Source organism: Phyllopteryx taeniolatus, chromosome 21, assembly GCF_024500385.1.
Source record: "Phyllopteryx taeniolatus isolate TA_2022b chromosome 21, UOR_Ptae_1.2, whole genome shotgun sequence".
NCBI lineage: Eukaryota > Metazoa > Chordata > Actinopteri > Syngnathiformes > Syngnathidae > Phyllopteryx > Phyllopteryx taeniolatus.
In genome coordinates, this window is record NC_084522.1 from 14,292,980 (window position 1) to 14,420,391 (window position 127,412).

A 127,412-nucleotide genomic window follows, 5' to 3' on the forward strand; every position below is an offset into this window, starting at 1 on the left:
AATATGACCACCTGTAATAGTTGTCAGTGTGAAATGAAGAGCCCCAATTTACGATACAGTATAAGATGTGGAATTGAGACCACACCTGATGGCAATGGAGAACCAGACAAAAGATATTGTTTTGCTCATACTGTAGTTTCAATGATGAATTATTCAAGTAGACGCCTACTTCATTAATGGACTGGTCTGCGCTCCACTTCGACTGGAACATCTCCAGCACAATTATTAATGACTTAGGCTATGAGATACCTGACGTTGTGTTGCCAAGCACTAATTTGACAGCTGACACGTGAATGTAGCGTTATGAAAATTAGGCTGCGTGGGAAATGCCAGCACATGATCACACATCCCAAAAATGCCGAGAAATTATTCAACGTAGACTTTGTTCTCTCTGCAGCTGAACAAGTGACATTTGCTCCCTTCTTCCTCTCCTCTCCTCTCCTCTCCTCCACTCCACTCCACTCCACTCCATTCGCCCCCGCCCGTCCTCCCTCTCCCTCCCTCCCTCCCCGAGGCTGAGAATGCCCGTGCTGGGCTGACACTGTAGCGACACGGGCTGAGCAGACATGGAGGCCCGAGCGACGAGAGAGGCCCGTGCTGACACATTCAGACCCAGCTAACAGAGCGACGGTGTGGATTTTTTGGGATATCTCGGAAGAAATACAGCCTATCACTCGCTGTAAGGAAGAAGGATTTTACCAGTAGAGAAGAAGGAATTAAAGAGGGAGATCCATTTCGGGGATCTATGTTGATTCAACGTAGCCGCCATTTTGTTGACAGTGTTTTTTTTAAACAACCTACACGGTAGTGCATTTGTTATGTTATACCACAGGAATGTTACTCTACACACTTCCACGCGATGCTTTATGGTATTTTAATTCCACAATTGTATTCGTGGCTCCGCGGTAATGTTCGTTTTTGTGTGGTTTGGCGGACTCGCTAGTGCATCGTTAGCCGTCATAGCTGAGATGTGGTAACACGAGTGCATACGAGAATGTGACGGAGATGTAAGATTATGTACATCGCTTGTACTGCACGCTTTTAGTCATAATCCCATACTTAAACACACATGACCGAAATGTTTCTTTTTGCGACTCGGAACAGTTTTCGCCTGTTCGCCGAGTATTTGGGAATTTGCGACTCATTACTAACATGCCCGCGAACGTTATAAATTCAACATTTCACATGAAAATAGCCCCATTCGTCCTTAAACATCAGCAATCAGAGGCTGATAGCTAACAAGTTGCTTGCTACCAGGGTGATACATATGAGATGATATGATGTCCGTGTTGGGGTATTTAGCACAATTATTTCTCAACGCGTTGGTTAGCGCTATATTTAGCACTACACAGCGACGACGCCATCCTCCGTAACTGGCCCTGTTATTATAATTAATAACACGAGCACATATTTTCGAGAGAATAGGAGACGGTTTAATGAGCCTATGTTGTTTTGTGCGCATTCGCCACGTTCCAGGTTAATATTTGGCACCGATGTACTCCACTCGCCACAAACGTTACGCGATAATAGTTGAACCTAAGGTGCGACGCATGGCTACTGTCTGTCAGCGGTGTAGACTCACGGGACATGGCTTTGATTGATCTCACAGACTCCTGCCTACAGTTTACCTTTCGTGTCATATTTTGCCAATTCAGCACATGGAGTGATGTGTGGCCACCACGTTGTCACAAACGAGGAAGGACACGGAGCCAAATAATGTGAACACCATTTCTGGACAACTAGAAGAGGTGAGTACAAATGTGTCATGATCTTAACTGTGGTTCCAAAATGCATTTCAATCCACGGCCGGCTGGTGAATGTGATGGAGCCAAAACGTGGCCGTGATTACTTTTGGTTCAAGCAATTTTAGTATAACTAAAAAAAATTATGATACTGCAGAGTTGATGATGCAGACTGAGCCCCGTTATTGTTTGGCTTGTACAGCCGTCTTTATCACACATGCATGCACTATTACCACAGTGGAATGAGTTTCACGTTACTCCCACATGCAGAGGATGTTTGAAATGTGCTGGCTCAACTGACACCTGTCATCCATGTTGCTTTCCCTCCCTCTGAAGACGCCCCCACCCCTACAGTCTGTCGGGGTTAGGGATCAGGTTAGATTGTGGGGAGGACAAGTGGAGATAAGAGTGGGGTTGCGGGGAGAGGGAGAGTTCAGGGAAAGGTTACAGGAAACCCATCAGCACAAACAGTCCAAGTCAAGGCAGCTTTTTAGAATATTTGCCAATCTATTATGTTAAACTTGGTTGTATCAAATCCATGATATGTTGCTTGTTTGTTTAAAACATAGTATGTGCTATTGTTCCCATGGATTAAAAGCCATGAAAGAGAGTATACACTCTGGCTGGAGTGACCAGCCCCCGTGAACGATGGGGGGGGGGGGGGGGCTGCGCGCGTGCGTGCATTGCATATTGCTGTAGTCAAATCAGCACTTATGAAAAACGTTTGCGAAAGTAAGACGGGAGGAACTTGGGTAGAAAGAAATGGGTGGGGATGCGAGAAGTTGTTTACTACAGTTTGGCCTGGCGTGCCATTTCTGCTGTTGTTACATTGATCGTCAAAGGGATTTTTCAGATTTGAATCAAATAGCTTTGCATGCTTATTGCTGGCACGACTCTAAAACAGATGGACAGTTTCAAAAAAAGAGAGGTTTAATAAACAAGCAGGGGGCGGTACACAGGCAGGCAATCCGAAAAAGGCAACAGTAACCCAAAAAACGTGAGGCAAAGAGGCAAGGTCGAAAATCAGAGCAGGGTCTAGTCTTACTATGAATCGGTGACGTGGATACAAGGAATGCTGGAACGTGACAACAAGGTACAACGAACTGGCGACCAGAAAGAATGAGACACGAAGTTAAATCCATGGGGTAATTCGGGTAAACGAGGCACAGGTGGGGAAGATGGTCTCAGGAGCAGGTGTGTACGAGACAGGGGGAAGACAGCAACCCTAACACACACCCATGACAAAAACTAAGTCACTGTCATTATGTTAAAATAACACCTTTTAAACACTCATTGTAATTTCAGTGATTACCTATGGGGAAATTTAGCAAGAAATGTATGTATTATTTTAGTATTTCTTTCCACAGAGCCTCAGCTAGATGCAGCAAATTGTTGCACTCCATTCTGCCATAATTGCTTCACTACGCAATTAATCAACACACAATTTACTAATTCATTCACTCATTCATTCATCTTCCATACCGCTTATCCTCACGAGGGTCGCAGGCGTGCTGGAGCCTATCCCAGCTGACTGGGCGAAAGGCGGGGTACACCCTGAAATGCTCGCCAGCCAATCACAGTCCACATATAAACAAACAACCATTCACACTCACTTTCACACCTACGGGCAATTTAGAGTCTTCAATTATCCTACCATGCATGTTTTTGGGATGTGGGAGGAAACCGGAGTACCTGGAGAAAACCCACGCAGGCACGTGGAGAACATGCCAACTCCACACAGGCGAGGCCGGATTTGAACCCGGGTCCTCACAGCTGTGAGGCAGATGTGGTAATCTGTCGTCCACCGTGCCGCCAATTTACTAATTCAGAAGGATAAATTAATCGACTTACTTCCAAATCGTACACTCTTTGAAAATTAAGAAAGGCTGCCACGGTTTATTGGGTTGTCACACACACAGCTTCTGTAAGGAAGCTAAAGCAGCCAGTTTTGCTTTAAATTTCGTATCAAAGAAGTAGAACATTTGTCAGTTTGTGAGAGAAGGAAGTAGTGAGCAAAGCAGGCCTGAGTGGTGCACGGAATGTGTTTTTGATTATTGAGACCACAATTACTTCAGTTTGTGTGCCATGACTGCCGCTTTGCAAGTTTGTGAAAGGAGAAAGACGATGGAAAGCTTAAAAATGGTAAAAAACAGAGATTGGTGGAGTGCTAAAAAACAAGCAAGGTGTTATTTGAGTTTGTTATGTGTAGCGTATTGGGTGTGTAGTTTTGAGTTGAAATGGAATGAGTAATTGATGTAAACTCTGAGAAGTGGGTGTGGGTGAACTGCAGGCCACACTCCAAAATGGGTCTGCATTTATTGTGTGGTTAAAAAACATCTACTGCTATTCATAATCCAACACAAACGTAGACCAAGAGCACAATATGGATGATTAGTTTTTTTGTTTCTTGCTTTGTGATGACTTGTATGACTTTCTGCATGCTCCATTATGCATCTGCTTCACTGTTGTCCTGTAATGTAGCGAGAGGGAAGAGAAACTGCCATCATGTTGACGGTCTATAGCTTTCATTTACTGCTGGTGAAGGCTGAGGAAGACAGAGATCCTCTGTGCAGTACCAGAGGGCCCAAAGTGCTGAGGTCACAGTTCTCAATTGCCTCCAAATGACTTCACCCAGAGAAACCACCTGCTTTGCGTGGATCTGCATTAAATCATTTAGAGGCTTGAAAGAGCTGTGGACAAGTTCCTAGATTTGCACAGTATACTGGAACTTGAAAAGTGCCGCCATGCCTCATCGTCAAACGTGAAAAAATACGTGTTTCCAGCACCGGTAATTCTGAGCAGCTGGGCAGATAGGGAACAGTTCTCCAAAAAGATGTTAAGTTTGCCTTCTTCAAGCTGTTTGTTTGTAACTCCTGTAAAAATACATACACTATTATGATGAAAGAACAAAAGCCGGACGAGCAGCGAACTTTATTCAACCTACGGCCCCACACAATAAACAGTGCGGCAAGCGTAGACGGACAACACCTGGAGGAGCTATGGAAGAAAAATGCAAATCCAAAATGCTCTAAAGCTGAAGTTTATTGTAAAACTACATGGAAAACAAAGATAATTCAATATTATACTGTATATTTAAACACCAAAATGTTCAGCCAAACCACATAATTTAGTTGAATGAATTCTCCGCTAGCTTAATTTAGGTAAATTACTTCTTCTTTTCCTTTCGGCTTGTCCCAACCTGCTTGGACCCGTTTCTTCACTTCCTGACCACACTCACCATTGCTCTGGACGGTTGACCCCAAGTATTTAAAGTCCTCCACCCTTGCTATCGCTTCTCCCTGTAGCCTCACTCTTCCCCCACCACCCCTCTCATTCATGCACATATATTCTGTTTTACTTCAGCTAATCTTCATTCCTCTGCTTTCCAGTGCATGCCTCCATCTTTCTAACTGTTCCTCCACCAGCTCCCTGCTTTCACTGCAGATCACAATGTCATCTGCAAACATCATAGTCCACGGGGATTCCAGTCTAACCTCATCTGTCAGCCTATTCATCACCACTGCAAACAGGAAGGGGCTCAGGGCTGACCCCTGATGCAGTCCCACCTCCACCTTAAATTTGTCTTTCACACCTACATCACACCTCACCACTGTTCTGCTGCCTTCGTACATGTTCTGTATTATTCTAACATACTTCTCTGCCACTCCAGACGTCCGCATGCAGTACCACAGTTCCTCTCTGGGTACTCTGTCAAGTCTTTCTCTAGATCTACAAAGACAAAATGTAGCTCCTTCTGTACTTTTCCATCAACATCCACAAGGCAAATAATGGATCTGTGGTCTAGGCATGAAACAATACTGTTGCTCGCAAATACTCACTTCTGTCCTGAGTCTAGCCTCCACTACTCTTTCCCATAACTTCATTGTGTGGCTCATCAACTTTATTCCTCTATAGTTCCCACAGCTCTTCACATCACCCTTGTTCTTAAAAATGGGGACCAGCACACATTTCCTTCATTCCTCAGGCATCTTCTCACACGCTAGAATTCTATTGAACAAGCTGGTCAAAAACTCCATAGCCACCTCTCCGAGATGCTTCCATACCTCCACAGGAATGTCATCAGGACCAACTGCCTTTCCATTTTTCATCCTCTTTAATGCCTTTCTAACTTACCCCTTACTAATCATTTCCACTTCCTGGTCCATCACACTTGCCTCTTCTACTCTCCTCTCTCATTTTCCTCATTCATCAACTCATCGAAGTATTCTTTCCATCTATCTAGCACACTACAGGCACCAGTCAACATATTTCCATCTCTATCCTTAATCACCCTAACCTGCTGCACATCCTTCCCATCTCTATCCCTCTGTCTGGCCAACCTATATAGATCCTTTTCTCCTTCTTTAGTGTCCAACCTGCCATACATGTCATCATATGCCTCTTGTTTGGCCTTTGCCACCTCTGCCTTTGCCCTATGTCGCATCTCAATGTATTCCTTTCGCCTCTCCTCAGTCCTCTCAGTGTCCCACTTCTTCTTAACTAACCTTTTTCTGTGTATGATTTCCTGTACTGTAAGGTTCCACCACTAAGTCTCCTTCTCTCCTTTCCTGCCAGAAGATACACCAAGCACTCTACTGCATGCCTCTCTCAACACCTTGGCTGCAGTGGTCCAGTCTTCTGGAAGCTCCTCCTGTCTCACCTCTTCCCGAAAAGCTGCACAACACTTGTCCTATCTCAGCTTCCACCACATGGTTCTCTGCTCTACCTTTGTCTTCCTAATCTTCCTCCCCACCACCAGAGTCATCTTACACACCACCATCCTATGCTGTCGAGCCACACTCTCCCCTACCACTACCTTACAGTCGGTAACCTCCCTCAGATTACATCGTCTGCACAAGCTGTAATCCACCTGCGTGCTTCTACCTCCGTTCTTGTAGGTCACCCCATGTTCCTGCGTCTTCTGGAAAGAAGTGTTCACTACAGCCATTTGCATCCTTTTTGCAAAGTCTACCACAATCTGTCCCTCCAGGTTCCTTTCCTGGATGCCGTACTTACCCATCACTTCTTCATCACCCCTATTTCCTTCACCAACATGTCCATTACAATCTGCACCAATCACGACTCTTTCTCTGTCTGGGATGCTCATAACTACTTCGTCTAGCTCCTTCCAGAATTTCTCTTTCACCTCTAGGTCACATCCTACCTGTGGGGCATAGCCACTAATCACATTATACATAACACCCTCAATTTCAAGTTTCAGCCTCATCACTCGATCTGATACTCTTTTCACCTCCAAGACATTCTTAGCCAACTCTTCTTTTAAAATAACCCCGACTCCGAAGCCTTACAGCCTTTCCACCTGGTCTCCTGGACACACAATATATCAACCTTTCTCCTAATCATCATGTCAACCAACTCCCGAAATCTTCCTGTCATAGTACCAACATTCCAAGTCCCCACATTCAGTTGTAGGCTCTGTGCTTTCATCTTCTCTTTCTGCCGAAGAACCTGCTTTCCATCTCTTCTTCAACTTCGACCCACAGTAGCTGAATTTCCACCAGCGCCCTCCAGGTTGACAGCGCCGGTGGGGGACATTGTTAACCCGGGCCACGACCAATCCGGGATGGAATTCTTTGGATGAACGCTCATATTTGTTTGGCAAAGTTTTAAGCCGGATGCCCTTCCTGACACAACCCTGTGCATTTATCCGGGCTTGGGACCGGCCTACAGTTTGCACTGGCTTGTGCCCCACATAGGGCTGCATTAATTTAGGTTACTTACTGAATCCACAACATTGGTTGCCATTTTCTTTACATTTCACTGGCACTTGGATTTAGCAGAGGACCACCTAATCATTGTTCTTTTCCAATTACGTTTTTGGGAAATCCCTTTACCACCTCGTTTTTGAAATTTTTTAGTTCAGATGAGGTTTTCTGTGGTGCTGACAACGATGAAAACGTACCTCGATTTTGGCGTCAAAACTTCACACGTTTATAGGATTGGGAAACGTTTGAAAAATATATGGATGTGATGAAATATTATTATTCTTGTTTTCTTTGAAAGCCTGAAGTTATTCAGACGATGCGCTTGGTCTCGGTTTGGCCCAAAAAATGCGATAGTCACATCGCATGGTCTGCTGCGATGTTGGCGTTCTGAATATATGGTGTATTCCACTGTAATATTAAAAGTGACCAGCAGAGGGACCTGTTTGGACATGCTAATAGAAAATGTACGCTTGCTCCATTTCCTATTTCGCTCTTCAGAATGAAACTAGGCAGGCATGAGGCAGCTGTGTGAAAGTGCGAGGTGCATTCAGGGACACTGCGTAAATGGGAGAGAATGTTATTTTGTAATACAGTACATAATTGTAAAAATGGATTACTAGGAAAATTATTACTTGTATCAGAATGCTTTACTTAAAACACTGTATGATCAAACTATGATATGGAATTTTTGTAATATAAGAGTAGATCAATTATAAATTATTTTGTAAATATAGTCAGCCAGGGTGGCACGATGGACGACTGGTTAGAGCGTCGGCCTCACAGTTCTGAGGACCCGGGTTCAATCCCCGGCCCCACCTGTGTGGAGTTTGCATGTTCTCCCCACGCTGCGTGGGTTTTCTCCGGGCACTCCGGTTTCCTCCCACATCCCCAAAAAAACATGCATTAATTGGAGACTCTAAATTTTCTGAGCCGCTTCTCCTCACTAGGGTCGCGGGCGTGCTGGCGGGGTACACCCTGAACTGGTTGCCAGCCAATCGCAGGGCACATACAAACAAACAACCATTCGCACTCACGTTCACACCTACTGGCAATTTAGAGTTGTCAATTAACCTACCATGCATGTTTTGGGGATGTGGGAGGAAACCGGAGTGCCCGGAGAAAACCCACGCAGGCACGGGGAGAACATGCAAACTCCACACAGGCGGGGCCGGGGATGGAACCCCGGTCCTCAGAACTGTGAGGCTGACGCTGTAACCAGTCGCCCACCGCTTTTGCACACTAAACATTCTGAAATCGTATCCCTTATTTCCCGAGGGTTTTGCACTTCGTTTGTGGAAGGATAACAAATATAATACCGAGGAACGTAAAATAAAACAAAACTGATCATTTGGGGAAAGCCAGCAAGCGCACAAGTCATTGTTTTACTTAACTCGCCCTGAGAGCAGGGCATATGTATGTGCCCATCCTGTGTACTCCGTAAGATTGCGTTTAAAACTTGGGACAGTATGTCCACCCGGAAATGCACGGCGATGCAGAGTTGAAAGGAGTTATTTCATACTTACGTCACTTCATAGTGTGGCTTGACTCTTTTGTTACTGACTCGCTCCAAGTCAGCCTTTAATCATCCACAAGCTCCAAAATAGCATAGGCAATGTGTCTCAGTATTCAATGCAAACTAGAACTAGTAGACATTCCAACAGCTTCTTCCCTCTTGCAATCAACTTCTTGAACAGCTAACTTACAATTCCATTACAACAAGCTGGCAATTTTTTGACTTGAGTTCGTTGTCACATTTCTGTATTCTGTATTATGTATTACTCGTGCACTCACTGTAGTTGTCTCGCCGTGCTGCACTATTTGCATATAGTGGCCACTCATGCCAGAGTAGTATCTGCTTCATTTGCACACTGATTGAGGAGTATCTGTAACATTTGCACAACCATTGTCCCAGATTATCGCAGTACTCGTCACTTTAAACCGCATACACTCCTTGAAGTCTCAGTGCCCTTTGCACAATGGTCATTGCACCGGACTATTGCGTCATTAGCCATTCGAACTGAGGACTCTGCATCTTTTTGCACAATTGTTGTTTGTTGTTGTTTTTTGTCAATGTCTTTATGTCTCCAAAGTGTTCTGTAAATTGACTGTCTGTTGTACTAGAGCGGCTCCAACTACCGGAGACAAATTCCTTGTGTGTTTTGGACATACTTGGCAAATAAAGATGATTCTGATTCTGATTCTGATTCTGATTTTTTGTTAGCATGTTGACATGATCGGAAAAGTTCTCTCTTCACTCTTCATTTCTTACTGCCTTTCCACCTGGTCTCCTGGCCACACAATATATCAACCTTTCTCCTAATCATCATGTCAACCAACTCCCGAGATTTTCCTGTCATAGTACCAACATTCAAAGTCCCCGCATTCAGTTCTGGGCTCTGTGCTTTCCTCTTCTCTTTCTGCCGAAGAACCCGCTTTCCAACTCTTCGCTCAGCGGTGCCATGTGCTGTGTGGCTACTATAGAAGCCTCACACAAAGGCACATTTAAAAAAAGAAGACAAAAGCACACATCAATGATCGACGGTCGTGCTTTTTTGTTCGCTGAAACTTGAACCGTTTTATTTTACTTTGGGAGTATGCATTTGCATGGATTGGTAGATAGTGTTTACAAAAATCTAACCCTGACGCCATGGTGACTGCGGTCCCCGGAAGCACTTGCGGTGGTAGAAATATTTTGCTGTGGACGTGCCGCCCCATCCTTGAGCCTACAAGCGGCTAATGACACAGCTTTCAAACACTTCTCAGTTCACTGTGTGATCCGCGGGCCAGCTCATCACAACAATGACAATTTATGACGTCCGGAAAACCATCGTGTCCATTAATTTATCAAACGATAAGTCGATATAGTAATTATCGTGACAAGCCTACCTACAACAAACAATGGAAATTGCATTACTCTGTTCCTTCATATTTTTATTTTTTTGACTATATGTCCAATAGGGTTGCATGATATATTGTTTGAGCATTGTCATCGTGGTGCTATACGGCATTATTGAAGGGACAAACCAGGTGTACACTCATGTGTGTTGATTAAACTAATGCACTCACATGTAGAAATACAAATGCATATTACGTTAAAATGTTTAAAATAACAGATTGATTAAAACAAACGAATAGTGTCAGGATTCAGGAATGTGGTAATTACAACACAGTATAACTGGACATGAAAGATAATTATTTTAACTTCAAGTCTGGCTGGACCGTTACCTGCGCAATACTACAGTGAAATTAAATACAGGTAGGCTTCATACGAATGACTATAGTAGTATACTATTAAGTATATTTTTGTGCTCTACTGAGCATAATTTCTTTTCTACTGAAGCTATTATATATTGTCCAAACAATACACAGAGTTAAAAGGAGAATTGTGTGCTGGTTTTCACGTCACGAGCAATGTCATTTTTTTCCAATATCGTGCAGCATAAATCCAATGTTTTTTGCTTCATTTCACAGTCTTAATATCAAGCGCATAAATGCTAACTATTGACAATAAAACTAATTTGTTTTTGCCTTCTCTTCCCCCCCATGCACCCCCACCCCTTCCCCACCATTCCCCACTCCTACTACAACTACAGTTGAAGGACGGAGTAAGAGGGCCGGACTGACGGGGAAGGATAGAAACCCTCTAAAAAAAGGAGAGCTTCTACCTCATTGGTGTCCCCCTCCCCTTTTCCCTCCTCCTTCCCTATCCCACTCCCTTTCCTATATTCCTCCTAGGATACACATTTCTTACCTTGTGAACTTGCACAGCCCTTAAGTTAAGATGGATCAGAAGATTCACGGGAGAACTGCAACACCACCTCCTCTCGTCTCAGGTGTAACTTCCGGGGAGCGAGAGAAAGAGGGAGGTGTTGGAAAGAAAGAAGATGAGGAGGAGAAGAAAAGGGACAAAGAAAAAGAGGCTTCCATTATAGCTGATGGCACAGGGGCAGGTGGTCCTGGAGGTAGTGGTGACCAGTCACAGTTCTCCATCAAGGAGAGCAGCCTATCTGAAGGCAATGTCAAACTGAAGATTGGTCTTCAAGCAAAACGCATGAAGAAACCTCCTAAGATCTTGGAGAATTATGTATGCAGACCAGCCTTTCGGGCTACAATGAGGAATACAGGGCGGGGAGGTGGTGGTGCTCGAGGAAATCGTGCAGGGAATACAAATGATGGGCCAGGTAGCCAGACCCAGAGTCCTTCTCATGTCAGGGAAAAAGAGAGGGAGAAGAGTCCAAGTGTCAGCAGACCAGTCTCATCATCCTCGTCAAACCCATCTTCTAAAGTCCCGACACCATCTCCTCCTGGACCACCACCTACCAGCACAGCTGCCATGGCACCTTCTCAAGTGAATGGTAGTGCACCAGGAAAACGAGTAAGTGGGAACAAGGAGTTTTGGGACAGCACATTTATGTAGTTTGAATCAACAATTAATGAAATTCTAAGTAGGAACAACATTTTATACTGTATTGCTGCTGGACTGCTTGCATATTTACTGTATACAGTGGAACCTCAAAAGAACGTACTACTAGGCACGGGGGCTCCTCCGTTATAGGCGATTGTCCGTTACATTGAAGCACCTTTTTAGGCCGTGTGGACCCATATTACTGTACATTACAAAATTAATGTTTTGCAGGTTTATTTCGTGGCCTAAAATGCCCAGTACAGTACAGTTATTACAAATGCATATTAAAAAAAGCTTGAAAATGTTTGAAAGTTTCACATTTTATCCAACTTTACCACGCCTGCTTGGTCATGGTGACATTGATTTACAGTACTCATCATAGACGCTTTCATGAGCCGTGAGGAATTCGTGTGCTACCTATTTCCAAATCAATTGACAAAGACGAACAGCTTGACAAATTTTTTTTTTACTGTACCAAAAATAGACTCCAAAGACTTGTGTTTTGTACTCCTCAAGCGTTAATGCCGCATCCATGCCACTCTCTCTCTGCTCCATGTACAATAGACAATAGCTATAGCCATCGTCACATGGTCGTCGCGTCAATGCCCTACTTTCAACATGGCCGCCACGTAGGCATGGGAGGATCTAGTATTATTGTATATCTGTGACCCGGAAATACGTCAGTCCCATTCTCTGCCTGCATTGCGCCACAGCGCCAGTAAACACTGGCCAATTCTGGAACTAACAGACTTTGTCAATGGCATTTTAAGTGACAAATACAAACAATTTTTGGACATATCGTTTAGTCCCATCCGTTATATAGGGGACTGTTTTATCGAGGTTCCACTGTATTGGCATATTTTTGTATTTTTCCTCACAATTCTGCTTACTTTGCTGTACTTTATTAATCTTACGTATCTCAAGGGCAGTGGTCAGTCAACAAGTTTGCTCCGGTGATTACTACTGATTTCGAAATCATTACATTGCAAGATAGGGTGGCAAACTCATCAGGCATTCTTTGTGTTGTATGTGGGCTCATGTTTTCATCACACTGTGTACATATACAAATTAATCGCATTTCTGAATTAGTTTGCGCTCCCCTTTTTTCCACACTTCTCTGTGATGTCCCAGTTAGCAACATGCACTGGGTCTATTTGATCTTTGGCAAAACTAAGTCTGCCTCCACTATGGCTAGGTGGTGATGCGTGCACACAGACACACACACGCACACACACACACACACAGTCTCTGCCCTCCCAGAGTCAGATATAAAACTGTTTAATTACACCCCAGGTGAAGTTTACTGTAAAACTTAACACACAACAAAAAGAATTACACGCATTGTATATTTAAATACGACACAAATATGATCGTTTTAGAAATCGCAAGCTTAATGGTAACATTCAGTGGAAAACCCCATTGACGGGCTAGCTAGAATTTCCATTAGGTCACGGAGGGGGCTTTACCTTCAAATAACAAACATTTATACACAAACACTGAAGTAACACATACAGACAATTAATATGACAATACTCACTGCCATATATTCTTCCTGATCTGTGAAAAGTGATTTAAATGAATGTTTTATCGCTTCTTCTGTTCTTTAGCTTACTGCAAACGTGTAGCTCCATGCATGCATTGCACCACACTGCCCCACACTGCCCCACACTGCCCCACTAAAATCAAAGACTTGGACTTGGACTCGGGTGGAAAAAATTTGATCGGGACATCCCTAATGACAATGAGCCAATCCAACACAGACTGACAGAAAACAAGTAACTACATACAAGCAAATTGACAAGACAACGAGGCACACCTGAACAAGACACGAGTGGTTAGATGGAGCTGATTGATAGACACAAGGAGCAGGGTTACGAGAACAGGTGGAAACGAAAACCTAACGAGCAAGACAAGACATGAACTTGGGTCACCAGAAAAGATATAACATGAACCAAAACTAAATATAATCTAAACCACAAAAACACATCATGATAGGAGCACAGATGAAGGACGCTCCCTTCTAGGATAACCAGGCTAAAACAGATTCCATCTAGGGATTACGTTTATGACATTGTCTTAATTATTATACGTGCACATTCTTACTTGACTAAATTCCGTTTGATTAAGCAGCCAAAATATTTCAGATTAGATGTGTTTTTGCAATAGGGCCTTCATTTGGTTAATGAAAGGCACAGTCGAAAGCTTTTTTTTGTTTAGTGGTACCATTTTTAATTGCGATAGACTATTTTGTTCAGTTTTCATTCCAATGTGAATAGTAAAACGTAGTTTTGTTGTTAAAATTAGCCTGTTTGATACACACAAGGTGGGTACGGAAAGTATTCAGACTACCTTAAATTTTTCACTCTGTTATATTGCAGCCATTTGTTAAAATCGTTTAAGTTCATTTTTTCCACGCATTAATGTAAACAGCGCCCCATATTGACAGAAAAAAACGGAATTGTTGAAATTTTTGCAGATTTATTGAAAAAGAAAAAATGAATATCTCACACAGCCGTAAGTGTGCAGACCCTTTGCTGTGACACTCATATATTTAACTTGGGTGCTGTGCATTTCTTTTGATCATCCTTGAGATGGTTCTCGACATTCATTGGAGTCCAGCTGTGTTTGATTATACTGATTGGACTGATTAGGAAAGCCACAAACCTGTCTATATAAGACCTTACAGCTCAAAGTGCATGTCAGAGCAAATGAGAATCATGAGTTCAAAGGAACTGCCTGAAGAGGTCAGAGACAGAATTGTGGCAAGGCACAGATCTGGCCAAGGTTACAAAAAAAAATTCTGGTACACTTAAGGTTCGTAAGACCCCAGAACCGTTCCTAGAGCTGGCCGTCTGGCCAAACTGAGCAATCTGGGAAGAAGAGCCTTGGTGAGAGAGGTAAAGAAGAACCCAAAGATCACTGTGGCTGAGCTCCAGAGATGCAGTCCGGACATGGGAGAAAGTTCTAGAAAGTCAACCATCACTGCAGCCCTCCACCAGTCAGGGCTTTATGGCAGAGTGGCCCGACGGAAGCCTCTCCTCAGTGCAAGCCACATAAAAGCCCGCATGGAGTTTGGTAAAAAACACCTGAAAGACTCCAAGATGGTGAGAAATAAGATTCTCTGGTCTGATGAGATCAAGATAGAACTTTTTGGCCTTAATTCTAAGCGGTATGTGTGGAGAAAACCAGCCACAGCTCATCACCTCTCCAATACAGTCCCAGCAGTGAAGCATGGTGGTGGCTGCATTATATTGTGGGGGTGTTTTTCAGCTGCGGGGACAGGGAGACTGGATGCAATTGAAGGAAAGATGAATGTGGCCAAGTACAGGGATATCGTGGATGTAAACCTTCTCCAGAGTGCTCAGGACCTCTGATTGGGCCGGAGGTTCACCTTCCAACAAGACAATGACCCTTAGCACAAAGCTAAAATAACAAGAGTGGCTTCATAACAACTCCATGACTGTTCTTGAATGGCCCAGCCAGAGCCTGACTTAAACCCAATTGAGCAGCTCTGGAGAGACCTGAAAATGGCTGTCCGCCGTTCTCCATCCAACCTGACAGAACTGGAGAGGATCTGCAAGCAAGGAAAGGCAGATCCCCAAATCCAGGAGTGAAAAACTTGTTGCATCATTCCCAAAGACTCATGGCTGTATTAGCTCAAAAGCGTGCTTCTACTAAATACTGGGCAAAGGGTCTGAATATTTATGGCTATGTGCTAGTTTTTTTTTCAGTTTTTCTTTTTTAATAAATCTCCAAAAATTTCAACAATTCCATTTTTTTTCTGTCAATATGGGGTGCTGTGTGTACATTAATGAGGGGGGAAATGAACTTAAATGATTTTAGCAAATGGCTGCAAAATAACAAAGGAATGAAACATTTAAGGGGGTCTGAATACTTTCCGTACCCACTGTATCTGGATGTGTCACTGTTTAGATGATCTGCCACATTTTCTTCTATGCATAGGCTTTAAAATATTGACTTTTTAAGCCCCCAGCTTTCCGTTATGATCGAACATTCTCTGTTTTATTCCAGTTTTTAAAAAGTCAAATACAGTCGGATTAAAAAGTTTACATGCATTTTCAAAGTCTGGTTTCAATTGATTTAATGCCATAGTTTGATATTCTCCAGTCCATATAAACTTAGTGACTGGCCACTTGACATCTATCTTTGTTGTTGCCTGCCCTTGTCTCCCCATCCCCCTTCCCTAGGATGACCTCTTGCCACAGCACTAGCTTCTTGTCCCCAATCTGACCCTATGTGTTGAAGGCTTTGCATCTACGCATTCCCCTGCCTTTGTCCCTTTACTCTGCCCAGTTGAAGTTGCGTTTGACAGTAAATACGAATTCTGTTAAATTTCTCCCAAGAAAACAGTGATTTTATTATATCACTTGAAAACAATGACAAATAGTTATTTCTATACCTTCATTTTGTATCAAATTGTTCAAAGGCAATTTATTATATATATTTTTTTTTTGTTGAAGGGTCCACCAAAGATGGATTGTCTGTCTGACACAAAGTCAGACACTAAAGCAACTACCACCACATCTGAACGGCCCCTGAATCTTCATCGCCCTTTCCCAGACAGCAAACTTCACCTTTCTGGGAAGAAAACACCAACTCTTCAACACAACCCTCGGTCATCTGCACCCTCTTCACCAATACCTGCATCTAAAGAACCTAGCTGTGAAGGTGTTAAACCACCGCAATACACTTACAGCAATGAAAGTCAAAGAGATAAAGACAAGGGATTTCAAAGCTGGGGAGCACCTACAGTCACTGAAAAATTAGCTCAACTCATAGCCACTTGTCCGCCGTCAAAGACCCCAAAGCCTGTCAAACCTGTTAAGACTGACCCTGCTACTTCCCAATCAAGCTCAGGTTTTATGACCCCCACAGCAAAGCAGCGAGACAGGGCTATGGCCAATAGGAACACCTATTCAAGAATGGTTCACCTTTCTCCCCCCCTACCAGTGTCACGACCTCCTGGTCGGCCCTACGGTTCTAGAAACAAAGATGTTGCTATGGAAAACTCACCTACCCTGACACCAACAAGGAAGGAGGACACAGATGGAACTGGGAAACCTAGTAGCAGCAGTATTAACATGAGCAGTGGTAAGAGCAGTAGTCGCAGCAGCAGTCCAGCACTCATATACGGCAATAACAGACTGCCTTCCTTGTCAAAGGACAGTAACAATGACAACATTAATAGTAGCGTTCCCAAACTACAATCTCGTCCTATTCACTTCTCATCCCACACCACAGCTTTGTCCTCGTGTCCTGTTTCATCCTCCCCTACCACCACAGCTGAGCAAAAGACTTTGAGTCACATAAGCTCCCCTGTTGACTCACAAGCAGACCATGCACGAGAGACTTCTGTTGCTGCGGAGGAAGGCATTGCAAGTCTGAGAGAACAGGGCAGCCCCAGAGATTCGAACAATTGCTGTCCTTCAACAGGAACAGCAAAGCCAGAAGGGAAAGACAAAGGTCAGTCATTGCGAGTTGAGAGTGACAAGAGCTCAAGTCCATGTAACCATAGTCCCAATCGGGATAGTAGTCGTGTTGGTCGGACCAGCAACCCTGCAGAACCTGTAATGCCAAGGGCATCTTCTTCACCCGAGCCAGAAGGTGAAGACAGCCCGCAAACTCCTCTACGAGATGATTCTCCAGATTCATCCATAGATTCTGCAACAGAGCAGGACAGTAAACCCCTTAAAAAACGAAGAGGAAGGAAGCCACGCTGGGGCCGTGCAATGAGCAAGGTACATAGTCAAAGATCAGGCCTCGACAGTCCCTTTGACCAGAGCAAAACCACCATGCCTTTATCTTCAAGCCTGGAAACGTCAACTCCAGTTAAGAGACCTGTGGGGAGACCACCTAACCCAAATAAAATGAAACCAAATACTCTGCCACAAAGTTCAATGTCACGTCTCTTCACATCGTCACCCCAGTCCAAAAAAAGGGGAAGGCCAAAGTCAAAGATGCCAAGGCTTGACGCCCCAGCCCGTGGGCGCCCTCATAATAAATTGACCACATCTAAAGTTTACTCAACTTTTTTGAAGTCCAAAGAAGAGCAAGACCCTCCTGTGCTTCATCCAGAGGTTGACCTAAGACCCCCTAAACCTATCCCTCGAAAACGTGGACGCCCCAAGCGCCTCCCACCTACCTTACCCGAAGAGAGTCAGCCTCCCACATTGGCTCCAGAGGCAGGGGACGTTGGGGACAAACGGTATCACAGCAAAGGAAATGGTCAGCTTATTATGAAAACAATCATAGGCAAGATCAACAAGATGAAAAGTGTGAAACGTAAGCGTATTCTCAGTCAATTCCTGTTAGGACCAAGAAAAGAAGACCCACCTAAAGTATCTCCAAGTGCTGTGGTTGGATCTGCAGAAGCTGCAACTCAATCTTTGTCCTCCTTGGCTGCTTCTCTTGGGGGAAAACTTGGACCACAAATAAATGTTAGCAAAAAAGGCACAATATATATGGGTAAGAGGCGAGGGCGTAAACCAAAAACAGTTAGTGCCACAGCTACAACAGGACCACCAGAACCCTTCTTGTCCCCCAGCACCACTTCTCTACATCACCATCAATCTCAGCAACAGCATCACCTTTCCTCTTCAGACATATTTCCTTCACCTTCTCTCTCACAGTCCAGTGGAGGCCATAGTCCCATCAGTGATGCAAGCTTTGTTGAGCCAGGTTCAGTGCACTTTTCTGGTCACTCTCACTATTCAAACCATAGTCATAGCACATTTGCTTTCCCTCCCCCGACCTTTTCAGCTCCAAATCTTCGCAGTCCAGTCCTTGGCTCCTCTTTAACTATGGCCACAGCAACTTCTCAGAAAAAGTCCTCTTTCCGTGGATACCACCATCACCACTATCGGCAGCACTACCACTATCGAAAGCTTTCCCCTCCTCGGCCACTCCATCCTACCTCTCCTGCCCCCCTTAGTGAGCTGAAAGAAGCCACTCCATCCCCAGTAAGTGAGTCTCACAGTGAGGAGACAGTCCCCAGTGACAGTGGTATAGGAACAGACAACAACAGCACCTCTGATCGTGGGGAAAAAGCAGGAGCAGGGGCCTTGGGTGGAATCGGCATGCCAGCTGCGATAGGTAGTGGATTATTAATGCCTGGTGTTATTGGTTCCGCTATGGGTCCAGGAATGGGACTTAACGCTAGAGGCAGGCGGCGCCACTCCACTGTACTTGTGGAACATCCTTCACCTTCTCCCTCTCCACATTTGGCAAGGTTATCACCTGATACACGGAGACCTCACCCAGTAGCTGCTTCTACCTCCATAATGGGTCATAAGGAAAAACATAAACATAAGTGTAAACGCCGTAGCCATGGATGCCCAGGCTATGAAAAGCTTAAGAGACAGAAAAGAAAACGCAAGAAGAAATACCTACAACTCCGTTCTAGGCGGATCGACCCCAACTTTCTTGCTGAACTGGATGAGATTGTCATAAGGATGAGTGAAATCCGCATCGCACATCGTACCACAGGGCATCGTCTTGGTGGTGGCGTAGGAATAACAGCAGGAGCAAATAGAATGCCAGGAGTGGGCAACCGTGCCAGTGGCATAGGTGGTACCAGTGGCCCTCCACCTCATCATTACATTCACAGAGATCTCTTGCCCACAATCTTCAGGGTTAATTTCGGCAGCTTCTATTCGCATCCTGCATATTCTTGTGATCCATTGCACTATGTTCGTAAACCAGACATGAAAAAGAAAAGGGGGCGGCCTCCGAAACTCAGAGAGTCTATGTCGGAGGTTCCTTTTGTACCAGGGCTTGGATTCCCACTGTCCAGCGGGGGCTTCTACCATCCCTCCTACAGTGTTCCTTATTCCTCTGGACCCCTCGGTTTGGGCTACTATAGGGGCTATCCTCCAGCTAGTGCTCTGTATCCTCACCCACACCACCAGTCACCCCACACAGCCTCATCTCACCACTCTCATCATTCATCAACTTTCCCCCCTCCTCCCCCAACATCTTACATGCATCATCATCACCCTTCGCATCTCCTGTTGAACCCTTCGAAATTCCACAAAAAAAAACACAAGCTGCTTAGGCAGGATTACCTAGGAGGACGTTCCCCTGTCCTTTACCCACCCATGTCCTCTGAGCTGTCTTTCAACTGGCACCACAGGCACAAACATAGACACAAACACAGAGAGCGATGTTCTGACGAGGGCAGAGAAGAAGAAGAAGAAACAATTGGTGCATCTTTAAATCGCGGTGGGGCAGGGTTGTCTGACAGTGGAACATCAGGGAAAGGAGAGAGAGTAGGTAGCTTGGGAATGGCAGAATCTTTGCAACGATGCAGCTTTGGACGGAGCACTTCCAGCAACAATCCTAGCAAGCAAGCAGGTGTCACTTTAGCCAATTCACCTTCTTCTTCGTCATCGTCTTCTGCAGATAGGTACAAACGCAAAGAAAGCTCAATATCCTGTCTAGGACCCTCCAGACTAGCTCTGGGGAGCAGCTCCAAAAGCCAGCACCCAGCAGAGTCCTGGTTCAGAATGGGCACCTCTGAGACAGACTACTCTAAGCTTTCACGTCGTCATGTATTGCCCAGTCAGGGGCCCTTCTCAGATGGACGGCCGGAAGAACTACCTGGTTGCTCTGAAAGTGAGGACGAGGGTCCTCTCACACCCACAAACGATGTTGAGCCAAGAGGCCATGATTCTCCAAATCTTACAAATCTCTTTGCCTCTGCTCTCACTCGCACTAACTTGCGGGGATGCAGGAACAGAAAGAAGGAGACGGCGCCAGAAAACACCAGCTTCTCCCATATGGACCGAACATTAAGGAAAGACCGCTCAGTATCATCAGAGAGAAGAGAATTAGGTGAGTCAAATTTGCCTCAGACAATGTGTAAATAAAAATATTACAATAATAATATTAATACATAAAAATCCCAACATGAAGAAAATTATTCGAAGAAAAAGGTAATTTAATTTCCAGACCTGTGACTTTTACAAACATTAATTTTATTGTTAAAACAATTAATTGGTTCGGTCTGAAGATGTTTAAAAAACTAGTCTCTACACAATGAATGGGGTGGCAAGCTTGAGCTCTTTTTTTAATATGGTTTTTATCTCGTTTTGGAAAAGAGCCTTTCATTTCTCTACCCACATTCATTCAGAGCATGAACTAAAATCACAAGCCACTTCCACGCCACATTCCTGTTAAATTGGCGCATCATAGGTGTTAAAAAGTAGATCTGAAATTTATTCCAATGAGCCTTTCAGACAATTGGCACAAGTGGAATATTGCTGCGTCCGAAGAGTGCTTTGTGGCCGATGCGGGTTGCCTCATTAGGATACAGTATTTTAATGCGTGGTGTCGTCAGCACGATCGCGGCTGGTGGCATTTTGTTTCTGATATTACGTCGGATGCTGGCACCTTTCACTTTTTACGTCCGTGAAAATGCCATGAAAATTATGACTTATATTGCCAGTTTAAAATTGGTTGTACTGTACATTACTTCTTTTGACATCATCTCAACAAAGGAATCTGGGACCCAAATTCCCTTTGACATTGTTAAATGTTAATTAGCCCAAAATAACTCTCATGCCAGCATTAGGATATTGCAGCTGGTGAGCTTTATTGTAGGTTATCGCACTATCGTGTATAACTAGCAACTGCAATCAATTACACTGATATAAGGATTATGTTTCAGTCCTTGTTATAATGCAACACAAGGTATTTACACTGTCTCTCTTGATTTTTAACTGAATCACAGAATTGGCTGGAAAAAATGTACCACTGATAAAATCTGAATTTTATTTGCCAAATGTGATAAAGATTATAATAACAAAAAAACAAAGATTAGTGTTTTGAATGGATACCTTGAATGATCATGAAAAACGGCAGAGGCTTCAGTTAAACAAAGCCAGCAGATCAACTGCAGTGAAGTCATTGAATAAGTGAAATACAGTGAAAGCTCTTGCTTTAACAGCATTAACACAAAGATCTACTTTGATTAGGAAAGGTAGAGTAGAGAACCATGTGGTGGAAGCTGAGAAAGGAAGAGTGTTGTGCGGCTTTTCGGGAAGAGGTGAAACAGGCTCTCGGTGGACAGGAGGAGCTTCCAGAAGACTGTACCATCACAGCCAAGGTGATTAGAGAGACCGGCAGGAGAGTACTTGGTGTATCTTCTGGCAGGAAAGGAGAGAAAGAGACTTGTTGGTGAAACCTCACAGTACAGGAAATCATACAAGGAAAGAGGTTAGCAAAGAAGTGGGACACTGAGAGGACTGAGGGGAGGCGAAAGAAATACATTGAGATGCGACGTAGGGCAAAGGTTAGCGGTGCCAAAGGCCAAACAAAGAGGCATATGATGACATGTATGCCAGGTTGGACACTAAAGAAGGAGAAAAGAATCTATACAGGTTGGCCAGACAAAGGGATAGAGATGAGAAGGATGTGCAGCAGGGTGATTAAGGATAGAGATGGAAATGTGTTGACTGGTGCCAATAGTGTGCTGGACAGATGGAAAGAATACTTTGAGGACTTGATGAATGAGGAAAATAAGACAGAAGGGAGAGTAGAAGAGGCAAGTGTGGTGGACCAGGAAGTGACAATGATTAGTAAGGGGGAAGTTAGAAAGGCATTCAAGAGGATGAAAAATGGAAAGGCAGTTTGTCCTGATGGCATTCCTGTGGAGGTATGGAAGCATCGAGGAGAGGTGGCTGTGGAGTTTTTGACCAGTTGGTGTTAGAGAGGAAGATGTAGAGATAGGCTTACAGGGAAAAGGATGACACGCTGTGGCGCCCCCTAACGAGTATATGACAATTGACAATTGCACAATGTTTTTGTGGTTCAGTTAAAAAACAAAATCTATAGTCCAGTATACTGTATTTGGAGCCTCAAAACCTGATACAGGGTAGCGTTTTTTCCGTTGCAGCGCGTCAGTAGACTCGATGCTCAATTGTGGTGTGCAGCGAGAGTCACCAACTGTACTTTTTTCACGATGGTCCACTTCAGCCACGTTCAGCTATATTGCTCGGTGTGCGACAGTCTAAGCAGAATTTCTGGCCTCATAAAAAGTTGTTCCTGGAGAGAAGTGTCTTTGAAAGACTGTAACATAATCTTTGCACACACTGCCTGACATTTGGTAGCTCTTTAGTAGTGGTTATGGGTTTGGCAAAAATACAAAAAGACTGCACTGAAAATGTGGATGTAGCATTTCTGCCAAGAAAAATCTTACTGAAGGGGTGGAGTACTTTCTTTACAAGCTATTCTTAGCTGACATGGATTTCAAATGACCATAATATGAGACCTGGTCCAATTGTTTAGTGTACCCATCATCACAGTTTAGCTATTGTTGTTGTTTTGATGAGGACGGCCTCGGTAATGGGGTGGCCTCATGATGCATGCGCTATATATTTTTATTTGAGTGTTGTGTGTGTGTGTGTGTGCGGTTGGTTGCATGTGTGTGTTTGTATCATTGAGATGTGGAATTAAGGCCTCTCTTGAGGCAAAATGGTACTGTTGTAACTTCAAACCAAGACAGGGTAATCCTGGATTAGGACTCAGGATTTGGCGCGCTATTGGGTTGTCTTTGAGTTTACCGTCTAAATCAGATATTGGAAACAATTGAGTTTTGACTGTTGGCTCTCACATCTCTTTGCTGATTGTATGAAGAAACTATTTAGGTCAGGTCTCCTCAGTAGGAAATGGGTTACAAGACAAGCCTGAATAAGAGATGAATTGAAAGAGGCTGAAATAACCAGATGAGGACAAAAAAAAAAAACGGCAGTGGACACAACTCCAGAAACAAAAGCATCACAAAAAACAAAGTGATGTAAAATACATGCAGAGATAATGTTTTGATGCAAGATAGTTTTAGAACAGTTTGATGTCCGGAAATTGTTTTGCCCGAATTTTTTTGCCAAACACAAAATTAAACGGGCTTTGAAGGTTCCATTGTATTACTTTCCAAGACTCAACATGCCTTCACATATGTAGTTTTTAGTGATAGAAATTTAAATCCAACTGTTATGTCTGTTGCTAAACCAGCTCTAAACAAACAGAATGATGTTTTCAGGAAATATATTTCAGGACATGCTATATGGTATGACTAACATTCTTCAGCCTGTCACACAGCCTAAGGGTCTTTGTTAAATTAATGGAAACTGAAGAAGATTGGTGTTTGGCTGACCATGTGACTGGATGACCAGCTATAGCAGATGTCCTCAAATGATGTAGTGATACACACAGTCTGGCTTACATACATTCAGGGAAGTGTAGGCTGATTTAAAGAATCTTAAATCGTCTTAATTCTGGAATACCCCGTTTCCACCAACCTTGGGTTTTGTCAGGAATTTTGTAACATGCTTACATACCAATTGTCTTTGCCATATTTTTGGTGTACGAGCTAAAGTGGTACAGTTTGGTTGGTTGCTTTTTAGCTGACTGATGGGACACTCTTCTTTCTTGTAAAACTTCTAAGAATCATCTAATGATACTTAAATTTATTTTGAATTTTCTTAAAAAAGGGCCTGCAAGCATCCAGACAAGAGGTGGTGTACTCTCGACCTCAGAAGGGCCTGAAGGATCCCTGCACCACCGACAACAGCTCCATCACCAGTCTACTGTGTTTTACTCCCACGGCTCAGCGTCCTCTTCCCACCTGTCCCCCTCCCAGGACTGTTGCCTCGATGCCTCCCTGCCCCATCAGTCTCATCGGGTGCAGCAATCCAAGCACAGCCTCCACCATGTCAACAAAATCTTGCGTGCTAAGAAGCTGCAGAGGCAAGCCCGTACAGGAAACAACATGGTGAAAAAGAGGGGCCCTGGGCGTCCCAGGAAGCACCCATTACCTTCACCACCACCGTCCCCACCTCCTGCTGTTGAATTCAGTCAAAACCGGCACAGAGTGGGAGACCGGCCAGCGGGGGACAGGATGTGGGATGGGGATACTGTAAAAGATACCATTGAGGCAGTTGTCAAAGACCAGCGTAGCAAAGGCCAAAAAAGGAAACACTGGGAGAGAGATGAAGGCGAGGATGAAGGGGAGGTAGAAGACACTGTGGAGCAATTGGCAGACAGAGAAGAGAATGTGGGCAACCTGGTGGCAAGGTCCAGACCGGGATCTGGAAGGTGCTGGCTTGCCCAGGATGAGAAAAGTCACTTTCAGGGGTAATTAGACTTCACTGAAATCTACCATAAGTGGATATGAAATGTCAGCAATCTGGTCAAATGCCATGTTTTTGTGATCTTAAAAACAATGAGAGCAAGATAAATCATTTTGAAACGTTTTCCTCCATTCATGTGACCCATAACCGCTACTCTCATTTGAGAAAAAAGTGACATTTTAGGGGAAAGAAAAATAAATGTAGATAATGTGGTTGCACAAGTAAAATGGTGGTCAAATTTAAACAATCACATTCAAATTGGGAGTGAACCTACACCATTTAAATGCCTATGAATAACCCAAAATAAAGTACAGATGTTCTAGTAGGCTTTTTCTGACATTTTGTTTTAGTCACATCTTACAACGCAAGTCATGGTTCGTAGAGAGCATCCACAGTGTCAGAGGGATCTCATTCTTCAAATGTATCAGTGAGTAGATTGGTCCAAGTCATTAAGTATACCATGGAACACAGTGAAGCCAGTTATCAGTAAGTGGAGAAAATATGGCACAACAGTGATATTACCAAGAACTGGGCATCCCTCCAAAATTGATTCAACGACGAGAAGAAAACTGGTCAGTAAGGCTTCTAAGGGGCCGAGAGCAATATTGAAGGAGCTGCAGGAATTTCTATTCAGTATATGTGACTGGAATCTCCCCTCTTCTACATATGTCTGGGCAATGGGTAGAAAAACTGACTTATCTTATGAAGGAATACAGCCAAGTCTGGCCACATTTTCCAAAAAAACTTGAAATCTCCCAAACACATGGGAAAATGTGTTATGGTCCCATGAAACCATGATTGATCTTTTTGGCCATAATTCCCAAAAATATGTTTGGCACAACCGCAACACTGTTCATCCCCAAAAAAGCCCCAGAACTACAGTCAAGCTTTGAGGCATTGTGGAACTATTTTTCTCCAGCTGGAAATGGGGCTTTAGTCGAGGTGGAGGCAATTATGAACAGTTCCAAATACTAGTCAGTGTTAGTACAAAAACTTCAGGTTTCTGCTAGAAAGCAAAGCAATGTCAAGAAAAGCCTACGAGATCATCTGAACCTTTTGAGGAGTTAATCTAAGGCAAAGTCAATGGTGGGAGGTGTGTGCTAACTCCAATTTAAAATGAGTTTACTTTTTACTTTCCCTCTCAAAAAGATTTTTTTTTCAATTGAATTGTACAGGTTATTGGTCACATCAATGGTGGGAAAAGTTTTGAAATTATTTATCTTGGTCTCATTTTTATACATCACAAAAACCTGGCATTTAAATAGAGACGTATAAAGTTTTTATATCCACTGTATACTATATATCCAAGTGTCAAAGAATGTCGTGCACCGGTATATAGGAACAGGTATTTTATCACTAATCAACTAAATTATGTTTGTTTTAGCTCTCTGGAGAGTAATCCAGATGGACACCGTTCCCCACAAGCCCAAGACACTGTCTCCAGGGAACAAACATCAACCATCCCCTTAACCAGCCAACGGGAGAAGAGACCGGCCAGGCCTCCAAAGAAGAAGTTCCAGAAGGCTGGACTTTACTCTGATGTGTTCAAGACTGAGGAGTAAGACATCATTCAAAATATTTTTTCAGATCGAGGTCACTGCTTGTGAAAGGGCTTTACATTTAACATCATATACTGTACATTTTTTTTATGCTGTTGCTTGTAGTCCCCGGAGTCAGCTTCTGCAGCTAAAGAAAGAAAAACTGGAGTACATACCTGGGGAACATGATTATGGATTGTTTCCAGCACCCATACATGTTGGTGAGACACTAAGCTATTTATATTTTCTTATGTCAGGCAGAAGGCTTGATAAATTCGTCTAATTTTAGCTTGATTGTCAGTCACGTTTTTACGACTGTGCTTGTCCCCTTTTCTATGGGAATGAGCAAGGAAGTTGGAACTTAACTTTGCTATGAACACCATAGACCACACACACTAGCACAGGCAAAAATGCACTTTAATGGTAAAAAAGGATCAGTTGACTAATGATTTTTCACTTCACTAAGCCAGCTAACAAAGCGGTGTATAGTTCTTATCATCGTACTCATTCATACATGGTTGGCTGTAAACATAAAGCATGCGCATAGTGAGTCCCTTAACATTACAGTATTAGTTATTACCCAGAATTCGCTGCCTTGTTTGGTAAAGGTATAGGTTACACAAGTAACAGTGTGCCTCTATAATCTGTTTTCTTGCACATTTATAGGGCCTTAGATTGCCTCCAATAACAGATCATCAACACAATGTTTAGTTTTATTTCTCAAGGCCTTGTTTTGCTTTGTCTGTTATTTCAGGGAAGTACCTAAGACAGAAGCGCATTGATTTCCAATTGCCCTATGACATCCTGTGGCTGTGGAAACACGATCAGGTGATCAATCATGATAAGAATCATATATCTGATTTCAGGTTTCCTGTTAGTTTTTCATTAGCTATATCCCCTTCAAAACTGGCATAATTGCTTGTTTTTCTTATGAAGATGCTCTTCATCATGTTTTTGTTTCAGTTATACAAAAGGCCTGATGTCCCTCTTTACAAAAAGATCAGATCAAGTAGGTGTCTAATATTGCTTTTTCTCACATTTCAATCATAATGTTATTTTAACATTTACTTCCAGCTTCTAACAACTTTCTAATAATGCTAGAAATTACAATACAGTCGGAGGAAAAAGTATGTGAAACCCATTGGAATTTCTTAAATTTATGCATTAATTGGTCATAAAATGTAGTCTGATCATTGTCTACTGTCAATCACAAGAATAAACAGTCTGCTGAAACTAATACCACACAAACAATTATGTTTTCATATTTTTATAGACCATAACAATGTAAACATTCACAGAACAGGGAGGAAAAAGTAAGTGAACCCTTTGATTTAACACAACGATCAGGATGAATTTTGTACCATTCCTCTATACAAAACTGTTTCAGTTCAGCAAAATTCCTGAGATGTCTGATGTGAATAGCTCTCTTGAGGTTATGCATGTCATATCATCTCAATCAGGTTGCGGTCAGGACTTTGACTGGGCCACTCCAGAAAACATATTTTCATCTTCTGAAGCCATCCTGTTGTTGATTTTCTTCTGTGTTGTGGATCATTGTCCTGTTGCAACACCCATCCTCTTTTGAGATTCAGCTGTTGGACAGATGGCCTCAAGTTCTTCTGCAAAATTTGGGATAAACTGATAATATAATATCAAGCTGTCCAGGTCGCAAAGCACACCCATACCATCAGGTAGAAAAGCACCACACCATGATGCTCCCTCCACCATGCTTCACAGTTGGGATAAGGTTTTGATGTTGATGTGCTCTGCCATTTTTGTTCCACACATGGCGTCGTGTGTTCCTTCCAAACAATTCAACTTTGGTTTCGTCTGTCCACAGAATATTTTCCAGTAGTGCTATGGAAAATCAAAGTGCTCTTTAGCAAACTTCAAATGTGAAGGAATGTTTTTTTTAGACACCAACAGCCTCCTTGGTGTTCTCCCATAAATCCCATACGTGTTTAATGTTTTAAGAATGGTAGATTTGTCAACAGAGATGTTGGCATATGCCAGTGATTTCTGTAAATCTTCAGATGACACTCTAGCAGGGGTGTCAAACTAATTTTTGTCGCGGGCCACATTGTAGATACGGTTTTCCTCAGAGGGCCATTATGATTGTAAAACCATATCAATGTTTAATCGCCTCATCATATTATGACACATAGACAACAGATTGATGGATAACTAGTTTTGAAATTAGAAGTCTATTCAGAACTCTTCAGAAAAGTAAATCCCAACTTTAAACACTAGTATTTAGCTAACCAATTACAATATCTCACCAAAGGCATTCCCAGGCCAGCCGAAGGATGTAGTCTTTCCAGCGTGTCCTGGGGTCCCCGGGGTCTCCTCCCGGTGGGACGTGCCCGGAACTCCTCACCAGGGAGGCGTCCGGGAGGCATCCGAATCAGATGCCCCAGCCTCCTCATCTGGCTCCTCTCGATGGGGAGGAGCAACGGCTCTACTCTGAGATCCTCCCGGATGACCGAGCTTCTCACCCTATCTCTAAGGGAGAGCATGGACACCCTGCGGAGGAAACTCATTTCAGCCACTTGTATCCGGGATCTTGATCTTTCGGTCACGACCCACAACTCGTAACCATAGGTGAGGGTAGGAACGTAGATCAACCGGTAAATCGAGAGCTTCGCCTTTCAGCTTAGCTCCTTCTTTACCACAACGGTTCGATACAAAGTCCGAATCACTGCAGACGCTGCACCGATCCGCCTGTCGATCTCCCGTTCCATTCTTCCCTCACTCGTAAACAATACCCCAAGATACTTGAACTCCTCCACTTGGGGCAGGATCTCATCCCCGACCTGGAGAGGGCACGCCACCCTTTTCCGACTGAGGACCATTGTCTCAGATTTGGAGCTGCTGATTCTCATCCCAGCCGCTTCACACTCACAGAGTTGGAGGTCACAGCTTGATGAAGCAAAATCTGCAAAAAGCAGAGATGCAATACTGAGGCCACCAAACCGGACCCCTCTACGCCTTGGCTGCGCCTAGAAATTCTGTCCATAAAAGTTACGAACAGAATCGGTGACAAAGGGCAGCCTTTGTCACGAGTCCGACTTACTGCCGGATATGCGGACCAAACTCTGACTCCGGTCGTACATGGACCGAACAGCCCGTATCAGGGGGTTCGGTACCCCATACTCCTGAAGCACCCCCCAGAGGACCCCCCGAGGGACACGATCGAACGGCGTCTCCAAGTCCACAAAACACATGTAGACTGGTTGGGCGAACTCCCATGCACCCTTGAGGACCCTGCCGGTAAAACGGTATCAATTCACGTGCATGTATCGGCAGACACAAACCTCAGGGACTCTTTCACTGGGTGTAGGATCACTCACTTACTGCGACAAATAACTCATGAATATGCAAATCGCTTGAGTATCCCCTCACTTATACTCTCGTCCTCTAGACTTTTATAATTCACATAATTAATGCCACCACACTTCAGTTGTACAGTCGGGTTCACGACCCTTGTCCTGCATGCTTCTTCTCCTGTCCTTGTCTTATTCTATCTTGTCCTGTCCTTCCCTCACAGGGTGTAGCACTACAGCCCCATGCAACACTCATATTTAATGTTTCATCGTTGTAGATAATGTAATGATTTACTTCTCTCATCCTGTTTACAATTAGTGCTTTGTCTTATGTCTTTGTTTCTCTCTCCCTTCTAGAAACTTTGTTCTGTTCGACTGATCAAGTCTGATTCTCAATAAACCTCAATTATAATACCACAGCGGAAGCTTAAAAACTCCACTGTGACACAGTAAACCTGTTCCTGCATAAAAGGGATACAGATTTTCCATTCTGCTTGACTTAACAGCCGAACGGGACCAAAAAAAAAAAAGAAATTAGAAGTCAAGGATAATGGTTTGTTTAAGTATTCTTCAAGTAACTGTAAAAGGGGTTTGGAGGCAAAACATGCTTGCAATAGTTCATTACTATTTATTACCTATGAATATTATCCAAAAAGTTGGAACAGATTTTAGCAAGAATCATGGAAGTTGACACACAGGATTTGCTTTCGCGGCCCACATAAAATGATGTGGTGGGCCGGATCTGGCCCCTGGGCCTTGAGTTTGACACGTGTGCTCTTGGGCATTGGTTCTGAACTGTTTTCACCCTGGGACCCCCATTTTCCTATTTCCCTAAGTCATGGCCCAGTTTTATAGAAGTTAACAATAAAGAAAATGTATTCTTCTGAAAACAATCATATTTCGAAACATAACTACACTATGCTTACATGTTCAAAGTGCCTTTTAGAGCACCTTATTAAGAAACTGAAGCTAAACATGACAGGTGCACGTATAAATAAATAGTGTAAAATTAAATATCACATTTGCACAAAATACGGCCACAAAATTTCACTTATATCTTTGCACTTATCTCTTCTTTTTAGGAAAGTCGTTGACCTAATATGTCCCATGTATGAATATGTTTCTTCACCTTTTAAAATAATATTATTTTCTAAATAAAAGGCATATCCAACTTGGGATGCATGTTTCAGTATTTCACTGTACACAGGGTGCTCAGTTTACAGTGGCGTTCCGTTCCTACAAATTTGTACATAAGTGGGAACCCGTTAAATCAATAACCTACACTAACACAAAAGTAAAGTCATAATTATACAGTATTTGTAAGAAAGACCATGAATATAAAACAATGACATAAAGACATTAAGTTGCATGTCGGCATTTTAATAAACCATGGACTCCCTGTAATTTTTTACTACCTGTCTGAAACATCATAATAATCTGCGCCCCACTTTTTGGTCCTGACTCCCGACTCACCAGTTGAGAATGAGTGCTCGAGGGTTCTTTTTTTTTATTATTATTTTTTTTTTTAACCATTGAACGTTCTGCACTGTGCTCTTGCAGTCATCTTTACTGGGTAGCCACTCCTTGGAAGAGAGGCAACAGTGCCTAACTTTCTCCATTTACAGACAGTAAATCCTCCCTATCCTGTAAATATTTACATTATTTTCAATGAGAATATGAAAACATACTTGTTTGTGTGGTATTAGTTTAAGCAGGCCGAATGCCAGAAGTTCACTTACTTTGTCCTCCCTATCCTGTAAACGTTTGTTATTTTCAATAAGAATATGAAAACGTAATTGTTTGTGTGGTATTAGTTTAAGCAGGCTAGCACAGTGGACGACTGGTTAGCACATCTGCCTCACAGTTCTGGGGACCGGGGTTCAAATCCCAGCCCCGCCTGTGTGGAGTTTGCATGCTCTCCCTGTGCCTGGGTGGGTTTTCTCCAGGCGCTCCGGTTTCCTCCCACATCCCAAAAACATGCGTGGTATGTTGATTGAAGACTCTAAATTGCCTGTAGGTTTGAACGTGAGTGCGAATGGTTGTTTGTTTCTACGTGCCCTGCGATTGGCTGGCAACCGGTTCAGGGTGTACCCCGCCTCCTGCCTGAAGTTAGTTGGGATAGGCTGCAGCAGCCCGCGACCCTCGTGAGGATAAGCGGTAAAGAAAGTGGGATGGATGGATAGTTTAAGCAGACTGTTTATTCTTGCGATTTCGATGAAGATCAGAGTCAGACCACATTTTATGACCAATATATGCCGAAATTTAAGAAATTCCAAAGAGTTCACATACTTTTTCCTCCTACTGTAGTTTCTTCTTTGTTTTCACTATAAATGTGACTTAAATGAAATACATTGATTTCATTAACAATAATATTGATTCAATTGATTCTATTTGATGTTGCCTTGCTTGACAACCCCTCTTTACTGTAAATGTAAAATTACGCTATCTGGTTTGTGTCACAGATGTGTATGTTGACGTAAAGCCATTCTCCGGTTATGAAACAACTACATGCAACTGTAAAACTCCTGAGAATCGCTCTGAAAAAGGTTGTCTGGATGACTGCCTCAACAGGTAAAGTTACATTTTGACAGTGCAGCCTATAATGTCTCAGAATCAGGTTTTAATTGAAGCCTCTGTCATGATATAAATAGGCAATGATGATGATAAAGATCTGTTTGCAAAATGTCCGATTTCTCCAGGATGAGCTTTGCTGAGTGTTCTCCCAGCACTTGTCCATCTCATGAGCATTGCGACAACCAGCATATCCAGAGGCACGAATGGGTGCAGTGTCTGGAGAGATTCCGTGCTGAGGGCAAGGGCTGGGGCATCCGCACCAAGGAGAGTCTCCGCTCTGGGCAGTTCATTATTGAGTACCTGGGAGAAGTGGTCAGTGAACATGAGTTCAGGTGAGATGCTCTTGGCCATGTTGTGGAAAAGAACATTTTTGATGGTAGCCAAGTGTAAATGAACTCCTGCATGTTCATCTATTTTTCTTTCTACGTCATAATGTTTCAGGAGTCGTATGATGCAGCAGTACTTTGCTCACAGTGGCCATTACTGTTTGAACCTGGATAGTGGCATGGTGATTGACAGCTACAGAATGGGCAATGAGGCACGCTTCATAAACCACAGCTGTGAGCCCAACTGTGAAATGCAGAAGTGGTAGGTGTCATTTAGGGATGAAGCAGTTTACAGTTAAACCTAAGAAAATTTCAGGTGGCTAGTATTTGTGTCTGAAATGTTCATTATTGTCCCTATTGTCTGTTGTCGTACTAGAGCGGCTCCAACTACCGGAGACAAATTCCTTGTCCTGTTTTTTTGGACATACTTGGCAAATAAAGATGATTCTGATTCTGATACCATTTTTAGTAAGGGTGGGAATCTTTTGGCTGCCTACGATTTGACTTGGGATCTGCTGAGGGTGCTGGCAGCTACTGAAACTGGAGCTGGTCTTTTAACCTACCAATCCTCGCCTCCATAACAGAAAATTAGCTACACTTTATACAAGTATCATTATCGCAAAAGGAGATCGAGGAGTAACTCAACACCAAACAAGGGAGAGGGTGAGGACAAAGAAGCCTTACTAACCAATAAAGCTCATTTAAATATAAAGTAGTCAATCAATACAAAATTAGTGCTTAAGTGATATACTTTAACAGTAGTCTAGCTGGAATCCATGTAACTGCAGCGTAACCAACTGTAAACAGTAAATTAGCAATAATGAATAGGAAAAAGATTAAACAGTTATACAGTAAACACACATCGTGGTATCGTCCATAATATGAAAAAGGACTGGATACTTACATACAGTACATCACGTTTCACTTTACAAAAAAAAAAAAAAGATTTCTGCAGTTTATTTGAGAATATTTTATTTATTGGACAAATTACAGTTAACAGCATTTTTTGTTTCATTTGAAATTTCATTAAATCTGTTCCTGTTTACACAAAAGATAAGCAGTCTGTTTTGCATTTTCCTGGACCGAATGTGAACCAAACCATGTTAAAACCAAGGAATGTCCCGAACAGTGATTTTTGGCATAGGGTTGCACCCTTCATCTTGACATGCAAAATCTTGATTTTTTATTTTTTTTTTTTCATTTTTCCCAGCTACTTTTAAAATAATACATTATTTGAAAGAGTACAGGCTATAAGTTAAGAGCCTTTTAGTACAAAATCTTCATCAGTGGAGGCTTATAGACTTGTCGTTGTTGTCTGCAGTTATTTTGTCATATTTAATTTTAATGGACTGTAAATGATGGGGCGGGACGGTGGTAACTGGTTAGAACATCTGCCTCACAGTTCTGAGGTCCGGGGTTCAATCCCCGGCCCCGCCTGTGTGGAGTTTGCATGTTCTCCCTGTGCCTGCGTGGGTTTTCTTCGGGCACTCCGGTTTCCTCCCACATCCCAAAGACATGCGTGGTAGGTTAATTGACGACTCTCAAATGCCCGTAGGTGTGAATGTGAGTGCAAATGGTTGTTTGTTTATATGTGCCCTGCGATTGGCTGGCAACCAGTTCAAGGTGTACCCCGCCTCCTGCCCGATGATAGCTGGGATAGGCTCCAGCACTCACGCGACCCTTGTGAGGATAAGCGGTTCAGAAAATGGATGGATGTAAATGATGCCGTGATATAATTTTCCTTCGCGACAATTTTTATAAACTTGTTTAAGTCACTGCAGTCATTCTGGCTATGTGTCTCTTTTAAAGCTGAAGTCTATGTGTGTGGTTGTGGACAATTTACAACCTCAGAGAGAAATTGTACTCTCTTCTCCCACTTGGACAATCCTATAATCTAGGGCACTCGTGGTTGCATGTGGGTGTGCATATGTGTGTAATAAAGAGTATCCATCCATTTTCTGAGCCGCTTCTCCTCACTAGGGTCGCGGGCGCGCAGGAGCCTATCCCAGCTATCATCGGGCAGGAGGCGGGGTACACCCTGAATTGGTTTCCAGTCAGTCGCAGGGCACACATAAACAAACAACCATACGCACTCACATTCACACCTACGGGCAATTTAGAGTTGTCAATTAACCTAGCATGCATGTTTTTGGGATGTGTGAGAAAACCGTAGTGCCTGGAGAAAACCCACGCGGGCACGGGGAGAACATGCAAACTCCACAAAGGCGGGGCCGGGGATTGAACCCTGGTCTTGTGAGGCAGACGCTCTAACCATTCGGCCACCGTGCCGTGTAATAAAGAGTAGCTCGCCTAAAATAAAAACCTTGATGGCAGTGGAGGATTTTTAAGTTCCCAAGAGCCATCAATCTTGTCATAGACGCATAGACGCTTACATGCAGCTGGGCCTCAGTTACAACTGCGGTGTCCAGACATTTCCCTTTTATGCCCTATTGCTGAATTTCATTTTCATTCAATGCAGATGTTTTTGAAACTCAGAAAGAATCTGTTACATGGACACAATTCCACCTTTCCATCCATCCCGTGTAAATAAATATCTTAATATGAATATTTTTTCAGATGGTGGAGAACTATGACTCAGCACATGGTCACAGACAGCTTGCGTTAACTTCAAAGTGGCATATTTGCTGTAGCTAATTTCTAAAATGTCCTTGTGCTTTATGGTATGGTATAATTATATGGCTATTTATGAGGACGGTGCGCTCACTCAGTGCTTATGACTTGCAGGTCAGTCAATGGGGTGTACAGAATTGGTCTCTTTGCGCTCAAGGACATCAGCAGTGGTACTGAGCTCACCTATGATTACAACTTTCATTCCTTCAACACAGAGGAGCAGGTGACTGACAACTCATCATAAGTGACCCATTACCATGTTAATGTTTCAAGGACTGCTTTTCATTATGAATTTTTCTGTTTTACCATGACACATTTTTTCTCACTTGCTACAAATTCGTGCTATTTATTTGATAACGGATTCGTTTTTTTTTTTTTCCCACCACAGCAAGTGTGTAAGTGTGGCTCAGAGAGTTGCCGAGGTATCATTGGAGGGAAAAGCCAGCGTGTCAACGGATTACCTGGCAAGACGACTGGAACTCGGCGACTGGGTCGACTCAAGGAGAAACGGAAATCCAAACACCAACTAAAAAAAAGAGTGAGTGATACTCTATTAAACACTATTCGTGGACCACAGATCTCCTGAAAAGTGATGGTTTTAGAGATGCGAGTTTTCTGCCCGATGACAGTGGTGGGAAACGTTTGTTTTAAACTGACATGATGGTGGAGCAAATTCATGTATAGAACAGCCATATTTTAACACCAAAACTTCAGTGCTGTATTTTGCTAGTTGATGACAAAAGATAACACTGGTAAACACACATGCAATAGTCTTCCAATGTGCTATTTGTTACCTGAATGAAAAATAGTAATTATGAATGTGAAGACAGGTTTTTTAATCAACTTTTATTTATACTGCTGTACATATATATTATTTTATACTTAATTCATATAATAAAAAAAACTATTCATGAGGACCTTCAATGTAAGAGTGAGCTATATTATGTTGAAACATTTCAGGGGCATCCAACAATTGTTTTTCCCTCTGCCTTCAAGCACCATCATAAGAGTCAAGGCTCCTTTGTGCAAAACATAATAGGGTACAAGATTGAAAAGGTTGTAAAGTTACCCATTTCACCATTACATTAACAAGGAGCATTGTTGCCACCAACCACTTTGGCCAAAAATCTAATTAAACGCAGTGCATGAAAACTGGAACTTAGTACTGTAAAAAAGTAAAACTGTCAGAAACTTAATTTGTGATTGTAAACCTAGTAATTTATTGAAATGACCAGATGAATATCTGATTTCTTCTATCATCTGAAGAAATTTGTGACGTAAATGTTTTTCTTCATTTTCAGGAAGAAGAATCAAGTGATAGCAACAAGTTTTACCCTCACCTTATGAAACCAATGTCAAACAGAGAAAGGTATTTACACAAACAATTTCATTTTAAAACAATACCCTTGATCGGCAAGGCTCAAAATAAGCGGATTTTTATTTCAATTTGGAAGTCAAAATTAGCATTTTAGGCCTCATAAAAACATTGAAAATCACAGATTTTTAAGTTTTTCGACTGAGCATTAGCGGGAGAAGGCTGGAGAAACTCAGTGCTCGCTGGACAGCCCACTGCCAGTTCGCAGAGCAGCCGCCTCTATCGCCGTGCCGAAGCCGGGCGAGGAGTGGCTACCAACAAGGTGGTGGGTTCCGCGGGAGGGCGGCTGAGTCTGTAGGGCTGTCTTGGTTTCGCTAAGGAGCAGGCCAGCTGGCTGGAGAGGCGTGAGCCCACGCGGGCGTGAGCCCACGCGGGCGTGAGCCCTCCTCGGCAGCGTCACAGGCGACACCGCGGGCAGAAAAGGCCGGCTGTCCACTGTTGACAGTACACTGTTAGTGTTAATTTCAGTGCAGATTTTTAATGAGTTGCTTGTTCTCCATGGCAAAAAATGTTGATAAATAAAAAAACATATATTTGTTAAAATTGAAGCTTTTACTTATTTCTTTTTACGTGGATTAATCACAAGGACAAAGGAGGGGTTCATCCTGGTTATGACCAGAGCACGGCAGGTGGTCTCTACCCACCCTGGACACCACAAAACCCTTCCCTTGTGTCACGTCCCTGTGAGATTAACGTGCAAAAAATTGCTCCTCAAAATTAGAAAGTTGCTCCTCAGATGAAGTCATTGATTAGCAAAACTGCTCCTTAAAGAAAAAGTTATTTCTAGCCTTGGATCGAGCAGAGGCAACTGCAGGGGGAGATCGGAAAGCGTAAGGGTCGGTTGCGGTGTGCATCAGCCTTATGGGAAAATTGATTGATGGGAGAGGGATGTGTTAGGACACATGCCCTGTCATTCTTGCAGATCTCCCCAGCTATGGTGCCTGTCAGAATAAGATGCTTGCACCAGCCACCTGATGTGACTCTAGAGATCTAAGCAGTGAGGGTCCAGTGCACCGAGACCCCTACGTGCACTATAAAACATGCCTCCACATCCCATTGCCTGCAATAAATTGAGAATTTGGCCAAAAGAAGCATAGCTTTTTCATTTTGATTTGAGTTAAGTTGAGTTTATCATTCATTGATGTGGATATCTGTTCATTGAAAGTTATTGAATAGAGAGGCATTATGCACTTGTAAATGACATTCGTATAACATATGCATACGGTTATCAGACATTTCTATTATTAATAACGTCAAAGATTTTATTTTTGATTTTGATTTTTAAAAATTCTTAGCTCCCGTATAATAGTTGGAGGGTGGAAAACACATTTGCGGTCCAGGCAATCATCAAAGTTGCCCATCTCTGCCCTAGACCATAGAACTAAGAAGCTAAAAATTACATACTCTTGTATGAAATGTCAGTGTGAGTTGTAAATCAAAGAGAGAGTCATACTACATACATTTCTCTCTCCTGCCCTCCCCTCATTCATTAGGAACTTTGTGCTCAAGCATCGAGTGTTCCTCCTGAGAAACTGGGAAAAAATGAGGGAGAAACAGGAGTTACTCAAGCGAGAGGGTGAAAGAGAGAGAGACTCCAGCAGCCTGTCAATATATACCCGCTGGGGAGGAGTCATCCGTGATGATGGCAACATAAAGTCAGGTGAGTGATTAATTTAAAATAAAATGACGTTTTATTTTGTTTGTTTTTGTTTTATCAGTAGCAGTCATTTGTTTTTCGAGTAGGTAGAATGTAAAGCTTATATGCATGCCCCTTTTCCCCCCAGATGTTTTCCTCACACAGTTTTCAGCCCTGCAGACGTCACGGTCAGTGCGTACGCGGAGGCTCGCTGCTGCTGAAGAAAACACAGAAGTCACGCGCACTGCTCGCCTTGCACATATCTTCAAGGAGATTTGTGACATGATTACCAGCTACAAGGGTTCGTACAGTAACTATTTTGTAGTTTATTTGTATAGCTGTTTCTTGATAGCCATATAACCTAAACCTATAAAGTGTATTCTGTCCCAAAGAAATACACACAAATTTAATTATTCTGTAAGTCTGACTGAAATTGCCCAAATTGAATCCATCATAGTCAAGCTCACAAAGCTAAGCTATTTGAGCATGTAAACAACAGTTCAGATCAACATCCAATCCCTCCCCACAAGGTTTGCTGTCAAAGAAATACTGCGCTCCGTTTAGCCTTCGAAGAAGTTAGCTGACCAACTTTATTTATTTATTTATTTATTTTAACATACTTTGTGGCGTAATGGGGAGAGAGCCCAATTGGGGGATTGGGACCAAACCCTAACACGAATAGCAAAACAATTTGACTGATTGACTTCCCTGTTGTTTATAAATTACCTATATTAGTACAACCCCAATTCCAATGAAGTAGGGAAGTTGTGTTAAACATAAATAAAAACAGAATACAATGATTTGCAAATAATGTTCAACATATATTTAATTGAATACACTACAAAGACGAAGATATTTAATGTTCAAACTGATCAACTTTATTGTTTTTAGCAAATAATCATTAACTTAGAATTTTATGGCTGCAACACGTTCCAAAAAAGATGGGACAGGTGGCAAAAAAGACTTGAGAAAGTTGAGGAATGCTCATCAAACCCCTGTTTGGAACATCCCACAGGTGAACAGGCTCATTGGGAACAGGTGGGGGCCATGATTGGGTAGAAAAGGAGCTTCCCTGAATTGCTCAGTCATTCACAAACAAAGATGGGGCGAGGTTCACCTCTTTCTGAACAAGTGCGTGAGAAAATAGTCGAACAGTTTAAGGACAATGTTTCTCAACGTACAATTGCAAGGAATTTAGGGATTTCATCATCCACGGTCCATAATATCATGAAAAGATTCAGAGAATCTGGAGAAATCACTGCATGTAAGTGCAAGGCTGAAAACCAGCATTGAATGCCCGTGACCTTCGATCCCTCAGGCGGCAATGCATCAAAAACCGACATCAATATGTAAAGGATATCACCACATGGGCTCAGGAACACTTCAGAAAACCAATGTCAGTAAATACAGTTCGGCGCTACATCCGTAAGTGCAACTTAAAACTCAAACTTAAAAGTATGCAAAGCAAAAGCCATTTCTCAACAACACCCAGAAACGCCACCGGCTTCCCTGGGCCGAGCTCATCTAAGATGGACTGATGCAAAGTGGAAAAGTGTTCTGTGGTCCGACGAGTCCACATTTCAAATTGTTTTGGGAAATTGTGGACGTCGTGTCCTCCGGGCCAAAGAGGAAAAGAATCATCCGGACTGTTATGGACGCAAAGTTCAAAAGCCAGCATCTGTGATGGTATGGGGCTGTGTTAGTGCCAATGGCATTGGTAACTTACACATCTGTGAAGGCACCATTAATGCTGAAAGGTACATACAGGTTTTGGAGAAACATATGCTGCCATCCAAGCAACGTCTTTTTCATGGACGCCCCTGCTTATTTCCGCAAGACAATGCCAAACCACATTCTGCACGTGTTACAACAGCGTGTCTTTCTTAGTAAAAGAGTGCGGGTACTAGACTGGCCTGCCTGCAATCCAGACCTGTCTCCCATTGAAAATGTGTGGTGCATTATGAAGCGTAAAATACAACAACGGAGACCCCGGACTGTTGAACGGCTGAAGCTGTACATCAAGTAAGAATGGGAAAGAATTCCACCTACAAAGCTTCAACAATTAGTGTCCTCAGTTCCCAAATGTTTATTCAATGTTGTTCAAAGAAAAGGTGATGTAACACAGTGGCAAACATGACCCTGTCCCAGCTTTTTTGGAACATGTTGCAGCCATAAAATTCTAAATTAATGATTATTTGCTAAAAACAGTAAAGTTTATCAGTTTGAACATATAATATATTGTCTTTGTAGTGTATTCAATTAAATATAGGTTGAACATGATTTGCAAATCATTGTATTCTGTTTTTATTTGTTTAAACTGTTCGACTATTAACTTCATTGGAATTGGGGTTGTAGTTTAAACCGTAAATATACTACAAACTATGATCCAAAACACTGTAATTCCACACTATTACAAAAATGTTAAAACATTGCTTTACCATTAAAAATAAATGACTTAGAGCTAAGCACGTATAATACAGTGTACGTACACTCCCAGCAATTCTTTTAAGATTATTACAGTACTGTAATAAGAACAAGTTTAGCATTCTGTTTCATTCAAGATGACGATGATGAATTAGCTGCACACTCCAATCACTAACGATTAAGATATGACTTCACAGCAAAGCAGACCAGTTACATCTCCTCAGGTCTCAGGTCTCTGTAACACTATGCTTATGTTATATTTTATAATCACCAAAGTCTGAGGGACCATAGAAATTGTCCCTGGTCAATCCCAACTTCAGCATTCCATTGCAATTTGATTTATTGTCTGCTACGTACAAATTATGAGTTTTGTTGCTGTAATTGTCCCTTAAGAATAAAATATATTTTTAAAGTTAGGATTTTTTTTTTCCCTACCTCAGATTCAACCAGCCAGACCCTTGCTGCTCCGCTATTGAACCTCCCGTCACGGAAAAGGTACGAATGTGAACCCATTTATTGCATAAAAGGTAAAAGGCTGCGAACTTTTTGGCACCTCACAAGAGTTGTGAATTTGTGTTACTTTAGTAACCAGATCTGAAGATAAAAATGCTTGTGTGTTTTTTATGTGAATTATTAGGAACAGCCATTACTATGAGAAGGTGTCAGACCCTCTGGATTTGAGCACCATTGAGAAGCAAATCCTCACGGGCCATTACAAGACCGTTGAAGCATTTGACACTGACATGCTCAAAGTATTCCGCAATGCTGAGGTAGGCAGGTGTCCCATTATATGTGCTCCAGTGAATATCCCTGTTGCTATGAATAATGTGAACAGAGTATGTGGCATTGGACTTGTGCTATCAAGTTATCGATGAACATAAGAAGGAGAAATGTTACTGTTAACACTAAGTATTACCATGTACAGTGTATAGAAATTACGAGAAATTAAAAGACAGTACGACCAAATCGGTGCATATAGTAATGTATTGTGTGACAACACACCCATATGTAAATGGGTGTGTATATGTAAAAAGTTGTTCAGTCAGTTAATAACCCTGCCTGGCAGATTCAAAAATATAATTTTCATGCAAATTTTCAAACCAGGAGTGAGTTTGTGTGTTCAAATATGTATTACCTTCAGAGGGTAACAGTGGTCCCTTGTTTCCAATAAAAGACTGCAGCGCTTGTGAAACTATGTCAAATGGAAACGTGGCATCATATGCAGTCCTTCTCAGCACAGCAAGACTTTGATTGAAAATCCTATTAAAACTTGTAATGTCCCCATTACGACTATACAAACAACACCCAAACATAATTGAGAACACAGAACAACCTCCATTTAAAGTGGCCGGTTGCTTGAATAATGACCTCAATCTTTACACTGTTAAAGAGATGTCCACTTATGATTGGATCACTCGAAATGCGTGTTTTGGGTTGTTTAAGTTAATTTCAAACAGATATTTCAAAAATAATGTGTAGTGCACAAATCGACGTCGTTGGCACGTCCCTTTTCTATCTGGTCAAGATAAAGGCACAGACATTTTCTTCCCCAGTACGTGCTATTGGATGTTTCCGTTACCTTCAACTAGTGTCTGTGGACTTCCTGAACTGACTGTTCACTCCAATTAATGTAGTGAGATAAGGTTTGTACAAACTAAATACCTAGCTAAAGTTTTTTTGCAATTTGGAAAACTCTAAATTGCCCATAGGTGTGAATGTGAGTGCGAATGGTTGTTTGTTTGTATGTGCCCTGCGATTGGCTAGCGACCAGTTCAGGGTGCACCCCGGCTCCCGCCCGAAGATAGCTGGGATAGGCTCCAGCAGCCCGTGACCCTTGTGGGGAGAAGCGGCTCAGATAATGGATGGATGGATGGAAAAGGATCATTCTTTTGCATTCATTGAAAAGAAACCAACGCACACTTCAGACTCTGAACCTACCATGTGCTATCTTACAGGAAGTACGTTTAGTCAGTTGAATCTCCAGGGTGGCAGGGGATATGTAATTTGATCATCAGTCCAGTACATGGACTCCTTTATTGATTCTGGACACTCTTATTGATTCTGTTTTACTTTTGACATCTGTGTAGTTTTAACAGTTTGAAAACGTGCTGGTAGAGCTTTTAGAAGACCCTTTAGAAGACCCTTCCGACGAGAGAATGTTAAGTAGACAAAAGGTGTGAATATGTACACACGTTGTGCAATGACTTTAGTTCGCTGTACAAAGCATTTGGCTGGCTGTTCTTTACTAACAGGAACCGTGAGGTTGTAACTGTACTGCTGATCACATTTCCATGATTTCTCATGAATGCCTTGTTTTCCCTCTCAGAAATATTATGGTAGGAAGTCATCCATAGGCAGGGATGTCTGCCGGCTGCGGAAAGCCTACTACAGTGCACGTAACGAGGCTGCCGTGCAGATTGATGAGATTATGGGCGAGACTGCCAGTGAGGCTGACAGTTCCGACTCACTTGAGCGTGACCGGGGCCACCACAATGGAGCGGCCCATGACAAGGATGACGACATTATCCGTTGCATCTGTGGGATGTACAAGGATGAAGGCTTGATGATCCAGTGTGAAAAGTGCATGGTAAGGAGCAGAGAGTGGAAGAGGAATATCAGTACTCATTGAAGTCTATTGTCCATGTTATTTTATCTTTTAACCTGGTTTGCTTTTTGACCTAAGAACACAGGTTTTAGCAGTAATTTTACTTAAGAGATTAAAGTAAACCAAGTAATTTCCAATGGAGAGCCAAAGAAAAATGAGAAAATATTAATATTAAAATATTCCTAATTAGCCTTTGAATTCCAAACCAGTTCCAAAGGAAAAGACAACCATTTTTGTTCCTGTTAGAATGTGCACAATGAGGTGATCATTCATTCATATCAGTGTTATTTCCTCCAAGTGGATTACTGTACAGTGGAATCTTGATTCCCAAACTCACAAAGAAACGCAGAGCGTTTGCAGTTCTTCACAAGAACAGATTCAATAAAAACAATACACGGCGGCATGAGCCCAGCATTGCCAGTGAGAGCTCACCTGACACCGCTGGAACTGCAACACTTTCCAGGGCTTCCTAATATAGCACAGTCACTTGCACTCTTTACTTTCTTGGGAGCCATACTGAGGTCTAATGTACCGCAAAAAAACAAAGATACCTGAAATACGTGACACATGGGGCGACCGTTTACACTGTGTGAGAGAAAGCATGACTGAGCCTTCTGCATGGATGCTGTTTGCGAATTGAAGCATTGTTCGTGAACCAAAGCAGCATTTGTCCGATGATATTATCCGTAAAATCGATTTGTTCGTGAACAGGGGCTTTCATGAAATGACGTTCCACTTCTGTTTTTCCTCAAAGTGATGGCACATACTTGTTTTTGTCCAAGGTGTGGCAACACTTTGACTGCATGCGGTTGGAGGCAGAGGTCGAGCACTACCTGTGTGAGCAGTGTGATCCCAGGCCAGTAGACACGGTATGTTCGTATGTGAGAGGATGGATGGCAGAACATCATGCTGAGTCTACGCCGGTTTTTCTTGGGACTTGGACATTTAAATTTAATTTGTCTTTTTTTGTGTGTGTGTTAAAGGAAGTTCCCATGATACCTCAACCCAGCTATGCCCAGTCTGGCTCTGTCTACTACATCTGTCTCCTAAGAGATGAGCTGCTTCTACACCAAGGTATTGACAGCAGCAACCCTACTGCATGTAACATTCGTGGTTTGAATGTAGTTTAGTTTATGCACTGTATTCTACATTATTCACATCTCATAGAAAGAAATAAATAAATGCTGTAAATATACAGTATACTGTAAAGATGTTAAAAAGTAACCTGCGTGCTGCCTGTGTGTGCAGGGGACTGCGTTTACCTGATGAGAGACAGCAGACGCACACCTGAGGGCCAGCCCATCCGACAGTCTTACCGCCTACTGTCTCACATCAACCGAGACAAACTCGATATCTTCCGTATCGAGAAACTCTGGAAGAATGAAAAGTAATTCAATGACCTCAACTACCTATACATAATACAGAAGGGAAACATTTATTTGATCGCTTGCTGAATTTGTCACATTTTATTGTTTGTGAATTATGGTAATGGACAGAATAGTATTTGTTGAAAATGCATACAAAACACAAAGTATGAATATTTTAAACTGTTATGCATTTTTGGAGGATCCACAAGCAGTTAGTACTGCACAGTTTTGTTGCCCTGGCAGTCTTCTTCAGTCTTATCTGATACCAGACATTATACACTCACATACTTATTTGTGTTCTAGTCATCATCATGATGAAAGTTCTTATCTATTGATGTCACATTGGAGTAATATTGTGGCTTTTACCCAACCTTGAAGGGGTGAGCGATTTGCTTTTGGCCACCACTACTTCCGTCCTCATGAGACACACCATTCGCCATCACGGCGGTTCTACCAGAATGAGTTATTTCGCATGCCACTCTACGAGATCATCCCTCTTGAAGCAGTGGTGGCAACCTGCTGCGTTCTCGATCTCTACACGTACTGCAAAGGTGAGAAAATGTTTAGTTGTTTTTCATTTTCAAGAGGTTAACATGTCTTGACTGATATACTTGATTGTCTTCCTGAAGGACGACCAAAGGGGGTAAAAGAGCCAGATGTGTACATCTGTGACTACCGCTTGGATAAGTCAGCTCACCTTTTCTACAAGATCCATCGTAACCGCTACCCAGTGTGTACCAAGCCATACGCCTTCAACCATTTCCCCAAGCGACTGACACCCAAGAGAGACTTCTCGGTAAGACGAAGGGGTGCGGTGCTACGCTCTGATTCTGATACACTCGATGCACTGATACACAAAATTTGCTCGGTGAGCGGCACGGTAGAATTAGTGGTGAGCATCGTTGCCTCACAGTTCTGATGTTCGTGGTTCCCATCTTGCCTGTGGCGTTACTGGAGTGGAGTTTACATCTCTCATGCTTGTTTTCACTGGGTACTCCGGCTTCCTCCCATATTCTAAAAACACTATCTGGACTACTTGCACCAGGTCCGTGACATACTTCTGATCTCACCAGTGCATATGAGTAGGCTTTACACGATCAGGATTTTTGAGGCCGATCACCGATCAGCAAGTTTGAAAAAACCATAACCGATCCGATCACAAGATTTACATGACTTGTTCATTTATTGTATATACTTGTGTACTGTATACTGAGTATCTTCAAAAGTATTGTCTTAGCATTTTAGACAAACGTTAAGATATCAATGACCTCTAGGGGGCATTCAAGGATTGACCACTGACATAAATTTAGGTCAAATTGACATTACAACTTGACAGAAATAATGGGTGCTAATAATGGGTACTAACTTACTGCAATTAAATGACTTTAACAAATACTGTTAATGACACGCTTACTCGTAACTTTCTCACTGTCCGGCTATATGAACGGGTGGTTTCCAGAGTTTGCGTCCGTTTGGATTTTCCTTTTTTCCACGCGGCGTTGCTTGAACGCGGCATGCTCCTCCCTGTGTACATTCTTCAGGTGCCCGATCAAATTTGTTGTATTGAAGCATTTAGATCAGTATTCCCCAACCTTCTTTGAACCGCGGACCGGTTAGGAGTCTGCATTTTTCTCATGGACCGGCTGTGGTGGTGTGTGTGTGTGTGTGTGTGTTAATTGTCTACTTGTCTGTTGTAGCCTCACTACGTACCTGACAACTACAAGAGGAATGGCGGCCGCTCAGCATGGAAAAGTGATCGTTCCAAAGGATCTGAAGGCTGCGAGGATGACGGCTCTTCGTGCGAGCGGGTTGACGACTTCCCACCAGAGGCTGAAGACAGGAGATCTGAGGAACACATGGACGTGGCTACGGTTGGCCCTGAACTTTTATCGGGCAAGACTCGACGAGAAGAAGGGGACAATGATGAAGATGAAGAGGGGGGGGAAGGGGAAGCACCTGAGGCTGAGGAGCAAAAGGAACAGGAGGAGGCTTCCACAGAGAGGTTAGGGGAAACACTTGGGCAGCCGTCCTCCTCAGCTTGCTCTCCGCTCCACCACCCTGCCCTGGGCAGGAGGGAGGCCCAGAGGGAGCGGCTAAACAAGATTCTCTTGGATCTGCTGCACAGAACCCCCAGCAAGAATGGTGAGGGACCTGGCACACAGCAGGGTGGTAGGTCAACAGATGACTGAGGGCGTCAGGTTTTTTTTAATGCATAATAGTTGATACATTTTCTGAATACTTCCAATTAGGTGGAGTGATACGTGAAAAAAAAACCTGAATTAACTCATAAGATAGAGGAATGGGGTGACTCTCAAACCATTTTCATCAAGGCCAGTTCTAACAGATCGAATAAAGGACGCGTCATATTCTGCATATTGAAATGATTTTTATTTTTTTGGTTCTTCCATTGTCCAACCTTTTCCTGCAGAAACATGATTTATTATTTTCTTTCATTTTGCTTACATACTACACCCCCACAACAAAATATTTGAACTTAATTTGCCACAGTGTTAACCACAATGGTTACATATGATTCAGAACCACATCATCCATTCGGATTACAATTGATTATACCAAATGTATATTAAGATGAAAAGTTGTTCCCTAGACATGCTATTTACCATTACTTCCCCATTGAAAGTAAAAAAATGTATATGAGTCTGACAAAACATTTTCATAACCTCCTAGCATGTAGTTTTCATGGCCATTTTTTTTTAAATTTATGTTGAAATACATTTTTAGTCATCTTTTAATGAACATTGTTGAAAATAGCTAGCAGATTGAAACTTCTGCATCAACTCAATGAATCCCAGTCGACCAAAACACCTTGTTCAATATGATGTGTCTGCAGGAATCACTGAAGAAGACTTTGCTGACTAAGCAAAACCAAAATCGGATTGGGGAGCTAGCATGTTTAATTTGCATGTAATTACAAGGAACAATACACTATAACAGGGAGCCTTCATCTTGCAAAGACTACCCACCCTGCCCAAAATGATACCTGAACACTTGAACCCATCTGTCTCCAAAGTAGTGATTTCAGAGTATTTTTTTGAACATTTCCCTTGGCAAACTTGTCAGAATGCCATCAGGCAGTGAGCACTTTGAGGACTAACACACCACTTACAGGAGAGCCCTTTCTAAAGAAAAAACAAAAAACCTTTCTTTGATTTTTGACCTCACCTTTCAGCTATTTCTGTCAAAGCTCCTAAGCGTCCCCTTTTTGTGTTCTTCCAACAGCCGTAGATGTCTCTTATCTCCTGGAAGAGGGTGCAGGGCGGCGCCTACGGCGACGGACACTTGGATTTGGTGATTTTGTTGGCAGAAAGTAACATTTCAACATGCCGGGCGAGCCGACTGCCTTTCACCTTCTATTGCACGAGAGATGATAAGAAAGGAAATGAGTCTAGTTGGCTATTAAAACCTTCCAGACCATAATTGCATCATTTGGACCTTCTAGGTTACCTCTTCCAGGACTTTATCATCTCAATAATGAGATGGTGGAGGGGGTTTGGAAACTCCGACTTTATGTCAATCTGTTTTCAAGGAGTGTTTTTAAGATGAACACAGGACAAAATGCCCACACATGAACTGAAATGACACGTGGTACTGAGTAGCACACTGGCTGAAAGATGGCTATCGCTCAGTCAGTGCAGATGAGAATGCTGGATAACTGCTCCCCCTTGTGGGATTATGCTGCAATGTCAGTGCATCAAATGAGGGAGGGTTTGTGCTGGAACATTTGGAGTGGAAGCAAACAAATAGTGATGCAAGATGCTGCTCGTGAGAAAAAAGGGTGGGTAGACTGCACTTTTGGTACCATGGATATAGTGAAGCTCTGTTTAATGTATCTGTAATGAAAACACTAAAACAGTACTTGATGCTGTAGTGTGGCAAAATGCAAGTCTATTATCTTTCACCCGCTATACTGTAGTCAGCCTACTCATGTAGACACAGACAAGATCTGCTTGTTTTTAAAGGAAGGGAGGGGAGAGCGCGTGTGCGCTTTTGGTCAAAGTGTATTGTTGAGCTTTTGGTTTTGCGTTTTCTTTCCTCCTCCCCGTGAGACGCTCAAGCTTTTCAATTGATGGATTCACCAGCTTAACTAAATGAGGTGGGAGGGACACTGGCTTGAACTGTAACGCCTTACTCAGCTGTGCTCTCTGACTGCCTGTTTTGGAGGGTGTGCTTGCACACACTTACTGTGTATCTATAGTCTACACAATTTCCTGAATATTTCCTGTTTTTAAAGAAAAAAAAAAGAAGAAAAAAAGGGCTTAATGGCAATGAACAGTTTTAAGAAAACTATGGAAAACAATGCTTAACATGAAATGTATCGTGATGGTCATATTTTCTTATATTCTGTGAGACAAGTGTATACTGTATAATGGGAGGGGATTCGACTTTTGTCTTTTTGTTCCTTGTTGCCATGGAGAATGTGTTAAAAGAATTAGTGATATCTGATGAGATTTCCCCTGTCAAATGCCTCTGCATAAAAGGGACAAGCGGCAGTGTCCCAATGTTGTGAACTGACAAAGAATCCATTAGAATGACACTGAGGATGGAGAGTGGCAACGGTTTAGCTGTACAGTGCCAAGTTATGTATATAGACAAACGCTTTACATTGAGGGGTTTCTCCTGAAGCAATATCTTGAAAAATAATTTTGTTTATTATTGTACTGTACAGGACTCAGCCCTAAATGTATTGCAATTATTATGATAATGCTAATATTTTAATTGATTTGTATTGCTATTATGAAGACACTTAAACTTGGAGGAAAAAAAACATGTTTTTTTTTTTTTTAAATTTTTAAGTCTTTAATCTCACCATAACATCCCTGACAACATAAGAAGCCTACGTTAAGTTTTGTTGCCTATAAATGAAATTCATGTAAATGTTGTGCATGAATGAGAAGAATGTCAAAACGTACACAAGAAGGCATCGGGGCACGGCAGTGACACAGTAACACCCTTGCCACTGAATATTGTTAATAATATTGCTTTTATAAAGGAGTGTACTCCTTGTTTTTTGCTGCAAAGTGTTGAACACTAAAAAAGCTAGCCAACTTAAAAATGTTATAATATTTTTAAGCAGTGATAGAAACAAAAACCAACCTGTCAGACCATTATCATGTTCCTGTTGTTATTTTGTTCCCTTTTAAATAGGACATGCTTCCGTTTTTTAATAGCGGTCATTGTATGATGCTTGTACTTGTATTTGTGTGTTTTCCGTGATTTCTTTAGTTATTTTTAGACAATCACAAAATAAGATGCAAGCATTGTAAATGGCAGACTGGCTGACATTTTGTGACGTGTACAGTTTGTCAAAAACCTCCCCCACTCGTTAAAAGTTTGTAATTATGATTCTTAAGTCATGAAAATATGCTGTTGGTTTTTACTTTTTGTTTTATATTTGTTTATGATTTGTTTTTTTTTGTTTTTTTTTAATAAAAAGCACTACATTATTGTGAACCTACTGCATGCTGTGTTATTAATTGAAGAGCGTTTGGTTAAAACGGTTTGGCAGAATTAATAGATCCGTCCTTTTTCTGACCGCTTCCCCTCACTAGGGTCGCGGGCGTGCTGGAGCCTATCCCAGCTGTCATCGGGCAGGAGGCGGGGTACACCCTGAACTGGTTGCCAGCCAATCGCAGGGCACATACAAACAAACAAACAACCATTCGCACTCACATTCACAGCTACGGGCAATTTAGAGTGTCCAATTCATGCATGTTTTTGGGATGTGGGAGGAAACCGGAGTGCCCGGAGAAAAGCCACGCAGGCACGGGGAGAACAAGCAAACTCCACACAGGCGGGGCCGGGGATTGAACCCGGGTCCTCAGAACTGAGGCTGACCAGTCTAACCAGTCTTCCACCGTGCCGCCAGAATTAATACATTGAAATATTTTTTTTTACAAATTATTTTTTTCATATGTAAAATGTTGAGGATGTCACCCAACCTTACGTGATACAGTGATAAAATAAGCAGATAATGAACTACCGAATGAAATATTCAGTGACGGTGTGAATGGTTTCCGATCGCTATGTACTGTGTGATTCAGCGACAACCAGTCCAGAGTGTAGTCTGTCTTTTGGAGAAATCGTTATTTAGTAAGATTTGACCAATAACAAAAAAAAAAAATATATGTGAGCGTAGTTTGCAGTAGTACAAAATTGCACTGCATCATACTGGGAGAGGTGCTTGCTAGATAGTGGTTAAATGAGGGAACCAAATGGCTTTAAACGGTTGCTTTGTTGGACGATAACGTCCTGCATTACAGTTGACAAGATCTCGCGATTCTTTGATTTAGTGTTCCCATAGTGACGGGGGTAAGGCTTCCCTAGCAACAATTTAAGAGGACAAACATGGCGAGAAAGAAACCAGCTAAAGACAAGTCCGAGAAGAATTCTGAAGTTGAAGAGTCGGCGCCGATACAAACAGGTAGGTAGATAGATCGATAGATCGATAGATAGATAGATCGATAGATAGATAGATAGATAGATAGATAGATAGATAGATAGATAGATAGATAGATCGATAGATCGATAGATAGATAGATCGATAGATAGGTGTTTTTGTTCAAATGTAACATGGTGAGTTATCAAATCTCGGGTCTTGTTGTGTCACAGGAGCAACTTCAGATGAAACATCAGCCACTCGAACCTTTGGTGAGTGTCTTTAGAGAAACTCATTCTTCATGAGTTTGAAACTCATTAACTCTAACTCTCACAGACGACTATGAGTGTTCTGGCAGTGTGATGGCCGACTTTCCTGGGCTCTGTGCTCTTTTGGATATGAAAAATATCCCAGCACTCAAGACCAAATCCAGCTCCTCCAACCAAGAAAGCACCACAGGTAAGCACAAGTGCCACATGACACAGATGAGCAAAGTCAGCAGTAACTGCAATGGAACCTCTACATGGAATTCGACCAACTATTGACATGTGACACATATCCAATATGGCTGTGCTCACAGAACACATGAAAAAACCCCGCATGCTCGCACATCCAAATTCCATGTAAATAACACTTTGGGATTACTGCAGTGGCACACACTCCACTATCATGGGGGTTACCTTTTATAAGCCCCCGCGATGGACGAAAATCCGCAAAGTAGCGGCCATATATTTATTGTTTGTAAATATTGTGAACCTTCATGCATAATACCAATACTGAAGATGCATGTGAGATTCAGATATTTTGTTGCAGTTCGTTCAATAAAGTGATGGAAAGTGCACCCACCGGCGGCTGTGTCAATTCATAATATACAATTCATAATAATTAGAGGTGCAATGCTGTCTTATATTAGCTAACGATGTTTAAGACAGTTCTGCTATGCGGTAGACAAATTGCATTTTAAGTGTGAAATGAGCCCAAACTTCGGACATTCTCTTTTACGCGCTCTTTTCTCCTGGCTCGAGCTTATTGCTAGGTAAGTCTGTAGTAACATTAGTAACATTATCAGACCAAATAGCGCAAATTATGCAAAAGAAAATGTGATATGTACGATTTCCAAATCCTGCGATTCCCTGGCGACCAGTTCAGGGTGTACCCTGCCTCCTGCCCACAGGTAGCTGGGATGGGCTGCAGCACGCCCATGACCCTAGTGAGGATAAGCGGTACAGAAAATGGATGGATGTATTTCAAAATCCGTGATACAGTGAGACCGCAAAAAGTGGTCCGCGATATAATGAGGGACAGCTGTTATTGTTTTCCTTATGTAATGATCAACAAACCTCTAATACTGTATAGCATACAGTATTGAGACCACATTTTAAATGCTTTGACTGTAGTTTAGATTTACTGTGGGGGATTTTTAGTGTTTATTTGTGTGGCCTCAGAATCAGAATCAGTTTTCTTGGCCAAGTATTTTCCAAGACACAGAAGGAATTTGTCTCCGGTAGTTGCCACTCTAGTAAAACAGCAAACAGCCACTATGACGAAATATACGTTTAGGACATAAAAAACATAAGTGTCAATGCGTTTACGCTGCACTTACATTGGCACATATTATTTGGAAGATCTGATTCTAATATGAAGATATCTGTGTTTTCCATGTGTTTTTCCTTGTTATGCTCCCATGACACATATCCAAATTGTGGCACTTGAGAGCAAAAAGATCGCAATTGTTTTTTTTGAATGCAACTACAGAAGATATAAATGATATAATAGGTATCGAGCTCTTCCATGAATAGCGAAAATCCACAAAGGAATGATTGCCTCTACATTCCACAAGATGGCGACAAAGCTATACTTTTTGTTTTAATTAAAATCCTCAACTTACTTCAACATAGTTCTTTGGCACCAAGATGCCAAAAGTTGGCAGCAAATAAATAGTTTTATTACTTTGGAGTTTGGAGTGAGCACAAAAACCGCTAACAGGTTTTTTTTTTTTTTTAGCAAATAACAGAGGACAGGTTCCCACATTTCAAAAAAATAAGTAAACAGGCGAGTTCACGAATACTGAACTGCAGATATGTGGATGTTCACTGTGTGGATGCATCTCTGGCCTGGCTGTTCAGTATAACACAACGATAAGATGATATTGGTTGTTGTCAGTTGGTTGTCAAGGCGGCGTGAACTATTTAGGGGACACTGAGGAAGGCGTTAAGCGAAGGTCAAAGGTCAGAGGGTCAAATGGGGGTCGTGTGACAATCTAGACGCCAAATTTACCAGAAACATTCTGTTTTGGTGCATTAGTTCCTGCGTCAAAAGGTTTCTGTAGCCCCTTGTTGTTTTGAGTTCACACAGTGGCAGAGGTCCATGGATCACGTTTGTAAATCTGATGACATGGCCGAAGTAATTGCACTACACCTACCATAAAGAAAAGAGCAAACTTATCCTAAACCAATGAAAAGCAATGAGGCAAATAATACCACATTACTATTCACAATCATTTACATACATTTTCCTCACGAATGAATACAATATTTTTCTCTAAGAGACTAGTTATGCTGTTATGAAGCATAAAGTAAGCACAAGTAATGCCCAAACCTACCGTTACAAATCGTTTGCTCTTCAATCTACTGACACTAATTAGAAACAAGTAATAAGTAAATAAATTTATGAGAAATGGCAAAAGGTAGGATTTTGTGGTAAATATGAGTTACTAAAACTGAAGCCACAGTGGACCGTACTTTACATAGGAACAGACCACAATAAAAACAACAGGTCAATGTGAGGTTAAATCATACTGTTATTGTTACTGTTATACTGTTATTTTGTGGCATGCACAAATAATTACCTGAATGTTTGTGGACTGCCGACTATTGTTTGCCTGGGGTGGCACACCGATGCTAATAGTAGCCTATGCAACAACAAAAAAAGACAGCAGGAACATACATACATGTGGCCAAATAGCAAGTAGTCTGCTTTCAATACACAAGCTATCAGCTAACTTTGTGTCTTGCAAGTTACTTAACATTTAGCCAGGGTAACAATAATCTAACCAAACATTATCCCGAGAGCTCTGCTTGTTTGACAGCTGACAAAACTTTTGGAAGTCTTTTTTTTGGTCCTGTTTTAGCTTGTCTATTTGTTTATATGAGAGCATGTATTGTGTCCTCACCAAAACCTGTGGATATTTTAGCGTGAATTTTATTTCTGACCACCGCTTCCAGTTGCATCTGCACTCCTCCTCTGGGCAAAAACAACAACAACAACACAGCCTGCACTTTGTTGTCCGTCTACATATATGGAAGCTTTTTGTCTGGGAGCCCTCCATCTCATAGCAGAATCCAAAAATGTCAAATCAAAATAGTAGTTAGTACAGAACAGCCATTTTTAAGACACTTTTAAGAGGGCCAGTGGGGCCAGTCTGGTGGTTGACTAGAAGGCCAGACACGAGCTGCTCGACCACACTGGTTAGGAGGATGGCCAGAGGACGCCAAGCACATGATGCTCGCAACAAGCAGAGTTGCCTGGGCCTTGACATGAGGTCACGGTCAACAAGCCGGGACAAAGGACGTTAGAAATAGGTCGGCCGCAGGACTTGCGCTGCAGGAGCAGGGTCGGAGGCCGGCCGGCTGGCCAGTCTTACCATCGTACGGTGTGTGGTGTGGCACTTCCTGGGCGCCCAGTCTGAATGTTGACGGGTGATTATTGCGGCGGTCCGCGCTACCCAGTCTATACGTAACAAGTAAGCCGTGATCAGCCGCTGATAGGGTCCTCGAGCTGCCGCCGAGACGATACAGGCCCTTGAGCTGCCGCAGTACTCGAGATGTCATAGAGGCACAACTGGGGCTTCAAACTTCAGAGAACTGGGGCCTGCATCCGCCACAAAATTCGGGTCTTGATAGAGTCCGCAGAGCCGAAACTGGTTCCGCATTGGCCCGATCTCCCTGCCACCATAGAGGTAGAGGGACACCAGAAACAAGGGGGGCAGAGGGTGCTGGCACTAGAGAAGGTGAGCTTGGAAAGACGTGTGGACAGACCTGACCCATGTGAGGTGAAGTGACTGTGAAGCACTACAAGTGTGGAACGATGTGACGATGAAACAGATGTCCAACTATGTGACTTGGAGACAGTTTCGGAATGACACAACTTAGAAACAGGTGCAGAAAGATGTGAAGTCGAGACAGGGTCAACATACAGTAACAACTAACCTTTACTTGGGTTCCTCCGTTGGCCACCATGCAGTGGTCCCATATAGATGACCGAATGGGTACCCAAACGAATCATACAACGAAAATAAAGACATACGCTAGTAATAATGTGATACAAACAAAAATGAGGAACAACTGGAGAAATCAGAATCTTGAGTCAGAGTCAGAAAGTGGGAGGAGGTTCTTGAGTTCCGTAACCTTCAAAATCAGAAAAATCTAAATCTACAAAAATGTGTGGTGGAAAAGCTAACACCAGTGAGAGGGACAAAGAGGGAAGAACAAGACACTGGCTGTGGAGTGGCTTGCTCCGCAGACTGAGGACGACAGCAAGCGGAGCAACGGCGTGCAGGCCGACGCTGTATTCTTGTCACTGGGTCTTGGTATGTCATGTTTGGGGAGGTTGCGGTGGTGGTCCGCAGACAAAAGGTAGACCCAAGCGCAGGGAAGCATTCGAGGAAGGCAGCAGTTCAGGGGAAATTCAAAAAGGGTGTTTGTTTCCAATACGAAGGTATGGGGCACGATCAAACAACTATAAACAAAGTACACAATTCCTGTAATAGGTACAAAGACATGCGGAATAGACGCCCCACCACAGACAAACAGAACATGCAACATTGGACCACGTAATGTTCGACAATGAACAGTCCAACTGACTGAAAGAAAACAGTGAACTAAATACGGTGTGACTCGAGGGAGCCGACTGGTCGACACAGGGAGCAAGGCTGACGAGTTTATACTGGTGTATCTCATGTTTCAGTCAGTCTATATATTATCACGTTACTTTCTATATATAATTCAAATACTGTATCTAATTAGCAGGTGGCAGGCCGTCCCATAAAAAGCCTGTGCATGATGTGTTTAAGCCACACCTCCAAGTGGAACTGGAGAATGGAGACCCTTATTGCACAACGGGCATGAAGATCTTTGGTAAGGACTGGCACTCATCACACACATCAGACAGCTATTGACAGGATTACGCTACAAACCACACTTTACTTCTCAAGACTTCTCCAGAAAGATGACAGGTTTTTCGAGATACAAGGCGCCATTCGCTGAATTTTCGCTTTGACGTGCGAGCGCTTGGTGGCAGTAAACTCAAATTCAACTCACTGCACAATAAGCACCGCTGTAACAAATGGTGAACATTTCATCAGAAAAAGAGAGGTTTCAAGATGTTCAATGCCACTCCCAGTTGAGGTTTATATCAAACCAAGCATAAAATAAAGAGAATTACACGTTGTGTATGTAAAACAACCACAGGAAAAAAGATATTATTTCTGAGATATGAATTAATATGTATGAATTTGTGAAAGTGTGGGAACTAGTGCATGTCTTTACCATTATTACGATTGAATAAAGAAATTTATGCACTAGTAGCTGCAGAGTTGGAAAGGCAACACACGTAAATTGTGCAAATCACGCAATTTTTATGCAGCTGTTTTATGTCTTTACCGTTATTAAAAAGAAGTTTATATCATTGGGCCACCACCATTTGCATTCACTTTACTTTGAATGCCTGAAACTTAAAATCCTCAATAACGTTTTGAAAATCGAACTTTGAAGCGTGGCTGTTTGAGCATGGGCGACATTTACCCATACACAGTAAAACCAAGGCGGCATAAATACAATGGTAAATTACATTATTATTATTATTTTTTTTTGTAAAAGTGTCTACAGTTATTGGTCAAATTATATGACGATATGATATGACATGATATGATATGATATGATATTATTATCCTGTCACAGGATGGACAGTAGATGAACCAATCATCCGAGTGCTAAGTAAGATGATTTCGTCCTTGCCTACTCTCCACAGCATTGAGTAAGTCATGGGAGGCTAGAGAAAGAAGCGTCATTTCATACTTATCACCATCTGGGTTCAATTGTCGACCGTTGTGCAGTTTTTGGCAGGCTGGATTGACGGATCCGATGGTTATCACTCTCGCAAATGCAGTATGTGCGTGCATGAGCCTGAGGTGAGTGAAGCGGCAGTCGTTCTCGTCTGTTTTTTGTCCCTGCGTGTTTTGAATGTTAATAAGTACGAGTCTACAGCATTACTTTATCAATGTACCCTTTTATTTTGATAGGGTTATAACATTAGAGGGCAATCCTCTGGTAGATCACAGCCACCACCTTTTTCTTTCTGAAGGAAGTGTGTGAGTAACACATCCACTTTATCAAAAGTAGCGGTGACAGCTACACACCCGGACAGACTCAGATGCCCAATATAACTGGTTCTTTGTTCAAGCCTCACTCACTTGAACCTGCGCAACAATCGGATTGAAGATGAGGGCGCGCGTCTTCTTGGGGCCGGTCTCTCGACCAGCACGTCTGCAAACTGGAGCCTCACCTCACTCAACCTCTCGTTCAACCATATCGGCGACGTAGGTGCCGGACATATTGCAAAGGTAACGATGATGACCCAGAATGAACGTGTGTGTACATCCTTCACGACGGCCCAAGTGTTCTCTCACCCCGTTTTGTCGTCTCAGGGCCTGCGGTTCAATCGGACTTTGCTGTTCCTCTCACTGTCCAACAATCACATTGGAGACTCAGGAGCTATACAATTGGCCACGGTAGCGACTGACGTGAAACGTGAAGTATTTATACAGTTGACTGTACTTCAATGACTGTTTGCACTTCATCAGGTTTTTGGTGAGGTTGTGCTAACTCATGAAGAAATTGTGCAGAGGAGGAAACTACTTCTAAACAAAACACATCCTGTAAGTCTTACAGTGGCGACTCGTGAAAGCGTGCCTCGCCAAAAAGTTGTAATACTGTGGAAATTCTGGAGTCAAACACACTGGACACTGACACTGGTTGACTTACATGATATGAAAATGTACAAGCAATTGAAAGTTTTACTAAGTAGAAATACTTTTCCGTGAATCAAGAAATGCAAAGATACACAAAGGGTATATAAACATTGCAGTGTAAATGCTTGTTTACGTCATTTTGCAGTCATCTTCCGTTGTCGATGTTGACCAATCGTGTACTGCCAAGCTGTCCAGTGACCAAGTCCCATCTGTAGCCGGCAACACCTCACTAAACTCCAATAAAGGGGAGAACAAAAGTACTGCTAAAAAACGGGTACGGTGCAAAAAATGACTCTTTATTAAAACGACCACTATCCTTTTTTTGTCTTTGTATGTTTGACAACAACTAACATGACTACTATTTATGACAGGAATCATCTAAACCAGATGGAAAACGGGCTCCGACCAAAGACCAAAAGTGTCTTAAGAAATGTAATGATTTCCATTTCTTATAAACACCATCCATCCATCCATACATCCACTCTATACCGCTTATCCTCACTAGGGACGCGGGTGTGCTGGAGCCTATCCCATCTGACTTTGGGCGAGAGGCAGGGTACACCCTGGACTGGTCGCCAGCCAATCTACTTATAAACGCTTATGTCTGAATTAATTTCCACATTAATTTGCACCATTGTTTCCTTGAATGTATTGCAGCTGAAGGTCAAGACATGGAGGAAAAAAACAATGTGTATGATCAGGAGGTAACCAAGAACATCATCCAGTAATTTTGACAATTTAGTGCTTTCCGTGAATAGTCACCCAAACAAAGATTGTTTTGAATGATTATAACCAATACGCATTTGTGCATCTTAATTACCCATCAGCACAAGAAGCCAGTGGAGATGGTGAGCCCCCTCCTGAATGAGGCTCTGCAGCAGAGGAACGGAGAGCTCATTCTGCCTGGAAACACCACTCTTGCCTCCCTCAGCCTCGCGGGTCAGTCAATTTTGACCTAAGCTCTAAATAAACAAACAAACAAACAAACAAACATTGCACCTTGCTACTGTGGCAAATATTCTTAGTAAACATGCACCAAGCACTTGACAAATTGTGTTAGTACCGTGTTGGATATTCTAATTCACGAAGAAGATGCCTTTTAATCTCTTCAAATTCCTTAATGGCTTACTATGTAAAGTTATGTTGCGCTCTACATTAGTATTGGATTTACTGAGGTGGCTGTCTAATCTAACTATGGAACTGATAAAGACAGTAATAGACCAAAGAAGCCAAGCAGATGTATGTCTGAAACATTGTCAATAACAGCCATCCAAGCATCCATTTTCTAAACCTGAGCTGAGCTGCAGCCTATCCCAACTGACTTAGGCCAAGAGGGGTGTCAGACTCATTTTTGTCACTGGCAACATTGTAGTTACGATTTCCCTCAGAGGGTCGCTATGACCGTGAAACCACATACATATTTTCTTCGCCTAATCGTAGTATTACATTTACAAAACAACAATGGATAACTAGTTTTGAAATCAGAGGTCAAGCATAATAGTTTGTTCGACCATTGTTGAAGTTACTGTAAAAAGGGGTTTAGTCATGATAAAATGATCGCAATATCCTAATGTTATTATTTATTATGCGTAACAATTTGAAATTTTGGTACATATTTTAGCGAGAATCGTGGAAGTCGCCGCACATAATTTACTTTCGCGGGCCGCATAAAATGATGCGGCGGGCCGGATCTGGCCCACGGGCCTTGGGTTTGACACCGGTGGGCCAGCGGCCCACCCGAGACTTTTTGCCAGTCGTTACAATAATAGATGGCACTCATTATCGGATCATTGGGTTTTATGGGTGTCACACAAGTTTGTACAAGCCCTGCACACAACTCTCAATAGTAACATTAGACTGGGACTAACACAATATCAGACGTGTCAATATAATGTAAATGCCACTGTGTTATAATGGTCTGGGGTTGCCATGGTAATGACAGAGACTCGTTTCCCCACTTTAAAGCGGTGTACCACCGCAACGATTGTAAAGCTGTCATTTTACGGCGAAATGATTGCATCGTGTTGACTTGAAAACAGCTTCTTTCCCCAATTATGCGGCTGCTTTTAAACTAGGTACAAAAATCGTTGAGTTGATTGATTTATTTTTGAACACATCGAAACATACTACCCATTATAATATAGCTTTTTTTTTTTTTTTTTTTTTACCTTCTCATTGTTTTATATTGAAACTAGAGAAAGTAGTGTTGATGCTGTGCATATTGTTTGTGTAGGAAACAGGATAACAGAGCTGTCACTGCCTCAGTTCCTGACTTCCTTACAGATGCAAGATGGAGGTAAAGGTCTGCTGCGTCTCTGTCTGCAGGTGGGATTCCGATGTATTATTGATCGGTTATGATACATAGACACTTTCAGTATCACAAACGACTTGAGTATGCTTAGCAGGACACTTTGTGGTCATCTACAGCCAAGCTTTTGTCTTTTTTTAAAAATATTTTTTTATAGTTCTGTGTTAAGTGGTGGACGGTGATAATGGGCATTTACTGGGATTTTGTCCCAATCATGTAATTACATTTTAGAATATTGAATTGTCGTTGTTTTATTTGGTTAATGATTGGCTGGGGGGAAATAAGGCCTTATTAAGAGATAAGGAAGTCGTCATAAGAATTAAATTACAGTAAAGTAGTAATGAATGCTATGAATTTGTAGCTGGATAATAATTTCTGCTCTCTATCACTCTCTTAGAGAAACCACTTTGCTGCAGAGTGTGACACCTTTATGAGGATAAAGGAACTGATGACACTCAGAGACCCTCTGAACAAAAAAAGTGAAGAAGAGACTGAGGAAGAGGGTGAGGGTTCACAATGTTCAGACAATTAAACTTCAGGAGAACAGTCAAATTCTCTTTTATGGACTTTGTAAACACGCTAACACGTTTTTTTTTTGCTTGTTCTTTTTGTTGTTGTCGTAAATATTTCAATAGAATTCATTTCTTAATGCACTCCTCTTTACTGATTGATTGTACTGCCAAAAATACATTGTGTACATTTGAGTCACTTTAGATAAATTAGACTCCAATGATATTTATTTTATTTTCATCCAAGAGCTGTTGTAAAAAAAAAAAAAAAAAGCTTGATCTGCCTTATTCCTTGCTCTCTTTTTTGATGCACTGTATTCGAAAAGGCTTCTTGCGCTCATTACAAACTATTGGTGTATTATGATACTGTACATAAAATGCACCACGTTTTCACGACTGCATTGGCTTCCTGCCACCTGTCATACCATTTATTGTCATAAATGATAGAGATATTACTTCCATAAAGCGAGTTCTTTGAAATAAAAATTGTCAGCGTCCCATTCATATCTGAGTCTTGAACTGTTTGCTCCCAGAACCTCTTGACTTTGAAGCAGACATGCAAACCACTCCTCCGCTGACATTAAAAAAAAAAAAAAAGAAGCCTTTTCTTCATCAATTTTGATGAATACATAAATACATAAATTACCAGATGACGGTTGGCGTTGCCTTTATAGTATACTGTAGCTCAGTAACACATTTGTCTTAAAAAGAAAAAAAGAAACATGAATTTTTTTTTTCAAGGACAAGACTAAAAATATACATAAATTAGAGATGTATTTTATTATTATTATTATTTTTTTTACAGTATTTGATTGTCCATATATAGCACGTAGCTATTGTGATCTGGTGTATTGTTGGCAAGACTTCCACGCTTTAAAAATCCAAGCATTTTCTTTCCTTAGCGTTTTCAACCCACCAGATGGCGACAAATAACTGAAAGTCAAGCGGTCCTCGACATACGACAGTTCACGGTTACGAACGGGGCGGTGGGACAAAGGAGAGAAGGCACGCTCGAGTTTTGCAACGCCCTTAATGTTTTTCATCCAAATATGAAGTGTCATTTTATGACTTTAGTACTTATCTTACATGCATTCTGCTTTGGGTTCATTACCATAGGCGAAACTAACATTTTCAGCATTGAACTGACCGGGTTGTTTACACACTTCAAAAATCATAAACACTCATTTTTACACTAGCTATCCACACCCTGTCCACCCTGTCAAATGCTTCCCATCCTTCTGGTGCAACTAGCGGCTCATTAGTCTAAACTAAAATGTATTTTTGTTGGTAAGATTTTACGTTACAACCATGTACTGTGGTTTTACACTCTTCTAAGTTGCTTAAAGACAAATTACAGTTCAATGTTTGTCTTTTTTTAATTTTTGTTATTTCTCAAATTTTAGGGGTGAGAGTTAGGACTGGGATTCATTCACTAGCAGCCGCGGTGTATAGTAACAGGCTGTAATAGCAAACCGTCATTTTCACAATTTACAGTAAATGGGTGATGGCTATCGTAAAAATATGTATTTTTCACCGGCACAATACAAATCGTCTTTTGTACACTACCGTACTGCAATACGTAATCCTTTCATTGTTGAGGTTCCAAAACCTGCACACATGCTGCCAAACAAATGTGACGAGTTGAAAAAATATCAAATATGAATGGATAGATTAGATTATTCATAAGAACTGCACCTGCAGTCTCCAGCAGCAGATGCCGACAAATTGACGTGGCAAATTACGTGGGGGTAACAGCAAGGATAAGGTTGCACACCTCCTGGACGCATTTACAGGAAGCTACAGGAAGGAGAGAAAGACGGGGGTCAAACTGGCGGCCCTGGGGCCAGATCCGGCCCGCCGCATCACTTTATGTGGCCCGCGAAAGCAAATCCAAATTGCTCATCGTGTTCTGGTGTAATACCATTGACATATTTTTGTTCTTGTTACATTCCCCCTTTGGAAAGAAATGTAATGGTTGAAAAACATGTTTGTATTGGCTTCCGATTAAAAAAAACTGGTTATTCGTCAGTGTGTTGTGTATACTGTATGTAATTCAAGATTATGAGATCATCTTTCATTTATGTGGGTTCACAGTCGTGGGAAGTCATAACTCCAATGTGGCCCCCGTGACAAAAAATGTGTTTGACACATGTCTCTTAGAAATATGTATATTCAAAAACTCCCCCATCAAACCTGGTAGTTTAAATCAATGTATAGGAATCCAGTGAAGTCAAATTGTATTTTGAAAAGCGCTCCTTTTATTGTGAAGGGCCGCGTTGGTTGGCGCTCGCTTGATGGGGAGCGCGGAAGCGCAAGGAAGAAGACACACTTCACACTCCTCGGGATGAGCACAAGTCAGTGTCGCGCATTGCGGAGGAGATGCGCGAGCGACCTCCGCGTCCTTCGCAGTCCTCTCGGCTGTGACTGGATTTTACGCCTCCCGATCCTCAAAACTATGAGCAACCTGCAACGGGGATCTGGGATTAGAGGCAAGTTTGCAGAAGTGGACTGTTGAATGTACTCGGTGTGCGCCGAGGTTCCATGCGGGCAACTGGCTTTTTCTTTCGGATAATGTTGAATGGATGTCAGCATGTGCTGAGGACTGCAGCAAGCGCGCATCACCGCACGTCGGCTCGGCCGGTGACAGATGCAGTTCGTGTGCATATTTAGTTACAAAAGGGAACGTGTCATGATTTGGAGGTATTTTAACACGCAAGTTGTGTTCTCCAAACCTCCGCGTATAGGGTTCTCTGCTGTGTGCGGTTTGTGTTTTCCCCACCACCAATCTTCAACTGGTGGCTTCGCATGACATCTGGCAGTAGCCCAGCTGCCTTTTGTTTTTGTTCCACGCGGAAAACAGCAGATGAGTAGTAGGAATCATTGTTTATTAAAGAAATGTACTCTACATATCAGCAAAATGACATGACTGTGTGATGTGCAATTCAATGAATATCATCTCAATCACACGGACAACACAAATCACTGACCTGTGTAGTATGTGTATGTTCTCCCCGTGCGTGCATTAATTTTCTTTGCGGGTACGCCGGCTTCCTCCCTAATTCCAAAAACATGTATGAATGAGGCGGCACAGTGGAACGACTGGTTAGAGCGTCTGCCTCACAGTTCTGAGGACCGGGGTTCAATCCCCGGCCCCGCCTGTGTGGCGTTTACATGCGTGGCTTTTCTCCGGGCACTCCGGTTTCCTCCCACATCCCAAAAACATGCATGCGAGGTTAACCGAAGACTCTAAATTGCCCGTAGGTGTGAACGTGAGTGCGAATGGTTGTTTGTTTGTTTGTATGTGCCCTGCGATTGGCTGGCAACCAGCGCAGGGTGTACCCCGCCCCCTGCCCGAGGACAGCTGGGATAGGCTCCAGCAGGCCCGCGACCCTCGTGAGGAGAAGTGGCTCAGGAAATGGATGGATGGATGGATGGATGAGCGATCAAGGTGTGTGAGGGCAAATGACTTTTTTTGTGTAATATATCGGTTTAGTGCCTTGACTCAGCGAAAGTTGGGAAACACTGTGTTAGACGATTTGTAGGCACGGGTGAGTACCGATACCGGCCTTATTTCAAAGTATCGGTACCGGCGAAGGCTGCCGATAACAGTCGCAGATACTAAGGGCAAAAAAAGCTGACATTGAGTAAATCCTCCTCACCAGTTGTGGGCGCTACAACTGCGACAATGAAGCACATCGGTGAATCGTCATGTGCGTCAGAAAGAAAGAAATCTCTTTGTTCACAATTACCTGTCATTGTTTGAATTGAACTTTTCTGTATCAAAAGTACTCGATATCAGTGAGTCCTCAAGAGTTAGTATTCGTACTACTGGTATCTGTTTGAAAAAACAACAACAACAACGTGATATCGAACACTAGTATAGAGGCAAAATACTTCCATATTCCTTAAAGGTCTACAATATCTTTTTTGAAATACAAGATGTCACGACAGATGATCGGATGCGATAGGCTCCATCGGATCGTCTCATCGAGGACAAGAAGTATAGAAAATTGATCAAATCTTTTCCCTGGTCACATCACATTTCATTTGCCGCTTATCGCCAGGCAGAGTTCGTAGGTCTCAATCTTAACCGTGCGTTTATGTGTATGCAAGATGTAGCATAAAAGATGTTCTGCAAAACAATCAGGTTAAATAGTCTGTTGAAATTCAACGACACTTTTGGAAACTACATTGAATTGTCACAACTTCATCAAAATCGAAGAGCAAAATACAATTACAAAAATCAAAACCAAAAGCTCTCCGTTGCCAAACAGTCTGGTCAACTTCCAATTGTCCACTTACGAAACTATGCGTCCTTAAAGTCTCCGTTAGAATTTCGATAGTCTGTCTGTCTGTTCGAGCGACATCAAAAACATTTATTGACTTGTACGGACAATGTTTTAAGGCAAGGGCCTGACATTTGACATTCGGAACCCTCAAACAAGTGTAAATGGAAGTCAGCCATAGTTAACAGCAAGACTTTGAAACAGTGAATACTCAACCCAAATTTTGACAGAATTCAAAACTGTAAGACTTTTCGGTTCCACTGTACTGAAGATTTGCAAACCCGATAGTTCCTGGGTGACTTCGAAGTAACCTAGCTGCCTCAGTGTCTTGGAATCCGAAATGTGTTTATACTCAGTCTGCAGTGTGTAGTCCAGTGTTGTATTAGCACTCGTCTCCAAGCCAAGGCCAGTCTGCAAGAAATGCAAAGCAGTTTGAAGTCAACTGGCAACAGGCCTAATGGCCTGTACCGTTTACGCAATCATTTGTAGGTGCCAATTTTGACTCGAAAATACAAATGCATCGCTACCAACAGTTGTTTTCTAGTGAAGGGTATCAAAATAACAGGTACCAGTTCGGTTTTTCACCTTCCCGCCGGAATACGAACGAGTTCTCCGATTGGTTGACAGAATCCTCGCAGGACTTTTCTGTCAAACCTTTGTCACATGACAAGAGGAAAGAAAACAAGAAAGAACATAAAAAGGATGTCCTTCAGTGTTTTAAGGGATGGCATAATGTGGCTCGAGCAATACTGCTCAGGGAGAAACCACAAAGCTTGGTCGTTATCCACAAGCTCTCTGAATGTTTGCAATAAAATGGCACAGGGGGTCCTCGGTTTACGGTGGAGTTCTCCATTCCCGCAGTGGTGAAGTAACTTGGAACGCGCCATAGTCTTTATCACTAACACAGTAGTTCAGTCATAACTACCGTGAATATTTGAATGAAAAACACTACATCATTGTAAAGCTATCCATCCATCCATTTTCTACACGCTTATCCTCCATGCTGCTTAATTGTAAAACAATCAAAGTCACCTTTGTATTCTTACGCCACTGCGCAAACTAGTTCCTTACGTGCCATTCGTAGTCTCAAACCCTGCTACACGGTCCAGTCATAAATTGAGAATTGTCTTGTAGTGACTAAGTAACTTTTTTTTTTTTTCTTTGTGTGTGTGTCTGTGTCCAGGTTGTCTTGTATACTTTCTGCAGGTTAGAAATGATTAGCAGAATGTCCTCCATAAAGCGTAATCTCTTGGAACTGAATGTGTTCCGTTTTCTTGGCGTTTGGAAACAATGTTCCCAATAGAAAATAATAGAAGTGAGAAGGAAAAAAAAAAAACGACTGCAGGGTTAAGCTATTTCCATCACTAAACTTGATCAACTGTAAAGGCAATGTTTTAAGATATACTTTAACATTCTTGAATGGTCCTGTAAGTGTAAAATGACAAAATTAAAATGAATCACTGTCAATATAGACATCCCAACCCAGAAACAAACTTAAATGAGGGCATAATCCAAATGTGATTAGCGTCGCAAATATGCCTCACACATCTCATCTTTTAACACTTGTCACACAAGTTTCAAAATAATTGAATTCTTGTCAATAGTACAGTAAAAACTATAAAACAATGATAACAAATAGCAAAACCGATTGTTATTGGTGAGGTTTTTCACACGATATGCTGATGAGGTTTCTTTATTTCCGAATTGCGATACCTCAAGTGCATTCTACTGTACTGTATCGCCAGTCACACTTACCGATGTTCCATTCCATTTCATCATTTGTTTGTTATAAGGGTCTTTATTATCACAATTACCCACAAAAATAATAATTAAAAAAAAACCACAACTACTTCACAGGGCGTCCTCGGTTTATGGTACTAACGTGTCACTCCATCATAAACCCAGGACTATTGTATGGTACTTTTCTCAACAGTTTTTGAAAATATGAATTCCCATTAATCAGTACGATGAAGACGGAAACTAAATAAACTTGTTGCTGTAGGAATGAAAACATACTTCTCACATGCCCGGCCGGGGAACTGCTCTCCTGTTTGAATGAAGTGCCTATACTCATCCAAATTTGGCTTGTACCGCCTTGGCAGAGGTTTATGCTCGACTACATTCTTATTTCTTATTGTTAACACCAACCAGAGCTCTGCCAGTTTGACTGATATCTAATCCAAGGTGTTTGAGGTATCTTAAATGCAAGGTCATACAGAGACGTGTTTGTCAGAGTGCTCGTTTTTTTTTTTTTTTTTTTTTACACTGCAGCTTTCAGTGATCCTTTCACTGGGGTGACACGCCATTGTCGACTATATATGTGTGTATATGTGGAGACTGAGACGACTCGTCATTAACAGGATTATTTAAGATAACATTTCCAAAAATTGCAATGTAGCTCATTGTTTATAACGTTGATGTCAGATTTGTAGGTCATAAACTCCATTGCACTTGACCATTGTTTGTGAATTGATGCTTCCTAAATAATGATCTCTGTAAATAATATTTCTACAAACCAGCAAAGTTTAGTGGTGACTTTGACCGCTTCTGTACGTGGGGGCTTATGTGAAAAGACTGAAGTGAGAATCTATGCGAGGCACGCACGCAAGTCCTTCAAAAGGTCTGTCACAGAGCAAAGTATCAGAATAATTTCATTTGAATTAATAGAACAGATTGCTGCTTCCACGAGTCGAGATTTGAATGTCTCATTTGCGATTCTCACTGCGGGCAGTTGAGCGCTGTTCCCTGGCAGACTACGTGACAAATTCCAAACAAAATAAATCCCTGTGAGAAATTAATGATTGAACTGCAGCAGAGAACGACTGCAGACCTGCCTCTTCCATCCATCCATCCATCCACGTCCACAGTCCTGTCTAGGAGGGGTCTAGGGTCAAATCTGTGTGGAGTTTGCATTTTTTCTGAGACTCGCAAAATGGATTAACACTGTTGGTCCAAGAGCCCAATTCTAATTTATTGCCAATTTGAGATTTCTTTCGAGTGTCTGCTTACATGCACATTTCAAGTGACACATATCCAAAATGTCTGTGTTCACATTCACTAAACCAATGATTTCCAACCTTTATGCAGCCAAGGCACACATTTTACGGCACACCAACAAACAAAAACGTAACAAAAAGTGGATACATCAATTACTGTACTGTACTTCCTGCCATCTAATAAAATGCCATTTATTTGTCTGTCACTCTGCCTCACTGGCAGAAATAGATTATTTCATTATTAAAGAAACTTTTTTGGAGCAATGAAGTCACATTTGATAATTTCCCACAGCAAACCTCAAGAGCGCTCACAGCACACTGGTTGAGAATCGCTGCACTAAATACATGAAACCACTCGCATGCCCGCATGCCCAATAACTGTGCAAAACCTGGCAGCATACAATAATCAAAAAATCTACAAAATAAATGTTAAATATGGTATGGAAAATTCTAAATCTTCTGATGTCCTGAGTACTCCTTCGGAAGCTGACAAATCTTCTTTGTGTTTTAAGCAAAATGGATGTTGAAATGTTTTGAATCATACACTAACCGAGCCATTCCCAAAGCGTAGAGTTCCCAGTCCCAGTTCGACATCTGAAGATCCGCTGAAGCCCACCAAAACCTGAAACTAGGCTCAATAGTTCCTAAAAATATGGTTTTCATAATCAGAATAGGTGCATGTGAACTTGGGGACATAAAAAATGCAAATGAATAATCAGTCCAATACACTCAATCTGAACTTTGACGTGAACGCATGGTCTTATACAGCAACCTAAATAATTGACATATTGAAATAATGAAATTAAATCAGACCATTTACTTATTACAAATTTCAAAACACATTTTTTATATTGCAATCATTTAAAAAAAAAAATTGTTTTTTTATTCCTACCAACGTGCAAAGCAAAAATGCTCTTTATTGTAGTATGAATGTTTGAAATAAATACCGTCCACTATGTGAAAAGCAGCGCGTAGCAAATTCTGAGCAGAAACTAAGGACTCTGTTTGTTTGGAGCAGTAAAAAACTGGAACAGGCAAGCAAGCTAACTTGCTGTAGGTAGCAACTCTCTTTTAGTCCAAGTGTCTGAGCTTTTTTCCACCCGCGGCAAAAAAAAAAAAGCCTCATAGATGACACATATAGTGTATTAAAATGCTCATAACTTTAAATCTGAAATAGCTGTGTGTTCTAATGATTATGACATAATGACTGACTCCCTCCACATTATCCCTTAATTTGTACAATACCTCTTCATTTCTCGTAAATTGGCTACATGATCAATGTGTAACAGTTTTACTCAATTTCCATGGTTTGTTTGGTCAAATCCATGCAAGGTTTTTTGCCTCTTGCAAGCTGGTTTGCGCATACGTATTTCTTTTTTTCTGCCGATGTTACGTCTGCTTTGTGCGTGATTGATTTTTTTTGCACAGCGACTGTTCATGATGCCTTCATTGATGCGCGCCAATCAGGATTTTATCCACATTTGGAAGAGGCCTGTTTTAATCTGAAGATTCCAAGTTTTTTTTCTCTCTTTGCGCTGCCAAGATGCATAACTGAATTGTGCTATTTGAGTGCATAAAAAAAAAAAAAAAAAAAAAAAAAGGGGAATATCACAGCGGTTGTTTCTCTACATATGGCCAGTGACTGACTAGAAACTAGTCCAGGGTGTACCCAAAGTCAGCTGAGTTAGGCTCCAGTACACCTGTCATCCTTTGCAGCAGGGGTGTCAAACTCATTTTTGTCACGGGCCACATCGTCGTTATGACTGTGAACTCTGTTTTGGCAAATCTTTTCCTGGCATACATTTTCCAACACAACACATATAAATGAAATATTACCTCATATACTGTAATTACATACAGTATACGGAACACTTTGATGAGTAACCAGTTTTGAAATCAGAAGCCTATAAATACGTGTTTTTCAACGATTACATTTCTTTTCAAAGGGGGATTGGTAACCAAAAAAAAAAAAATGCTTGCAAAAATCTCAATGGTATTACACCAGAACACAATGAACAATTTTGATTTGCTTTCGCGGGCCACATAAAATGAGGTGGCGGGCCGGATCTGGCCCCCGGGTCACCAGTTTGACACCTGTGCTTTACAGGATAAGTGGTATAAAAAGAATGTAGAATGAGCTATCTTCTTATTATGAGTGTTATTTGAAATAGTGAATGTTTTTTTTCTGCTTCCAAAGGGCTCAGACTGGGTATCACCTGGAGCAAAGCTCTGGAGTGACCCGCACCATGAAGACCCAAAACTCCAGAGGCGTTACATCATCGTCACCTTCCCGCCGGCGAAAGCCTCGCTTTACGTTACGGGGTCGGAAGAAGAAGGACGGCGTGATCCAAGCCAAGCTTCGCCTACGTTCTATTGCTGGAGCCTTCCTGGTGCTGGGGATCATTGTGGTCACGGTGGGCACCGCTCTGGCCGTGGCCGGATACCGAATCTCACGTTTGTCCGTTCTGGGAGCCGCAGAGGGCAGTCGTGTTTCTGAACCTCAAGGGGATTGGAGTCTGGGAGCTAAGGGCTTCCTGTCAACAGTCAGCATGATCCACTGCGAGCGGATGAAGCTGCTGGGTCCTGTCATCATGGGGGTGGGACTCTTCATCCTCATCTGTGCCAACACAGTCTTGTATGAGAACCGTGACAGAGAGACTCAGATGCTGCTGGCTCAGATGCGCAGTGTAATCTGCTCCGTGTCTGCTGCCGTGCCCTCAGCGGACCTCCAACAAATGGCAGTAGCCAACTCCATGTCCAAACATCACTGGGTGAGCAGTTTGCCAGCTGCCCAGCTCAACAGCTTCTGTCGGCAACAGCTGGTCAGTTCCGAACCCCTGCTGCAGACTAGAGTGGAAGGCGTCTACCAGCAAGCGGTCCTGCAGACGGAAGCCCTCCATCATCAAGAGTCAGCGCCCCCGGCTTCGACCCATTCCTCCTCCCGTAACTCCAGCCAGGTGGACTTCAACACACCGTTTGAAACTGAGCTGAGTTTTAACACCCAAACCGACACCGCACTTGTAAAGCTCAATAACTGCCTGATGTCTGCCACCTCCATGTCCACCCTGGGGGTGGACGACGTGGACATTCCGGTCGCTCAGCCTCGGCGCTGCCATAGTATGAGCTACAGGACTAAACCTCACATAGCTCAAACTCCTTTGTGCGTGGAAAAAGCGCTTCATAGAGAGGAAAGTGACACCGATCAACCAGTAACGAGAAGAGAACCTCTTGCACGAGTTGGCGTTAACATTCCCGAACAGGTCCCGGCTGCCACGGAGGAGCGCACTCACCAAAGCTGGCCTCGGCTAGACCTGGGCACAGGGAGACGCTACCTGAAGCTGGAGAACAAGGAGGACTCCGTGGAGAAACTGCTGGACCAGTTAGAGCAGCAGTGTTCTCATTGGGATAAGAGTTTTGGTTCAGGACCTTTCCAGTGACGAATACCTTAGGATATCTACAGATACTGAAACAACCAGGGAGTAATGATTTTCGTACTATAAAAACTATATTGGCCACATTTTTTTTTATAATAAAAGAGCACCGTTTTGATCTTTGGAGTTTCTCAATGGAGCAATCTGAAACTTGAGCCTGTTCTCAATGTTCAGGGAAAAATTGATGCACCGATGGACTTTGCATGGGTACATTTATAACTGAAGGAGAACAAGAAACAGACCTTTTACTGTCCCTGATGAAGTGAGCACTTTTGCAAAAAAAAAAAAAAAAAGTTCAGCTTTGCAGCAGTTAACAGTTTATTTCCAAAGCCCATTTCGAGGGTGCAGCAAGATAGGGTGCTTGTTGTCACTGTGCAGTCCTATTTGAACCAAATGACCTGTTCTCCTGGACCAATGAATTGTCTCAACTCATGCAACTATGCATGTATAGAAGCCGGACACGCCAAGTTGTCAGCTGACGTCCCGTTCTACAAATACAATGCATGTCAGTTATGTATGTTACATCTTAATACTTATTGCAGAGAAGTGTCTTTGTTGGTTTTATGTGCACTGCAAGAGGTAAATGATCCCAATTTAACACAACTTTGGCCGTAATTGGCAAAGCGTCAAGTACTGTATCTATTCCATGAAACAAATATCACGCCAAAACATAAACCCTCACTGTGGAAAAAAAAAGAAGTATACTCGTTGTCATGCTTAGTTGTAGTTCAAACTCAAAGATTAGTTAAGAAATGTAGAAGTAGAATTTCAACAAAACCAAATATAATATCAATAGGATTTGAGTCAAATATTCGGACACACCTTCTCATTGATAGCACAAATAAGACATCACTAAAACAATCTAGAAGGTTTGACCGCTCGTTAGATTGCGCAAGTGTTGTTGCCGGTCAGAATAAAATTGAAAATTGTTAGCGCACATGTCATGCTTCTTTGAACATAAAGCGCTGACTAAAACTCTCAAAGGCACTGATATACGGTATCTGTTCCCAAAATATTATTTCGAAGGACGATTTCAGTCTCACAATATCCCATTATCTTGACTACTTTTTTTTTTTCAACCATTTAAGTTCTAACCGGCTAACAATGACGTTACTTCATCTGCAAATCTCAATCCACTAAAAGGATTTTGATTTCATGCCATGCCAGTATTACTAAAGCCACGCTTCCACCAAGCAGTCCAGTTCAGTTCGGTTCACCACAGTTCAGATTTGGACGGGTAAATCCGGATCAGGCCTACGTGTGTCGATAGCGTGACACAGCAAAGACAAAACGCTCAAAAGACAACGTTGACATGATGCAGTGACAGTTTCCGACATTATACACGACATAAATTACTCTTTGCCGCATATTTGCTTTCAGCGCTCTTTTCCGTCCAATTGTATTCTTAAATGATTACATACTGTATGTCTATATCTATTCTATACTGGAGCGCCGCAATACTGTGTAGGCAACAGATTTTGGGACCCGTCACAATGGAAATGATATTAAAAAAAAAACAACTCTAATCAGATTGTACTGCTTGGTGATAAGAGCAAAGTTGTAATAAAGTCAAATCCCCCTTTAACAATTACACAAATGTTTGTCTGTCGGTTGCTTAGGCAGAATTAGCTTGCTTGTCATGAAAGCTATGACGCCTTTTCCCTCTGGTCTCATGCTGATTTTCTGCCAGTATTTATGAGGAGGGTCCTCCCACATTAAAACACACACACACACACACGCGTAAATATGCACACACACATACTCCCCTATGATCCAATAGACCGATTGGATTGTGCAGACGAGGCAAAGCAGCTCCGGCCAGATGTAGTGAGGTCATCACTGCTAAGGAGGTAGGAGAGTATGAATCACTGTCCGTGTACCCCCACTCCCTCTTTACCGTAAATCTTTGTGCAGAGGTGACCTCTCCATGTCTTTCTAGTTCTTTCTGTGTGTAATGCCCGTTGTGTGTAATGTTCTCAATGTATACTAAGCAATATTAGCGTTGTGACAGAACAATCAATGGCTATGTCTTGCCCTTTGTCAACCAGTGCATTCAAACCATTGCCACGCCTGTGTGCTAATATAAGGCTGAGCAAAAACTCCGTGCTATCGTCTCTTTTATTCGAGCAGTACATTCAGTGGCGCCCGGCTCGTGATGTATGCAGCGCATAATCAACTCTCGACAAGCCCATTCCTCACCCTAAAGGAGCCCTTTGGGTCATCTCCCTTTTTCTCAGGCAGCAAATATCCAACAGGCATCGGGATGAGCGAAACACAAGCACATTTGATCATTTGGTGAACTGCAATTTGCAGTAGTTCACGTTTTTTCCCTGCTCACTGCGTAGCACCCAAAAGGTGTTCCGAGCAAGGCTGTTGGGAGGGGAATTCCCTGGCTGCAAGTAGAGCCTCCAAACGTTTTGCCTTCTTATGGGGTTTTATGGTTCTATCTGGGCTGGAATACATTCCCTTGTGATCTCGTTTCGTTTAATTGGTCGTTTAGAAGATGGCTCCTGGGTTTCTAACAGCTCATAAAGCCAGCAGGCGGGACCGACTGCCCAGTGCAGCCAAAGCCGAGGACGCTTTAAGATTACCGAGGTGGTAGTTGGGCACCGAGTCTGTAGAAACTCAGAATTCACCAAGGTCGGCGGCATTGGCTCTCGTTCCATCTGCTGTATTGCTCTTCCGGTCTCTCGGTATGGAGACTCGGAATGTGCATCTCTATCACTCAGGTCGATGCTATAAGTATCTCGATAGACTACCAAAAATACAATAATAATAATAATACTAATAATGCAACGTATCACGCTAAGCCCCCTGTGAGGCACTTTACATCACTTGATACAACAATACAATGCCAAGAAAACTGGAGAACACTTAAGTTAGTTTACATTGTATTTTATGGCAGCATGGCCCCTTCGCATAAATCTTGTCCACATTGTATTCTTTCCCGAGCAATACAAAATATAACCGAATTTACGTTACATCTCCCTTAGGCCTCAGTGTTTCCCGGCACGTTGTGGCAAAATCTGGAAGGTGCGCAACTCTAAATTCAGACTCGGCAGCTGTATATTGTAAAAGCACATTTAAAAAAAACAACAACAATCGTTTAAAAAGACAGCGGCGCTGCGGAAGATGAATTGCAAACCCCCGCATATTCACAGTTAGGCATTCACAAATTCACCTATTTGTGGATATTTCTTTTCCCAGTGATTCACTGAAAAACTCAATTATTGACTATTTTTGTGCTCAGGCCAAAGAAATTGATTTGTTTCCATCTTGTGGTATCTCTAGGCAATTACAAACTTTTTCAGGTGGGTGTCCATTACTTGCGGATTTTCGGTCAGAGGGCTCCGTCTTTATCCGCCGCAAATACTGGAGGAACACCTTTTATTTATTTTTTTATTAAATCCACGCACAGTGAGACCCTCACAGCGCTTCGTCTAATCGCCAATTTACAGCACATCCATGGGAAGTTTTCCAAGTCAACTCCAAATGTAACTTAGCCCTCATTCAACGGTTCATTATATCTATGCGGCTTTATGATCTAGACGAGTGAATTATTACTATTTCCTTTTTTCCCAGCAGTATTATCTTTGATTCAGCTTTCACCAGCAGATATATTATTCCCTTGTGAAAGATGTGGCTGAAATTTTAGCCTCCAGCAGAGAGAAGCTCAGCCATGAGATGACTGAGCTCTTACACAGTCACGCACATTGAACGACCGCATGTCTGTTCTTGTTTCCACATTGTCTGGCTCTAACGCTTTGGCACTTTTCCCATGGATCAGACTTAATTTAAATGTGGAAATCTCGCGGATAATTTCAGAAGCTCTTTGAAGAATCCAGAAGCAGATTGTGCTGCCGCTGTAAATTAGCCGGTTGAGCTCTAATTCTCTCACTATTTTGCATTGCAATCACACAGCAATTAGTGTGCGTCTGTTTAAAGGGAAGCCTGTCAGTTTTGGTTGGTGGTTAATTTTAGCAAATTTTCAATAAAATAAAAAAAAAAAAAAAAATACAGAAATGTTTGTAAATATTATTTTCTTTTTTTTTTTTAAATAATACAAATGATAATAATGTATTTATTGTCCATTTATGAGTGCCTTTGAAAAGCAGGCAGGGCCACATTACAATAAGTGCAACAAATATCACAGCAATGACGCATCGACAGAATTTATTGAGGAGTTAAACAGGTCAATGTTACTGATGTCAGCGGCGAGTGGGACGTCTCCTCTTATCTCCGCTGCAACAGGACCATCAAGCCATCAAGGACCTTGAAGTGAACATTTCAGAGGAACTCGAGAAAATTAGGCAAGTCAATACGGAAATTGGCACAGGGCCTGGTTCATATTGCGCTGTCCCTACTGCAGCTCAGCATGTTCTTTGTGGATTACACGAGTATTTCCGTATTTAGTTCAACCTGGTTTCTGTGTCCAGGACGGATCCCTGCATGGAAGTGAAGGAATACTGTAGCTGGATGGAGTCGTCTTCAACAAGCAGCCGTGAGCCGTCATCCTCAACAAGATGGTTCCTTTGACGTCCAGCTCTGATCCAAACATCAACGAAAAGGCCAAGGAGCCCGTCGGCAGAGTTTCGCTGGAACCAAAGTCCACTGTGAGGTTTAACTAACATGACTAAAAACTGTAAGCATTTATCGTACGGGAAGTTGTCTTGCTCTTCCGACGCCAACAAACACAGAGACGTTCATGTTAGGGTGAGACAGCACCCAAAGAAGGAACATGTTAAGTACTTTGTTGGCGTGACGCACTGGCAACCTAGACTCCAAACAAATGAGATCCCTGCGAGGACAAGTGTGCAAGCGTCTTCTTTGAAACCATGTAGAGAACAGCAAGTCTCCAACATTAAAAGACGAAAGGCTGAAAAACCAAAAGCGTCTCAGGCTTGCGAGAACCCTCCGCTCACTTGTTTGTCGGACAGGAAGGAAAAAGAAGGTTGCAGTTCGATGCGTTATGTTTTCCACATCGAATTGGTCGCCAGCGGTAGCGTGCAAAGGGGCGCGGTGGGGACGGCTGGTGCGGTGGCCTCGAGCAACCATTTTGGTTTTGATTTGGTAATATTTCTGTTCATCTGCCATCTAGTGTGCTTGTTTTGGTCCTATGTTATCAGCTTTCAACATAACCTTGGATTTAACATGCTTGAGGAATTTCATAATCAGGCCAGGGGATCCTGGGAAAATAAAGATCGTGTTGGCTGCCACGATCCAATAAGCAGCAGAATGTCGGTAGAGGGAACTGGTAACCTTGCATGGCATGCGTTATGGTTCACATAAAAGTTACAAAACTCAATTTCACTTGACAAGCTGAACATCTCGTGCTGTTTACCAGTCATCAGAAAGGTGGCCCGCTCGAGCCTGGCTTTTTTGTTTGGCTCTTATGCCAAGCTGTTCCTGCTGTCTCTGGCACAGTTGGTCAGCGAGGATTGGCAAGAGTGGCCCACAACTCTTCCTGCTCGCTCAATCACCTTCACCACATCAGCTGAGACTAAACCAAATGGCATGTCTTTGGGCATCTTTGGGGAACCTTCACACAACTCCGTGGACCATGCAAAACAACTTTATGCCCCGCTCCATGATTACCTCAGACAGGTGATTAGAATTACTTACACCTGTGTGCCTTTCTGGCATCATAAATGTGCACAACACTCAGCCCTGCAGTTTCCAAGCAGCAGTGATGTAGTGAGTTGTTGCTGTGTCCATAGTGGAAGATGTGCCAAATCAATTGCTAGCGATACACTCTGGCCTTTTATTTCCCTCATGATATTTTGATGTCGGCTGTCGTACTGATGGTTATTTGTGTTCCATAGTGTGTTGTGAGACGGGACATCATAGCCAAGCTCCAAAAAAAAAAAAAAAGCCTAAGCATTTTATTTAACCAGTTAGGTCTATTGAGAAACAGTTCACATTTACAATGATGACCTGGCCATGAGGCAATTAAATAAAAGTGATCAAAAGAAACCATTCACAACTTTGATGAGTGCTAAGTCGCTAATTGACAGCTAACCTAAAGATTTAGGGCTGTTTGTCAGCAAGTGTTAGAGGATGTGTTGTATTTGAGGATAGACTTGCATGTTATGCGAGCGACCGTGCTACCGATCTCTTTTTTGGGAAAAATATTTCCACAGGCTTGATGAAATGCTGCCGGTTTGTTGCACTGACCCACCAACCTCCCCACCTGTTGCTTTCTGTAAGGCGTTCATGTCGTTAATGCCAAACACAAGTGATTAACAACTAGTCGACTTGAAGTTTGAAGTAGTAAAGTTGACTAGTCGACAAGGTGAAGAGTCTTCTCATCCAAACCAGCTGTCTGGCATAGTACTAGGACTGATCTGTGACCTGTGAGAGGCAGCGTGGTGCCAAGGGACATCCAGACTGCCGCAAAAGGAAGAAAGAGTACTAGAAGGAAAAAGAGCCTGATCTGGTAACCACATTGAGATATCAAACTATTTTGTGTGACATTTTTATTGCGGTATATGACAATGTGAGACCTGTTATACAAACACTCACGGCAACCAGTTGCTCCTTATTTCTCTCATTATCATTTGTGAATCCTGACGTCCAAAAATCAGGCCTTTGCTGACTTTGATAGAAAGGAGGGAATCGGGCTAAAACGAAAAGGGAAAGAAAAATCATCCTTTATATTGGTATGTTTGTTCTGGGCTTTAGTACTCGCATCAATGCTAACTTGATGAGTGATTATACGAAACAAACTACAACGATCAAAATGTATTTATTTTAGTATAGCATTTAATAATAAACAAAGCTTGTGTAGCACGAACAGTCGTTGGTTTGGCTTCGTTTTACTTGAAGCTGGATATTGCTGCAAAAATACAAATGTAAAGCCACATGGATTTTAGTTGAGCGTATCGAAAATCCAAGTTACCAGAGCGTGGCCAAATTGTCAACAAATACAGTTCATGTTCATCAATATTGCTTTGTGTTCACCACAGCATCTTATAGTCAATAGTAAAACAACAGAAGGCGAGGCCCAGGAGTGAAAATAATACTGTCCAGAAACCCAATGAAACTTTTAGCCATCTGCTCAAATCCATAGGGGTGCGAACAAAAAAAATAGGTATGGTGGCAGCAACGCCACTTTGGCAGTGGTCCGTTTACCTTGATGACATCTAAACATTCTCCGGAGAACATGCAAGGCGGATGCAAACTGCTGCAAAAACTGTAAAACATGGAAACAAGAAATGCCTGACTTTTGTGCTCTCATCTCAGCGTTGCAGTCACGTATTAGCTCAGAAACTGCCAAGACACAAAGGAGGGAGTGTGGGGGCTAAGAAGAGGGTAGGGATGGGGGGCACTCTCTCTGTTATTCAAACAGAATAATGAAGTTGGATCTCTCTAGTTTAGCCTTCAGGTCATGAATCTCCACGTCGTGCAGTTTCTTGCAAAAGGCTATCAATTTTGGATGGACAACATAAAGATAACGACGGTTTGAAAGGAAGCTATTTCTTCTCACATCCATCACCTTCTCCATTAGCACTTGCTAGTTGATGAGAACTGCACGCATGTGTAACCCATTAACCATTTGTCTAATTCCTTGAGAAACCACAACCACAATCTTGAAGTTTGTATGTAAAGAGATGTACACCTTAAATGACCAAGGTTACTGATCTTTAAAACATTTTCAACCTGCTGGCACTTCAAACGTTTTGCCAAGGCTGTCGCTGCACTCAACAGAGAAGATGAGACGCGGTGAGACCTGTCGTCTTTTAATCGTGGAGCCTGCCAGACAAAGGAGAAGTGGACGACCGCTCGGGGGCCCCGCGTGCCCCTGAACGGCCTCAAGAACTCTTGAAACGCCCAAAGTGGCCTCGCTCCTTGACATTGAGCTGCAGTTCTTGAAGGATGCGGAAGAAGAAGATATTATCAATTCCCACCCCTCGTTGAAATACATTTGATAGCTCTCTTTTACAATATTATTTGTCCGTGTGGCGTATATTGTAACTGCATCCAATGGAATCTTAATAAAAATGAGTCGGGTGGAACGGTGGACAACTAGTTAGCACATCTGCCTCACAGTTCTGAGGACCCAGGCTCAATCCCCGGCCCCGCCTGTGTGGAGTTTGCATGGTCCCCCCCGGACCCGCGTGGGTTTTCTCTGGGTACTTCGGTTTCCTCCCACCTCCCAAAAACACGCATGGCAGGTTCATTGAAGACTCCAAATTGCCCGTAGGTGTGAATGGTTGTTGCCAGGCCCACTGGCAGCAAATTAGGGTTCATTGTCTTGCCCATGGATACTTCGACATGTGGACCGTCGTAGCCGGGATTTGCACCGGTGACCCTTCGGTCAATGGACAACCCGCTCTAGCTACTGATGCGCAGCCACCCTGTTAGTGTCATAAAATCTCTGCACAAAAACTATAATACAACTGCTTACTTAGAAAAAAGTGTAATCTGAGATCACTTTCTAATTACCGGTCAATGAAAGGGCAAAGATTTAAAGCTGCGTCAAGTTACTTCAGTGGTAATTCATTGCTGTGTGATCTCCTTGCACATCCACAAGGGTATAATCTCTTTCGATGTGATCCAAGCGAGGCCCTGATATTCTTACCAGGCATTGCAGCACGACTGACGATGCAATGTGACACATGAGTGGATATGTTATCGTCTACATGCACTAGGTTCAGCAGTGCCTACACAGTCATCTCTATGTGGGACTGCACTCTCTTGGAGTTCCATGCCAGATCAGCTCGCTATCGCTACTCTGCAGTCACGCAATGCAAAATGACGGTATTCCACAAAACTGGGTCTCCTAATCCACTTAGAGAGTTGAGCTGTGCTCTCTACGGATACTGGGGAGTGAAATGTTACAGCAGGGTCAAAAGGCTGAGCAACTAGTATGTAAATTAAAGCACCACAGTTTGTGCTTTATCTCATTTGAAACGCGACAGACTCTGAGGAAGCGTGGTGGTTATTTTTAGCCCCGACGACAGCAGATTACTATGTAGCTACGAGCCTTTAAGACTATCTCAAGTCCTCTCGTACTCTGTGTCTCCTCCACTTCACTGTGAGACACCTATGTATAGTCTTAGATCAGGCAAAAAACGATTGAGTGTCTCTGTTTGAACATTTCATTTCGCCTTGGAGTTGTACACAGAGTGCAAAATGGGGGCTACATTTTTCAAGTCCATCCGTCCTCACATGGACTGGCATTACATCGTTGCAGTTGGAGTTTGAGATGGACCCTGTGTCGGACATAACCTTGACATCAACTTTACATGTCTTAAAAGAAACACACAACAAGATGGGTTTTGGAGTGACAGCATGCTCAGAAGAGTCCGCCGCACAGATTTGTTGTGTGTGGTCACAGTTTTATAAATTGTGTGTGTTTGTAACTGAATTTAAGATGATAACATGGTCCAAAATGAAATCGTTTTCTCCACTTTGGATATAGTTACGCCATTTTTTTCCCTCATTAAACAGACATTTGCAGCGACATTGTCTATAAAGACCATTATTATTTAGTTTAGTCACTTTTACGGCATAAAAACAGTATAACAAATACTGTAATTGCAGAATGTTACATTGCTTTTGACCTTTTAGGATGATTTGAATAATGATACTCTCTTACTGTAAATTGACTGATTCAAAGTGAGACTTTTCCTACATTGACAATTCTTTGAATCTCACTCTGTAGACCACATGCAGTATGTCAAACCCAGGATTTGGCCCGTGATGTAATTATATTTGGTTCGCGAGACCATATCCAATGTGTATTAGAGCGGGTCCACCAGTTATAGTACATTGTGCCGCTAATACTACAAATCCCAGAAAGCTTTGCTCGTGTGTTGGCCGCTCAGTCTTTTTCTCTTACAGTCATTAGCAACTATGTAAATTTTCAATAAATATTGAGTATGGCCTTTGTCCCAATTTAGACAGTGGTCAGACAGAAAAAAAACACATGACTGTGAGAAATAAATATAAGGTTCCAAAAGAAAGAACAAAAAAAAAAGGTCATCTTTGTGAAGGAGACAACGACCCCCCCCCCCCAAAAAAAAAACCAGACTACTGTTTTCCCAGCATGAAGCCCATCAGAATCAATTCAGGGAGCATTGTTTCACTTGTAATTGAGCCTGGCGTTGCTGTGGCAGACCTTAGACCCGATGAAAGTAATTGAATGACTTTGCAATGCTGCAAGCGGTTTCCCTTTGGGGTGCGGATCAGAGGAAGGCTCTGCTGTGGTTATTGTTCTCTCTTCCCTCGCTATCATTCCAATGTTTCTGTGCATGGCTGCAGTGAGGCAGTGCTGCCCTTGCATTATTCATGCCGCAACTTAAGCACAGTAAAATGTAAATCTGCGCTCTTCAGTGTGAAGCATATTCCTTCATCACGGCACAAACTGCAAATACATAATGCTTCATAAGCTGTAGGTCCAGGGAACAGAAATACAAATCATAAAGAACCACAAAGATTCTTTTTTTTCTCATTGAGTCAAAGGTCCATTTATTGAGGGCGGTCATCACATGCGGTATTATTCTAAAACAAACAACAACATGTCTTTATCATTCAAAACAACAACAAAAATAGAAACTAAATTAAAATGTCATTTCCATTTTCAATATATTAAAACAAATAGCGGAATAAAACAAAACAGGAGCCCTGTCATGAATCTTAATCAAATACAAGCTATCAGGACACTTTTAAATGTTTTCTTTTTTTCCAAAAATATAAACACATAGAACCAAAATGTATTTTTGTCCAGAAGTAATTCAAACATCTCAGGAATTCCAAAAGCTAAAATCAAACCAAATCTTATTTCTGCCTCTGGGAATGAGCTTCTTCTGCTTTCCCCAAATCCAAAGCACTGTAAGTGAGCTCTCTGTTGCTTTTTATTGTTGTGGCATAGATATTACAAGAATCCTGCTTGAAGCTTGATTTGACGATTTCAGTGCATTTATTTTTGTTGTTTTGAGCAAATGTCTTCAAAATTCCTATGCGTCATCTCATAATGCTGTTCCAAGTTGGAAATCTCCATCACAGCTATAGTCTCCTGTGGGAAAAGGCCTTAACAGCTTGCTGAGGTCCTTCCGTCTTAGGCGACAGTGAGCCAGCCACAGTATACTAACACTGCAGAGCTCGTAGAGACAGTTGTTGGTATTGCCTCTGTCAAAAAATACAACACCGTCATTAATCCCAGCGTCAAAGCATTTTGGAGCTAATTTATTAGGAAGTGACTAAGATCTGTGGTAAGCAGCCTGTGATGCCATGCAGCTCATCTCCTCTCCGGCCGAGGAGCTGATGAGTCAGAGGAGATGACAGACAGACGCTGCTGTCTCGCACTTGATTCTTGCCATCAAGGCGAAATTCCCACTTCGCAATTACACCAGAAATGATAACCCCAGAGAGATCATCATGAGAGAAAGTCGTGTTACACCATGACGGTATAAAACTGTTTATTCGCATTGATACAACACGGGGTTTTAGAGAAACCTCAGTTCAAAAAAAAACCATAATTGCGATATTATGCTGCATCTAGGTGGAAAAAATGCATTGGAACATAGAACATAGAAACCTATGGGATACATAGGGGATTGCATGGTTTGTAAATGCACCGCAGTTTTATTTTGTGTGTGTGCAGACCACACACCCTGGGTTTATTTGGATCATGTTTTTTTCACATTTTGTGTTTGTCAGAGTACTTGATATATCAGCATGGCCTAAAAGGATTCTCGTTGATGGTTTTATGGTACCAAACCTCTATAGCAGGACTCACCTGCACGGTACCTACGGGCACCCGTTAGCCCCCAAGCACCACATGAGTAGCTGTGGGCCTGTTCTAAAAATAGCTCACCGGTGATTGAACATTGTGATTTCCTAGGAAATCAGTTTGACAGATAGTGAACATATTCTTCAAAAAAGAGGCTTCAAGCGGTTTATTGCCACTCCCAGTTGAGGTTTACTATCAAAATAAACTAAAAATTACACATTGTGTATTTAAAAGAACCTCATAGATGAAAAACAATGCAAAACGCCATAGACTGGCTAACGCAAGCATCTGAGTCAGTGTTATAACCCTTTAAGCAAAGAATATTTGAGCACAAATGATGGAGCAACACATGATAAAAAACAGATAATGTAAGAATACATGCAGTCATATATTCTTTATCCTCTGTGACGAATGACTAATAGAGTTTTGACTGGCTCCAGGTATATCCGTATGTCTGTAATATCCTGCCCCCAGTTGGCCAAGGTCTACACGCCAGCAAAATGAACACTGAATTGGAAACTGTTTAATTCTTTACATTCTGTTTAATTATGTCATAACTAGATGTTTTTATAAAGTACAATATTATAAGAGTTCTATTTTTACACTACAATTTTTTTGTTTGTTATTTTTCTAGGGGGCTGGAATGGAATAGTGGCATTTGTATCTCCACATTAGCAATATATGGGTCATTTTCATATAATTTGATCAATAACAATAAAGACACTTTTTGCTGCCTTAGTTTTGTATGGGTAAATATCTCCCACGCTGAAACAGCCACGTTAAAAGTCCTATTTTTAAAAAGTGATTGATGATTTAAAATTTTAGGCATTCATAGTAAAAGCAATCCTTATTGACCGAGCAAATAGTGGTGGCCCACTGAAATGCACTTCCTTCATAACAGTAAAGACAAAAGTGCATAACGGTAAAGACACCAACAGCTTCGTAAAAATCGTGTGAGTTGCACAATTGGCATATGTTGCCATTGACAATCAGTGGATACAAGTGCATAAATGATCCTAACTACTAATTTAAACCCATGACACTGTTGTCTTTATACAATCATAATAACGGTAAAGACCTCCAATAGCTCCGCCACTTCCACAAATTCAGAGAAACGAAGACAAAAGACAAAGCACTAATTGTAAACAGGATGAGAAAAGTTTATCATTACATATCTACAACAATGAAACAGATATGAGTGTTGTATGGGGCTGTAGTGCTACACACTGTGAGGGAAGGACAGGACAGGAGAAGAAGGGGGAGCGGGGGGGGGGGGGGGGGGGGGGGATGGGGGGGGGGGGGGGTTAGACCCAGGGAGCAGCCACGGGTCATGAGAGGGGAGCCCCAACGCCAAGCAATCAGCCAGCCCGGGGGGCCCGGCCGGCCTCAGGAGAACCGCCATGAAGCTAAGTGAGAACCCACCTCCCCCACTGTTACTATGACTGCGAGGTCCCCTACCCCGTGTATCAGTGTCACAGATCCCTCTGGTGTATTTCAAAAACAAAACCAGGCTCTATTAACGATCAAAACAGCTTGAGTGACAAAGAAGGACAGTTTGTAAAAGACGCAAGAAAAGGAACACTGAAGACACCAAGATGGATGAATTTGTGTTAGTTTTCATGGAGAAGAAATACTAAAAGAAAAATAGGAGAAAAATCCTCTACATCCAAAAATGTCGTTTGCATCTTCAGAATATGTAAATCATGAATGTTCATTTTGGACACCTAATGGTAAAGACATTTTGGGATTAAACATTTGACAAATATTACTTAAGAGTATATTTTTTAACAGAAAGAAATATGACCTTTTGATGGATAAAGACTGCCAATAATTCAAATATTCACATCACTAAAATGAATTGATATTTAAAGGAAATTCAGTGGGCCATGTCTTTACTGTTCTTGATCAAATGATATGAAAATGTCCCATATATTACGGTTTATTACATGACATCCATGTTAGTGATTGGTCTTCTTTTTTTTTTAACACCACCTCTCCTATCTCAGAAAGTCACTTGATTAAAAAAGATGAGCTTTTGTGGAGGTAAATCACTGACTACTGCATGTTCTTGTTAACATTCACAATTTGTTTTCATATAACTCTATAAAGAACTCAACTTTTTAGTTCTAAACCACTTTGAATGTTAAGAGTCTTACTGTTTTGAATGTGAATCTTTCCTTCCTTCTTCCTTCCAAATGACTCATATAGTTGATTGTTTCATTAAGGTGTCGTTAGAACTCGTTGGCCCCCTTTGAGTGGCAGAACACACCAGAGTATTTTGAATGCTCACGTTTAGTGTGAATTTCGGTGCATTTTCCCCATAAACGTTCCAGATCCGAATTGTAGGACCACAAGGCCATTGTAACCTTATAGTCCCTACTCTGTATTGTTATTTTATTGTCACTTTTAAAAGTAAGTGGTTAAGGGCACATATCATATATCATGGCAGATTCTGGCATCTGGGACCTGTTCCTGTATCTGCAAGTTTCTTTTCTTTATGTTGCTCATTGCCAGAGTGTAATGTGAGCCTGAGAGAGACACTAATGGAATGTTCCACACGATGAGAGGACATAAAATAGATTATGTGGATGATTTTTTTTTTTAGTGTCATCTGCTCCGGTTTTCTGTTTACTGTAGAAACTAAACAGTAATAGATGTCAAACTGTTTATTCTTCTTGTATCCTATTATAGCAATGAACAGCTCCCTTGGTAATGACAGTGACACATTGTCTAAGCAGACAACCATGCATGGTACACAAATCTCAAGTTTCGTACAACTTTTGTTGTACCCCAAATAGTTACAGCATGTACAACAAGAGCCAAGGATGAAATATTAGTCATATTTGTTTGCAAACTGCACACCATATTTTCCACTCATGTCCTGTAGGAGGCAGTGATGCGCAAATACTATACAAAACATGCATTACGATGACTTTTTCTGCATTCAAGAGGTGCTTGGTATCCAATAGTATGGCATACATTTTGTTAGGTATGTAGGACTGGAACTCTGTCAAGGACCCCCTGTAATTCCCACATCTTATCTTGTGGATATTGCTCTCTAATTATTGATCAACCCCTGAAAACCCCTGAGCAGGTTTTGCTGTGTCAGTACTCTTTCTTCATTGAACTGATTGACAAAGCTTGTTTACTGAAGGATTTGAAGACTTGGCAGATGAAACACGATTTCACAATAAATTAAGCAGGTCCTATGGACTGATATTGGCAAAACCTCTGATGACCCGACCGTTTCTCCTCTTTTACCAGATTGCAGGAGAGCAGAGAGAAATGTATTTTCTATGGTTTCTCTCTGCTCAGATCTCTTCACACTTTCGCATTCTTTGTGCACTTTAAGCTTCTCTCCCTCTGCCTCATCTTCACTTTGAACCGTAGCGTCATGCTGTCCTGTCTACCATATCAAAAATGCTGCTGAGAACAATTTTCTTTTTTTCCTCGCTAAATTTTGGATGCTCCTCTCACTGTCATACAGCAATTGAGGATGATGCTGCATATTCCAGTTGCACCTCAATTAGTCCATTCTCTATACCGCTTTCGGCTTTGTCCCTTTAGGGGTCGCCACAGCGCGTCATCCTTTTCCATTTAAGCCTATCTCCTGTATCCTCCTCTCGAACACCAACTGCCCGAAGAGCCCGCTTTCCACTTTTTCTTCTTCGACTTCGACACACAGTAGCTGAATTTCCACCGCCGCCCTGCAGGTTGACGCCGCTGGTGGCGGACGTTGTTAACGCGGGCCACGACTGATCCGGTATGGAATTCTTTGGATGAATGCTCATATTTGTTTGGCAAAGTTTTAAGCCTATCCCAGCCACCATCGGGCAGGAGGCGGGGTACACCCTGGACAGGTTGCCAGCCAATCGCAGGGCACATACGTACAAACAAACAACCATTCACACTCACATTCACACCTACGGGCAATTTAGAGTCTCCAATTAATGCATGTTTTGGGGAGGTGGGAGGAAACCGGAGTGCCCGGAGAAAACCCACGCAGGCACGGGGAGAACATGCAAACTCCACACAGGCGGCGCCGGGGATTGAACTCCGGTCCTCAGAACTGTAAGGCAGATGTGCTAAGAATCAGAGACATGGAATATAATAAAATGGAGTATTGGCCTTTTTTTTCCTCGCTGTTTGTTTATGATGCTCATGTAGAACTGCAACGAGCTACGAGGTTTAAAGCACATTTTGTCTTCTCTGACTGTGCGAATTGATTGACAAAGTTGTGTCATGTGGGAGGAGTTGAAATGCACCTTATCGGTCTTTGCCTTTCCCATGTACAAACACTTAATTTCGTACACACCAGAAAGGTAGTTAATATACAGTAGATCGCAGGTGTGAGTTCACAAGGGTCTGGATCTGAGGTTGTGATCTGATATAACTCAAAGTGGGCTGGATTATTATAAAACAAAACAAAAACAATGGGATTTAGGAGGGGACTGAAAAGTCATCAGCGCTGTCCCTGCACCTTCCCATTCAATTTATGCTGTAACTGCTACAGGTGATTTATCAGGTAAACTTAATGTTTAGAAATATACCCACTGAGAAATTGCCTGCATGCGTCTGACTCCGAGAGGGATCAGCAGTCAGTGCACGGAGTGGAGCACAGCTGAGAGCCTGAGCTCAGCGCAAGGAGCAACACATGAATCCACTCCTGAACTTGGTACAAAACAGCCTAATTATTCTATCGAGAGGTCATAGAAATGCCCACAGTTCCGATTAGCACAAATTGTGGTGTAATCTTACTGACACTAATGGTTGTGACCGTTAGAATTTCTCACTAAGAGCCAGAACTGTGCCGCTTGGGCAGCCGTGGCCAAGTGGATCGCCTCCTGCCACCCTGGGGGTCTCAGTTCAATGCTTGATTCCCTGCCATCGACCACCAGAAGAAAGGACAATGGACCATCCACCCACAACATCTTCCTGTGTTGACACCGATACCCAGAACTGCTCCTTGGGTGCTAAAGTAATCCCTTGAGTGTGTGCCGTTATTGTAACTGTGTGTGTGTGTGGTCAGTAAGCGTGTTTGTCCTGACAATCAAGATGTTTCTTCTTCAAAACCTATCCTTTCCCCTTCAATTAACCAAGTACAGACGACCTTGGATTATATACATCATTTTTGGAGTAGAAGAATGATAATGAAAGTATGTTTACACGTTGATGCATGTAGGTCAAAGTCGGGTAAATAACACGTAAATATTGCCCGTCATTGATGGGAAGTTATGGTTATGACTCTTTCTTTTTGTACATTAAAGTACATATACAACATATAACGATGGCCATGAAAACATGGATCAATGTCATGTAAAATGCTGCTCTAAAACAGTTTTCAGTTCTCCTGAAAATAAACAAAATGGTGAAATACACAAATTTACGTTTCTCTGATGACAAATGAGGACTTCTGCACGGCACCCTATATAGTACTATGCATATTGGATGCTTTTAAGCCATTTAACTTTGCCTGACAGAGCTGGTCGCCTGTCGTCTTACACTTTTGTGAGCCTACTGATTCATCTGTCAGTGTTGGCGCTCCACTGACAGCTGACAAGGCACAGTTACCAAAAACCCAGAGGAAAAATAGGTGAGATTCATGTTTTAGTCATACTGAGCATCCATCTACTTTCAATTTTTACACTTGCACGCACTGTGGACATGTGCAGGTTTCACAGAGGTCTTACGTCAGTGATGTAATCACTACCTCACGTCCCAAATTTTTACTCATCTTGTGTGGGGTGGCTCAGATTTGTCTACGATGTTAAAAATTCATCTGTGTACCTCACTTAAGTTATAGTAAATTGAAAGGGTGCTAAGTGTGAAGGCTTTACTGTTTGCTTGCTGCTGGATTTACACTTCATGCTTGAGGATTTTCTGCTCGCAAGTGGCACAACTTGGATCTGCGTCATGGGAGCGCAAAGACAAAAAAAACCACATTGGATCAAATTCAGGCCTCTTCCAAATCTGAAATAAAAACCATACATAGTGGAAATCTACTAATGCAAGTGCAGTTAAATGGCACATATCTATCTACTGTATGGCAAAGCCCTTTCAAAATTTAGTTGCTCGACTGGATATGTGTTGCAGATATCTGTAATTCAGTTTTTCCCAGTCAAAAAGAACATTCCAGATATCCTCAACTAAATTCTTCCGATCCAAAATTGTCATTTCAGATGTCCGCATTGCACTTTTGACCTTCATGTGCATGGGGTTTATTGTTGCAGACATCAACAATTTAGTTGCAGCTATCCAATATGTGGATTTTGGATATCTGCAACTGAATTGTAGATATCTGTAACTTGACTTTGAGATACCTACAATTATTTTAACTCGTCATAATTCCAGTTCAAGATATCTTTGACACACCTCAATTCAAGATATTTACGTGTCCCTTTTCCGATTACTTGAATTAGGTTTTAACGAGACAAAATGATGTTGTAGCTGTTGAACCTGTCCATCGAGCAAGAATGGGAAAGAATTCCACCGACAAGGCTTCAACAATGAGTGTCCTCAGTTCCCAAACGTTTCTAGAATGTTGTTCAAAGAAAAGGTGATGTAACACAGTGGTAAACATGACCCTGTCGCAGCTTTTTTGGAACGCGTTGCAGACATAAAATTCTAAGTTAGTGATTATTTGCTAAAAACAATAGAGTTTATCAGTTTGAACATTAAATATCTTGTCTTTGTAGTGTGTTCAATTAAATATAGGTTGAACATGATTTGCGAATCATCGTATTCTGTTTTATTTTTAATACAACGTCCCAACTTCATTGGAATTGGGGTTGTAGATATCTCAAAGTAGAATTACAGATATCTACTATTCAGTATCTTGAATTAAAAATTCTAACTATTCAAAAAGCAATTACGCCTCCTCAGAAAGACGTTGTAAATACCTACAGTCAAACTTGTTTTTGGCGCGGGCCACATCGCATTTCTGGTTTCCCTCAGAGGGGCCTTATGACCATATAAATGTAAAATCGCCTCATATAATTACAAATTCACAACAAATTGATTGATAACTAGTTTTGAAATCAGAAGTTAATGAAAAATATTCAACTACCATTCATTTTATTTTAAAAGAGGGACTAGTAATGAAAAAACTTTCAATTCTCTATCAATTGTGATATTTTAGCAAGAAACATGAAATCGCGGGCCACATTAAATGATGTGGTGGGCCGGATCTGGCCCCCGGGATTTGAGTTTGACACATATGGCTTATAGTGTAATTATGTGCAGTCTTTAATCTATAAAAAATAATGTCGCAGGTACAAATAGTTGGACATTAAACTCTCGAAGCTAAGAGTTAATAATCCACCAAACTCTATCCCGTGCCCTGTAATTCAACATTTTATATACGAGCACTAATTAGAAGAAATTGCAATTGACTTGAGTTGACTGTATCATCACTCTAATGTAATCTTTGTCTTTCATTCTCCAGTCAGAGATGCAGAAACATGATTTTGTTTTCAGAGGACCAGGAGAGCGCCACCATAAATCCCATACTCACAGATCAGACTGCATTCTAGAAACATTTCTGATTAGATATTCTCTTTTCGAAACAACCCACCAACGGCCTCTGACAGAGACCACATTGATTTCTGCGCAAGAAAACTAAAAGGAAAAAAAGCAACTTTACTGAATTTCCCCCGCAATTACAGTGTAAAACACTCTTGAATATGAAGAGGGATTATTCTTTGCTGGGGCTTAACTCCTTGTTATGACAACTGTGAAATTGCCCGCACATTTGCGGAGTTCTTTAAGAATAGGGATGAAACTAGTACTCTATCACTACTAATAAGTCAGCTGCGATAAGATCCATCTCAGCTGCGACCTCAATGAGATCTAGTGGCATAGAAAATGGATGGATTGACAGTACTACAGTATATTAAGAAAAATAAAAGTAAGTAATAAATTGGTCATAGCCGTTAAACATGTTCCTATATCTTCATCGCAACTCACTAAAATGCCCGATAAAACTGACTAAATGTAAGGAAGAAACAATCGAAAATGTAAAACATGTACAGGGCTACCTCAAGACTCAGAGGACAGTACTTTTGTCCGTCTTTGACAAACCTTGAAAATGTGTTCATAAAGTCAACATCTTTGATACACACTGATTGTTTCTCAAGGGTGCCCTGTGACTTCAAGTAGGTCCAAAAACCAATCAGCTACTACTGGAACGTTCTCGATACGTCATGCAATTTGGAATTCGACCAAGATTCTCTGAAAGAAACATGCCTAACAAAAGTTAAAGTAACCTCAGTAACCTCAGGATAGAATTCAGAGCATCTACTATAGAGTAACTCTTTTTCCTCTGTTGTGTTTTCTGTTTGTTTGTCTGTTGACACTACTGAAGGGTGCCAGTGATGGAAAACAGGAATATTTATTACAAAAGTACTAGAAATTGAAGATATTACAGCAAAGGAAAGCAGCATGCGCCACTGTCCTGGGTAACAATATTGATCGTAAGTCGGGCAGCACGGTGGTAGAGGGGTCAGGACATCTGCTTCACAGTTTTGAGGTTTAGGGTTTGAATATCATCTCTGGCTTTCTTGTGTGGCATTTGCACCTTCTCACTGTGCTCACTGTACTTGGGATTTATCCGGGTACTCCATCATCCTCTCGCATCCCATGCACAGGTTCATTGAAGACTTGTGTCACCTTTGAAATTGTCCATAGATGTGAATGTGAGTGTGAATGATTCGTTGTCTACTATATGTATGTGCCCTGCGATTTTCTGGCTTATATGGCTGTTAATAATAATCATAACAATACTACTACAACTACTACTAATACTACTACTAATAATAATAAACATGGATGACAGGAGGTCAACAACAATAAGACAATACTAATATACAGTACTGTACACCTGAAAGTGAGCTGTGTTTGTCTTTAAGGCAAGGTGTTTATCTTTATATATCTTTATCTTTATATAACCACATCCATACATGGTGCACAAAGCATATCTGGCAAGCTCCCCTCACTGATTCATTGAATTCCATTGGGTAAGTGTGACAGGTGCAGTAGCTGTACATTAATCTTTATGACTAAGCATTGTCGCTGAGGGAGGTGATTCATGGAAGTTGGGCTGGAGTCTGGGTTTACTACACAGCTCTGCTACACTTTACACAGCCAGTGGTAAATTATTCATCAGTATACAGTGCATCAATTTACAATTGATGGATATGACAGCGGCTGGGTCTATAAAACCAAAACAACACAATTTTTGCATGGTTGTCTGTGGTTCCAATTGCATGTGTCCCTGAAGCTAAAGGTCAAATTATTGCTAATGTGTCATGGGTGTGTGTTCTGGTTGTTGTCTTCCCCCTGTCTCGTACACACCTGCTCCTGAGAGCATCTTCCCCACCTGTGCCTCGTTTACCCTAATTACCCTATGCATTTAACCTCGTGTCTCATTCTTTCTGGTCGCCAGTTCGTTGTACCTTGTTGTCACGTTCCAGCATTCCTTGTTTCCACGTCACTGACTCATAGTAAGCCTAGACCCTGTTCGGATTATCGACCTTGCCTTTTTGCCTCACGGTTTTTGGATACTGTTGCCTTTGTGGATTGCCTGCCTGTGTACCGACCTCTGCCCGTTTATTAAACCTCTCTTTTTGAAACTGTCCATTTGAATTGGAGTCGTGCATTTTGGGTCCTGTCCTTTGTTCCGTTCACGACAGTACGAACTGGCCACAATATGGACCCAGCAGACTCAGACCGGTGCGCAAAGCCCTTCAAGCGCATCTCGAAGCAGGATGAGCAGCTTGCTGCCCTCCACCCTCATCTAAAGGGACTGTCGGAGCATCAGGACACTATGATGAAACAGGTGGCCTCACAGTATGAAGTTCTAATGAATATGGTTCAGAAGAAGGAACCAGCTGGCACAGCACCCGATGCCACCACTGTACCACAGTTTCCATGTGAATCAGTCACCATGCCGCCACCTGCCACATCCGCTGCTGTCTTCCCACAGCTCTCTCGACCGGAGAGGTTCTCTGGAGATTCTGGGAATATTAAGCCGTTCATCACTCAGTGCGAACTCCACTTTGAGCTGCAGGCAGCTGCCTTCCCCACCGAGCGGGCAAAAATCGCTTTTGTCATTTCCCACCTGACTGGTCGTGCGGAGGCGTGCGATACTGCTGAATGGAGCTGGAATTCCACCGCGTGTCATTCTTGGGCATCTTTTGCAAAGACTATGGAGCAAGTTTTCCAGGATTCCACACCAGATCGTGAGGCAACTCGCTCCCTTGTCACCTTACATCAAGGCAAGCGCAGGGTGTCAGATCACGCGATTGAGTTTCGCATTCTAGCAGCTGAGAATAACAGGGCACTTGTCGATGCATTCTTTCAAGGACTATTCCCTGCCGTCAAAGATCATTTGGTCCAACTAGACCTGCCGACCGACTTGTACACTCTCGTCGCTCTCACCATAAAGATCGACAAAAGGCTTTTACATCGCAAGCTGGACTGAGATCGGCGGAAGCATGCGTCACCGCGCACTTGGAGGATGAGCCTCGGTGAAGAGGCCAAACCAAGGCAGATCCCCTGTTGCCAGTCTCAATCTACTTGCTAGTGTCACCACGGATGAACCCATGCAACTGGGCAGGTTCCATCTCTCCCCTGAGGAACGTCAATGCCGGCTGAGGGAAGGGCGGTACTTCTACGGTGGGCAGTTGGGTCACTCCGTGAGCAACTGTCACATCAAAGTTGTAACAAGGGCACGGGAGCGGTGAGTTTAAATATCATTAAGGAACCTACCCAGGTTCTTCCTAAAGTGACACTATGCTCTCCAGATCAAAATATTCATACATCTGTATTCATTGACTCTGGTTCTGACGCACATTTACTCAACTCCCTCCTCGTTAGACGTATGCAACTTAAAACCTTTCAAGGAATACACCACCGCAAAGCTTATGCTGCAGACCCTTGCAAAGTTGATGCCGTGACTAATTGGCCCACTCCCACGTCACGGAAGGATGTACAAAGGTTCTTATGGTTTGTCAGTCAGCTTTTAAGAAACTAAAATCGAGCTTTACCTCCGCTCCCATCCTCACTTTGCCAAATCCCAAACAGCAGTTCGTTGTAGAAGTTGAGGCGTCTGATGCCAGAATAGGAGCAGTGTTCTCCCAGAAATGTCTAAAGGATGATAAGTTACATACTTGTCTCTCGAAAAAACTGACTCCAGCCGAGAGAAATTACAACATAGGTGACGTGAACTGCTGGCTGTCAAGGTGGCTTTGATGGAGTGGAGGCACTGGCTCGAAGGGGCTCAGACCCCGTTTTTAGTATGGATGGATCACAAGAAACTTGAGTATCTATCATAAGTTTCCTAAAATATTAAATGCTTGGCAGGCTAGATGGGCTCTATTCTTTACAAGATTTAATTTCAAGTTATCCTACTGACCTGGTTCTAAAAATGGTAAACCAGATGCTTTATCGCATATTTTCTGCGTAGAGAATTCTTTGTCCGACCCTAAAACCATTTTGCCCAAGTCATGTTTTATTTGTGCTTTTGTTTAGGACATTGAAACTGTGGTAAAAGAGGCTCTGAAGAAAACTCTTAGCCCTGATGATTGCCCTGGAAACAGGCTTTATGTGGTCCAGACCTTAAGGGGAAGAGTTATCCACTGGGCTCACACTAACAGGACTGTATGTCACCCGTGCATTGCCAAAACGCAATCTGTGGTCGAACAGCGCTTTTGGTGGCCTAATATTAAACGAGATGTTATCCATTACGTCAACGCTTGCCAGGGATGCGCTGCTAACAAGCCCTCTCCTCAATGTCCTTCTGGGGAATTGTGACCCCTGCCAATACCACAACGTCCTTGGTCAGACCTTTCAGTAGACTTTGTGACAAGGATTACTGGCCTCTAAAGGAAATACCACCGTTCTCACAGTTGTTGACAGGTCCTCTAAGATGGCACACTTCATTGCACCGCCGAAACTCCCCTCAGCTAAAGAAACTGCCGAGTTGATGATAAACCTGGTATTCAAGGTTCATGGTTTTCCCAAAAATGTGGTATCGGATAGGGGCCACCAATTTGTTTCACGATTTTGGAAGGAGTTTTGCAATTTAATAGGTGCTACCGTCAGTCTGTCATCTGGGTTTGATCCTGAAACCAATGGACAAACTGAGAGGCTGAACCAGGACCTGGAGACTGGGCTCCGATGTCTTGCGTCACAGGAGCCACAATCCTGGACTCATAAGCTGGTTTTGGTCGAGTTCTCTAACAATTCTCTCCCCTCTGCATCAACTGGTCTATCGCCTTTTCACATTGTGCATGGTTACCAACCATCTCTGTTTCCTGCCATAGCCCCCAAGTCTACAGTTACATCTGCATTGACCTTGGTGAGACACTGCAGGAGGACCTGGGAGCGAACGCGGCGAATGCTGCTACGCCATTGACAGTCCTGCAAGACCGCAGCTGACTGTAGGAGGACACCGGCCCCGAACTACAAAGTGGGTCTGCGAGTTTGGCTCTCCACCAAGCATATTTCACTCCGGGTGGAGTCCCGGAAGCTCACTCCCAGGTTCGTTGGGCCCTTCCCCATCACAAAGGTCATCAACCCTGTCACCATGAAGCTTAGGCTCCCAAGGTTGATGCGGGACCGTCCTGGATTTCACATCGGCCTGCGCAAGCCCGCCCGGGTGTCCCCTCTGGTCCCGCCTTCCAGGCCCCCTCCTCCCTCCCGCTTCGTGGACGGGGGCCCCGTCTTCACGGTGAAGTGGCTGTTGTCGTCTCGTCGGAGGGGGTTGGAATATCTGGTGGACTGGGAGGACTACGGGCCTGAGGAATGTTCATGGGTGCCGTCTAGGTTTATCGTTGATGACTCGCATTTTGGGTCCTGTCCTTTGTTCCGTTCATGACATACAATATTCTACATTTGTCACATTGCTCTTAACCCATCCTTATACTTGAGGACTTGATCCACGTTTGAACTTTCTCCAGTGGGTACAAATGCTCTGCTGTCTTGTCCTCATGAAGGATTTTAGTGGGAAAATTCAAGCCACGCTCTGTTTGAGTTTGGAAAATGAAGATGAGGAGAAGTAGAGAAAAACAAAGAGGATGACAAGCACCAAGCCAAAAGTAAGTGCGACACTGGAAGTAAACAATGCTAGCTGGCAGGTGATGAAGGGCCCATTTGAGGCCCTTTGTCAGCGATTATTGAAGAGTGTTTTAACGAGGGACTCAACAGAGCCAACGGGAGTCCCACTCCTCCTAGTGAATCTTTGAATGAAAGCTACAGCCCACTACACACTTTTTATTTTTTTATTTTTATAAATCATAGAGTTCAACTGTTAGAGTGTTAGCACATGGACACTTGTCTAGCAAATGTAGCGTTTCATCACCTATAGCCAAATACTACCTCATTTCAGTCTTTTAACATTCAAGACCACAACTCTCTTTATATGTGCTGTGGCATGGTTTCTTTTGCAATAGTTAGGTAGCTCGAGTCAGTGAACTGATGCAACCAAATCATCCCTCTGCAGTGTTTCTGGTAAGTCTGCTAACTTTCCCTGTTTTTGCTGACTCTCCTTGTGGCCTGAGCAGCACCCAGAGGACTCATTGTGTTAAAGGTGACCCCAGACTCATGAGTCCTGATTCAGTCCAAAGATTGGAATCATTAACCCGGATGATTTAAGAACCTAGCATAATCTACTAAAGCACTGAGCCATGAGTGATAGATGATGCAATAAATGTTCATACAGTGGACCCCAGTGGGTTGGTACCTGCATATTTGATTTTATTTTTCAAGTAGTAGGGTGCACCCGCCAATCCCCCCCCCCCCCCCCAAAACCAACACCCCACCCTTTTCAAAACCTATACATGGTGGTATTTTCCTGCTTAGTGTTGCTTTTTTCGTGAGAAAAATAAAAAATATGGCAATTTTATGGCTGTCAATTATTCATGTTATTTTTTTTAATGTTTCACGATTTTTGCTCTTCGCAGCTTCTTTTGCTATTCGGGGTCCACTAGATTTTGGTACATTGATTTATGAGTTTAATTCACTTCGTGATCAAGTTTACCCAAATAAATTTCCCCAGAGTAAAATCTATTTAAAAGCCATTAATATGTGCCAGGCCCCCAAAACACAACCATTTTTAGTTGTTTTTAATTAATAAAAAAAAGCATTGTATTGTATAAAAACAGTTTGCACAAGCCAGTGCAAACTGTAGGCCGGCCCAAGCCCGGATAACTGCAGAGGGTTGCGTCAGGAAGGGCATCGGCTTAAAACTTTGCCAAACAAATATGAGCGTTCATCCAAAGAATTCCATACAAAGGCAGAGCAGAGAACCATGTGACGGAAGCTGAGACAGGATGAGTGTTCTGCAGCTTTTTGGTAAGAGGTGAGACAGGCTCTCGGTGGACAGGAGGAGCTTCCAGAAGACTGGACCAAGTTGATGAGCCACACAATGAAGTTATGGGAAAGAGTAGTGGAGGCTAGTCTCAGGACTGAAGTGAGTATTTGCGAGCAACAGTATGGTTTCATGCCTAGAAAGAGTACCACAGATGCATTATTTGCCTTGAGGATGTTAATGGAAAAGTACAGAGAAGGTCAGAAGGAGCTACATTTTGTCTTTGTAGATATAGAGAAAGCCTATGACAGAGTACCCAGAGAAGTCTGGAGTGGCAGAGAAGTATGTTAGAATAATACAGGACATGTACGAAGGCAGCAGAACAGCGGTGAGGTGTGCTGTAGGTGTGACAGACGAACTTAAGGTGGAGGTGGGACTGCATTAGTGATCAGCCCTGTGCCCCTTCCTGTTTGCAGTGGTGATGGATAGGCTGACAGATAAGGTTAAACTGGAATCCCCGTGGACCATGATGTTTGCAGATGACATTGTGATCTGCAGTGAAAGCAGGGAGCAGGTGGAGGAACAGTTAGAATGATGGAGGCATGCACTGGAAAGTAGAGGAATGAAGATTAGCCGAAGTAAGACAGAATATATATGCATGAATGAGAGGGGTGGAGGGGGGAGAGTGAGGCTACAGGGAGAAGAGATAGTAAGGGTGGAGGACTTGAAATACTTGGGGTCAACCGTCCAGAGCAAAGGTGAGTGTGGTCAGGAAGTGAAGAAACGGGTCCAAGCAGGTTGGAACGGGTGGAGGAAGGTGTCAGATGGGTTATGTGACAGAAGAGTCTCTGCTAGGATGAAGGGCAAAGTTTATAAAACAGTGGTGAGGCCAGCCATGATGTACGGATTAGACAGTGGCACTGAAGAGAAAACAGGAAGCAGAACTGGAGGTGGCAGAAATGAAGATGTTGAGGTTCGCTCTCGGAGTGACCGGGTTGGATAAAATTAGAAATGAGCTCATCAGACGGACAGCCAAGGTTCGATGTTTTGGAGACAAAGTAAGAGAGAGCAGACTTTGATGGTTTGGACACGTCCAGAGGAGAGAGAGTGAGTATATTGGTAGAAGGATGATGAGGATGGAGCTGCCAGGCAAGAGAGCTAGAGGAAGACCAAAGAGAAGGTTGATGGATGTCGTGACGGAAGACATGAGGGCAGTTGGTGTTCGAGAGGAGGATGCAGGAGATAGGCGCTCATGGAAAAGGATGACGCGCTGCGGCGACCCCTAACGGGACAAGCCGAAAGGAAAAGAAGAAGAAAAAGAATGAATGTATGTACTATAAAATATGCGTATTGAATGTGTGCCTTCAAGGGGCGTGGTCTAGTTGGTGACATCAGGAGATTGAGTCAGGTTGGGCAAATTCGTTCAATCTGAGTGTCTGGGTGTTATCTAATGAGGTTGAGCGCTATGGAAAAGGGATGCATGCATACTACACGAAATAATATAGGTATTTTTCTTTTCAATACTTCATCTGGAGATGTGGACAGGTAAGTGATGATGGTAAAACACATATCTATTTGCTGCAATATTTTTATAAGACTTTGAAGTTTCAGTTCAGTTTATTTTTGAAAGGGGACAATGCAATTTCATAAAACACATGAAGTACACATGGTTAAAAAAGCCAGAATTAGCCAGAAGGCTAGTTAGTCACTAAGTGCCACTTAAGTCATGTTTGCAGGGTTTGTCATGGTCGTGTACAGGCAAACAAGGCAAGTAGAACCAAGTGCAAGGAAGTAGGCAAGGGAGGCAGGAGTTAAATGTCATCTAAAAAAATATTTATTACGAAAAAACAGCTAAACAAATACAGACTCCCACTACAGACGACAGGAGAGGAGACATTGGACAAGGGATATTTGACAATGGTGAGAGATCAAATGTAAACTAGTGACCTAAATTCAAACAGACTGATGAGATGAGTAGAACAAAACAGATCATGACACGCTCAAGTATTGGGCTTTAAATAGACTTATTGCCTTATCATTTGCATCTCTTGAACGTTATACAGTCAAGCGTTATGGCTTATATATGTTAGTTTTTTTTTAATGTATTTGTGATCAATTTTGATGCCATTCAAAACACTAAAACAATAGCTACAAGATGAATTAGATGAATTTTAATCAGCACAGAGGTCCTCTCTATGATAATTCTTGTGCGTGGATATTCTGGCATTCTTCCAGTATTGAAATCATATGCTTTATTCAATTAGTTCCCAGGTTTTAAATGACTTAACATTTGTTCATAGATTACCTTTCTGCACTAAGAAGAATTTTTTTCTTCTGGAAATTGATTGTGATCGGTTTTGAAAGAGGAAATTTAAGCTAACTATTTAACAAAAAAATGTTTTAGGAGCAGACTTGGCAGTTATTAAGTTCTCTCATAACGTAATGCTGTCATACTAGGGCTGTAATGGTATGCCAAAAATCCTGGTTTGGAACAAACATTGGTTTAAGGTCTGGTTCACATTCCTTACAGTGAGGGACCAAAACTCTAAATATAAAATTGCTTACCTTTTGTATCAACAAGAACAGATTTTGACATTTAAAATGAAAATTGCAAACTGCTAACACACGTAATTGGAACACACTGGATACACTGTAAGGTATCGAGTCATTTCCAGATTATGGACATTTGAAGTGAATGTGTTACCATGTAGCTGTTTACGCCTTTCCCGATTCCTATGTGAACAGGCATCATTTTGACCATGTTATCATATGTACGTGAATCTTTAACTGAAAACGCGTCTCGCTTTTACACATCCTTAGCCTGTAATAAATTGTGTTTTTTGCAGTGAGACTATCGTGGCGATTTAGTTAGAGAATTGGGATGGTACTTTAAATAGGAGATGGAAAACAGGAGCGACTTGATATATTTTTACCAAACGAGACAGGCAGGTAATTAATCTTATCAACGAGTGGATCTGTAATTCAACTGAAGTAATGTGAGTAACAAAACACACAATCCAGATGGTTATTGTTTTTTTTTTTTTCTTCGAGGCTTAAGACGCAACGTTCTGTGCCGGCCTTTGTAACATCAAGCTAATCACAGTTCGTTGAAAACATGCTGTTCATTATGAACCACATGGTTCACTTATGGAGCTTAATAAAAGGCTTTACAGGCCAATTAAGTATAATCAAAGGCAGGAGATGTATGAATCAGCATATTGTAGGCAAAGTTGTTATCTAACAACGGCATCTGAAAAGAAGGAAGACACAAATTGCTCTCAATAAAAGCTCATAGTTGTCAGAAAGGGCGATGTCACCGAATCGTGCACCCCAGACTTGACAAAAAATTAGCAATCAAATATAATTTATTAAACCAAGGGTGCACGTTCAACAAAGAAACAATTACTAAATACGAAATGAAAAACGCAGATGCCCAATTGTCAATGTGAATACCTAGACTAAACTAAACCACAGTGGAAGGGGAGCTGGTCTTCTTCAATGCAACCACCTTGCTAACTTAGGTTCTTTCACCAGCTCATTGTGTATTTGATAAGGGTATACCACTCATGTTCAATGTTCCAGTCATGCACAGATCGCTGAGTCTTTTTGGACATATAGTGACATCACCATGCCAGACTACTTACGTCACTTTTAAAGGGGAGAAAATAACCCGCTTCGATTGGAGAGGATTGAAGACGGCTGTGGTGATGCCCAGACCAGCACAGACATCCCATTTTAAATGACCAAAACTGGGTCTATCCCACCTTCTCACAAAGTGGGACCACGTCTAAGTCCGGCATAGTAGGCAGACCTGGTCTAACGCTATTTTGGTGAATTTAATTGAGGTGTTGGCAGACAGATACACAAGCAATGCAGAAAGGTGGGGTATATCAGATGTATTTCATTTATAAATGTGTGCACAACGGACATTGAACCCTCCAAATCATTGTAGAGATCAATTCATTGAACACCTTATTATTATTATTATTATCATCAATGTGGCCTAATTTTATTATTTTAAATCATCCAAGTAGCCGGCACGCCGCTATGGGTATAAATGGAATGAATAAAAGAAGCCGCTTTGATTGGCAGCGAATAAAGTCGGCTGTGTTCACGCCCAGGAGGCGCAGACAGCCTATTTTTTAAATATGCCGGATGCACTCGTGTACGAAATTACAAACACCGGTCTAACCCACCTCCTCACAGAGTTTTGCTAAACACAGCGTTGGGCTTGCGCTACTCACGAAAATAGAGACCTTAGGGTTTCATGGACAAATTTAGTGTTGGGTTATTTGTATTTTTTTTTGGGGGGGGGGGGGGGGGGGGGGGTTCAGATTTGGGGATGTTGTCAATCTTTGCTAACTGTGGGCCTGTGAAGCCCTTTGAGACCCTTTTGTGATTAAGGGCTATACAAATAAACTTGACTTGGTACATTCGTTCTGCAGAAGTAAACAAAAAAAACATTATTTCGGGGAATATTTTCATGGAAAAGAAAATATAATACACATTTATATATACTTTACATATAAACATACACTTAAAACGAGACAAGACATGACACAAAACTCACTAGTCTTTGTGTAAACGAACCAGCAACCATTAGATATATCCTGCTTTGCGTGTGCGTGTCAACCATAGAAAAACACATTGCAATAATGAAAAAAAACACCCCCTAAACGTGGGGTACCGCAACTGAGGCTGCCAGGGTGAATAAGCTCACTATAATACTCAACACAGCGTTTCTATTTAAAAGATTAGCCTCCCTCACTCCCTGCCTGCAGTGGATACCAGAGACGATCACCATAGTTATCATTCTAACTTCTCTCCACTTTTGCACATTTCTTGTTGAATTCACTGTTTACATGCACTGCATGTGTTCTTAGGTCAAATGATGTCTGCTTCTACAATCGGTGGTGATGATGCCCCTTTCACCTCGTTTATGTGCCGATTAGACAAGGAAGATAGGACTTTGATAGTTGCTAACCAGCACAAGCTTTTTAAACACACATAGCGTATTTTCTTTCCATCCATTTAGTTCCTTATCGCTCCAAACAGACCCATAGCCCCAGCTTTCTCTTCTTCTCTTGGGAATTAATGTAAAGTTACCATCGGCCGTCTTTCCACCGCGACTGGGACTTGCCGGTTCATATGTTTGATTAATGGAGGGGTAAACAAGCAAGAGGGACTTCAGTGAATTGAATATTATACCTTGTTTTTCTTTAGTTTATGTAAACCACAGAGTGTTAAGGAATAGTCACTAAAAAGGTTGATCAATTAAATGCTCATTCACAGAACTGATTATTTGTATGTGATAAATGGTTGCTACTCTGAAAACAATACAATAGCAGCAAAATAAAGAATAACCAGAAGCAAATAAAGAAAGACTTGGGTGACAAACACATGGTTGAGGTCTTTTAAGTTACTGCCTCTTGAATATGTAATGGCAGCTTATTCTGCAGAAAGAGGTCTTAGTAAGCTTAAACTTAAATGGATTTTGTTCTATATTGTACAACTAAATGTCAGGAAGTCATGGAGTATCGGGATATAGAGGTGAGAGACAATCCCACGAAGACCTAACACGTGAGCACTAGGAATTTTGGCTGCTGTGTAGCCAGTTTAGTGACACCAGCTGTTAGGCTCTCATGAACTTTTGCTTTAAGAGAATTTATAAGTATCCAAATGTCACCCCAGAACGCTGTATTTGGTATGAAAGGAGACATATTGTGCATTTTTCCACAATTTAAAACTGGTGACAAGTTCAGGGTGTATCCCGCCTCTCGCCCGAAGATAGCTGGGAAAGGCTCCAGCATGCCCGCGACCCTAGTGAGCATAAGCGGAATGGAAGATGAATGAATGAATAAATGAATAAAACAATGCAGAGGTGTTTTAATAAAAGGTCTCGGAAATTCTACCATCAAAACACAGAAAGGATAAAGAATTACAGCACACTTGTTATCCACATCACACTCTGTCTTAAAACAAACACTCAGTTTGGGTGGGTGTGTTTTGAAAAATCTACTCGCAGTAACTTTTTGTGGTGTTATTGGAGAACTCTGGAGACTGAGACTCGCTCCAGAGCAATAGATGCGCGTCAAGACTGCAAATTAATCTCGCACTTGTACAGTAGCTAATTTTCGCATTTCACCTCCCCTCCCACACTCCGGTCGTCACCTGACAATGCCAGCTCGTCTCACAGTTTAGCTGCCAAGTCATGGCTGGAGAAGTTCAGTATGAGGGCGGGTATCATGTAAATTAGCTGAATTAGTTTTCAACTCACAAATTCAAAATGGCTCACTTCCACATTTTCAGGTTGGTTGTTAAATTTCACACTTCATGGGTGGGCAGGTACTCCAGAGACCCAACTATTTCTGTACATAAAAAATAATTCATGTCAACTTTTCATAATAGGCCTCTATCCCCTTCAAAAGGAAAAAAAGGGCACTATTATTTTTCAATGACGCATTACTGCCTTAGCCACGACGAACGAAAAAACAACAGATTCTCAAATAGCAAACAAACCAGAAGGCCCTTATGTTTGTGTGTCATAAGGCTCTAGTGGGATATTTCCGACTTCCAAGCTGTCTCAAATGCAACATAATGCTGTAGGAGAGCTGAATAAAGCAGGCAATTTATCTTATATCTTTCCTAATTCAAATACACTGCACAGCTGCAGGCCTGGAATATACAAGCACTCTCATAGGATAGCCATCATTGAAGAGCATTCAATCACAGCTACTTAACCTGTGGTGCCAAGAAGCCCTCCCACCATATCCCAAACACTCTGCATTGTTTTAAACAGACATACATTTCCCCGCCTTAAAACATAAACAAATCAGTGAATGCCATTTAGAATTAAACCTGACAGAAACATATTTGCTTTAACATTTTAAGACTAGGCACAGTGGACCACTGGTTAGCACATCTGCCTCACAGTTCTGGGGACCGGGGTTCAAGTCCCGGCCCCGCCTGTGTGGAGTTTGTGGGTTTTCTCCGGGCACTCCGGTTTCCTCCCACATCCCAAAAACATGCATGGTATGTTAATTGACAACTCTAAATTGCCTGTAGGTGTGAATGTGAGTGCGAGTGGTTGTTTGTTTCTATGTGCCCTGCGATTGGCTGGCAACCGGTTAAGGCTGTACCCCGCCCCCCGCCCGAAGATAGCTGGGATAGGCTCCAGCAGCCCGTGACCCTAGTGAGGATAAGCGGGAAGGAAAATGGATGGATGGATTTTAAGACTATGCTCTCAGTGATGCCTTGCTTACCAAAATGTATACTGACAAAAAATACTGGGGGACACTATTTTAGGTGTTATTGCTATATTGTCTTTATTTATTACTAGAAACCAAGATTTTTAACATACTGTAGCATGTCGCAGATATGTGGGGTGCAGTAAAATGATTTGCTGTTGGTGCGGTAAGGGTTTCTGTTATCAGTTATTTACTCAAACTACTCCGAAAGTATTGGAACAGTGTGGAGGATTCCCTTTATTTTGTGATGTACTGTAGACTGAAAACATTTGACTTTGATAACAAAAGATTGTTAGCTCTCCCAGGTGCTGCAGTACCTCCACGAAGGGGTAAGGTTGAGTCTCAAGCCTTCAACATGAAGTAGACCATGTAGACGACAACCTCGAGGACAAGATCAGGGACAAAGACAAACAGAAGATTCTGGTTATTTCCTTCAGTCACCTCATAAGCAGGTAAAATTCATCTTCTATAGGGTTTAAGTCTAGAGATTGACTTGGCCAGTCTAAAACCTTTCACTGACTAACTCCTTTTGTTTTCTTTTCTCTCAATCAATTAGGTCACATCTTTCTTTTAATTAGCAGACAAAATGTTTCGTTAGACTTTTGAGTTCATTGTGTTGCTGCCATAATGTTACATCATCACTGAAGATTAAAGAGCCCATCTCAGAAGAAGCCATGCAAGCACAAGTTATGACATTACCTCAAGAGTGCTTCTCTTTCTCAGGTCTTTCTCCAAGCTGTGGCCTTTTCATCACTTTGGTAAAGGTTAACCTTTGTCTCATCAGTGCATAAAACCTTTTCAGGCTTGTCTCTGTTCTTTTTGATAAATTCCAGCATGTCCTGCCCATCCTTCTTGCTCACAATGGCTCTCAACTTCTGGTTTAGCCTTTGTACTTCTGTGTCTTCTGCAAAAAGTCGATTGTGATACCTTCACTTCTGGAGGTTTTTGCTGTTCTCACTAACAATTGTTTAGAGTCTTAACAGATCTCAGAATGTTTCTATTGTCAAGTCCTTCTGTTTTCCTTGATCGTCTGTAACCAAGTACACCTGTGTGTTATAATATAACATGCAATTTTATTTCAACCAACTCGCAAAGAACACACGAGGACACAGAACGATAAAACAATAGTAGTTAAAAAAAACAAAAATAAAATAGGTTATTTAAACATGCATTTAGAGTCCATGCATACATACATGTATATAAAGGAGATTCAAGATGTATTTTTTCACAAAATGAGCAATTTGTTCTGGGCCATTCACCCATGCTGCGGCCACAACACTGAACAATAAAACAATAATACTAAATGACAAACATACATTTCCTCCATGACATACACTGTGCCGAAAAGTAAAAAAATTGAAAAAAGAAATAAAAAAATACATTTTTCACGACCATAAGGCGCACCGTATTAAAAGGCGCAGTCCCAGTTACGGGTCTATTTCTGTATTTAACACATACATAAGGCGCGCCGTATTATTGGGCGCAGGCATGGTAAAACATACGCTAGCTTAAAACAAACGGTAGCATGCATGCACGCTAAAACAATGTTTTTAAAAAGGCAGCGCGAGCAAAACTGAGTTCGGTTGTACTTTATTGAAGTATTTAACAATGTACTCACGTTATTTTTTGATCAATCCTCATCCACAAATCCATCAAAGTCCTCATCTTCTGTATCGGAAATGAACAGCTGGGCAAGTTCTCCATCAAACACGCCAGGTTCCCTCTCGTACTCGTCGGAGTCAGTCTCGTTGCCGTGCGGCTCCTCAGAAATGATGCCGGCTTTTACGAAAGCTCGAACAACAGCGCAAGCAGACACGTTAGCCCAAGCATCCACGATCCGTTCACAAATTGTGGCGCAACAGTCAGTCAGTCAGTCAAGCGGAGCGCTCATCACACAATTTATAGATTTTGGAGCTCGGTGCACACATAAGGCGTGCCACATTATAAGGGGCCCCGTCCATTTTGGAGAAAATTTAAGACTTTTAAGTGCGCCTTATGGTCGTGAAAATATGGTAACTAACAACCAATAAATGTAATAAAGTGGTCGAATTGTAATAATAGTACTAACCTGTGCTAAACAAAACCAAGGCAAGTCATCTGAGCTATGGTCTAATCAAGTTCTTAAATGTGTTCCGTCTTGCTGTGAGGAACTCTAAACCTTCTACTTGATGGAAGCAGCTCATACTTGTCACGCAGGATATGTGATGAATCGCAGATAATCCTATTTGCTTATTGCAGAGTGGCCTATTTGTAAATACTCTGACTGGAGAAGTGCTCTTTAACATCAATAAATTCAGGTTTTATAAAACTGCCTTCCAGAAAGTCAACATGAATCTGATCAACACCATGAATTTTGAGATGACGTGAAAAAATGCAAACACTGCTGTAATCTGCAGTACAGGCTGTCAACGTGTGCGCTCCAAGTGAGTGCATTGTCAGTAAATACACCCACAATAAAGAAATACAGTATATACAAGTGTCATGGGTGTGTGTTCCGGTTGTTGTCTTCCCCCTGTCTCGTACACACCCGCACCTGAGCGCATCTTCACCACCTGTGCCTCGGTCACCCTAATTACCCCTTGCATTTAACTTCGTGTCTCATTCTTTCTAGTCGCCACTTCTTTGTGCCTTGTCGTCGCGTTCCAGCATTCCTTGTTTCCACGTCACCAACTCACAGTAAGACGAGACTCTGTTCCGATTATCGACCTCGCCTTTTTGCCTCACGTTTTTGGATACTGCTGCCTTTTTTGGATTGCCTGCCTGTGTACTGACCTCTGCCCGTGTATTAAACCCCTTTTTTGAAACTGTCCATTTGTTTTGAAGTCATGCATTTTTGGGTCCTATCCTCTGTTCAACAAGGCAGTCAAATTGCAGATGTAGGCTAGGGATAAAGCAGCCTTAAAGAGATGAGTTTTGAGTCTGGTTTTAAAAAGAGGAAATTAGTCAATGTTACGGATGGCAAGCCGTAGGGAGTTCCAGATTGGCGGAGCAGAGCTTCTTAAAGCCTTGTTTCCTATGGTTCTGAGGCGATCCGAGGGCACACTGTCACATCCTATATCAGTTTCTGTGAAGAGGTGTGTGTACCAACAGTCATTTCGCACGTTCAATAACAACAAACCGTGGTTCACTGCCAAACTTAAGCAACTTTGCCAGCCTAAAGAGGACGCATATCGAAGTGCGGATAGGGCCATGTATAATCGCGCTACAAACCAGCTGACTAAAGAAATGAACATTGCAAAGAGAAACTATGCAATAAAGTTAGAAAAACAGTTTAGCGCTAATGACTCTAAATCAGTCTGGCATGCATTACAATCGCTAACCAATTGTGTGTGACAAGTGACCAACTCCCCCTCCCCCCACAAGCTGAGAACAATAAAAGACTAGCCAACGACTTGAACACCTTCTACTGCAGATTTGAAAAGGACACTTTCAAATGTACCGCCATTACCACTTTACTGGCAACCTTATATTGCTCAGTTTTTTTGTCTTTTTTTTTTCTTTTTATGTCTGTATGTCTCCAAAGTATTCTCTGTCAATTGACTGTCCGTTGTCGTACTAGAGCGGCTCCAACTACCGGAGACAAAGTCCTGGTGCGTTTTTGACAAACCTGGCAAATAAAGATGATTCTGATTCTGATTATTGTTTTAATAATCAGTGTAATAGGACACTCTTGGGCCACAAAATACATCTGTCATGTTCTAACACTTGTACTTACATGAAAAAATGGTGGGCACAAAAAGGGTGCTATCTTCTAAGTTGTGTGTCAGATGTAAAAACCTGGAAATAAAAGCTGAAATGTTGATGTCTTAGATGCATTTTTTTATGTCAAACCCAAAAATTTCAAATTTGACATGAAATATACATACATTGAATAGATTTATGTTACTGGTGTTAAATGTCTAGTAACAGTTGTTTGTGGTGTGTTTGTAATGCTTTTGTGGTTTTGTTCTTAATTGTTCTTAAAAATCGTAACACACTTTTTTGACCAGACAGGGACGAAATACAAACGTATGCAAATTGCTATTTATCAAAAGCTTATGGAGTGTTTATGGCGTCATTTTCCATGTTTTTGTGTGTGCAAATTCCAGGTCAATGTTTTTCAGCGCAAATAGATGTCAAGGGACAACTTCTGAAAGGCTGCTAAAAGTATTTTCAATTCCTTATATCAACACACTATTTTTGCATCGGAGCACACAATTAGAACTGAATTTCTTTATTAAAATTAACAAATGATCTACAAATTGATTACATAACTTTTTTTTTTTCCTGCAGTGTAGGCTGTACGCCCTCTAGTACATGCATAGTAAACATGCTGTTCAAACTTCCTTTACTGTTACTCTGTCAGCTCTGCTTACATCATAAGATGGGCAAAGCCAATCTGCTGCGAGTGGTAAAGATATATCCAACAAATGCTGCGTTATCAAAGCGGGGGTGCAAAGCTGACAATCTGTTCCACTGCATTGCCAATGACGTAAGAGGAAATAAAACACACTGCAGCATAAAGATTCATGCATGCCTGCACACACACACACACACACACACACACGACTCCTCAGACACTCCACCCACTCATGGCTTATAAAGACGTATTAATGAAGTTAAATAAACCATTTGAGGATTAATACATAACACTTAAGGCCTGATTTACCAAGATCCCAAATAGCAGGCACTACATTTAACTTATGGGACAACACATGAGGAAAACGGCTCTGGGAGAGGCCAGCACCAATTATCACAGTGCGCTGGTATAACTCAAACGCAAGGAAAAGCAGCGTTAAAATGAATTTTGTCATATGTGGTTTGACATGACTCCTTCTTGTGACTCCAAATTAGTTCGTCGATCATTCAAAAGCTCCAAATTTGCATTGCTGAATAGATGACATGTAGCGATCATTTTTGTTTGTGACGTAAAACATTTGAACACGTGTGGAAAAGTTGTCCCCACCTCTCCTTTTGCTTGCACTACACTGCACCGCTTTGCGTGCTGGTTTGATGCGTGCCTGTCAGATGCACAATTTAAAGATGCAAAAAAAGTCAGCGCAATTCATCTCAGATTTGATAAATCATATTGCGCATGCTAAACTTATCTATTTGCCTTTACTTCTCCCACAATGTGCAAAGTTGCTGTGCAGTTCATTTTTAGTTTAGGCAGACGCAATCCTGGGTCCCACATCTGCTTTCTTAAGCAATCGAGTTTGCACCCGTTCATGCACGTGAAAACCTTCAGAAATAAAGCCCTTTTACTCTTTTCTGTTTTGTTATTGTGACTTTTTATGATGCAATGTGTGATCCTTATTAAGTTTGGCTATGATGCAATGTAGTGGAGAGATTTTATAAATGATGAACAGAGACCGAAAAATGCATAAATTAGTATTGTGCTTAATTTCCTCTCTTGTTTTCTCCACTGGGGGCACGGTGGACGACTGGTTAGAGCTTCAATCCCACCTGTGTGGAGTTTGCATGTTCTCCGCGTGCCTGCATGGGTTTTCTCCGGGCACTCCCGTTTCCTCCCAGATCCCCAAAACATGCGTGGTAGATTGATTGAAGACTCTAAATTGCCCGTAGGTGTGAATGTGAGTGCGAATGGTTGTTTGTTTATGTGTGCCCTGCGATTGGCTGGCAACCCGAAGATAGCTGGGATAGGCTCCAGCACTCCTGCGACCCTAGTGAGGATAAGCGGCTCAGAAAATGGATAGATGGATGGATGTTTTCTCCACTCTGGAAAAAATGCAGCATCACCCACTGAGCAGACAGGTGCAGGCTGGAATTGGTTGGCCAGCAATAGAGGAAGTGGTTTGCAGAGGATAAGAGAGATGGAAACCAATCTGAGCTACCGGCATGTTTGCAGACATCTATAATGACATCAATGCTAATCACCACTTCAACTGCAGTCAAACATTTCCATTGGCAGAAGCTCGTTTTGGGGAACAGCTAACAGTGGGAGATTGGGAGCAGGCGTGCTCATGTGGGCATTGGAATGTCACATTTTAGAGCTGAAGCTGCTATAAACGAGCTCCATCTCAAAATATGATATAAACAATATCAAATCCTATTAGAAAACTTTGCAAACTACTGACAGGAAAAATAATGACTACACATACAAACAAACACAATGTAACATTTGATTACTTTTCCATCCATTTTCCGTATCGCTTATCCACACTAGGGTGTACTGGCGCCTATCACAGATCACTCTGAGCGAGAGGTGGGGTACGCCCTGGACTGCTTACCAGGCATACATTGATTAACAGTCATTCACACTCACATTCACACCTATGGGCAATGCCCCCCAAATGAGTTACCCTGCCCCCCTGCACTGTAGCTTCTTTGTGCCAAACAAATATATATTTTTAATCTCTGTGTAAACATTTAAATTACATGACTTTCAGTGAGAGAAAGACAAAACATTATCAAACACAAATAAAAAAAAAAACAGTGTTGATCATTTGCATGCAGTATGGTAACAACAGCTCCAAAGTACTCTACCACACACATCCGAGCTGACGGCTTTCAAACTTGGCCTAACGTTTGGCGCTTCCACGCCAATGTGAGAGAATTCATTGTCCTCTCTGACAAATGCTCCATAAAATAAAATAAAAGGTACAGTTGGTTCAGCTGGCGTATAGGAGAGAATTCACCTGAAAATTACAACCGTGTGCATGGAATGACACCATTACATAGAGAAAGGTGCCCACACTCGCCACCTCCAACTCTTCTAAATCTCAGCCATGTGTTTCATTTATCTTACAATGCCCACTGTGACATATCTGCTTATAAAGCCTAATGTTGAGTGTGTGTGTGTGTGAACGTGCGAGAAACAGGGCGCTCACATTTCCTAGTAAATACGAGTGCATGTTGTTTTTACAAGAGATGAATTAGTGGATTTGTTGTTGACAGAAATTATGAAATACATATGGAGCGGTATAATGTAACCCCCCCACCCCCACGCTGAAATAATGCCCCCTCTGACACCAACACTGCCGTCACTGCCTCTTTTTCCATAACATATATTGTACATTTCAAAATAAATCTGTTCGTGGGTCAAACTGTTGTCCTCATAACACCTTTATTAACTGTACTTGTCATGTTGTACACTCTTACAACCAAGATTGGAGCAGACCAACTCAATCATCAGCCTACACATCTGCAAATACAAAAAAAAAAAAAAGTCAAAGTAAACACTTGGGGTTGCAGTTAATCATTTGTTACTGAGCTGAAGGCAAGCGATATTTCGGAGCTGTCATGTGACACCACATACTCAAAACTAGGGGTGGAATGTTTTGTTTAAACAACAATTTGTGGTTGCCGATTTGATTTAAGGACTATATTGGTTCAGCTAGAATGATACGAGCCGAAACGATTCGTTGGCTTGAAATCGATTCAGCCAAAAATTCAACCAGTGTGACTGTGTTAATAAATACCTTGATGCTGGACAGTGCTGGTGACATTTCCCAGATTCCTGTCATTTCTTGTCAGGGAATCAGGTGAAATTACCATAAATATGGTCATTTTCCTAATGTACTTGTATTGCTGTGCCATAAAACAAAAAGGGCAAATTGCAACTAATTATTATTTATATTATTTCAGCTATGATTTTAATGGTTTGTCCAGTTTTTTATCATGAAAAGAGATGTTAGAATAGGGCCCAAAAAGTTAGAGAATCCCTGTTCTCAAACAGTTCAATACTAATGGCTAGAAACAAAACAGCGTGAGGTTTCCACGAGGAATAGCTTTTAGGAATAGTGTTACTAATACTTAAGAGTAGTATTAGTAATGAAGTGAACAATCCTGCCCTTTGTGACACAACGTGTGGTTTGAAACGGCGTCCGGTCATTGACATTGTCGCTCAATCTCCTCTTTTGTTCGACAGAGTTCATCCTCGTACTCTGCTATCGTTCTTTCAAAAGCTTTCTTCGATGACGACCCTTTCTCGCGCGTTCAGCAACGCTCTCAGCATTTACAGACGACAATCACAACAAATGACACTTACGCTTGATCTCTGCTTCGCGATCTGTTGATCACAAATGCCATACCTACGTTAGCGGCTAGCGAGCTTGAAAGTCTTCAAGGCGCACCGAGGAGAGTCACACACACGCGTTCGTATAAAGTCTGCCGTGCGTAATGGCAATGCGTTATTTCCTTGTAGCTAAACAATTGATTGATTAACTTTTACCATGATTTTAAATCTACATATTTACATCCGGAAGGCTAACTTGCTGAGCACAGGTTGGAATGTAGGAATATAAATTGAAACAGCGATTTAGTGAAGGAATCATTACACCTCTAATCAAAACAGCTCATTTTAGACATACTAGCCAAGAAATGTTATGGGGGACTCTTTAGAAGCATCCTAACTTTGGAGATTCCATTGCTTTTCTGGTTTAAATCCTATAATTGAGGGCTTTGGTTGTGTAGGGGTTTGTGCACTTTTGCACGGAATCAACATGGTTTGGTTGTAAAATAGATAGTATTGTAAATAATTTTCTACACAGTTTATTGTCACCAGGATTGTGGCTGTGCTGGCGCCTATCGCAGCTGATTTGGGGCGAGAGGCGGGCCACGCCACACACTAGACTGGTGGCCAGCCAATCACAGGGCACATATAGACAAACACGGAATAAACAAGCAGTCACACTCACATTCACACCTAAGGACCATATCGAGTCTTCAATTAGGCTAATATGCATGTTTTTCAAATGTGGGAGGAAACCAAAGTACCCAAAGAAAACCCTGGAGAGAACATGCAAACTCCACACAGGAAGGCCAGAGCTCGGATTCAAACCCACAACCGGATGTGTTAACCACTCCGTGGCAATAGATAAACAATGTGTTTATTAATCAAGTAATGATGCATTTGTGGACAGAGTGCAACAGTGCATGCAGCTTGCTGGCATTTGTACAGCTTAAAACATATGTCACATAATGTACCCAGTCATGTGCTGGGGTTGCTATTTTCGGCACTAACCCCGCAGTGCCGTTCTTAAAGGCGGGAGAGCTGCGCCATCCTTCAGTCAGGATTAGAGTCCAGGGTAAAATAACTGTTCGAAAATTCTAAAAGGGAATTTTTCGTTTGTGTCTGTCACACTTGCACGTGAGGAGTTCATTTGTGGATTAATGTGTTAGGAGTCGAGACCGACTATATGTAAAGTGCTTTGAGATAACTTCTGCTGTGAATTGGTGCTCTATCAATAAAATGTACTTGATTTGACTCTCAGACAATTGACTAAATAAGGCCGAATGGAAAACAGAAATACATTTGTAAATTGTTGTTGTTGTTGTTGTTTTTTTTGGGGACCTGTTTATCAGAGCTGCAGCGTGCTCAATATACTGTATATGCATATGTTACAGTCTCAGGAAATAAAAAGTAGAAAAAGAATCTGGGAAGTGCGATATGTAATTTGAACAAATCCATATCTGCCAATGTCTGTTTGTGTGCGATAAATCAATTTCATAAAAAAGAAGGGCTGAGGTTCATTTGGACTTGTTTGTACTGTGATGCGGGTCAAAGAAAAATGCAGAAACAATGTGTTTATGAATGTTGGACTTTCTAACTCACAATTAATATGATTAAAGCCTGTGTTTATTCACCCTTGAACTTCTGTTAGCAGGGACCAAATGGTTCTGTAGCTTTGAAGGTTATCCAATAAATCACATTTTTATGGTTTGATATTGTCCTCTGAAATAATCTTGACAATTCCTCCAGATTAGAGTATTAGAGTTTTTGGGTAAATTCAGTGCATTTCTATACTGGATTTGGCAGAAAAGAAGTACAACCCTGCAAAGACAAATACTACTAATAATAGGAATATAAAAGGAAATTATACATACCTGTACTATAGCTCAAAAAGAGACAAAAGTAAAAAGTCATGTGTCCCATAGTGTGACGGTCTTAAATGCAGTTGAAGAGAATAAATATATCCATCCATCCATCCATCCATCCTTCCTTAATGCTTATCCTCACTAGGGTCGAGACGTGCTGGAGCCCATCCCGGCAATCTACGGGCAAGAGGCGGGGTACACCCTGAACTGGTCGCCAGCCAATCGCGGGGCACATATAAACAAACAACCATTCGCACTCACATTCACACCTACGGGCAATTTGGAGTCTTCAATTAACCTACCATGCATGTTTTTGGGGATGTGGGAGGAAACCGGAGTGCCCGGGGAAAACCCACGCAGGCACGGGGGAGAACATGCAAACTTTGAACCCCGGTCCTCAGAACTGTGAGGCGGATGTGCTAACCAGTCGGTCACCGTGCCGGCCGAAAATCGCAAATATTTTAGGCTTTATCTAATTCATCTGATACCTGAAATGCCAATTGTGGATGAGAAGAATGTCGTTACGGCTCTCGACAATTGTTGACAATGCAAAACTGATTTACAGATATTTGCAACACATATCCAGTTAAGGTGCTAAATGTTAAAAGGGCTTGCCATAGTATTAGTTCTTACATTCTGAAGCTTGCTTGTTTAATCACTTGCTCCCCTAGTGCCCTTGATCTTAAATTTGTAATCTCTGCTGCTGATCAGTGTGTGTGTGTGTGTGTGTGAGAAATAGTGAACTGCGCTTTATCCAGACGGCTCTTTATTTTAGTGTATTTGTTTATTTTCATATTTTTAGTTTTAAATGACGTTAAGTAAATCCAGTAAATCCATAGATAAGTTAGAAAGGCAGGACATGAAAGGCAGCCAGTGAGTCGGGTAAACTATCGCAGAAAACTCTATTAACGGCTGCAATACGGCAACACATCAGTCAGGAATACACTTGATGAGTCAGCAGTGATCACATTTAAAATCGGATTATGGGGAGGAGTGATGCTTGGAAGATTTACTCGTTGAACCGAAAATCAGCGAAGCCTGCAGACACTGAGCAAATACAAGTTTGTGGCTCCAGTGTATGAGAGAAGCCTGGCCGGCTGGGTCACAAGGTCACCGCTGGCAAAACCAATGCACAGAGGCAACAGCACTATGGTAACACACAGCATTTAAAACACACAAATACACACACAACAATGCTTTATTTCAGCGCACAATGTGAAGTATCCATCCATTTTCTTTAACCCTTGTTCTATACATATACACCCTGTGCAGCAAATAAGCTAGTGTTACACAATAAATAGAATGTTATTTTCTTTGTATGCGTCAAGGAGTTGGCCAAAATAACCACAGGAGTCTTGCTGAGAGTTACAGAAACTGTTTGGTTGCAGTGATTGCCTCAAACAGTTGGGCAACAAAATATTCAATCGTGGTTGCTATAATTTTCATTATTATTATTATTATTATTATTTTGTCAATTTCAAGTTATTTCAGTGACCATTGTGGATTGTTCTCTCTTTAACGGAAGGGGACGACAACATTTTCCACGTACAGCGACTGAAATAAGTATTTAACACGTCACCATTTTTTCTCACTAGCTATACTTCCAAAGGTGCTATTGACCTGAAAATGTCACCGGATGTTGGGAAATACACAAGTAATCTATACATTCAAAGAAAGTAGAACAAATAAGATCAGAAATTAAGTTGTGTGTAAAAATGTGAAATGACCCAGGGAAAAAGTATTGAACACGAGGAAAGCGAGGTGCAAAAAGGCATGGAAAGCCAAGACAACACCTAAAATCTATCAATAATCAAACAGCAATCCAAGCCCTTGTCAGTGCAAATGAATATCAGCTGGTTCAGTCCTAATTGATGGCCTACAAAAAGGTCTCATTGCTAAGGTGTGAGTCAAGACACATCTCATGATGGGTAAGAGCAAAGAGCTGTCTCAAGACCATCGCAACCTAATTGTTGCAAAACGTAACGATGGCATTGGTTGCAGGCGCATATCTAAGTTTTTGAATGTTCCAGTGAGCACGGTTAGGGCCATAATACGTAAGTGGAAAGCCAATCTTATACAACATAAATTTGCCTCAATCAGGTGCTCCTCGCAAGATTTCTGACAGAGGAGTGCAAAGAATAATCAGAAGAGTTGTCCAAGTGCCAAGGACCACCAGTGGAGAGTTTCAAAAAGACCTGGAATTAGCAGGTACTGTTGTCACAAGGAAAACAGTGAGTAATGTACTCCGCTGCCTTGGCCCTGTATGCACGCTAACCACACAAGACCCCATTGCTGAAAAGAAAAAGCATGTCAAAGCTCATTTAAAGTTTGCACTTAGACAAGCCAGTTAAATACTGGGATAATGTAGTCTGGTCGGATGAGAGCAAAATGGAACTCTTTGGACGCCGTAATGCACACCGCGTTTGAAGGAGAAATGGCACCGCACATCACCCTACAAACACCATACCAACAGTGAAGATCAGAGGTGGGAACTTGATGGTGTCAGGCTGCATTTCAGCAAATGGTACTGGTAAACGTCACATTATTGAAGGAAGGATGAATGGGCAAATGTACCAAAACATTCTTGACAAAAATCTGATGCCATCTACAGTACGAGGATAATGAAAATTAAATGAGGGTGGACATTTCAGCAGGATAATGATCCAAAACATACTGCCAAGGAAACTCTCAATTGGTTTCAAAGAAAACAAATAAAGCTGCTCGAATGGGCCAGCCAATCACCTGACCTAAATTTAATCGAAAATCTATGTAAAGAACTGAAACTCAAGGTCCAAAGAAGAAGCCCACGCAACCTTCAAGATTTGAAGACTGCTTGTGTGGAGGAATGGGCCAAAATCACACCAGAGGAATGCATGCGCCTACTTTCTCCACCTTGAAGCTGTCTTTGCAAACAAAGCCTTTTGCGCAAAGTATTAAATAAATACCAGTTGGCACGTTCAATACCTTTACCCTGTGTCATTGCACATTATTACACACAACTTCATTTCTGATCTTATTTGTTGCACTTTTTTGTATGTATGGATTACTTGGGTTGTTCCCAACATTTGGTGAAATTTTCATGTCATTCGCACCTTGGGAAATATCCAGTAGTGATCCACATTGCCGAAAACCATTCGCCAAATGGAAAGGGGGGCAACCGACGGGGGTTGGTGCCCACCCAAACCCATTTGGATAGATGCCCCCCCTGAGTTGGATGCTGTGGTCCCATTCTATTTTATAATCTGTTTTGGCAGACTATTATATGTATGCACAACACTAATGGGACAAAGTGGCTTCCATTTCTAAAGGAGAGGATTCAGTTTTGATTGCTGCAAATTTGTTGGTGGGTTGAATCCAAGCCAGTCATGGCTTGGACAATCACAAAGACAAACCAGTATCCCTCCGGGGAGAATGTCAGACCTAATCACAGAGCACAGGACAACAGTAGCCAGAGGGAAGGAGGAGGACAAAGTCAGTGAGCCTGCTAGTAGTGAGACTGCAAGCTTGCTAGATGTTCCTTTTCCCTCATTGTCCCTCATAATCTATGCATCTGACCGCAGCACCTCACTGCAGGAGGACCCCCTATAATACGACGTTAATGACATTGCTGAATGTTGAATGTTGGAGCCCAATGTTGGCCCAAATGAACCAATATGTCCGGAAATAGACATTCCCGCCGTTCGTACTTGTCTCCAGTCCTCATAAGTGCATGATTTGAAAAAGTGGTTGTGTGAGCAACAACAACAACAAAAATCACGTATTGGATACAAGCATAAATATCATATTGATTGAGTTATAACCAACTGTAGAGTGTAAAGTGTAAATGATAGTGATCAATTCATCTAAGAAGCATTTTTTTGTGCTGTGAGAGTAAGCGGGCGAAAACCCACGTGAGCATGGGGAGAACATACAAATGCACATCGAGTTGCTAACGTGTAGCAAAAAATAAGTCAAGAAGTAGCAATCAATGAGTTGAGAGAATGAATTATGGGCAAATTATTGGAGTGACACGTAATTCTTAAATGGTTGCACTGGCCGAGGCGTAGTTATCCTTGTTTAAAGGTACACATAAAGCCTTTCGAAGATCCATCCATCCATTTTCCATACCACTGTGACGGTCTTAAATGCAGTTGAAGAGAATATATCCATCCATCCATCCATCCATCCATTTCCTGAGCCGCTTCTCCTCACTAGGGTCGCGGACGTTCTGGAGCCTATCCCAGCTATCTTCGGACGAGAGGCGGAGTACACCCTGAACTGCTCGACAGCCAATCACAGAAACAAACAACCATTCGTACTCACATTCACACCTACGGGCAATTTAGAGTCTTCAATCAACCTCGCATGCATGTTTTTGGGACGTGGGAGGAAACCGGAGTGCCCGGAGAAAAGCCACGCAGGCACGGGGAGAACATGCAAACTCCAAACAGACAGGGCCGGGGATTGAACCCCGGTCCTCAGAACTGTGAGGCAGACGCTCTAACCAGTCGCCCACCGTGCCGCTCCTTTCCAAGATGTATTTCATTATTTCCAAATGTTTACGTTGGAAGCCTTTGTGTCAAATGTGCATGTCCGACAACTTTAATTAGAAACAACAGTAATTTCAGTGTTAATTTCAACCTTTGTGATGAAAACCACTTTTTATTGACATCCTTTTTTTTTTCAACACTCTATTTGATATGCAAGAAAGTAAATATTCTTCTGTATTCCACATAACAATAAAGCTCCTTTTTGTGTTTTCAAAACTCATTTTATTGTTGTTCTTTATAATTTCCTCTTCCATTTACAAATGCGAAGAAATCAAGAATCAATAGTAATTTGTACCACGCTTTACAATAAGGGGGTATTTGCCATTTGAAATTGGTAATCAGGCATTAAGAACTGGTGACCCCATATTAAGAAATTTTACAGATCCTTTTACAAATCAGTCGTGGGAATGTACCAAATAGTGAGCCCAAACTTCTTGATGAAAGTTTATGAGCCATTTATAACACCTAGTTAACGGTTTGTAAAAGTGTTTGTAACTTAATTATGAGTCTAATAAATAAGGCCACAAATTACTTATCTTAAACAGTGTTTTTTCCCATTGTAACCCTCATACTCTTCCTTAGCACAAGTCAATCAAATCATCTCAAATCAACTGGTAGGAGAAATCCAGTCACTGATAGTACAGTGGCTTAACGAGCCAGATAACACGGATACAATCGCAACTCAGTGACGGTGTGAATGTCCACGTGTCTCCTCTCACATGAAGCAAATACAGCTTGTCTGTTTCTCCGCGATCCCATCGATATTGAGGCACAACTAAATCTAAAATGATATGCTGGTATTCCCAAAGTCATTTCCGATCAAAAAGTATTGCTTTTCATACAGTGCAGATTTATGCTGACATTGTTATGCAGCCAAAAAACATTGTACAATGAGCATTAAATAACAAAGATGGGTGGAAGAGTACAAATTGAAAAGAAAAATGAACGGCACTCTTGTAATAGGTTGCCAACTCAAAACTCACCTTTGATTTCATCTTTGATTTGTTTTAAAAAAAATACAGTATCAGGGCAAAAGTCTCGCATGAAAGAACGAGCGCACGTGACATGTTATGTCCAACTTTAAAGTATATTTTTCCTGAAAATTGTGTTCAAACACTACCTTATAAGAATGATAAAAGATGAAAGTAAAGTTCACATGACAACACGAGTAAGCGTGTCGCAAGTGCTTCGGCTATGTTTTTTTTTGTTTACCTTTTCCACTGGTCCGTGTATATTTTTGACAAATTAGGAACTGGTTAAGACCAGCATTAACAACTGCCGGCTGGACAGAAGCACTGCGCTCCACTGCACAAGCCGTCATTCTATTCATTCGAAAAAGTTTGCTTGGCCGCTCGACTGCGCCATTGTTGCAATCAAGATAACTTACTGGGCAGGTTGCCTGGGGTGGTTCTGCAAACAACTGATAGAGAAAGCCTTGCACAAATAGTGACACTGTTGTTTTTATAGACGTATCAATTGTCGTCATCTCCTTGGTTGTGTTTATGTGTACGCGTAAGCAGTAAATATTTGCGAGACACGGTATATTGTAGGTGCTGCAGCAAGACTCCAGCACAGTTAATCTATGAAACATATAGTCTAGGTGCAAAAGCCCATGGGAAGCAGCCCAATCAGCTCCGGGGAATTTATAAATCACAAGAGGAGCGTACACACCAACAGAAGATATTACCAATCTCTTCTACCAATGGCAGGTTTTGCCTTTAACCATAAAATTCTATTAATTGAATTCGCCCAGAAAATTCACCATCCGAGAAAAACAAGAAAAAAGTAAAATATTATTTGAGAAACACTGCGTATTCAGTTCAACACTAGTTTAACCTACATGCATTTTATTTTAGCTACTGTGACACAATATATTTAAAGATGTAAGGTCACCACAATTTGGAAACAAATGGATTCGTCATAATTTGTGTTTTTGTTGACTTGGTTTTGATTAGATTGAATTTGTTTCAAGTTTTGTCAAGTTTTCCTGCATCATGTGGTGTCTGGTCGGTTTTCGTCTCCACCTTGTTCTCGTCACCCCTTTACCTCCTGTCAACCAATTAGCTCCCTCCAGCCACCCCTGTCTTGTCCAGGTGTGCCTCGTCGTCTCGTCAATTGGTTTGTATTTAGTGGGTTTGTTCAGCCCGTGTCAGGTCATTGTTACTGTCGTGTTACCTTAGCCTCCTCATATTTATTTTTTGTACAGTAGTGGTGAGTTTTTTTTCTTCTTTTTTCGCTTTGTTGTGTTGCTTTTTTGTCCTTTTGAAAATACATTTCTTTTTGAGTAAATCCTGAACACTTGCCTGCTTCCCTCCAGTTGGGTCCGAACCAAATTGTGATATGATTCAAGAATTGTTCAGATTAAAGCAAAAATAAAAGTTATCTCTCCCCTGGTCAAACTGTGGCCATTGTATCGCTGGTATTAACTGAATTACGACAGTGTAATTTTCCTTTCTTTTATTCTAATAATGGTTTCTGGCTATGGCATCACTTTAGGGTGATGCCATATTGATTGGCCTAATGAACAGGAAATGTTAACGTGTGCCCGTCATGTTTATTCATTATTACCAACCATGCCAAAGTGGCAGAGGTTTCACCTTTTGATAATTATTGTTCTCATTTGAAGGACATTGTTTGTGCTGATGACCCAGTCGTAAATTACCTATGAGTGAATCACTCACACAAACAGCACGTGTAGCATATTTCCACAGCCTTTGTGTCAAGGTTTGCGGCGAATAAATAAACACTGAACTCATCTTGTGAATTTCAATTCACCGATTTGCATTTCACCATTCAGGAGTATTCTATTCACTCGCTTATTATGAATGCCTGCCAGACCGCCAGAAAGGACTGAATATTCCCTTTGTGCATGCGCAGTTCGAGTACGCATACTGAAAATGTCACGTGTGAGTACCAAATTCAGAGCCCATTTCTCTACACAGCTCATTGAAGATGTGAGGCTTCAGAGCACTCTTTCGCACATAGTTCACACATTCCACTACAATCGTTGTCAGTTTGGGAGGTTTTCGTTGCCAACGCATGCCTGTGCAGAACACAATGCGTAACAATGATGTGTGGTCACTACCGCACCAATGCCAGACTTTCGTCCGAGCATGACTGTATTCTTGTACTTCCCATCTCCATGCATCTCAAGGAAATGTTCCCTTAGTTTTGCTGGCACAAGACTAGAACCGCTCAATTTGGCATTGCTAATCATACATTGAAGACGTTGACTCCCATCACACTCTGTTATACATGTAAATCCATATTGTACGTATTTGTCCAACCAATTTCTTTTCTTGCATGACATAATGCGAAGGGATTCAAATGTTAAAAAAGAAATCACAAATTAAGTGCAATCACGACAGTCACAAGTGGACTACTGACCACACCAAGTTCCATGCAGCACAGATATTAAACCAGGCAAACAGATATGGCGTGATCACCTCGAGCTAATTGAAACAAATGTATGGGAAATGTAGTTCTTTTCCCTGTGTGTCTCCTCCCAGTGGCATCATCGGGCAGTGCCTCTAACAGCGTGCTTACAGCTGACTAGCGCTATGCAAGCTGATATGCACAATTGTTACAAGACGAACACACTTATTGTAGCCAACGGGGGGACTGCCCAAGCCACACCTGGAAGCGTTGTCTGGACCAAAAGGGACATCATCCACCCGAACTCCCTCGTCATAAGAGCAAAAAAAATCTCTAATGCCCACGACAGAGGCGTCCACAACGCCCTCCTGCAGGGTTGCAGAGAGAGCAAAAATAAGATGAGCAAAACTGGTTACCAATACGCCCAGCGCGTGCAACAGCATAATAGGTCCTCGTGGGAAGGTCATTGGTTACCCGACATTGAGGTTGAGGACACCGTACAGTAAGCCGAAGTGAATCTTCTGGGCAAACAATGAGGGATGATGAGCTATGACTGGCTCAACGTCAGGTATCCGGTCCAGGCCAGCTCCAGCAGCGTCATACTGAAAGTCTGGACAGAGCTCCATCATCTCCCCAGCAAGAATGTCGCTCCCTCAAATAGTTCCCTTGACGCGGGGACAGAAAAGACAGAAGAGAGCCGTCTGTGCCAGAAGAAGGTGCCGACTGAGACTGCTGTGGGATGTCCAAAAGCAGATGCTGCAAGGCACCTGTGCAAGACAGCCTGCATCGAGCCATCCACCGCCTCACTTGACGAGGTCAGGGATCTCTGAACCAAAATCACAGAAGCTCAACCATCCTCATCATCCCGGAATTGAGATGCCGAAGCTCCCAGAGAGATGGCGTTGTCTTCCAGAGTAAGCATGGAGGACGGCCCTGCCACATCAGCTGAAGCAGTAGCAGTAGGGTGACGCTCAAGCAGTTGCGGCTGATGCTCAACATGAGACTGTAACAAGTATTAGAGCAACCAATAAGGCCATGTAAGCTGAGGGACTGGGGCGCGGATACCACCAAGACATGCAACTGGTATGCAAACTCCTTTTGGACAATTTGCACAAGACCACGCTTAACAAAGCTTCCACTGGGTAATTAAAAAAAAAAAAAAGAAATTTGCCTCGTATCAGTCCTTGCAAGGCTGTTTCATCCAATTCCTTTCAATTCCGTTTTGGTAGCCGAGCTCTGACGTGTGTCAGTGTAATCGGTGTACCAGGAAATGGTGCACTGACAAAGGTTCTGCATTATTTGGAGCACAAAATGCAATTAAAATGTGTAATAACTGATTGATTTGTAATTAATTAATTGCAATTAACAGATTAAAATGCCACCCCTATTGTTGATATTAGTTATGCTATGATTTTACTGGTCTCAGCCCACTTGATATCAAAATAGGCTGCATGTGGCCCCTGAAATACAATGAGTTTGACACCCCTGCTTTACATGGTACCTATTTAGAAACATAAAACACAATTTTCCTGTTTAGGTCCAGGGGTGAAACTTGACATCCGTACAACAAAAATTAATGATACCACCAGTAATAATTCATTTATCAAAATTCAGTACTCAGTCATCTCTGTAAATGAAAGAATGTAGTCGTATACATCCTTATTTTATTAAAGGTCTTATAGCCAGGGACTGGTTTATTATACAGTGGATGACCATATTTTGAGGTACAACGAGCATAACAATTCATTTCAATGAGTACAACCAAAGCTGGGAAACCATATTACTCAGTGGATTGATTCTGACGTAAAGCCCACAAATCAGTCATGTTTACTCCTTGTGACAGTCCACAAACATTGTTACATTCAGCACTGCAGTATGACATTTGTATGATTGAGGGATAGACATAGACCACATCTCATTACAATTTAGAATGTTCACTCTACTGATGCTCAATACAGTATCTCTCATCTTCTCTTGTATTAATCTATCTATTTAAAGACTTCTCGTGTATTTTTTTTCTCTCTCAAGCGTTCCAGTGATGAGTTCTCATCTCTTAAGCCCCTTTCTAACCATTGGGCCATTACGCTTTGGGTCATTGTCCATTTTAAAGACCCATTTTCACCCAAACTTTAACTTCTCGGCTGTTGTCTTGAGATGTTGCTTCAGTGTTTCCACATAATGTTTTTTCATCGTGATACCATCTATTTTGTGAAGTGCACCAGTCCCTCCTGTAAAAATACAACCCCACACCATGATGCTGCCACCCGCCGTATTTCAAAGTTGGGATGGTGTTCTCAGGCTTGCAAGCTTCCCCCTTTTTCCTCCAAAAGAAATAATGCTCAATATGGTCAAACAGTTCAGTTTTCGTTTAGTCAGACCAGGGCATGTCTCCAAAAATTAAGGTATTTGTCCTTGAGTGCATTTGCAAACTGTAATCTATTTTTTTAGGTTTCTTTTGGAGTTGGCCAATTTCTTCTTCCCGGCATAATGGCCTTTCAGCCCATCTCGGTACAGTACTTGTTTCACTGTGGATAATGAGACACTATTGTATACAAGCTTCGGCGAGCATCTTCACAAGGTATTTTGCTTTTGTTCTTGGATTGATATGCCCATTCCAGACCAAAGCACATTCATCTCTGGGACACAGACGCTGTCTTCTTCTTGAGCAGCATGATGGCTGGATATTCCCATGGTGTTGATATGTGCGTTTGAACAGGTGAACGTGGCAGCTTCAGGCATTTGGAAATTGCACCCCAGGATGAACCAGACTTGTGCAAGTCCAAAATTCACGTCCTGATACCTTGGTTAATGTTTACTTTCCCAGTATGTTATACACAGAAGCAGTGTGTTTCATTTGAATACATCCATAAGTGTATATCTAATTAACTCAAATGTTGTCAATAAACCTATCAAAACCTTGACATGAAATCATCATTTGGGTTTTCCCAAATTGCTTAAAGGCTTAGTAATCTTACTGTATGGACATTGAAAAAAGTAATGGAAAAATTGCCTAAAAATTGCCTTCTCTCATTTTTCTGGTATTTAGAAAATAGAAATATTTTTTGTAATCCTAATTGACCTAAAACAGGAATGGTCTTATTTCAAGTCAAATGGTGAGAAAAAAAAAGCTTATCTGTCTTTTTATGTAGTATATGTAAGTATCTGGTTGCAACTGTATAATCGGCTTCATGCCTTGCATCTGAAATGGAAGATTTTACTGCAGTCTGAACCCTTTTGTTAACATTTTTCTTTTGCTTGGTCTATAGACTGATGACTCAAGTTGAGGTAACAGGGTTCAGAGGCTAAAGTATATATGTATACATCTATCCCTCTATCCCTTCTTCTTCTTCCGCTTATCCGGGGTCGCGTCACGGGAGCAGCAACTTTAGCAGCGAAGCCCAGACTTCTCTCTCCGCAGCCACTTCATCCATCTCTTACGGGGGGATTCCGAGGTGTTCCCTGGCCAGCCGGGAGACAAAGTCTCTCCAGCGAGTCCTGGGTCGGCCTTGGTGCCCAGAACACCTCACCAGGGAGGGGTCTTGTTCTACCTATCTCTAAGGGAGTGCCCAAACTCATTTCGGACGCTTGTATTCACGATCTTGTTCTTTCGGTCACGACCCCAAAGCTCGTGACCATAGGTGAGAGTAGCAACGTCGATGGAGCGGTAAATCAAGAGCTCTGCCTTTCAGCTCAGCTTCTTCTTCACCACGACAGACCAACACAGAGTCCTGCGCCGATCTGCCTGTCAATCTCCCACTCCATTGTTCCCTCACTCGTGAACAAGACCCCGAGATACTGGAACTCCTCCACTTGGGCTAGGATCTATTCCTCGATCCGGAAGGGCCCTCGACCCTCTTCCAACTGATGATTTGGAGGTGCTGATTCTCATCCCGACTGCTTCACACTCAGCTGCGAATCGCTCCAGCGAGAGTTGTAGATTGTGGCTTAATGAAGCCATTAAAAGCAGGTCTTCTGCAAAAAGCAGACGTAACCCCGTCAACGCCCCGGCTGCCCCCACAAATTTTGTCCATAAACGTAATGAACAGAATCGGTGACAAAGGGCAGCCTTGGCAGAGTCCAACCCTGTCCAACACTGTATGGATACAGTGCTGTGAAAAAATATTTATTTATATAAAAATAATAATATATATATCCATCCATCCATTTTCTGAGCCGCTTATCCTCACAAGGGTCGCGGGCGTGCTGGAGCCTATCCCAGCTATCCCAGCAGGAGGACACCCTCAACTGGTTGCCAGCCAATCGCAGGGCACATACAAACAAACAAACAACCATTCGCACTCACATTCACAGCTACGGGCAATTTAGAGTGTCCAATTCATGCATGTTTTTGGGATGTGGGAGGAAACCGGAGTGCCCGCAGAAAACCCACGCAGGCACGGTGTCTGCCTCTAAAGACACAGTTTGTGTTGCATTTTAATGAATGAAAAGTGCTATCTAAATAAACTTGATTTGCTATGATCCCAACACCCACTTAGTGCTTATTTTCCTTCAGAAGACAGGAGGTTTTTTCTTTTAGAGTTTTTTTAGTTTTTTTTTGTTTTTTCTGTGTTTTGTTTTTGTTTTTGATTATATGTTGCTTATTATGTTTTTTTTTTAGAGGTA

At 42.1% G+C, this 127,412-nt stretch overlaps 3 protein-coding genes across 11 annotated transcripts; all 3 read left to right on the top strand.

Moving 5' to 3' along the window:
• Positions 1-503: 503 nt before the first annotated feature.
• ash1l (ash1 (absent, small, or homeotic)-like (Drosophila)) lies at positions 504-50,292 on the top strand. 4 transcript variants are annotated; one of them, XM_061760474.1, is made up of 27 exons: positions 504-869; positions 1,656-1,748; positions 11,062-11,843; positions 16,355-20,726; positions 24,383-25,025; positions 26,406-26,579; positions 26,686-26,780; positions 27,314-27,387; positions 27,523-27,568; positions 32,345-32,453; positions 32,582-32,788; positions 32,898-33,044; positions 35,528-35,636; positions 35,802-35,951; positions 36,715-36,782; positions 38,282-38,448; positions 38,573-38,725; positions 41,289-41,343; positions 41,486-41,618; positions 43,175-43,435; positions 44,236-44,322; positions 44,437-44,527; positions 44,702-44,840; positions 45,199-45,371; positions 45,450-45,616; positions 46,518-46,962; positions 48,061-50,292. In XM_061760474.1, the coding sequence occupies exons 3-27, from the start codon at positions 11,250-11,252 to the stop codon at positions 48,150-48,152; spliced, it is 8,751 nt and encodes a 2,916-aa protein (XP_061616458.1). In that variant the 5' UTR covers positions 504-869; positions 1,656-1,748; positions 11,062-11,249; the 3' UTR covers positions 48,153-50,292. The 4 variants fall into 4 exon arrangements, with proteins under 4 accessions (XP_061616458.1, XP_061616456.1, XP_061616457.1 ...); XM_061760472.1 differs by having other exon boundaries at positions 504-804; XM_061760473.1 differs by having other exon boundaries at positions 504-679.
• A 440-nt stretch (positions 50,293-50,732) lies between these two features.
• lrrc71 (leucine rich repeat containing 71) lies at positions 50,733-70,718 on the top strand. Of its 6 annotated transcripts, none has more exons than XM_061759583.1 (18): positions 50,733-51,262; positions 51,451-51,489; positions 51,554-51,676; positions 56,245-56,352; positions 57,175-57,250; positions 57,330-57,404; positions 57,516-57,584; positions 57,677-57,836; positions 57,921-58,004; positions 58,077-58,151; positions 58,390-58,518; positions 58,616-58,676; positions 58,750-58,800; positions 58,902-58,948; positions 59,072-59,183; positions 60,478-60,569; positions 60,950-61,055; positions 70,541-70,718. In XM_061759583.1, exons 1-18 carry the CDS (start codon positions 51,187-51,189, stop codon positions 70,579-70,581), a joined length of 1,524 nt encoding a protein of 507 aa, XP_061615567.1. In that variant the 5' UTR covers positions 50,733-51,186; the 3' UTR covers positions 70,582-70,718. The 6 variants fall into 6 exon arrangements, with proteins under 6 accessions (XP_061615567.1, XP_061615566.1, XP_061615569.1 ...); XM_061759582.1 differs by having other exon boundaries at positions 50,735-51,262; positions 56,242-56,352; XM_061759585.1 differs by lacking the exon at positions 70,541-70,718 and adding an exon at positions 63,331-63,437 and having other exon boundaries at positions 50,735-51,262; positions 56,242-56,352.
• On the top strand, positions 70,590-71,780 carry tmem200b (transmembrane protein 200B). Its single transcript, XM_061761058.1, has one exon. It carries the CDS (start codon positions 70,590-70,592, stop codon positions 71,778-71,780), a length of 1,191 nt encoding a protein of 396 aa, XP_061617042.1.
• The last annotated feature ends 55,632 nt before the right edge of the window (positions 71,781-127,412 follow it).

Bases quoted from the DNA above. Each gene is read 5' to 3' on its own strand.
- tmem200b (XM_061761058.1), top strand. From the start codon at position 70,590: ATGAAGACCCAAAACTCCAGAGGCGTTACATCATCGTCACCTTCCCGC.
- ash1l (XM_061760474.1), top strand. From the start codon at position 11,250: ATGGATCAGAAGATTCACGGGAGAACTGCAACACCACCTCCTCTCGTC. The intron at 25,026-26,405 runs GTAATTAGACTT...TGTTTGTTTTAG, and splicing joins GAGAAAAGTCACTTTCAGGG to CTCTCTGGAGAGTAATCCAG. The intron at 36,783-38,281 runs GTATTTACACAA...CTCATTCATTAG, and splicing joins CCAATGTCAAACAGAGAAAG to GAACTTTGTGCTCAAGCATC.
- lrrc71 (XM_061759582.1), top strand. From the start codon at position 51,187: ATGGCGAGAAAGAAACCAGCTAAAGACAAGTCCGAGAAGAATTCTGAA. The intron at 56,353-57,174 runs GTAAGGACTGGC...ATCCTGTCACAG, and splicing joins AACGGGCATGAAGATCTTTG to GATGGACAGTAGATGAACCA. The intron at 59,184-60,477 runs GTCAGTCAATTT...TTGTTTGTGTAG, and splicing joins TGCCTCCCTCAGCCTCGCGG to GAAACAGGATAACAGAGCTG.